This window comes from Hevea brasiliensis, chromosome 8, assembly GCF_030052815.1.
Source record: "Hevea brasiliensis isolate MT/VB/25A 57/8 chromosome 8, ASM3005281v1, whole genome shotgun sequence".
Classification (NCBI taxonomy): domain Eukaryota; kingdom Viridiplantae; phylum Streptophyta; class Magnoliopsida; order Malpighiales; family Euphorbiaceae; genus Hevea; species Hevea brasiliensis.
In genome coordinates, this window is record NC_079500.1 from 14,247,749 (window position 1) to 14,391,927 (window position 144,179).

General features: G+C 35.2%; 6 protein-coding genes and 1 pseudogene across 7 annotated transcripts; 4 read left to right on the forward strand and 3 right to left on the reverse strand.

Annotated features, from left to right (window-relative positions):
- The first annotated feature begins 5,555 nt into the window (after positions 1 to 5,555).
- Positions 5,556 to 10,214, forward strand: LOC110649299 (pyruvate kinase isozyme A, chloroplastic). Its single transcript, XM_021803818.2, has 7 exons — positions 5,556 to 6,481; positions 6,997 to 7,084; positions 7,172 to 7,362; positions 7,758 to 7,876; positions 8,211 to 8,454; positions 8,960 to 9,194; positions 9,587 to 10,214. The coding sequence occupies exons 1-7, from the start codon at positions 5,948 to 5,950 to the stop codon at positions 9,913 to 9,915; spliced, it is 1,740 nt and encodes a 579-aa protein (XP_021659510.2). The 5' UTR covers positions 5,556 to 5,947; the 3' UTR covers positions 9,916 to 10,214.
- Positions 10,215 to 15,514: 5,300 nt separating this feature from the next.
- On the forward strand, positions 15,515 to 18,591 carry LOC110649298 (uncharacterized). Its single transcript, XM_021803817.2, has 4 exons — positions 15,515 to 15,987; positions 16,077 to 16,306; positions 17,262 to 17,369; positions 18,316 to 18,591. The coding sequence occupies exons 1-4, from the start codon at positions 15,792 to 15,794 to the stop codon at positions 18,436 to 18,438; spliced, it is 657 nt and encodes a 218-aa protein (XP_021659509.1). The 5' UTR covers positions 15,515 to 15,791; the 3' UTR covers positions 18,439 to 18,591.
- Positions 18,592 to 19,481: 890 nt separating this feature from the next.
- LOC110662218 (amino acid permease 6-like) lies at positions 19,482 to 65,019 on the forward strand (annotated as a pseudogene).
- A 629-nt stretch (positions 65,020 to 65,648) lies between these two features.
- Positions 65,649 to 67,913, reverse strand: LOC110662229 (tubulin alpha-2 chain). Its single transcript, XM_021821144.2, has 4 exons — positions 67,741 to 67,913; positions 67,042 to 67,276; positions 66,583 to 66,953; positions 65,649 to 66,489 (listed from the first exon to the last, which is right to left on the reverse strand). Exons 1-4 carry the CDS (start codon positions 67,831 to 67,833, stop codon positions 65,836 to 65,838), a joined length of 1,353 nt encoding a protein of 450 aa, XP_021676836.1. The 5' UTR covers positions 67,834 to 67,913; the 3' UTR covers positions 65,649 to 65,835.
- Positions 67,914 to 70,997: 3,084 nt separating this feature from the next.
- Positions 70,998 to 72,957, reverse strand: LOC110662228 (F-box protein SKIP22-like). The gene has a single exon (XM_021821143.2). It carries the CDS (start codon positions 72,835 to 72,837, stop codon positions 71,221 to 71,223), a length of 1,617 nt encoding a protein of 538 aa, XP_021676835.2. The 5' UTR covers positions 72,838 to 72,957; the 3' UTR covers positions 70,998 to 71,220.
- A 49,583-nt stretch (positions 72,958 to 122,540) lies between these two features.
- Positions 122,541 to 124,280, reverse strand: LOC110636266 (F-box protein SKIP22). Of its 2 annotated transcripts, XM_058151365.1 has the most exons (2): positions 122,790 to 124,280; positions 122,541 to 122,725 (listed from the first exon to the last, which is right to left on the reverse strand). In XM_058151365.1, the coding sequence occupies exons 1-2, from the start codon at positions 124,163 to 124,165 to the stop codon at positions 122,680 to 122,682; spliced, it is 1,422 nt and encodes a 473-aa protein (XP_058007348.1). In that variant the 5' UTR covers positions 124,166 to 124,280; the 3' UTR covers positions 122,541 to 122,679. The 2 variants fall into 2 exon arrangements, with proteins under 2 accessions (XP_058007348.1, XP_058007347.1); XM_058151364.1 differs by having other exon boundaries at positions 122,541 to 124,280.
- Positions 124,281 to 132,776: 8,496 nt separating this feature from the next.
- LOC131182065 (uncharacterized) lies at positions 132,777 to 134,730 on the forward strand. Its single transcript, XM_058150695.1, has 5 exons — positions 132,777 to 132,945; positions 133,057 to 133,157; positions 133,968 to 134,057; positions 134,291 to 134,430; positions 134,532 to 134,730. The coding sequence occupies exons 1-5, from the start codon at positions 132,777 to 132,779 to the stop codon at positions 134,728 to 134,730; spliced, it is 699 nt and encodes a 232-aa protein (XP_058006678.1).
- The last annotated feature ends 9,449 nt before the right edge of the window (positions 134,731 to 144,179 follow it).

Genomic DNA, 144,179 nt, shown 5'->3' on the forward strand with positions numbered 1-144,179 from the left:
TACTGATATTTTGTGTATTTACTTTAATTTTTTTGTAGTTCATATGCTTTTGCGGCGCACAACAGTGCACAAGAGAAGTTGTCAATTATCTGCCAAGGAAACTCAAAAAAAAAAAAAGTAGCTATTAAATATATTTTCTCTTTCCTTTGTATTCTAGCTTATAGTACAAATACATGAAAATTTATTATTGTTGTGGGTGTTAGGAAATAAATATTTTAATATTTGGTATGTCTATTATAAGCTCGAACTTATATGAGAATGAAATAATTAATCATTAAATTAAATATATACATATAGATTAATGCATTTTATATACATATTTTAATTAATTTTGTATATATATCAATACTAATATTTAATCTAAAAATTATTAAGCTCATTCTTATATGAGTTTGATATTATATTAGATACAGCCATCAATATTATTACCTATTTGTCATTATCCACATATCTTTCATTAGTGGTGATAATTCAAATCAAGACTTGCTCTAATGTCCTGTTGTTTTCAAGGTGATATGAGAAATCAAACACTATGGCATGTTTCTGGTTAAAAACAAAGAACAACATAATTGATTTCCTCATTGTAGACCATCACTTGTCAAATGTGTTGCATGTGAAGCCAATATATGGTTTTCTTTTTGGTAGCCATTGACTCTAGAGCATTCATCATAAAACAACATGTGGTTGAGGTCTACACCCAAATGCGCTACCGACTTTTACCAAAACCACTCTTCTAAGTGTTTCAACTTTGAAGTTTTTCTGGCCAAGTTTTTTAGGCCATTATTTTTGACCCTAATGGCTTAATGTATGTCATGGGACATTGCTTTCAATTAAGTGTTATGGACCGTACCCAATTTTGAGTAACTCCAAACATGTCATGTGAAATGGCTCTCAGTTGAGAATTATAATTTTGCCTACTTACTAAGGCTGTGCACAATTTCGGAGATCTCGAATCGTACTGAATCAATAAGAATCATACCGAATTAAGCTTATTTTGATAATTTAGTTTGCTTTTTTTTTACTAAGAGTTGAACAAAACCCATATTAAATCAAAATCAAACTGAAAATCAATTATATATATATATATATATATATATATATATATATATATATATATATATTTATGATTTTTTTAGTTATAATATATATTTTCAATATAATTATATATTTATATGCAATCAATATTACAAAATATATTCTACAAATAAATATTACAAAATACAACATAATATTATCTTTTATTTCTCTATCTTTTCTTAATAATTTTAGTTATAAAAATATTAAATCCCCTTATAATTAAGAATTATAAGGTACTATTATATTATAGATAATGGTTAATTCATAATTATAAGTGCATCTTATAGTTAAAAATTATATAATTAAAAAATAACTAAAAGGCGTATTATATGATATACTTGTATTACTATATTATATATAACGATAACTAAATTTTAATCCTAAATATTATATAATATACTTAATTTTAAATTATATATGGAACTCATAGTTAAAGATTATGTAATTTAAAAATAATTAAAAGGTCTATGATATGATTTACTATATATGAAAAATTAATTTAAAAATTTAAATATTAATTAAATATGACTTTTTATGAAAAAAATTATATAAAATTATTTCAAAATTTGAATTGAAATCGTATTGAATCAAAATATCGAATAATCGAACTAAAACTATACCAAAATTTTAATTCAAATTTTGATTTGTAGACACAACCCGAATTGGAACAAGAACCACACACCTCACTAGGGGTGTGCAGTTTTCGGTTTAAATCGAAAAACCGAACCGAACTGATTAATTCGGTTCAATCGGTTCGGTTTTAAAATTTAATCGGTTAGGTTCGGTTTATAATTTTAATAATTTCGGTTAATCGGTTCGGTTCGATTATTTTCAAAAAAAAAAAAAAAAAAAACCGAACCGAACCGAATTTATTAATATATAAAGGAAATAAAAAAAATCGAATCAAATTGAATCGAACCGAATCGAACCGAACCGAAATCAAAGAAAACCGAACCGAATCTAAAGATTTTTGAGTTTTGATTTCTAATTTTTTTGTTTTTATGTTTTTTATTATTTAGATTTAATGTTAAAAATATGAAATTTTATAAATTTCAGTTTGATCGGTTTAAAATCGAACCGAACCGAAATTTATCGGTTCGATTCAGTTCGATTTTCTCTTATCAATCAGTTCGGTTCGGTTTTTAAAATTTTTGATTTTCGATTTTCGATTTTATCGGTTCGGTTCGGTTCGGAATCGAACCGACCGTTTGCACACCCCTACACCTCACTATACGCTACATCACATAATATTAGTATTAATAAAAAAAAAAAAAAAAAAAAAAAAAAAAAAGAGAAGAAGAAGAAGAAGAGAGGATTCTTGTTCTTGGTGTGTAGTTGAAATTTATTTTTTGAGCCTCATCAGAATTTGTATTGTTAAAAGATGAAGAGCATTTGAAGTATACTGAATCATTAGCAAATTGATGTAGACCTCTTCCCCATTAAAAGCCCAACATCACCAAGCCATTTAATTAGATCGTTTATGAAGATTAAAAAAAAAAGAAAAACGTAAAATAATTCTTGTATAATTTAAATAGTAGAAGTGTCAATATTGCTGCCTTTTTTATAATGTTTTATGGTTTGAAAAAATTGATAATTATAAAAACGCTCTTTACATTTTTTTTTTTTACTTACAATCGAAAATATTTTTAAATAAATTTTCACGTATTGAAATTAAAAATTTTTCTTTAAATAATTTTAAGAGTGTACTTTTAATGTAATATATTTAAAATAAATAATTTTAAAATACTCTCTGGCAAATTGAATTCTCATTGAGAAACTCATATTCTTACTAAATAGAATAACTCTATTGAGTAAAATGCTATATTAATGAAAGATAAGTTACTTAAAAAAAAATAAATAAAATAATACCATATAAAGAGTTGCTATTGCCACAACCAAATGAGATAATTTTGGTTAGTCTAAATTATCCTTATAGATTATTTCATTTTTATTTAATCATTAATAACATATGTTTTTTTTAATTAATTTTCTGCCTTTTTTACTTTGTAAAAATGCTTTACATACCCATTAATAAAAATATATTTTTTTTATATTCATAAAAAAAACACTTTAATATTTTTATATTTATTTATCTCATATACATAAAATAATATTTCCTTTTTCATAAAAATATAAGCGCTCCTTATAATATATAAAATGATTCTCACATAATGGTAAGAGATACACCGAAAGTATTTAATAATTTCTTTTTCGTATCCTACATTCTTTTTTTCTTAGTTTTTTTTTTTTTCTTATGGTCATTATTTGTATTCTTTATTTAATTTTTCATGTAATAACTTTCAAATTTTATTCCAATAGATTTTAACTTAGTTTATATTTTCTTCTCCTAAATACTCCACCGATACACAGTTTCAATTTTTATTTTTTCCCTTTTATCTAAATATAAAATATTTTTACATGTAAAGGCATTTGGTGTGCAAACATGAACATGGTGCATTCATTCTTTTGCTATATATATTTCATTTTTTGCAATTTTGGTCGGACTAATTAAATTAAAATTTGTGTTCTTTTTTAATAATCAAATTCAAAATAAAATTTGTCCATCACTGTTCGAGCAAACTATGAACGGTTTGCTCAATTGTTTGTTGATATATATATTTTTGTTCCTGAACGAAAGTAAAAAAATAATTTTGCATGATCAAATGTTTGGTTGTCAGGCATTATGGTGGGCGATGAACTGATTATTGATGGAGGAATGGCAAGCTTTCAAGTTGGTGAAAGGATGGAAAATGATTTGCTATGTAAGTGCATAGATCCTGGTCTACTCCTACGCTGAGCCAAATTGAGCTTCTGGAGGAATGGGAAACTTTCCCATCAAGGTCTACGTACTATATCAGAAAAGGTTGGATTATGCTTATTCAATTCTGCCAATAATCTCCCTTCGTATTTCTTTTGCTGGCTTGCCTCGACATGCGAATTCAGAAAATTTGATGCCTTTTCCATTAGGTTCACTAAAATCCTCAGTAATTGCTGACAAGCTGCCCCTTAGCCAAAAGTTTAAATAATGAAAAAAAGGTAGCTGTTTCAGCTTATGAGATTGTGCTACTCTTTGTCCATTGTTATTCCTCATGCTTCCATCTTCCATTGGGCTCAATTTCTTCTTCAGTTGTGCCCAGTAAATGCTGCATCAATGGATAAATAAAATAGCTAAATTAACATATTAATTTGTCGAGGGAGCAATAAATTTATGGAGGGAGAAAAAGAAAGGAAAGAACAAGTAAAAAACTAGAGAAAATGGGATTCTGCAGTCGGTTCTGAGGTAATGTCAGCAGTATTTGTGCAATAGTATTGAATTTTTCTGTCTGACATTTTGTTAATTTGGCTGTATAACAACAGTAGAAGGCTTTCCTTTTTTTTTTTTCCTTTTCTTTATGGCTTTTGGAATTAAAGACAGCAGATATGAAATTTTTTGATGTTCTCTGGCAGATGAAAGTTGAAATTGCTGTTGCAATATTCTGCAATTCACTGAATACAATATTGTCATTTACAGATCAATAAGAGTATTGGAAAGATTGAGAGCTTGGAGTCTCCTCAGAAACTGGAAGAAATTGTAAATGCTTCTGATGGAATTATGGTGGCTAGCGGTGACCAAGGAGTAGAAGTTCCACTTGAACAGATTCCAGCAGTCCAAGAGGAGATAACCAATGTTTGCAGGCAGCTGAACAAGCCAGTGATTATAGCTTCTCAACTTCTTGAGTCAATGGTTGAATATCCAACCCCAACACATGCAGAGGTACTATAATACACTGATTATTACTCTGAAAATTGTCCTTTATGGGCATTATGGAATGGTTGAATACTCATACAATGACATCTTCTTTGATGCAATAAGGCTGCAAATGTATCTGAAGCAGTTAGGCAATATGCTGATGCAAGAATTATTATATTTGGGCATAAATTCAAAGAAAAGCCCCCACTCACCCAACAACCAACGCAACAAGAAGAAGAACAGAAACCATCACATGATATATATGCCAAAATTCTTGATGTTCTACTTCTGATGGATAGCATTAGGACCGCACAACCTCAGTTTTAACTCTCTTTCTCTGTCCGCCACAACATTTTTTTATTGTCTGTTGTCCGTAAAGTTGAAGGCAGACGTGGCACATGATCTACATGCAATCTAAAATAATATATTTTTAAAACTTCAGAATAATTTTAATATTATTTTTAAAAATAAAGATATGGTAAATTTTGTATTTTTAATGTTATATATTATTTACTTTTTATTTATCTTAAATTATAAATCACTAAAGAATTATTTAATTTTTAATAAAGCATATAAATAAAGAGTAAATTAAAAAAATATTTAATAAAATTTATTACTTTAATTATATTAATTATATATTTTTTTAATTCATTTGCAAATAAAGATAAGATTGTCTTTGTGGGACTCAAGAGCATAAAGAAATATAACCTAATGACATGAGTAATAAACGTAAGTTTCGTATTATCCTTGTCAATTGAATTGAACGTTCTAAACAGGTAACGCAACCCCATGATGGGAAGAACTGCCCTTAAGAGGGGTAGTTTACCGTTAAAATCTGAGCTGCCTGTACCGTCCATGGTTTTAAATAATTTAATGCCTAAATATCTCCTGACTCAACTGCCAAAACAGTAATTACCTGTTTAGTGCTAATATAATCCACTTCGTAAACCCTTTTTTCTCACCTCGTAATCTCCACCATTTGCTTTTGCTTCCAAGAAAATCCAAAAAGAATCCATCGATAATTCCAGCGTCAATGTGTCACTCAATACCCGCTTAATCTCCTGTGGAAGTCCTAAATCCTGATCTTCTTCGGCCAAACTACATTTCCATCAAGAACCCTTTTCATTTTGGGTACCATCCATGGCAATAGTTAGAAATTCTAGCTCCGCTCTTACATTTCATACTTTAGTCCTTGCGAAGAGCCAGAGTGGTGATTTGAACAAGGGGGTTTTTGTTCTTCCAGTATCTGGTCATGGGGTTTCTTGGAATGTGAGGCAAGTGAAGAGTGGAGCTATTAGGCATGGGGTTGTGCGTGCAGTAGCAGAAGTGAGTACTAAAAAAGAGTCTAAGAGTTTGGATCATTTGGGTTTGGATATGGTGGCAGAGGGAGAGCTGAGAGAAAAAGGGTTCTTGGGGATGAGGAAGACGAAGCTGGTTTGTACAATTGGGCCGGCTTGTTGTTCATCGGAGGAATTGGAGAGATTGGCAATGGGAGGGATGAATGTGGCTAGGCTTAACATGTGCCATGGCACAAGGGAATGGCATCGCAATGTGATTAGGAGGATCAAGAAATTGAATGAGCAAAGAAGGTTTTGTGTTTCTGTGATGATTGATACTGAAGGGAGTCAGATTTTTGTGGTGGATCATGGAGCTCCTTCCTCTCTTAAAGCTGAGGTAATTGTTTAATAGAACTCAGTAGTAATTAGTGGGAAAATGAGGCGACTAAGTAGAAATCCTACAATTAGTTTTTGCTTTATGGGAAAAACATGAAAATTGCCCTCTCTGTTTAGTGTAGCTGTGTAGGATGTGTTTTCTTAGATTATGATTGTTTTACATCATACTGCACAAATATATAAAAATGGTTATATTGAGTTTTATGGTCAATCATGATGCTTGTTTTTCAAAAATAAAACTGAAATTCTTTATTGACCTTTTATACTCTTTGGAGCATCTTAGATAACCAAATGGAATCCAGCATTGATTTGCATTAATGAGTAACAAGCATCACCATATACCCTTGTTTATGTTGGTTTGTGGTGGTTTATTTTGTTTGAAAGGGGATTACTATTCTCACAACCCAGCACGGTGGACTAGTGAAAAACATGATTATGTTGTGTTGGTTTGTAGTAATTAGTTTTGTTTGATGGAAATTGAAGATTTGATGGATATTTGTTCTCCCTGGGAATCAGGAAGGTTCAATTTGGTTGTTTACCGCAAAAAAATTTGAGGGTTCTCTTCCATTCACAGTTCAAGCAAACTATGAAGGGTTTTCTGAAGGTAACAGAACGATTACTTATTGGGTCTTTTTATTTTTTTGGTATTTAAATGCAAATGTTAAGTTTATATATGTTGAATGATTGGCAGGAATTATAGTTGGTGATGAACTGGTTATTGATGGTGGAATGGCAAGCTTTGAAGTAATTGAAAAGATTGGACATGATTTGCGTTGTAAGTGCACAGATCCTGGTCTGCTTCTGCCTGGAGCCAAATTGAGCTTTTGGAGAGAAGGGGTGCTTGTGGAGAGGAATTATGGACTGCCTACTTTATCAGTGAAGGTTAGTTTTACGTGCATCTGTTGTTATGTTTATTTCTAAGTCTCCAAAGGCATTAATTTTGTTTTTGCTTCTATGCACCATTAAACCTTTCTTCAAGAAGGGTGTGGACTAATTGAATTGTCAATACGCATAGGGAGCTTGTTTCTTTAGAAGTTGGATATTATTAATTATGAAATAAACTCACAACGAGTAACAAAGTAGCACACAAGCGATTATCATTGAAATTTCTGTGCAGTTTATTCACATTCTCTTGGGAATGTACATAAAGCATATTGGCATTTAACTTTAGAAATATGAATGATAGTAACATGATGATCAATTATATTCTTTTTTGTATAACTTTTTCAATCTGTGGACAATATAATGCTTAAAGATTCATATATTTCTTCCTGTAGGATTGGGCTGATATTGAGTTTGGCATTTCTGAAGGTGTTGATTTGATTGCTATGTCATTTGTAAATGATGCTGATTCTGTCAAGCACCTAAAGAACTGCCTCTCCACTAATTCTGCAAAGTGAGTGTGATTCATGGAGTAATCACTGTGAATAATTCTCTAAAGATGATTTTCCTTCTCTTAATATTATGATGTATTCTGCTTCTGGAGCACTGTTTTCTAAACAAGCTACTCCATAATACATGCAATTGGAAGCTTAAATTTTTCAACTTTTGTTTTGTAGTGAAGCATTTGGTTTCATGCATCATGTTCCATTGCTGAGTGCTGTCATTAATTCTGTTTCTCATTTTTGCTTTGGATAGATGAATTTTGATAGTTTCTCTGCTGAATAAGAAGGGATTTGCTTCCTTGTGCATGCTGGAATTATGATTTTCATGTACATTGTCATTCACAGATCAATTAAAGTATTAGCAAAGATTGAGAGTTTGGATTCTCTTCAGAAATTGGAAGAAATTGCAGAGGCTTCTGATGGAATCATGGTGGCTCGTGGTGACCTAGGAGTAGAAATCCCTCTTGAACAGATTCCAACTGTTCAAGAAGAAATAACTCATATCTGCAGGCAACTAAACAAGCCTGTGATCATAGCTTCTCAACTTCTTGAGTCAATGGTTGAATATCCGACCCCAACACGTGCTGAGGTAATATGCCACAAAATCTCCAGAGAAAGGGGGAGAAAATCTACAGAAAATTAAAAGCGTTTTATTGTATGATATTATATTGAAAATATAATAAAGTCAAAGAAAACAAAACACAATTTGATGGGCTGAATACAAAGAAGGCTACCTCAAATGAGAAATCACAAACCAAGATATTGAATCAATCAAGTTGCATAAAAGAATGGAAAATGTTTGGTTGCAAGAGATGTTTGTAACTTCATTTTCACTTTAATTGGAGTTGAATGGTTTCCCTTCACATTGCACCATGAGATTTTCAGGGTTTTCACTTGACTTGAAGTGTTTGAATGGTGAGATGATTGAGCTTTTAGTGAGATTGAGGCATCTCTTTCTGATTAAGATGCCTTTTCTGGGAAACTTGCTTTCTAATTTGCAGCTCATGCTGTTCTTTATCTAAAGGACAATAATATCACCTAGTAAACTTATTACTGAAATTTCATTTTGTGATTTTCTTCTGTGCTGCAATAAGGTGGCAGATGTTTCTGAAGCAGTTCGACAATATGCCGACGCATTGATGTTGTCTGGTGAGTCAGCTATTGGATCATATGGGCAAAAGGCTCTATCTGTCTTGCAAATGGTCAGCAGTCGAATGGAACTATGGAGTCGCGAGGAAAACCGACAAAGCAATCTCCACACACGTCAACTTGGAGAGTTATTGCATGAGCGCATTGCAGAAGAAACATGCAATTCTGCTGTTGAAATGGGTAACTTCACTTTTTTTTTTCTTTTTTTTATAAATTAAATTTCTGTTCATCGTTAAATAATGATGTAGGAAAGTAACAGAGGTGCCTTGGTCATGTAATAGATGCTGATCAATTTTTCGATCTTTTTAAAAGGATTCTTAAAGCCAAACAGAGCTTTAATTCTTGTTCGAGAACACTTGGCTTCTGTTTATTCAATGTTAACTATCAGTTCCCAAGAACAGTTGGGGCATTAAAGTAAATCATGCTTGTATCCTGTCGACCATGTATATGTACTTGAATTTCTCACTCCCATTTGTGTGCTTATATGATCTCACATAAAATATTGACTTGGTGTAATACCCCAAGTTCTCAGGTAGATTTTTGAAATTTACGATGCTGTGCTTGTTCTGCAGCTAACAACCTTGGAGTAGATGCAATCTTTGTGTATACAAAGCATGGAGAAATGGCGTCACTTCTGTCCCGCAACCGCCCATATTCTCCCATATTTGCATTCACAAGTGATAGTGCAACTCAGATGGCTTTGAATTTAAGGTGGGGAGTTACCCCCCTCCTTGTTGATTTATCAGATGATATGGAAGACAACATCTCAAAAACAATTGATCTCATGAGAACAAAGGGCGTGATAAAAGCAGGAGATGCTGTTTTGGTGGTCTCGGATTTAACTCCAGCACGTGCAAGTTCAACAGCGTCCCAATCAATCCAGGTGAAGACTGTAGTTTAGGGGAACTTCTCTCCTAATGCTAGTCACTTGTCTGTCAGGTAAGAACAATAAGATGAAGTAAGCATAAGAAACTTCGAGTTCATAGGAGGTTTGTGAAAGATGCTTGTATATTTGATCAATGCTCTTATTCACCATGATCATGGCATCACAGACTCATTAAAGTATAAGCATGATATCGATTATGGCATATGCAGAAGGGGTGAAAAAAGAAGTTTGTTAATTAAATTTGAAGGTCCTGTTTTTCGAAGACTATGTGCATTTGTTTGTATTATAGTGAATGCATAAATATCTTTCATCCATATGAATGTTTGTGCAGAAAATTAAATCACATATTTATTCATGATTGTATTACCATAAAATGATTTTCTTGATTTAGTCTACAAATGGTGTAGTAGACTGGGTCTACCTGATAATTTCCCTTACCATTTATGTGACTCCTTGTGGGACATATAGATGCATTATTTGAGAAAATTTGCAATAAGAAATGAAGCTGAAGCTGAAGCTGTTGGCAGCCGACCGACCCGAGACCGACGGAATCATTACAACAAAACTTGGTGAACAAACACTGATTTCTCATTTAAAAATTGGAGATATAACACTCAGTTCTCCTAATTTACTTCCAAAATGGAAGGAGATTTACAGGAAACGTAGTCAATAATGTATTGCTGGGTCACAGCTTTCTTTGAAACGTGTGTAAAACAGCTTTGTATTTAGTTTGGCTATAGTTTTTGGAAGCACCTGTGAAGAGCAGCAACTGAAACTTGCAAGTCTTGTTCGGACCCATGTAATTGTGGTCCTGCAAGAAAAAGCCAATTATTACAAGAGAATTATTGCATGATTAAGTTTCCTACTGTTAGATTGGCCTTATTTGAACCCATTTAATTGGACAATTATCTTTGACTTGTGTACACGGGAGCCCCATTTTTCTACGATTTTGCTCTTTCAATAATACCCCAAATTTATTAATTTAATTACTTTCTCCGTTCGCAAATAACAGTCATATTTAATTCTTTATTTATCTAAAATTCTTTAACACATTTAGAAGACCTAAGAGAATTAAGTTTTTTTTTTTAATTTTACTATTTATCTCTATAAAATACAATAAATATTTATACAATTTTCTAAAATTAATATTATCAACTCTTTCTTAATTAAATTAGTTATTTGTCACGTTTGATATTCGCTTTTTCATATTTCCAAAAAAGGGTAATTAAGTAAATTATTAATTTTTTTTTGTTATGAAAATAAAATTATCCAATCATTTCCTTAATTACTGTAAAAACTACAAATGTGTTTATTATTTATGGATGGAGGGAATAACTAATTTTCTGCTGATAGGATCCAATATCATATCTTATCAAGTTTGATTGTAGTACCTATTAATTAATGGAAAAATTATAATTTAGTCTTTATATTTTAATAAAATTAATTATTTAATTTTTATATTTAAAAAACTATACTATTTAGTTCATATATTTTATTTTTATTAAACTATTTTTTCCCTTCGTCAAAATTTTTATTAGTGAATGATCTTAATACTAATCAAATTATTATTTAGTTTATCCATTTTAATATTTAGTTGGTCCCTATTTTTTAAAAGCATTTTCTTAGATAAAAACTAGAAATTTAATTGTGTAGAGACTAAATTTTATTGTGTAGGTAAATAATTTTCCTAGATTATCACATTGATTACTTGAAGATTTATGTTAAGTAACATTTAGGCTTCGTTTGTTTCACGAAAAATATTTTCTTGCAAAATATTTTCTGCATTTTCTTGTGTTTGGGGCACTCATAAAAATTGATCAATAGAAAATATTTTCTGGTTAAAGGAAAAATTAAATCATTTTTAAGAAAAATGACTTTTATTTTTTAAAATAGAAAGTTATTATTTGTTTTCTAAACTTTGATAATTTTATTAAAATGTGAACATACTTATACATACATGAAATAAATACATATCATTATTTTAACATTACAAACAAACAACGAAAAACATTTTCATAAAAAATATTTTTCATATACAATTTATTTTCTGTGAAACAAATAGAGTCTTAATCAAATATTATTTTCTAATAGAGAAAATACAAAAATTATACCCAAAAAAATTGAATAAAAATACATAAAAAATTTTAAAAATGTAAATTCAGATTTATGCTCTGTTTATTTTAAAAATATATTTTTTAGAAATTATTTTTCATATTTTATAATGTTTGGAGGTAACTAGGAAATGAGTAAATGAAAAATATTTTTTTGTTAAAGAAAAAATTAAATAATTTTAAAGAAAATGACTTTTTTTTTCAAAAGGGAAAGTTATTTTCTAAATTTTGACAATCATATTAAAATATAAAAATATTTGTACATGCATAATGTACATACACACCATTATTTTGACATTAAAATAAAATAATTGAAAATATTTTTATAGAGAATATTTTCTTAGAAAATAATTTCCATGAAAAATATTTTTTATATATAAGTTATTTTTCACAAGACAAACGAAACATTAGTCTGCACATAATCAAAATTTTTATTTTTCATTTAAGAATATGTGTTTCAAAATATTGTGTTTTTCAAAATGTAATGGCCTACTAATTAATTTTATTAAAATAGAGAAATTAAATAACAATGTTTTTCAAAATATAAGGTCCAACTAATTAATTTTATTAAAATAGAGCATTTAACTAATAGTTTAGCCAACCATTAAAATTCATTGACTAACAATAAAATTAATAGAAGAATTAAAGAGTTTAATAAATTAAAAATAAGAAAATTAAACAGTATATTTTTCTTTAAAATAAAAAGATTAAGTAGTTAATTTTATTAAAATATAAGGACTAAATGATAATTAGAGTGATACAAATGACTATTTTACTCCTTTGGATATAAAACAGTATCTCATTATAAATTTAATTAGGATTTTCTATTTGTCTCATGTCTTGTCTCCATACAAAATTATTTGTGATGAATAGTTGCAAGTAGTTTTCATCAAAATTAAAATGAATTGATTAGATTTAATTTAATTTAATTTAATTTTGTTTTATTTTATTTTATTTTTTCAATTTAATTTTATTTTTTGAAAAAAAAAAGAATTATTTTATTAATTAATTCAATTAAAAAATTAAATTAACCGCAATAAATTTTTATTTACTTATGTACAAAGCCTAACTTTTGCATTGTTATTTTCATTTCTCACAAACATTATTGCCTCGCAGAGATTATTTTAAAATTATTTATTTTAAATATATTAGATTGTTGTAAGAAAGTATATTTTAAAATTTATGAGATTTCATTGAAAATAAATTATTTATAAAAAAAAATAATTCAATTAAATTTTTACATATGTACGATTGATTTTTATTTATTTAAAATATTTTTTAAATTAAAAAATTAAATTATTTCATTCTAAACATAAGAATTTATTAAAATAAAATCAATTAATTTAAAATCTTATTAAATTCTAAATTTAAATATATAATTACAATATATGAAATTAATCTGAAAATAACACTAGCTGTAATTTAAAAATAAAAAAAAAATTATGCGTAAAATCATGAAAGAACAAATCAAACAAGAGATTTGAGAAAAAGAAGGGTTTTGGAAAGCAACTATAAACCAAAATCATATAACCTTATTAACCACGTGCCTAAAATACTCCACAAGTTGACCAATTAATTAACCATCCCTTGTATATACCTCCATTATTTATTTATTTATTTATTTTTAATTTAGGGAAATTAATTAATTTCTCTTAACTTATTTGATTCCTGTTGGATATTTATAAATTTCTTTTTATTATAATTTTATATTTGTTAAATTTATAATTTTTATTTTTTTAAAAAAGTGTTTGCAGTTTTATCAAATTAATTAAAATTATTTTTTTTTTAATTTAGTTGATCAATTCCTCTTATTATAATTTATTTATTTATTTATTATATCTAGTTTAAGATATATATTATTATAAATGAAAATTTCAAATTTTCACTAAAAAGAATAATCCCTTAACTCTCCTTGTTTTTAAATTTAATAACTTTTGTAAAAATATGTCAAATTATTTTGTTATTGGTTCCAATATAATGGGAATTAGATGGATAACTGCCGCAACCGTAAAACCTCTAGTTTTGACAAATACATGCAAGAAAATTTCGCATACTGAGAAAGTTTCCGCCTAACCATCCAAGAAAATCATTAAATTAACAATGAAGAAAATGTCACATAATAATAATAATAATAATAATAATAATAATAATAATAATAATAATAATAATAATAATAGGATAAAGCTCGCTACTCTAGAAAACCATTTACTTTTTTTTCTTTTTTTTTAAATTTTAAAATTAAAAAAATTATTATATATATAGGTATTTTATAATTTAATCTTTTGTGGGAAATTATACTATAGATTAGTTATTTCATGTAAGGTTTTTTTTATATACATAAATGAAAAATATTTCATTAATTAAAAATAAAGTTAAAAAACACAAGTCAATATGTTGTAAATGAAACTAATATTTATAAAAAAAATAATATAAAAAATTTAAAAAATTTGATAGTATTAATAGAATATGTAGATTAGTCGATAAATAGACTATGTACTCTATTTTTTAATTCAATTATCTTTTTACAAGCTAATTAGATGACTTCTAAATTTAAAATTCTTATTGAATAAAGGATCTATACCTTATAGAGTATTATTCTAAAGAAATTAGTATCTCAATAATAAAAATATAAAAAAATTTATTAAATGAGAGAAAAAAAGTCATACAAATTTAAGATTTATTAACAAGGATAAATTTAAAGATTTATTTATTTAAAATTTATTAATAAATAATGATAAATTTGAAGGAATATGTCAAAATTTATTATAAATAGATACATGATAATTATTAAAAAAAAAAGAGTTATTACTAGTGAAAATACTTAAAGACGTCCACCAAAGATCAAAAGAATAATAAGAGGAAAGATATTCTACATAAGTAATATGTAAAATGACAAATCAATTATAAAAAAGACAAATAAGAAAAAAAATCTAAAATTTGAAAAAAAAAATCCTTTTAAAATATGGATGAAATTGAATTTTATGGACCCACTAAAACTTATTTGTCATTTTATAACTAATTTGCTATTTCACGTCAAACAACTTACATGGCATCATAACGGCATAATAAAATTTCTCCAAAAATCATAATTTATTTATTTTTTTAATTTTATGGGAAACAAATTAATTGTTAAAGTATATTTTTATTAATAAAATAATTATTTTGTCAAAATTTACTGTTAATTAAGAATAATTAAATAGTCAACTCAATTTTAAAGAAATAAATTATTATAAAAAATAAAATTTAATATATTAAATTATCAAATTTTTAATTATTCTAATATTCTTAAAACTTTAAAAAATTACATTGTTATTATTAACGTTATTAAATATATATCTTCATATAAATAATTTAAAATTATTTTAAATTTATCATATATATAATTTTATCATTTTATTTTAATAAAATTCGTTATTGAAAAGATGAGTAAAATTTTAACGGTATAAATTTTTTAATATAAAGCATTTTTTTTTTCTCAATTCATTTTAAATTTTACCAAAAGAGAGTTCATATCTTCCAGAATTGTGTGGGCAAAATTCTTCTACAAGCCACCACACACAGCCACCAGAGGGGCAAATACAAGTATCCTCTCATGCGCACGTTAGTTCATCATAACACACTCTCGCTAAAATAAACTGATACCTAAAGCAAAAACCAAGTTTCCTCTCTTTTCTTTTCTTTCCTTCCTTTCTCTGGATTGCATAAAATAGAAACTGAAACTCCGTTCGCTTAAAGGTTCCATTGATTTGAAGAGGTGATGCCAAACAGGACCTAAAAAAAATGGCTTCTCTTTACATATTGAAATCAAGTCTCTCTCCAAATTCCCTTTCACACCCGAATTTTCCCGGGAAATTGGATTCCAGGAAAGTGATTCTCAGGTTGACAAATTTTAGCACTGGGAGCTCGAGAAAATACATTCAGAGACCCAGGTTTAGGGTTAGCTGTTCAGTACAAGAAGGAGATAATCAAAGCAATGGCAAGTTTTTGTGTTTTCAGCTAAATTTTCTGATTTTTTGTTGATGATTTTATCCTTACTTGAAATTTTTGTGAAATTTTCTTCTTCAGATGAGGAACCACCGGAATCGTTGTTCATGAAGGAGCTGAAGAGGAGAGGAATGACTCCGACTTCATTGCTTGAGGATACCAATAGGGGGAGTTATGGAGTTGAGGATGAGATAAAGCTAGGAGAAGAAGATAGAGGCTTTCCTAAAAGAAACGTTGTCTCAACTGAATTTGATCAGAGCCTTTCTAATCAGAGAGAGCGTTCCATGGCATTGAACAGCGAAGGCCTTGAGGTTAACCTCTTTGTGTCCTCTTTTATGGAACTCTTGCTGGGGTGTTGATGGGTTTGCGAATGGATTTCATTTTTTTGAGATGCATAAACATTTTTTATTTCTCAAAAAAGAAAGAAAAAAGTTTTTTGATGTTAGTTTTGGAAATTTTACTGAAATTTAGGTTTTCTTAAGTGAATTGAGCATTTTAGATTTCTTATATATTGAGTTAACGAATGAATTCCTTTTCTGGGATTTGAATTAAATTTTTACAACTGACATTTTTTTTTTTCTCAAACATGATATTTTTTATGTTTGCTTATCCTTAGACTTGACTTGATCACCTTTTGGAAGGAACTGTTTATGGCAGTTGACTGGATGAGTTCTTGAAGTAGTCTCTATTCCTTTCTTTATGATATTATCTTTTAGAAAGATGATCAAAAGAACAAACCAAATAAAGTCTAAAAAGAAAGGAAACAATCAATATTCAACGAGTAGTGGTTGAAATTTGAAGCGTTTTAGGTAGTTGACATAGATTTGTCTGTTGAAGACTTGATTTAAGGACTGTTGGGAGCCATAACTCAGAAGTTCACTTATGACCTGACTTTCTTATTAAATTATTCTGGCATTATATTTGAAAAGATAGAAAAAATAAAAATAGAAAAACCCTTTACCTCTATAATTTATAGGCTACCCTTCTTAAAAGCCATTCAATATTTCTGTGAAAAAAGTGACAGCCATTTTTGTTATATCACTCATTACTGGTACTGTTTGTAACTGAAATTTGATTGAATGAGAATAAGTTTTTATTTGACATCTAAAAAGTGTAGTATTATTTGCTGGTTAAATTTGTTTCTTTCTTATGAATCAGACATGGGAGTATTGTGATTTGGTCCTTTTTTTAGGGCTAAACCTTTATTCTTTTTGAAGTGTGCCTGTTCACATGCAGCAAAGGCACTTATTTTTTTGTCGGTTTCAGGGTTTAATTCCTCGCGCTAAACTTTTGCTTACAATTGGAGGAACCTTCTTCTTGGGGTTTTGGCCATTGATTCTCTTAACTGCGACATTCTTTTCTGCTCTCTGCATTGTAAGTTCTATCTCTGTTCTTTGGTGTGTTGCATGTTTTAGGTTTATTAATTTTGGTACCACATTAAGTTAACAGAACTTTTTTCATGAGCTAGACACGTAACTTACAATGGGCAAATGTCAATATTTTAGGTTCTGCTTTGTTTTATTATTTGTAGCAACTATTAGCTGTTGGTTACTTTCTGAAGGGTTGGTGAACTGATATTTGAAATTTGAAAGTTGGTGGTGACTATTGCATTGGAGTCTGTTTCTGTAGGAATTGTAGCCATAGATATTTTTTAAACTAGAATGTGAGCATGGATTTCAAGTTTTCAAATTCTGAATAGGGATTAGCTTGGCCATTAGGTCTACTTGGTGTATATTCACCAAAGAGGAAGAAGGGTTTAATTTTTTTTTTCAAATCTTGGTGAGTTAAAAAATAACAAATGATAGACAGAGATAATAAATATGATAATCAAACAATGGGAAAGAATCCAAAGCACAAAACTGTGCATAATGATATGGCCAGATTGGGCCCAAATGATCTTTTGCTGCTTTGGATGAAATCTGAAATTATCATGTTAATGGTCATGGTGTTTGCTGATTCGGCATACCAGTTGACAGCAGGCTTGTGAAGTTCTTAGCAATCTTTAGCACCATAAGGAAATTGGCAACTGGAACTCTTCTTCATTATTTTAATATGTATTGCCAAGAATTGAGTTGCAATTCAACTTGTTGGTTTGTTAGGCCTGTAACTTCAGAGGGTGGAATTTGAGTTGGAGAAGTAAAGATACGGAAATCTAGTGTCATGTGGGCCTGGAGTTGTCTTGTATACATGCTGTTTCTCCAGTTTGTTAATTTGTTACGTTTCTTTTATATATGCTATAGCTGTTTCTTTACACAATTTTGTTGTGCCCTGGGTTTCATCAAGGCCAATTATTGATATGTTTGGTTTTTTACTTGGGCAGTATTTCGGACCGAATTTTGTCCATGATGCAAGCAAGACGACTGTCTCGCCGCCACCATACATCGATCCATATGAACTCCTGGAAGATGAAAGAATATCACAAATAGCTCCCAGTTTAAAATGAAGGACAAAATACTTAAATCTTGCAAAGCGTAGCTCTGTAACTTATTTTCCTTGCCCTTGTTAATTCTTTCCCTATGTAAATGCTTTTTAACTATTACGAAAAACAACTCATAACAGCTTAATGGTCAGTATCTTTCATGGAATTTTCAGTTCATTTGCTTGCTTAATGGGCATTGGGGATCTGTGTGTGGGGGCATGGAAGTAAGGAAGTGGAATTTATACCTCATGAGAGAGATTTGTTTGCCACTACCATCGTTGGAAGGTTGGCATTAAATTATCAAACAATTTTTCCCTATCTGAACGAGGGAAATTTCAATTTTTCTGTCTGACCAAGGGAATTATTGTCTATACACCTAGTCCATCTATTGTGGATTTAAAATATAAACATGTGAGATCATATGTTTGAATTAATGGTTCATCAAGTTTAACCAAGAAAAATCTGTGAATGAAACTCATATTGGCAATATTTTAGGATTTAGTGAGAAGCAGGCAATGACTATATGCCACATTATTCCTTTTTGTCATGGTTATCTTAAATTTTAAATTTAGGAGATATTTAATTTGGCTTATAATTAAATTAAATCTATTTATAAATAAAAGTTATAAGTAAATTAGTATTTGCTTTAGCTTATAAGTTAAAACAGTTACTTAAAATAAATTAAAAGTCATATCATACTAATAAAATTACTCTTTCTAAGTAAAAGATTATATTATTCTAATAATTTTCAAAAAATCAACATTATCTTTATTTGAACAATTAAAAGACTTATATATCCTCTTTGGTAATTTTAATCAATTAAATTACTTACTTTTTTAATAAAATATTTAAACTACTTAAAAATAATTTTTAAGTAATTTTATCGAATAAACTATTTATTTTTAATTTAACTCATAAATTAAAAAATATATTTTAAATTAAAAATTTAAAAATAAGTAATCAAATCAAATACTCTATTAATTCTGATAATTGTTTTAATTTTTTATTCATAACAAACAAATCATGAATTAGCATCAGTTAAAAAAAATTATAATCATTATGCTTATATGGTTGATAATGTTATCAAGATGTTGATGAAAAAGTATGGTAAGTTTAAATTTATTGGGACTAAGTGGAATGCACTCCTAAGAGTCTTAAATTTGTTGTTAAAACTATTATATTATATACATATACTTTATTTATTTAGACTTATTTCGATTCGGATTTATCAATACGGTTCACCTCACAATTCGAAATTATTCTTATTTAAAATAGTTTCAATTTAATTTAGGTATTATTGAACTATAATAAACTTTTATATATTATTTATTTATTTTTTAATATAAAAAAAGACTCAAATATAACTTTAATATAAATTTTAGGAGAAAAAAAAGTTTTTAAATTGGGCCATTTCCAATCAGGTTCAGGGGAGGCACTGGAGCCGACTTCTAACTTTAATTCAAAATTGATTCAAGATTCTAAATCGTTTAATCCGTACCAATCTCAATCTGATTTACTAGCTAATTCAACTTTTAACCGATCTAATTTTATTAATATTTGGTGAAACATAAAAGTCAAGATAAATTAGATTATATATCTCATTAACAGGTAAATTATTTATATTATTACAAAATTAGAAAAGGACAAGGTGACAACAAAGACAGATCAAATCTACCACGTCTGCTCATTGCTTCCTTTTTCTTAACAACTTTTCCAAATAAAAAAACATAATAAAAAAATAAAATCTTCACTTAACATTATAACATTTTATTTCCATATAAAAACATCACCAAATTAATTATAGTGAATAAATATGCCTTTTTCTCTTATATTTATATTCAATTTAACTTTTTTTTTTCATAGAAAGCAATCACCACACACAATATTCTTCATTTAGATATGATAGAAACAGATGATGATGGTCCATTGAAGAGAACTGGCATCTTCTTTTTTTTTTTTTATTAAAATAATAATTTTTTTTTCTTTCTCTCTTTTATTGGTGTTGGGTTTATTTTCTTTATTTTTATTTTATTTTATTTTTTTTTCAAATGAAGTGCTCATATCATGACAGCAGTAATAGGGTAGGAGTGCCATCTCTTGCATGGGCCACCTCTCAGTTAGGATGGATTGCAGGACCTATTTCTCTTATTATTTTCTCAATAATCACTTGGTTTTTTTCATGTCTACTCGCTGGTTGTTACAGATTTTCAGGCCCCCTTCTTGGCTCAAGAAACTTCACCTACACTGCCGCTGTGAAAGCTCATTTAAGTAAATAAAATATTTTTGATTTAAATATAATGAAAATTTAAATGTTTCAAAGTGAAATTTATAACAGGGTGCAAGTGAGGGCCTTAGCCTCCCTAAACATTCATATATTTTTTTTTACAGGTGTAAAAAATATTTATTTTTTATTAATTGGTCTCTTAAATTTTTTTATTGGCCCCTATAAATATTTAAAAAATATTAATATGTATAGTAAACTTTTTTTCATTAATTTATCCCCTCAAATTTTCTATCAATTTTTAATAATTTTTAATTTCTTTATCAATATTTAAATTAAAATATCAAATTTATTTAATTATAATTAAATGAGTAAAAAAAATCTATTTTATTGATGTATTGTAGTTTAGCCCTAATAAAAATTTTCTAATTTCGCCACTAATTTAATTATAACTCTCAGTGGCAATAAACTACAAGCTGTATGGGAATATGATAGGAGGACACAATTACTGCATCTATTAGCATGGGGTAAGTTTTTGCATATTTTATTATTATCATTATTATTATATTATTTGAGAATATATATCACCAATTCTTGAGTTTAGACTATTATTCACTAAAAATCTCAATTACTAAAAAAGAAACTTAAATTAGAATAATAATTAATGAAGGAATGTCAATGATTTCATATTTTTCTTTATAAAATATTTTTTAATATCATTAACATATGTTATATAGTATTAAAAAAAATTAATTTATTTTATTATGTCAGCACAAAAGAAGAACTAGTTAGTTAATTTTATAGAAATTTTAATTTAATAAACAATAATATATGAATGTGTGGATTGATTAGCGAATCATAATTAATAAAAATATAATAATTCAATTTAACATCTATATTAGATGATGATGAATTATTTATGACTATTTGATGTAAAATTCATGTCCATTGATAATCATAATTGTTTTTAAGAAAATTTATATTTTGATTCTTAAATTTTACTTTATATTACACTTTAATCTTTAGATTTTGATAATTTAATTATTTAGTCCCTAAGTTTTGCCCTATATTACACTTTAATTCTTAGATTTTTAAAAATTAATGATTTAGTCCCTGAATTTTATATTATATTATACTTTAATTGTCACGACCCGATCCTATGGGTCAGACCGATACTAAAACTTGGGTCAACATAAGGCCTCCGAAGTCTGTAGTAAGCCTAACCAAATTCTAACCCAACATTAAACCCGTTTTGGAGTCTGTAGTAAGCATAACCAAATTCTAACTCATCATTAAACCTGTTTTGAGCCCAATTTCAAGAAATTAACCGGACAAAGTTCTGCCATAAAATGGACTATCCAACGAGGAGTTATTAACTCATCCGACCTATAATCTCAATGAAAATATATTCGGGGAGCTCAGCTCACCAGTCAATCATCCACAATCCCAAAATAAAATTAATGAGAGTTCAGCTCATTCATCCATCATAGGCATCCAATCATCCAATTTCACATACATAAAGTTTAATAAGTTACAATCCCAAATATTAATAAATATTACAATCCTAAATTAAATAATATGTTTCTATACATGCGGAGGACTAGAGTTTATATTTAACAGTATACTCAACTCAACTAAGCCTTTATCCCAAAAATTTAAGGTCGGCTATATGGATTCGCTTTCTCCACTCTAAACGATTTTGAGTTAAATCCTCAGAAATTTGTAATACTTCTAGGTCATGTTGTACTACTCTCCTTCAAGTCAATTTACGTCTATCTCTTTTTTTCTTTCTATCCTCTAACCTAATGTGCTCTACTTGTCTAACTGGAGCCTTCGTATGTAGGGGAGAGCAGTTTTCGGTTTAAATCGAAAAACCAAACCGAACCGATTAATTCGGTTCAATCGGTTCGGTTCGGTTATTTTCATAAAAAAATCAAAAAAACTGAACCGAACCGAAATTATTAATATATATAGGAAATCAAAAAAATCGAACCAAATTGAATCGAACCAAATCGAACCGAACCGAAATCAAAGAAAAGCGAACCGAACCTTAAGATTTTTGAGTTTTGATTTCTAATTGTTTTTTGTTTTTATGTTTTTATTATTTAGATTTAATGTTAAAAATATGAAATTTTATAAATTTCGGTTTGATCGGTTTAAAACAGAACCGAATCGATATTTATCGGTTCGATTCGGTTCGGTTTTCTCTTATCAATCGGTTCGGTTCGATTTTTAAAATTTTTTATTTTCAATTTTTGATTTTATCGGTTCGGTTGGGTTCGGAACCGAACCAACCGTTTGCACACCCCTATTCTTATGTCTATGCTTCACATGACCAAAACACCTCAAAGCTCCCTTCTCTCAACTTATCCTCAATTGGTACTACTCCTACCTTTTCTCTAATACTCTCATTATGAACTTTATCTAGTCTAGTATGGTTACTCATCTACATTAACATTCTCATCTCTGCAACTCTTATCTTAAATGCATACAACTCATTCAGTGGCCAACACTCACTACTACATAACATAGCGAAGAATGAAAGTACAAAACATAAAATTTATAGTAAGGGAACTTGCGAAGAATGAAAGTAGGTTAAACATAAAGAAAAAAGCTCTCCTGTAACCTGAAAAATAGTGAACAGGAATAAGCGTTTGACTCATAGAGTAAATATTTATTTTACTTATAATTTCTATAACTATCTAATTCTAATGCATCCTTAGAAATGAAATGCATCATCTTCATACAAGTCAAATAAATCATATTAAGTCACATCAACGATAATCTGGAGTACTCACGCACCCGTGTCAAGTCCATACTCACGCATACATATGTGCGGAGTTGATCCCCTTACCCAGCTCTCTTAATCTAAGGCCTGCAAGCGAGATTAACTCGAGCTGGACTTTTGCTTAAAAATCTATATGCAGGGGTTAGCGAGATCAACTCAAAGCCGTACTTACTCTAACTTCCTCAAAAAGGACCAGGCCCCTAGCGAGACTAGCTCAAGCCGATTTGCCTATCCTACCCATATCCATATACACCACATACACACCCACTCACACACATAGCTCCAAATTATCAAACACAACAACCAAGTAAATATTATCAAGTATAAATGCAAAATAAGGCATGCCTAATATTTAATTACATAAATATAAATATAAGTGATGCATGAGTATGTCAGAAATATAATAATATTAAAATTTATAAATAAAATAAATATCTGCTCACAACACTTTAAGGTTACTATGGTGGCTGGGCGGAGGAAGAAGGTTATCCCAGCTCATCTAAATAATATATAAAAATTTATCAATAAACAACTTGAAACAAAGTTGTAGAGAATCAAAAAATAGCTTTAAGATTTTGCCAAAAATCCGGCAGAGTTCTCCCCATACCTAAGACCTACCCAACCTGTAAAATGGTTTAAACAACACTTCTAATTCTCAATTTTCCACAATCACAACACATCAATAACATATGGCTCCTCCTGGGCCCTCCAAATCAATCAAAACTCATAATCTGAAAAAATTATAATTTAGTCCCCGAAACCAACTATTTAGCAAAAACCACTTAAACAAGCTTTAAAAATTCTAAAATTTTCCCCCGCGATCCTTAGCAATATCTCTAAGCTAATGAAAAAGAAATTATAATTTTCTAACCTACCATGAATTTATCGATTTTTAATTGAAATCAGGCACTAGATAATTAAGAAAAATTAGGGTTCGAGTTTACTTATGCCAATTCCGATGCTTGGGACACCTCTAGGACGTCTAAAAACAGTGGGGTAGCCTATAATCTCTATCCGGTTCTGAAACTTTCCCAGTAACCTGCCTATCCAGCTTGAAATTACAAACCAGAGTAACTGTTGAATTTCTGCGAAATGAAGGTACTTACGCAGAGCCCAAAATACCAGGAGTTAGAGAAAAATATTTTCGAAAATTATTAAACTCGTTTAGAGCTCAAAAAATGACAGCGAAGGTCGTGGGACCCATCAAAATTTCGGTATTGAAAAATTATGAAATTTATGTCCTCATGAAGCTCTCGTTGTGTAGAGCGCGTTGGTACTCTCAGATTTCCCGTGTGATTTCCTATTTGGGAGAAATTTAGCCCAAAAGTCAAAACGGACTAAAACTTTTTGAGTAAAATTGGACAATCTACTCAGTAAAAATTTTTGTTTTTGGTCTCTATGAAAAGCTCTCAATGAGTAGAAAGTATTTGGGACAAGACCTGGTATGATTGATAGCCGGATCAGCCAGATTTTGGCCGAGAAAGTGCGCTACAGTGCGCGGGAAGGGGAGGTTTTCAAACCAGTTTTCCTGCATTCTGGGGCAGCAGCGGTGAACAAGGGGAAGGGTCTTAGTGGGGCGCCAGTGACCGGAGAGGGCTGGGGTGGTAGTGGCCGGCGCTGGGGAGGCGGGAGGAGGGAGAATCGAAGGGAAGAAGGGAGGGTGTCGCGCGCTTGGAAGGAGAAGGAGAAAAGAAAAAGAAGACCGATTCGATTCGATCGGTCTGATCCGGTCCGGTTCGATTCGATCGGTTTAATTCAAAAAACCGAAAATTGAATTTTTACTCTGCCTTGGGACAAAAAATGAGCCCCAAAAATTTCAAAAAAAAATTCTAGAAAATTTTAAAAAATTTATAGAGTCCAAATATATTTTTAGTTTTGCTACATTGTCTTTAAATTAATTTTTTAAAAATCAACAAAGTTTATTGACTTTGAAAAATCGAACCCGATTTCTAAAATTCGAAAAATTTCAAATAAATTCTCAAAATTTTAATAAAATAAAATATTAATATTTACACATAAAATAATTATTTTTAAAAAAATTAGGGGTGTTACATTCTTTCCCTCTTACAGGAAATTCGTCCTCGAATTTTACATAAGGCAGAATAAAAGAACAGAATTACACATTGAACAGATAAGGGTACTTGCTACGCATGTCCCACTCTGACTCCTAGGTGCATTCTTCCACTGATTGGCTCCTCCACAAAACCTTAACCATAGAGATCTATTTTGACCTTAGCTGTCTCACCTGGTAGTCCACTATGGCTACTGGCTGCTCCTCAAAAGTTAAGTCTTCATTTAACTCTACTGTATCTGGTTGCAGTACATGGGAAGGATCAGGTATGTATTTCCTGAGCATGGAGATGTGAAACATAGAGTGGACATGAGAAAGGCTAGGTGGTAACTCCAACCGATAGGCCACTGCTCCAACTCTATCGATAATCTCAAAAGGCCCAATGTATAGGGGTGCTAGCTTTCCCTTCTTCCCAAATCTCATAACTCCTTTCATCAGAGAGACCTTCAGGAATACATAATCACCTACTGCAAACTCTACATCCCTCCACCTAGGATCTGCATAGCTCTTCTGCCTGCTAAAGGCAGTTTTCAAACGTTCCCTGATCCTAGGAACCATCTCCGAGGTGTACTGAACCAAATCTAGATCATGCACCTTCGTCTCACCCACTTCTGTCCAGCATAATAGAGATTTACACCTTCTGCCATACAGTGCCTCATAGGGTGCCGTCCCAATACTGAAATGATAGCTATTACTACAGGCAAATTCCACCGAAGGTAGCTGGTCATCCCATTGACCTTCAAAATTCAGGACACATATATGAAGCATGCAAGGTCTGAATTGTCCTTTTGCATTGTCCATCTGTCTGAGGGTGAAAGGTGGTACTAAAGTTTAACTGTGTGCCAAGTGCCTCCTGCAGCTTTCTCCAAAATCGAGAAATGAACTGGGGCCCCTTGTCAGATATTATAGAAACAAGAACTCCATGTAATCTGATTATATCACGAATATACAGCCTGGCATACTGGGCAATAGAGTAGGTGGTTCGCACAGGCAAGAAATGAGCTAACTTGGTCAAATGATCAACTATCACCCATATTGAATAATAACCATGTGTGGTATGACGCAACCCAGTTATGAAATCCATTGTAATCATTTTCCACATCCATTCTGGAATAGGGAGCTCTTGCAGCTTCCTTGATGGCCTTTGGTGTTCAAACTTTACCTTTTGACAAGTCAAGCACTTGGACACAAAGTCTGCTATGTCTCCCTTCATGCCATTCTACTAATATATATCTTTCACATCATGGTACATTTTAGTGGAGCCTGGATGGACATTATAGGGTGTGCAGTGCACCTTTTGCATGATTTCAACTCTAAAGTTATCCACATCTAGCACACATTTCCTGGAGCCTTGCATAAGAGCACCATTTGTATCAAACTCAAATTCACAATCTTCTTCTTGCTGTACTCTTTCTACAATTTTCATTAGTTGTGGATCTCGGTGTTGGGAAACTCTAATTCTATCTTGCAAGTCTGGCCTCACTCTGAAATGTGCCAACAGTGCACCCTCATTAGATATATCCAAGATTAGTCCCTGATCCATCAGCCCATGCAACTCCTGAATTAATGGCCTCCTTTCACTAGACATGTGCGCCAAGCTGCCAGAAGATTTCCTGCTCAGGGCATCTGCCACCACATTCGCCTTTCTAGGATGGTATTGGATGGTGCAATCATAATCCTTTAGAACCTCCATCCATCTCCTTTGCCTCAAATTTAAATCCCTTTGCTGAAAAATATACTTCAAGGTCTTGTGGTCAGTGTATATCTCACACACCTCACCATACAAATAGTGTCTCCAGATCTTTAATGCAAAGATTACGATCGCCATTTTAAAATCATGGGTAGGATAGTTCTGCTCGTGCCTCTTTTGCTGTCTCAAAACATAAGCCACCACTTTCCCATGCTGCATTAAAACACACCCCAAACCAACTCTGGAGGCATTACAGTACACGGTATACCCTTCACCACTTACCAGTAATTTCAACACAGGGGCTATAGTTAAACACTCGTTAAGCTTCTGGAAACTCTCCTCACACTCATCGGTCCAGATGAACGGGATATTCTTTCGAGTTAACTTAGTTAAGAGAGCTGCTATCCCAGAGAAATTTTGCACAAAACGTCTATAGTAAACTGCGAGGCCTAGAAAACTCCACACTTCTGTGACTATTGTTAATCAGTTATTGCCTCAACTTTCTTGGGATCTACTTGAATTCCTTCACTAAAAATCACGTGTCCCAAGAATGAGATGCTTTCTAGCCAAAATTCATATTTTGAAAATTTTGCATATAGCTGGTGCTCTCTCAAAGTCTGCAATACCATCCTCAAATGCCACATATGTTCTTCCTCCATTTGAGAATATATCAGAATATCATCTATGAATACAATGACAAAACGGTCTAGGAACGGCCTGAACACCCTGTTCATCAAGTCCATGAAGGCCGCTGGTGCATTAGTGAGTTCAAAAGACATCACTAAGAACTCATAATGACCATATTTTGTCCTGAACGCTGTCTTGGGCACATCCACACCCCGGATTCTCAGCTGATGATAACCTGACCTTAGGTTTATTTTGGAGAAGTACCTCGCTCCTTGTAACTAGTCGAACAGGTCATCAATCCGAGAAAGTGGATATTTATTCTTGATGGTCACCTTATTCAGCTGCCTGTAATAAATGCACAATCTTAGGAATCCATCCTTCTTCTTCACAAACGGAATAGGAGCACCCCAGGGTGAAGTGCTTGGACGTATGAAACTCTTGTCCAGAAGCTCTTTCAATTCTGTTAGCACCATCCTATAAGGTGGCATAGAAATGGGGTTTGTACCAAGCACAATATCTATGCAAAATTCTATTTCCCTTTCTGGGGGGCAATCCTGGAAGCTTATTAAGAAAAACATCCATGAACTCTCAGATAACAGGAACATCTTCCATGCTTATACCTTCAGCAGATGTGTACCTTACTAGTGCTAAATAACCTTGACATCTGTGTCTCAACATCTTCCTGGCACTAATGGCTGACACTAGGTTGTACGGAGCCACACTTTTGTTACTATCAAAACTGAACTCTTCTACTCCTGGTATGTGGAAATACACCTTTTTATTTCTATAATCTAGGGTGGAATAATGAGTTGATAGCCAATCCATCCTTAAGATTACATCAAAATCTATCACTAGCAGAGGAACCAAGTCCGCAGAGAGGATTTTCCCATCTACAACCACTGGGCTACCCGGAAAAATCATGTCTACATCTATATTATCACTAAGAGGGGCAGTTATAGACAAAGAACACTATAACGTTGTGGGATTTTTACCCAACCTCATGGAAAATATAGGAGAAACAAACGAGTGTGTAGCACTCGAATATATTAAAACGCGTACCTCAAAAGAACAGACTGAAAGAATACCTGCCACAAATGCATTTGAAGCTTGGGCATCTTAGTGTGTTGGGGTGAAAACTCGAGCTTGACCTCTGCCCTACACTGTAGAACCCTGATATTGACTTCTGTCTTCTGATCTACTGCCTCCAAATCCACGTCCTCCTTGTCCACGGCTCTGCTGGCCACTGTACTGGCTGCCTGCCATGCTGGATGTGCCAAGGTGTGACTGTCGGGGAATATTTACAATAGAACCTTGTGACCCCATCAGGTGCTCACTAAACATGGGGCATTCCCTAGCAAAGTGACCCCACTGGCCACATCTAAAGCATCCACCAGAGCTCATTAAACAAGTCCCTAAGTGAATTCTGCCACATTGTGTAAATGGCACCAAAGAAGACCCCGAATTAGAACCTGAGCTGTTATATCCTGAACTCTGACCACTGCTGGAGCGATGCCCTAGCTTTATGTTTTAGGCCTACCTTCCTACTGCCTCTGGCCTTTTCACTGTGGTGACTCTGACTGCCAAACATGCTGCTCATCTGTGGTGTATCGGATGACCCTTCAGCTTTGTTTTTCTTTGCTCGACTTCCTTCATCTCCCATGTAACTAATTTCAATTTGTCTAGCTCTATCCACCACTACATCAAAAGACTGATCAGATAATATGGCCAAGTTTGCATATCTTCTATCTAGCCCCTTTAAGAACCTTTTTACTTTCATGCTCTTTGTGGCCATAGCTGTAGGGGTATACCTACTCAGTTCCAAAAATTTTGAAGCATACTCATCTACGAATCTGCCATTCTGCCTTAAGGCCTCAAAGGCCCACTGCTTTTGATCTCTGAGGCTTTCTGGTATAAATCTGTTAATGAACAGTTTCACAAACTGAGTCCAAGATAATCCCTTAATGCTAGGAAGCATATAATCTGTCATCCACTGTCTAGGCATGGGTCTTAATACATGTTGTATGCATTCAATTAACCTCCTATCAGTTAACTGTAGTTCTATCCCTACCTATCTGCATGAGTCTAAAAACCCGTAGGTATTATCAGTTACATCATAGATACCAGGCACCAACTTCTTAAAATTAATTATTTGTTTGTAAGGTTCCGCTCTCAGTGCGGTGGGCTGCTGCTGTTTTAGAGGGTGGACCATATATTGTGCCATCATATCGATGGTTCTCTGTAAACCAACTAGGGTAGCTACCATTGGATCCATAAGACCCTGGGCCAAAAAAAAACTATTCCTGAACTGGTGGCTGCTACTATTCTACTCAAGTAGCTCTAGGATTCTTGCCCCACCTCCTTAGGACAGGCACCTCATCTTGTGCCGACACCTCGTTTGGCACATCCTATTCTTGTGTAATGGCAACTCTTCTACTTCTATGCATTTTCCTAAAATTCAGCAACATTAGCCCACAAAATTCAAAACAGCATGTTACACAGCTCTATAGACTCATAATTACACACAGTTATATAAAGCAGAAACTAGAAGCAAGGATGATAATGCAAGGATGAATGTAGACCCTATTCTCCACATGTGATTCATAACTAGACTCTTCTTAAAACCTTAGACATCTATTCCCCATGAATCTAGAGCCTAAGCTCTGATATCAATCTTCTCACAACTTGATACCATGGGCAGAATCGGCACAAGGACTTGGGTCAGCATAAGGCCCCTGAAGCCCATAGTAAGCCCAATCAAACTCTAACCCATCATTAAGCCCGTTTTAAGCCTAATTTCTAGAAATCAACTCGATAGAGTCCAACCATAAAATAGACTATCTAATGGAGAGTTATTAACTCTCCCGACCTGTAATCTCAATGAAAATATATTTGGGGAGCTCAGCTCTTCCGTCAATCATCCACAATGCCAAAACAAAATCAATGGGAGCTCAACTCCCTCATCCATCATAGGCATCCAACTATCCAATTTCACATACATAAAGTTTAATAAGTTACAATCCCACATATTAATAAATATTATAGTCCCAAACTAAATAATATGTTTCTACATATGCAGAGGATTAAAATTTATATTTAACGGTACAAAACATAAAATTTATAGCAAGGGAACCTGCGAAGAATGAAAGCAGGTTAAACACAAAGAAAAAAGCTCTCCTATAACTTGAAAAATAGTGAATAGGAGTAAGCGTTCGACTCAGAGAGTAAATATTTATTTTACTTATAATTTCTATAACTATTTAATTCTAATGCATCCTTAGAAATAAAATGCATCATCTTCATACAAGTAAAAAAAAATCATATTAAGTCATATCAATGATAATCTGGAGCACTCGTGCACCCGTGTCAAGTCTATACTCACGCATACATATATGGGGAGCTGATCCTCCTACCCAGCTCTCTTAATCCAAGGCCTGTCAGCGAGATCAACTCGAGCTAGACTTTCCCTTAAAAATCCATATGCAGGAGTCAGTGAGATCAACTTAAAGCCGTACTTACCCCAACTTCCTCAAAAAGGACAGGGCCCTAAGCGAGACTAGCTCAAGCCGATTTGCCCGTTCTATCCATATCCATAAACACCACATACACACCCACTCACATACACAGCTCCAGATTATCAAACACAGCAACCGAGTAAATATCATCAAATATAAATGCAAAATAGGGCATGCCTAATATTTAAGTACAAAAATATAAGTATAAATGATAAATGAGCATGCTAGAAATATAATAATATTGAAATTTATAAATAAAATAAATATCCACTCACAACACTTTAAAGGTTATTACGGAGGCTGGACAGAGCAAGAAGGCTGTCCTGGCTCACCTAAATAATATATCAAAATTTATCAATAAACAACTTGAAACAAAACTGTAGAGAATCAAAAAACAGCCCTAAGGTTTTGCCGAAAATTTGACAGAGTTTCCCATATACCTAGAATCTACCCAACCTACAAAAGGGTTCAAACAATCCTTCTAATTCTCAATTTCCCACAATCATAACACATCAATAATATATGGCTCCTCCTAAGTCCTCCAAATCAATCAAAACTCACAATCTGAAAAAATTATAATTTAGTTTTCGAAACCAACTTTTTAGCAAAAATCACCTAAACAAGCTTTAAAAATTCTAAAATTTTGTCCTGCGGTCCTTAGCAATATCACTAAGCTAATGCAAAAAGAATTATAACTTTTTAACCTACCATGAATATTTTATAGATTTTTAATCGAAATCAGGCACTAGATAATTAAGAAAAATTAGGGTTCGGGTTTACTTATGCTAATTTCGACGCTTGGGATGCCTCCGAGACGTCTAAAAATAGTGGGATAGCCTATAATCTCGACCTGGTTCTGAAGCTTTCCTGGTAGCCTGCCTATCCAGCTCGAAATTGCAAACCCGAGCAACTTTCGAATTTCTATGAAATGAAGGTACCTACTCGGAGCCCACAACACCAGGAGTTAGAGAAAGATATTTTCGAAAATTATTAAACTCGTTTAAAGCTCGAAAAATCACAATGAAGGTTGTGGGACCCATCGAAATTTCGGTGTCAAAAAATTATGAAATTTATATCCTCGTGAAGCTCTCATCGTGTAGAGCGCACTGGTACTCTCAGATTTCCCGTGGGGTTTCCGGTTTGGGAGAAATTTAGCTGAAAATCAAAATAGGCTAAAACTTTTCAAGCAAAAATTGGACAATCTATTCAGTGAAAATTTGTATTTTTTGTGTCTATGGAAAGCTCTCAACGAGTAGAAGGTATTTGGCATAAGATCCAGTCTGATTAGTAGCCGGATCGGCCAAATTTTAGTCGGGAAAGTGCGCTACAGTGCAAGCACAAGGGGGGTTTTCAAGCAGGTTTTCCGGTGTTCTAGAGTGGCGGCCGGCAAGGGGAAGGGGTCCTGGTGGAGCGCCAGTGACCGAAGAGGCTGGGGTGGTGGTGGTCGGAGCTGAAGAGGCGGGAGGAGGGAGAATCGAAGGGACGAAGGGAGGGCGTCGCGCTTGCGGAAGGAAAAGGAGAAAAGAAAAATAAGACCGGTCCGATTCGACCGGTCCTGTTCGATTCGGCTGGTTCAATTTAGAAAACCTAAAATTAAATTTTTACTCTATCTTGGGACTAAAAACGAGACCCAAAAATTTTGAAAAAAAATTCTAAAAAATTTAAAAAAATTTGTAGAGTCCAAATATATTTTTAGTTTTGTCACGTGGTCTTTAAATTAATTTTTTAAAAATTAGCAAATTTTATTGACTTTAAAAAATCGAACCCAATTTCTAAAAATTCTAAATAAATTCTCAAAATTTTAATAAAATAAAATATTAATGTTTACACATAAAATAAGTATTTTTAAAAAATTTAAGGGTGTTCCATTAATCCCAATTGCTTTAATATATAAAACAATTTAATTCTTCAAATTATTATAAACATTAAAATTATGAGGACTATATTGTTCTATATATTAAATTAAAGGGACTAAATAATTAATTTTCAAAAATTCAGAGACTAAAGTATAATATAATGTAAAATTTAGAGACTAAATAATTAATTTTTCAATAATCCAAAAACTAAAATATAACATAGAGTAAAATCCAGAGACAATATTGTAAATTCCTCATATTTTTATTTGATTAGATTCTTAAAAGTCTTTTATCCTTATTTTGCCTGTTAATTAGGGCAATTGGAAGATCAAAGTGCTTTCACAAAAAGGGACATAATGGAGGATGCCATGCATCAAACAACGTATACATGATTATATTTGGAAACACACAGATCATTTTAAGCCAAACACCTAATTTTCATCAACTATCAGGCCTTTCCATTGTTGCTGCTCTCATGTCTTTCGCTTACTCTTCCACTGGTCTTGGTCTTTCCATTGCCAAAATTGCAGGTGACTAAATTCAGAAATTTCTTTTTTGAAATGGACTTTACCTTCTAATTGCATGCATAAAACTATTAGTTTATTGGATATTAAGAATATTATTCATTCAAGTAGTTATATAGAAATAATGACTTTATTAAAATTGTCATAATTTTAATAATGGTCAATTCTTATCACTAACCTTATGTATGCATATGTTCTATCTATCGACAAAAAAAGTGATCATTTGTTCACATATTGTGCATATTGTTAAATATTTTTAATTATGATTATATAAAATTATGAGGTATTATTTTATTATTTTATTATATTTTTATTCTTTTATATTTATTGGTTCCACACAATTATTAACAAAAAAAAGAGTTAAAAAAAACTAATATTAGTAATTATAAATATAATATATTTATATATGTGTACGTGTGCACACGTACTTATGTAAAAATATATAAATTATATAAAATATAATTTATGTTAAATTAATTTATTATAATTAAAAATAATATAACCATATATTACGTATTAATATTGTACATTATATAAAAATAATGAATAAAAGTCAATTTTAATTATTTTTCTTTTAAATATAATTCATTGAGTGATTATCTTATTTGATAAGATGTATAAAACTAATAAATATTGTATATAATTTAAATCAAAAAATATTAAGGTTGCTGAAAAGAGCATTTGAAATTAGTACAAGTTAAAAAAGAAAAGATATTATAATAAAATAATAATTTTAATAAGTTTAAGAATAAAAAATTTACTCTTAAAAAATTTAAAAAAAAAATTTAAGGAGTTGTAGCAAATAATGGTGGAGGTACGGGGACTTCCCATGGTTAAGTTCCAACATAGCTCCGTTGATAGTATTAGCTAGTTATGTTTTGAAAAAAAAAATCTAATAAAATTTTAATTTAATATTAAAAATTATTTATATAATTTTTTATTATCAAATTATTGTCTAGAAAATATATAAAGCATATACATAAAAGATATTTAGCTCTTTTTTTATTGTTAAATATTAGAAAATAAATAAGTTATATATTAATTAATGGTAAGAAAAAAAATAGTAAATTTTATTTAAGGCATATATTAATTATTGTTAATGATAAAAATATAGCTTAAAAAATAAAAATAAGATATATGGTATGTATTAGAAAGCCAAAAGTTTCATATTAATTAATTAATTAATTAATTTTAATAATAAGATTAATAAATTTTATTTAATATATATATATATATTAATTATTATTAATAATAAAAAAAATAAAAATAAGTTATGTTAAAAGTTTAAATGTGTCACGACCCAAATTCTGGGTCAAACTGACGCTAGGATTTGGGTCAGCATAAGGCCCTTAAAACCCGTAGTAGGCTTAATTATTCCTAACCCAACCATAAAGCCTATCACTATAATCCAAATCCAAAAAAACAAATGGACAGAAGCCGACCATAAATTGAGCTACCCAATAGGGAGTAATAGCTCACCCGACCTGTAATCACAATATATCTCATTTTGGGGAGCTCAGCTCACTCTCGCAATTCTCAAACAATACATATAATCCAATGGGAGCTCAGCTCCCTCATCCAAGCACAACCACATAATAACCTTTACAAAATCCAACAAAAAAAGTTATTACAGTCCCAGAAAGTTTAATACACTAATAGTACATGCGGAGTTTCTAGAATATAAACAAGGAAATAAGAACATAATAAATCTACTTCTAGGAAACCTACGAGTAAGAAAGCAGGTTAAACTCAAAGAGCTCTCCTGTTACCTAAGGAAAAATAGTTGAACAAGAGTAAGCGTTAGACTCATAGAGTAAGATATTGATTTTAAATACAATTTCTATAACTATATAAGTCTAGTGCATTCCTATGCATGAAATGCAACATGCACACATATTACCAAACAAGTCAAACAATATTCGCAGAAAAGATAATTTGGAGCACTCACACACTTGTGTGTCACATCAATCATATCATATATATATATGGGAGCTGATCCTCTATATAGCTCTCTTAATTCCAACCTTCGCTAGTGAGATCAATTCAAATCAGACTTTCTCTTAATAATCCAAATGCGGAGGTCAGCGAGATCAACTCAAAGTCGTACTCACCCCGACTTATCTACAAAAAGGATTGAGTCCCAGTGAATCAAGCTCCAACTGTTCTACCTGTCCTACCCATATCCAATATCACACCACACGCACGCCGACACACACACATAACTCCAAATTACCTTAAGGCGATACCCACAATAATTTCATCAAATAAAGATGCAATGTAAACCGTGCCTAAGATTTTGCTATATACATATATTTATAAGTGAATGCATGGGCATACCTTGAATATATAATAATATTGAAATTATAAATAAAATCAATATCTACTCACAAATTATCCCAATGTCACTAGGGCGGCTGAGAAGATGAGGAAGGTTGACTCGGATCACCTAAACAATCATATTCAAGAAATTTATTAATATTAACTCAAAACAAAGAACTAAAAAGTCTAAAACACCCTAGGTTGATGCCGAAAATCTAGCAAAATTTTCCCTGTACCTAGGACCTACTCAACCTACAAAATAACTCAACTAATACTTCTTAATCCAAAAAGGCTTAGGCCCACAATACAATAACTACACAATGCCCCTCCTAGGCCAGGCAAACCAGTTAATTCTTACATAAAATAATTATTTAAAAATTCAGGACGTTACATTCTTTCCTCCTTATAGAAAATTCATCCTCAAATTTTTATACAAGGTAGAATAAATACACTAAGTTACATATTAAACAAGTATGGATACTTGTTGCGCATATCCCACTCTGACTCCTAGGTGCATTCCTCTACAGATTGACTTCTTCACAGGACTTTAACCATAGAGATCTATTTTGACCAAAGCTGTCTTATCTGATAATCCACTATAACCACTGGTTATTCCTTAAAAGTTAAGTTCTCATTTAACTCTACTGTGTTTGGTTGCAGCACATGAGAAGGGTCGAAAACATATTTCCTACGCATGAAAATATGGAACACTAGATGGACATGAGAAAGGTTTGGTAGCAACTCCAACCGATAAGCAATTGCTCCCACTCTGTCCGTGATCTCAAAAGGTCCTATGTAACGAGGTACTAACTTGCCTTTCTTTCCAAATCTCATAACCCCTTTCATAGGAAATACCTTTAAGAACACATAATCATCCCCTTCAAAATTTACATCTTTCCTCCTTGGATCTGCATAACTCTTTTGTCTGCTGAAAGATGTCTTTAAATGTTTCCTTATTAAAAGAACTATCTCTGAAATGTACTGCACCATATCTAAATCATGTATTCTCGCCTCTCCAGCTTTGGTCCAACATAAAGGAGACCTACACTTTCTACCATATAATGTCTTATAAAGTGTCATTCCAATACTAGAATGATAGTTGTTATTATAAGCAAACTCCATTAATGGTAGCTGATCATCCCATTGACCTCCAAAATCCATGACATGCATGCGAAGCATATCCTCTAATGTCTGAATTATCCTTTTAGACTGTTCATCTGTCTGTGGATGAAAAGTCATACTAAAATTCAACAGTGTGCCAAGTGCCTCCTAAAGTTTCCTCCAAAACCAAGAAATGAACTGGGGCCCTTTGTCAGATATTATGGAAGTAGGAACTCCATGCAATCTGACTATCTCCCGAATGTACACTGTCGACACCATATTTTGGCCGACCTCCGAAGTCAAGGAAATTTTTAATCGACTTTATAAGCCGCTTTCACGCGATGTCTTTCAATCACAAATGACTTTTTCGAACTCATTGATTGCTCGACCACGGAATGAACCGATCCCACACTTAGTTAATTGTTTTCCGATCTCTTATCAGATGGGTTCGAACCAGTGTCGGGTTTCCGTACCACCCAGTCTTGTCCCCGATCTCTCTTTACAAATATTGTGAAAATTCATTTAGCTAATGTTAGAATCGGGCTTCTCACTTGAATGTCCTAGATATTCCTTAAAATAAAGTTAAGTTTTCTGTCCGGTCTAATGACGATCCCGATCTTAAGAATTCAAATCAAGTCTTTCCAATTCTAATGTTATAAAGTTTTACCCGGTATTTGGTCATGGCTGAGTCCGATCTCATGCTTACAATGTTTTTCCGACCTCTTATACTTAGGTTAATAGTTGCTTTTAAGTTTAATGTTCTAATACGTTCAAACAATCAAGTACTCATACAATTGGGACGCTTTCCAATCTCATCAAGAAATTAAATAAAAAGGGAGGACTTCAATTCATTTCAAAATAAAAATTTACAAGTCATTCGGCTGGAGGGTCTCCCCCAACCTACTCCCCTGATACATTATCAATTATCTCATTCTCTCTCTCTCTCTGGCTCCTCATTGCTCTCATCTTCGGCCTCTGGGGCGAGCTCATTCATCTAGGAGAAGTCCTTTTTAGGATACCGCTTCCTCAGCTCGGCCAGAAAGTCATTATAAAACCAAATTAAAGAGATTGGTTAGCTAGGGTTATTGGATTGAGCAAACTTTCAAAGCCACAGATCGGCTAATGACGATTCAGTTAGAGATCAAATCGGATATGCACATCAGAGATCGAAAAAATAACTAATGCAATAATAAAATAATAACCTTCAAATAAAATTTCATTTCATTTTCAAAAGGTCGGATTACATCATTTGAGCGATCTCAAGAGATCGGATTACATCATTAAGGGAATCTTTAAAGATCAGATTACATCATTTGGGCGATCTCTAAAGATCAGTACTACATCTTACCCATTAAGGGCCTACGACAAAGCCTAGTCTTGTGGCTGAATCAAAAGATGTGTTTGATCAGAAAGTCAGCCACAAGTATTGGATAGATGTGCAGCTCAGATAGGGTGACTATGACTCTCATGATGGTGAGCGAAGTCATCGTCGATGTCATCGACCAGAACCAAGCTGCAGTCAGAACGCCCGATGTGGTGAGGAGCCAAATGAACTTCAAGAGGTGGTCACCGACATTAAGATTGAAATTAGCAGTCCTCTTGCCCGAGATCAGTCACTGATTTTACCGGTAGACCGATTCGAGATCGGCACAATCATCTCTTTCGATCTTGATTGGTAAATTAGTCTGATTCCCTCACTGTCATTAGATGTTTTCCTTATGGTTTTCTGATCGCCGGGATCGTAAATTTTCAGGTGAAGGGCGAAGAAAACAGACGAAAAAAGATCAAAAGCAGTCACCATAATCAGAAATATTACCAGAAAAACTAGAATTGGAGAAATGGAGAAACTGAAGGAGGAGAAGTAAAGTGTGGAGGGGATTTCCCTGTTAGTGCATATATATAGAAATTTGGGCATTTATTGTATCACGGCAAACCGAGATGCATCGATATGAAGAATTAATAGCGTTGACCAAGGCAAGTTAGATAAGGAAGAAAGATCTAGAATGGGAGAGATCAGGGAATGAGAAGGTACTTGATACTAGAGAGATCGAAAAAGGAGAGGGTCATAATAGGGAGATCAGAAGAAATAGAGATCGGAAAGCACGGAGAGATCAAAATAACTTTCAATCAACTCTCTTCATAATCAGAGCCGAGTTAGTTAAAGCGTTGCAGGCGAATCAAATCTTCATCGCACCCCTCAGTTGCAAAAATGCCTACCTAGTTGACAGACGCTAAAACATTTATGGCAGCTCTGTACACCTCGATCTCCACCATTAATCATACTTGTAAAGACAAACCCGGAGCCCTTAGATCAAAAAGTAGATGATAGGATCAGCGCCTTTTATTTCCAGCCCTCTGATCCATCCTGTAAGGCAAGACCCTGAGCCGTTGGATTAAGAAAAGAAAGGACGGATGTTCTGAATGAAATCTCAACCCTCCATTTTTATTCTCTTTAATTCTCAGACATCAAATTGTGTCCTTTTGAATCTAAACCCTTCGTCTCCCCTGATGAGATCCTGACCCTTCATAAGGAGCACTCGTTCCCTATAAATACATGCATGCAATACTGTAGAAGGGATGGGCAAAAAAAAGGTGGTGGTGATTATAATAGAAAGACTCTGAAATTTGATTCAGTCTTACTACTTTGCCATTCTGAGCTTTTGAGAAACTTTAGAAACCAGTTTTCTTAAGTATCTTTATTGAAGGAGTACTGGACCCTGAAGTTCTTCGTTTTTAGTGTCTGTTCATTACTCTGTGAGACCATTTTTCCTTTTTGTCCATTTTCATCTTCGCTGCCCTAACATCAGTATATTATTCTCCAAGCTTAACTACATTATGACCTGGTTCCCGTCGCTTCGACTCAACTGCATTCCGACTTGGTCCCTGTTACTCCAAATTAAGCATTAGTCTTTCGGCCGTCAGCTTTTAACTCTGCAATATTTGAGGATTCTGGAGTCATTCCATCTGTCTCCTTAACTCCCCACAGATAAGCGTCTAAACTATCATTTTTTCGAATACCCTCATTTATTTTCTCCAGTTTTCTTTTGAAATTTCTTTTATATCCAGCTGTATTAAAATCTCAAAATAGATTGTCCAGTCAAACAGTTATTTCCTGTGTCTTCGTTTATTTTTCATTTCCTTCAAGAGTAGAGGTTCAATTCATAGGCAGCTTGTAAGTACTCAAAAGGACGTAAGTAGGAATGTTTTGATTTTCAATCAAATAAAAAATGACAAAAAGGATAGGTGTAACAATAGTTCGAATAGTAGGTCAAACAAATAAGTAATGAGGTCGGGCTACGAAACGAGCCCAGGAGATAACATAATAGAGCGAGAACCGAGATAGGATCGGGCCCCAATTTAGTAACTAAAAGAGATCGAATATTGCCAACCAAAGAGTTCTGATAAAGCGATCACATAGGAGATCGGTGAGAAGTTCAGTCTTGTATTCACCCTCTAGTTATAATGCTCTGTGGGTTAAGAGAAGCTCTGCACCGATTTCTTGCGCCCCCGCTCGGCCAGAATCTTTAGTTCAAAGTCCTTACGATATACGATCCTAACGAATACTTTAAGAGATCGGGGAAGAGTTCTTACCCGATTCTCATTCAAATTTAAATAAACACGGAGATCGGAGGAGAGTTCTTATACGAGATCCTTCACTCAAAACTTTAAACCTGATTCTCATTCAAATTTAAATAAAACACGGAGATCGGATGAGATCGGAGGAGAGTTCTTATTCGAGATCCTTCACTCAAAACTTTAAACCCGATTCTCATTCAAATTTAAATAAACACGGAGATCGGAGGAGAGTTCTTATCCGAGATCCTTCACTCAAAACTTTAAACCCGATTCTCATTCAAAATTTAAATAAACACGGAGATCGAAGGAGAGTTCTTATCCGAGACCCCTAAAATTTTAAAACCAAATATTTTAAGAGATCGGGAGAGAGTTCTTATCCGATTTTCGTCAAAATCTTAATAATAAATGCGGAGTTCGGGGGAGAGTTCTTATCTGAAATTTCCCGCTTAAAACTCTAAAAAAACATATCTAGAGACCGGTATAAACTTCTTATCCAAGCTCTCTTAACAAAATCCAAATTAAAATGACACAACTCCAATACACAAGATAACTTTTCTCGACACCTATTCACTAAAGGGCCATCTCATGAACTCGTGTTCTTGGGCAACCCAAAATAAGTGAAATATCAAATATTGCTTTATTTGGCCAAAGGATTAACATCATCACTATCCCAACCCTCTAATTATCTTTTTAATTTATGAAGAGTATAACACTAAATCTGTTTACCCTCGTTGAGGGACGAGGCGAGGTGCCTAACACTTTCCCCGCCCGTATACGGAACCTGAACCTAGAATCTCTGTTTTCGAAAAGGTTTCCTTTTAATCTATTTTCAAATGGTTTTCTTTAATTTCCCTCAAAATTAAAGTGGCGACTCCTCAGTTTACCCACTTCGGTGAAGAGCTTCATCCAGGCGATCGCAAAACCCTTGCTACAGCTTGGTGACTCCACTGGAGACTTTTATTTAGCTCCATCCTGGCTTAGAGGTCCAAAAACAGATTTAATTTTATGCTCATATAAATTAAAATCGTAATTAGGGGGCTTAACTTATGAAATTTGAAAGTCTTGATATATTGATTGTTATTATTCCTTCTAACCATTTTTGCTTATTTTGATTGTCTGATTCCCACAACAATCTTCGTCTAAAAAAATTCCCCCTATAAAGGGAAGAGGTAAATATGTCCCTTCACACACTGAGTACTTACACAATGTCCTCACACACTTTAGCCCTATACCCGGACTTTCTTCCCCTTTTAGGAAATAGGAGGGAGTCATGTAACGGTACCTGTGGGTTTTACTCCGTTAGTATCCGTGAAGGCTTCTGCTTAGATTGGAACCTGTTTCATTTACCGTGATACCCGTGGAATTCTCCCGATAATATCATGGTGGTGGAATAGGGCTTTACTGTTCGCAGTAGGGATAATTTGGGAACCTGTGGCTTTTAGAAAATTAGACCTTGAGTTAAACTATCATATTAGCTAAAAGCCGTAGCAAACTACCTCATAAGATAGAACTATCCATCTAGATAGTACTTACCCGGTACTAGGACTCTCCCTATTTTAGGACAAAAAGGGACATACTTACTTTTACCTTACTCTATTTGTATTTTTAAATTTTTTTTTAACATAAGGGTAATTTTAAATCATACTGTTAGAATGATCTAAATACCTTCCTACTTTGATAGGTGTATAGATACTACCATGCCAACAGTGTAATTCAAAATTACCTGAATTTGTTCTGCTGACAAATTTTCTCCGCAGGCGTTACAAATTGGGGTCTGTTAGAGGATAAAATGGAAACTTTAACATGGCATCCTCGAGTCAGTCAATGGAAGAGGTTCCTAGACAGGAACAGAATGCTAGACCATGGTCCCAACCACTTCATAGTTCAGAGCCCCACAGAGTGATGCCACTGGGGCAGACACTAACCTGTTACCTCTGTTAGATCCAAGCAAGGTCGAAGTCAAAATGACCGGTCTAGAGGGTTTATCCAGCAGTTGGAAAATGCTTCCTGATAACATCAAGGAAAAGTTCGAGGAAAAATATGGAAGGATTGCAACCTTGATACGGGTCAGAGTCCAAGTCCCGGCGCTAAAAGCCATGCTGTCGATTTGGAATCCTAAGTACGGGGTGTTCTCCTCCAACGATGTTGATATGACCCCCACCATGGAGGAATATCAGGCGCTACTAGAAATCCCTTATGAGGCATAGAATCGGATCTACTTACACCTCGAGCATAGACAGACTTGGAAACAATTAACGCATATGTTGGGGGTCTTCGCTGAGGAAGCAAAGGCAAGAGAAACTGTCAAAGGAAACACACATGGGTGGTATTGGACCTACCTCAAGAAGCAGTTGGATCTGTACATCCAGAACAAATAATGGGAGCAAGCTTCATTGGCATTGGCTCTGGGGATCTACGGCCTGATCTTATTCCCCGGGCCTTTTGGAATTATAACCTGCAGTGTCACGGAAATGTTCTGGGCAGTAGAAAAGCAAAAGGTCAATCCAATACTGGCAATCCTTGCAGAGACCCTGTTGACTCTTACTTATTATCGATGGCAAGGCAGGGGATCTATTAAGTGCTGTTCTCAATTGCTACACCTTTGGATCCTCAGTCACATGTTCCCTCTGGAGACTAAAGGGTTAACTTGGTATCCTGACCAACCGCTTATTAAGAAAATGGCTAGATTAGCAATCAGTCCAAAGAACAAGCGGCAATGGCAAGAGCAGATTTTAAGCTTCAACAGTCACAACTACTGCTAGAGGAAATTATGGACATTGGGTCAGCCTATTTTGTTCAGTACAAGGAGTAATCATTTAGTATCTTTGATCGGAGTGACCAGATGCACGAGTTACACTCCAACTCTGGTAATGAGGCAGTTCTGTTCAACCCAATTCGTGCTTAATGCTGAAGAACTCCATCAAGCTCATTTCTACCACGAGCCCGGCAATGAGGAAGAATTGAAAGTATTCCGCAAATCCTAGGAGAGCATCACTATGATTGAACGATCGCCTAAAGGGCCGAGCGCCACGGAAGATTACCTCAGATGGAGGGCCAGCAGAGATCAAAGATACCCAACTGCCGAGCCAACAGAACCTGAAAGTAGCACCCCTCATCAGAACATCCTTTCAGAAGAAGCTAATGCTCGGTTGATCAGCTCTCTACAAAGATCGAATACCGAGAATCAGTAATTACTAGAACGGATAAGGCAGTTGGAAGACCAATAGCAAGTCCTCAAAAGGGAGGTGACAAGGCTCAAGGAAGAAGCGACGACAGAAAAGGCGAAATTTGAGGAACAAGAAACACGGTGGGAAAAGGAAAAGACCTCCTTCCAAGGTACAATAAGAGAGGTGGGAGTTCGGAATGGCGAGTTGCAAGAAAAAATGAAATACCAGGAGATACTCATGGAAGAATATAAACAAAAGGGCAAAAAGAAGAAACTTGAACTAAAGGAGCAAGCACAGCTTATCAATGGTATTTTGAAGGAGTGTGTTAAAGAAAGAAAAGAAAAAGAAAAACAAGCCACCCTCCATCAAGAGCTGAGAGAAAATGTTGACCAGCTGGAGAGAATAATAGCACAAGGAAAACAAGAGCTCTTACCAGAATCTAAATACACCTTGAAAACATTCAACCCTGCCCGACAAGAAGAAAGACTCTACGAGTACCTCAAAAGATGCCATTGCATTCTAAAAAGTCTCCTTGAGCCTAGGCAAATGTAAAAAAAAAACATATGTATGAACTATTTGATTAATGAATCACTTTGGACTATTGTTTAGTGAAATGTGAATGAATAGTATGACTCCCGTAGGAACTATCCTCACTAGGGTTGCACGAAAAGACGAATGTGCCATATGAACAAGTATCATAGACATGCATCCGATCCAGTCATTCACCGTTAGACTATCGAGCGATGCCATGATAGAATTGATGCAATTATCCTTCTACAGATTCCATTTCTAGCTTTTACACGCCACCGTATCCTTTGTCAAAAGTTAGGACCCTTAATTTTAACAGAATTTAAAAGTCATTTAACAATTTTTTCCCACAGGAAATCAACATTGCTCCAAGCAAAGCAAGCCTGATAGAGCAAGCAGTTCGACCGAGGAGAGTGTACTTAACAAGATCACGAACGAAGAAGATAATGGAAGATCAGGAACAAGTCCAGAACCTAAAGGGAAAAGTTTCCGAATTAAGAGACCAAGTCTCAGAGCTCATGAAACTGATGAAAGAGATATCCCAAAATAAGCCTGCATCAGAACCAAACTTGCCACTACCTCTCCCACTCTCTACAACGGTTGATTCTTATCAAGCTTTAACCTCTTTCACCTTTCAACCTCCTATTCCGAATCCGACAATCACTGTCAATTCGAACCTCCCAACTAATGACTTACCTTTCCCTTATTATCTGACTGTCTCAAATGCTGAGTTGCACCCTTCCATAACAATCCCTCCAGTTCACCCTAACCCTTATTTCCCAACTGGGGGAATAGTTCATGCAGTAGGAGGGGAAAGTAAAGCAAGAGAGAATTAGAAGTTATCTGCTCTAGAAGAGAGATTAAGAGCAATAAAGAGACTGAATATGTACGGTTCAGTAGATGTATCATTGCTGAGGTTGGTACCAGATGTGGTGGTGCTACCAAAGTTCAAAGTTCCGGACTTCGACAAGTATATTGGAAATTCAGATCCCCGCATCCATCTGGCAACTTACATAGCCAAGATGTCCGCCCTCACTGAAGATGACAGGCTTCTGGTCCACTTCTTCCATGAGAGTCTTTCCGGGGCAGCCCTGCAATGAATTCAACTGGACAGGAGCAAACTGCGCTCCTAGAAAAATTTGGCTGACGCTTTTCTGAAATAGTACAAATTCAACTGTGACGTAGCCCCCACAAGAAGAGACCTCCAAAGTCTAATACAGAGAGAGAGAGAAAGCTTCAAAGAGTATGCCCAGAGATGGAGAGAGAAGGCAACGGAGGTATACCCTCCGGTTACTGACAATGAACTTTGCTCTCTGTTCATTGAGACGTTAAAAGCTCCGTATTTCAATCTAATGATTGGAAACACCTCCAACAGCTTCTCAAACATCATCCAAGCTGGTGAAAGAATTGAGACTAACTTAAGGTTAGGATGGTTGCAGGAGTTGACTGAGAATCCTGCAAAGAAAATTGCGGGTTTTGGAAAGAAGAAAGAAGGTGATGTGCACTCCATCACTCGACAAACCCAACCTCCATTCTCTCAGAATAATTTTCGGCCATATCCTCTTGCTCATGGCCCAACAATAGCTAACGCTCCATCCCCTTTTCTAAATTATCCTCACCCTCGCCCACAATATCCACCGCAAGCAGCTTACCAACCCAGACCGCCTGCTCAACCTGTTCCATCAAGACCACCTCCTCCTCAAAATAATCCTAGACCACAGAGAAACCCTGATCCACCTCTCCCCCTCCCACTCAGTGAAATATACCGATACCTCCTCGGTATAAATCAAATAGTGCCTATCCCCCTAGACCCAATTCAGCCACCATATCCTAGGTGGTATGACGCCAATGCCCGATGTGAATATCATGGGGGGGTACTGGGGCACTCGACTAATAACTGCGGAGCTCTTAGGGGAAGAGTACAGGCCCTAATCAGAAACGGTTGGTTAAAGATTGAAAGAAATAGTTATTTCCCCAATGTTACTTCAAACCCATTGGCCAATCATGGTACGGGCAATGGCGTGAATATGATAGATTATGAAGAAGAAAGGTCAACATTGGAGGTAGATCAACTGATTCTTCACTTCGAGGAAATTTTTGTAATGGCAGTAAGGGAAGGTTACCTCTGCCCTCAGACACCGGGGTCGGAAGGTGATACAGATGCCCCTATCACGGAGAAGCGGCTAACCATGTGCTGCAAAACAGTAAGGAGTTCAAACAGGAAGTCCAGAGGATGCTGTCTCTCAAAGTTTTGAGATATCAAAAGAGGTCAAAGGTAGAGGGCGAAGTGAACACAGCCAGATTTAGCTAGAATGCCTCCACCCCCAATCCCAAATTAACTTTTTCTGTTCCCAGCATGCCAACACCCACACCACCAATAACAGTCATCCGAACCCTGCCTCAACTCCCAGTCACCAACACCCATGCAATACCTTGGAATTACAATCTCCAGGTATTTACTCAAGGTGCATCCAACAGCACTCCAACTCCTACCCTCAACCATGCCCAAGTTCAACCAATCACTCCTCCCAAACCGTGCTTTACTTCTCACGAGCACTTTAAAATGACTTATATCGAATCCTCCAATGACGCTAATCCCCAATTAAACCTAAAAACAACTAGTAACTCCCCCCCACCAGATCAAGAGGTAGAATTTATCACCCGAAGTGGGAGATGTTACAGAAATGAGGAGACGGAAAAGAAAAAGGGGAAAGTAAAAATGGGAAAGCCACAAGGGAACACAGAGGATGGGGCCGAGAAAGTTGAGAAGGAAAAACATACTGAACCAAGGGAAGAGGAAGAATTCTTGCTCCAAATAATGAAGCTAAGTGAATATGATGTTGTTGAGAAATTGAGGAAGACGCCTACCCGGATTTCATTACTGTCACTAATTCTGATCTCGGAAGTGTGTCGCTAAGCCTTGCAGAAGATTCTGGATCAGGCCTTTGTGAACCTCGATATCACATCGGGGCAATTCGAGAAAATAGTTGGGAAAATTCAGGTATCCAGTTTCGTCACTTTCTCGGAAGAGGAGATAGACCCTGCTGGCTTAAAGCATACCAAAGCCCTACACGTAACAGTCAAATGTAAAGGGTGCATAGTCACCAAGGTTCTGATCGACAACGGATCTGCCCTTAACATCTTGCCCAATGCCACCTTGGCAAGGCTACCTGTTGACCGATCAAACATACGCCAGAGTGCCATGGTGTTAAGAGCCTTTGACGGCACAAGGAGGGAGGTACTTAGAGATATAGATTTGCCACTCCAAATCGCGGCATGCACTTTCAATGTCACATTCCAAGTAATGGACATTGAACCTGCATACACCATGCTGTTAGGGAGACCCTGGATCCATTCAGCAAATGTCGTACCCTTGACCCTGCACCAGAGAATTAAATACATCATGGGCGGCAGGATCATCACAGTAAGGGGGGAGGAAGCCATGCTGGTCACCAAGCCGCAATCAGTTCCTTACGTAGAAACAATTAAAAAGTCCTTGAAAAGTTCTTTTTAAGCACTAGAGTTACAGGAAACTACCCTGAGGGAAGAAGGGGCTACGGCTATGGTTGCAAAGGTGATGCTTAAGAGCGAATACGAAAAGGGCAAGGGATTGGGCACCGCATTACAGGGAATTATTGAACCCATACCGGCTATTCAGAAGATCGGCCGCTTCGGCCTGGGATATGAAGAAGATACTCTTATGGATGGGCGATTCTGGATGAGGAACACGCTGCAGAATCAAATGTTTGACCAGAGAGTCGGGAAAATGAAAGTTGTCCCGAAAATCACAGATGTTTTCACCAAATCGACAATTGAGAATCCGGAGTAAGGTGAAGAATTTCCCGAAGAGCCATCCATTGATGTCATACAACTAGACTCCCTATATAAAGCCTTGATCTCACCAATTCCTGAGGGGCAAGAGCTGGATAATTAGATAGCAGAAGACATTCCTATGCTCAATCTCGAGTAAAGTACATTTTGTTATCTACACTTGATCATTTTATCCATGGTGACAAGTGTAATATTGTAAATGGACCCTTTTTTATGATAAATGAATTAATAGCGCATTTTGCATCCAATTCTTTTTTCTTAAAATCCCTTCTTATAATATACTCCACTTTCGTTTCTTCAGGACCATTCACCAATTCACGCCTAATAATTCAATAGACTTAGAAATTCCTCATGTTATTTTCAAAATTCCCGTGACTGCTAATACTTCAAGTGATTCCGAAGAAGAACTTGTAGAAGAGAGGGGTGGGAAAGATGAACCTTCCCTAGTGCCTTGTGAGGATGAAACGCACACATTAAATCTAGGCACTAGGGAAATAAGGAAGGAACTCAAGGTTGTGGAAAGTGGAGAGTTAGAGGGTATGGTCAGTTTGCTCAAAGAATTCCTGGATATATTTTCATGGAGCTATGAAGATATGCATGGATTAGATCCTCAAATAGTAACACACAAGATCCCCCTAATTCCTGGGACAATTCTAGTAAAATAAAAGTTGAAAAGAATGAACCCGGATACGCTACTCAAAGTTAGGGATGAAGTCAAAAGGCAATACGATGTTGGATTCCTGGAAGTGGTCAAATATCCTCAATGGATAGCCAACGTTATCTCGGTAATGAAGAAGGATGGAAGAGTCAGGGTGTGTGTTGATTATAGAGATCTCAACAAGGCGAGCTTGAAGGATGATTTCTCTCTCCCACACATAAACGTGCTGGTAGACAATGCTGCGGGATTGGGTAGATGTTCGTGCATTGACGGGGCATCCGAGTACAACCAAATCCCCATGGATGAAGAAGACATAGATAAGACTGCTTTTATCACTTAGTGGGGGGTATTCTATTATTAAGTCATGCCATTTGGGTTGAAGAATGCTGGGGCTACTTATCAATGCGCCATAGTCACATTATTCCACGACATGATGCACAAGGAAGTGGAGGTATATGTGCATGATATGATCATCAAGTTCAGAGAGAGAGAAAGTCATGTACAAGTATTGATAAAAGTATTTGAAAGGCTTAGGAAGTATCAGCTGAAATTGAACCCAGCCAAATGTGTGTTTGGGGCTAGATCTGGAAAGCTATTGGGATTCATAGTGAGTGAGAAGGGAATAGAAGTGGACCCAGACAAAGTTCGAGCCATTCAAGAAATGCCATCCCCAAAGACAGAAAGGGAGGTGTGCAGTTTCCTAGGAAAACTAAACTACATCTCAAGATTCATTTCCAACTTCACTGCTAAAGCTGAGCCCATCTTTAAGCTACTCAGAAAGAACAACACCACTCAATGGGATTCAGTTTGTCAAGAGGCTTTCGAGAAAATTAAACAGTACCTGTCAAACCCGTCGATATTGGTCCCTCTAGTGGCAAGAAGGCCGTTGATTCTGTACATGGCAGTTTAACAGAGTTCGATGGGGTGTGTTCTAGGACAGCACGATGACACAGGGCGAAAAGAGAAGGCCATTTATTATTTGAGTAAGAAATTTAATGATTGCGAATCAAGGTACTCGTTCCTAGAGAAAACTTGCTACGCGTTGGCCTGGACCGCAAATCGGCTTAAACACTACATGTTGAATCATAAGACATGGCTCATCTCCTGACTGAATCCTATCAAGTATGTATTTGAAAGCCCGTTTGTGCCAGGGAGGATAGCAAAATGGCAGGTCATACTCTCTCAATATGACATTGTTTACATGACCAAAAAAGCGGTAAAAGGGAGCGTAATTGCTGATCTCCTAGTAAAAAACCCTATCCAAGATTATGAAGCTCTGGATTTCGGATTCCCTGATTAGCATGTTAATGAGGTCGGCGGCGAAGATAAGGAATCAGCTGATGTATGGGAAATGTATTTTGACGGAGCTGTCAATTTGTTTGGTAATGGGATCGGAGCTGTGTTGGCATCTCCTGATGGAAAACACTTCCTAATAGCTATCAAGCTAATATTTGACTGCACCAACAACGTCGCGGAATACGAAGCCTATGTGATGAGTTTACAGGCCGCCATTAAAATGAGGGCTAGAAAGTTAAAGGTGTATGGAGATTCGGCCTTGATCATTTATCAAGTCAAGAGAGAATAGCAAACCAAGGACCCGAAGTTGATCCCATATCAAAAGTACCTATTGGAATTGATCAAGAAATTTGAAGAAATTTCTTTCACTCACCTCAGTCGGGACAAGAATCAATTCGTAGATGCATAAGCCACTCTCGCTGTCATGGCTCAGATGGAAGAGGGACAGACGACTCAGATATTACTAATCAAAGCAAGGGGTGAGCCAGCTTATTGTTTCATGGTCGAAGAAGAAACCGATGATAAACCCTGGTATCATGATATCCAGGTTTACATCAAAACCAGGTAATACCCTCCAGGGGCAAGCAGAAACGAAAGGAGAATGATTAGGAGATTAGTTTTGGGATACTTCCCCAGTGGTGAAATTATGTACAAAAGGAGCTCCAATGGCGAATTATTGGGATGCGTAGATGCAAAAGAAGCGAGGAGGATCCTTTTTGAGACTCGTGAGGGGAATTGCGCAACCCACACTAATGGGCATATGATGGCCAAGCAAATCATGAGACGGGGATACTTCTAGACTACTATGGAGAAAGATTGTATCGAGTACTTTTGGAAGTGTCATAAATGTCAAATCTATGCAGATCCGATAAACATTCCGCCTCATTTATTGTTTAATCTTGTCTCACCTTGGCCTTTCGCAATGTGGGGCATTGACGTAATCGGTCCCATTAACCCTTAAGCATCCAATGGGCACAGGTTTCATCTTAGTGGCTATTGATTACTTTTCTGAGTGGGTTGAGGCAACATCATATGCCCATATCATGCAGAATACGTTCCTCAAATTTCTCAAGAATAATGTCATCTGCCGACACGGCCTCCCCAGCGAAATTGTCACCGACAATGCCAAAAATTTGAATGGTTCAAAGATCCGAAGTTTATGTGACCAGTACAAAATTTGGTATCTTAATTCTTCGCCATATCGTCCCCAAATGAACGGAGCAGTGGAGGCCGCTAATAAGAACCTCAAGAGAATAATCAGGAAGATAACCATTACTTATAAAGATTGGCATGATATGCTTCCCTTCGCCCTTCATGCTTATCGGACCTCCGTAAGAACATCGAATAGGGCAACTCCATACTCATTGGTTTACGGAATGGAGGTTGTTTTGCCTATCGAGGTAGAAATTCCCTCCCTGAGAATTCTAAAAGAATTAGGAATCGATGAGTCATAATAGATCCAATCAAGGTTGGACCAATTGAATTTGCTGGACGAGAAAAGGCTAGCAGCAGCGTGTCATGGGCAATTATACCAAAGAAGAATGGCTAGGGCATTTAACAAAGGCATTCGCCCGCGCGAATTCCAACCAGGAGATCTCGTCTTAAAAAAGATTCTTCCAAATCAAAATGATGCCCGGGGCAAATGGTCGCCAACTTATGAGGGACCCTATGTAGTTAAAAAGGCATTTTCTGGTGGTGCCTTGATCTTGACCCACATGGACGGTGAAGAATTCCCAAGACCTGTGAATGCAGACGCTATCAAAAGGTATTATGCCTAAAAAAAAAACGTAGGAGTGAAAACTCGATAGGGCGCTCCTAGCAAAATGTGTGAAAAAGGAGCGAAAACCCACAAGGGCGCTTTCTGTAAAATGAGTGAAGGATGAAAACCCGAAAAGGCACCTAAAAAAAAAAAAAGAATCAATCTAGGAGTGAAAACCCAAAAGGGCACCCTTAGAACCAGAAAATGGAAAAATAAGGAAGGGAGCACAAGACCAGGAAAGGAACTAAGTCACCACGGCACGAACGTTCATCAAAAGATTACTTGAAATAATAGCAGTTAAGGGAGTTCAAAGTTAACTACAAGGAATTTGTGAGATCCCTTCTTGTACCCTTTTTCTTTGAAACTGTACCTTTTTTTTCTCAAGCTATAATAAAGTCATTCTTTCACTCTAATTTATCTTTCTTACATTCTAATTTATCTTTCTTATATACCCACACTCTCATTTTATCTTTCTTCTACACCTTTATTTATGCACTATTAATCTATTAAAACTTTGTCATAAGATTAGGATTTGAATATTGATAACCTCATGTACTTTGCTATGAGATTTGCAGGAAATGATCGATAACCAAAAAAAAAAAAACTAGGGGTGAAAACCCGAAAGGGCGCTCTTAGTAAAATATGCAGATGAGAAAGTGAGAACCCGTAAGGGCGCTTTTCACAAAATAAGGAAAGAGTCGAGAACAAAAAGAGCCGAGAACAGAAAGAGCATCCTGGGAAGTGAGTAAGAGAAGGAAAGTTGTAGGTCAAGTCTTGAGACTCGTCCTTCATTAATCATTTATTTTCGAAATCTTGTTAAGTACACTTCGACGCAGAAGAACTTCTTGTGACAGGTTAGCCTTGCTTTTGTCAGCATTATTTTTCTAGCATTTTAATTTCCTATCATCAATATCTAGTTACTTGATCCAAGTTGATTTTAATTTTCAGCATTTTAATTTCCTGTCATCAACCTCTGGTTCCTTGATCTAAGTTGATTTTAATTTCCTACCATCAACCTCTGGTTCCTTGTTCCAAGTTGATTTTAATTTCCTACTATCAACCTCTGGTTTCTTGATCCAAGTTAATTTTAATTTCTAGCATTTTAATTTCCTGTAACACCTTACCCCTCCGTAAGGCATAACATGATCCCGTAGAATACTTAATGAACTACCGAACTTCACCTACCGATAACTCATTAAGTACCCTACAAGGGATTTTGAAACGATTTTCTTACATTTTGGAAGTGGTGAGCATTTTAGTGAGAATTAAAAACCATTTAGTTAAAGCTTAAATACTAGTAAAAATTTTGTCCATTTTAAATTTTGCCGCAAATTTTATAAAAATTTTGACAGAGTTCCGTTTGAAATTGGAGAAAATAGTTCTTCAAATACCGAAAAAAAAACACTTCCAAAAATATTTCACAACTCCCAACCTTCAATAACTCAATCAGCTCAGTTCAACACACTTCAAAATAATTTCACAATATAATTCAAGACTTATCATCTCAAAATATTTAATATTTCCAATCACAAAGCATAAAGTAAGAAATTCATAAGTACAAATATTAATTTACAGAAGGAAATCCAAAAAATATTATTACAATTTATTCACAACTGCTCAACTTTCATTGATACATACAACATTTCTATATTTAGATCAAAATTATCTACAAGGGTATAAAATAATACCCGTACAAAAGATTAGTGTGATCTTCAACTCGATGTGACTCACTCTGCTTTTTCCTTGCTCTTATCTGCGACAGCAAAATAAGCTATCGCTGAGTATAAAAATACTCAGTGGTGCACAATAAAAATTTAAAATGCAATACATAAATCATTCATTGGTGAAACGCAATTTAAATATTTCTCAATCACATTTCACAAATATCAAAGTTCATAATAACATCATTTTGTCAAATAATCTATTAAACACAATTTAGTCAAACAATTTCATAAACACAGTATTGCCAAAGTCATACACAACTTAAGCCATGACACAAAATTTCCGATCAATGCCGCGTTGTACACCACGACAAAGCAATCTCAACCCCATTAATCGAAATCAATGAGGGAGGTGGCTGGCTAGCTAGCTAATGAGTACTCATCCGATCTACAACCTCAACTGGCAAGCCAGAGATGGAGGAAAATAAACGATCTCAACCCCATAAATGGAGGAGGAACAATGTGGTACTGTCATGCTAAGTGTGAACATAAAATCAATTCGAAACAATTTATACAAACAATTTATAAGAAATTTGATCAATTTCTAAAGTCACATTTACGATTATAAAATGGCAACACAGTACATAATTAATCAAAGAAGTCAAATTTTTTAGATTAAAATATTTAAACAATTATTATTGTGCACAAATCTGACTTGAGTCGCCTTGAAGCCTTGACTCAGTCTCTTCGAATTTTCAAGTCTTTTTCAGCTGAAACACACAGTTTCGCAGTGTTTCAGTACCATAACTTAGCATAAATCTAAAAATAAATTTAACTTCATTTTTACTAGTTCTATTGCGTTAAATTCGACGTTCTTGAAGTTTTTGTGTTTTGAGTTACTATTCACTATACTATTCAAGTCAAATTGTTGACTTTTTAAGGCTTAATAGGTATGGGAACTCCAACTTCACCCACATACCACATTTTGGTCATTAAATTTGTTGGTTTTGGTCATTTTCTCAAAGTTTAAGTCCTTTTGGCCAAATTGTTAAATTTTCAGTTTTCGTGCTCCAAGTTGCACTGTTCCATTGGCAATTTTACTGTTAGAATTTGGCAAAACTTCCTTCATAGAAAATATTCCTTGTTGTCTTATGTTTATTCTCATTTTTGAATCACCTCAATTGGAGTTTTGTAGCTCGAGTTATGGCCCTTTGAATCAGGGCTGCCGGATGGAAAATAACCTAGATTTTCTGGGCAAAGTTTGGTGCTGGCAGATTTGGGTCACCAACTTGGGGTGGCCAAATGGCTTGGTTGCTGGCAGAATTTGGACTTGTGTTCTTCATGAAAGTTTTAGGTCTATATGTGATCTAACCACTGGTAAAATTTCAGGTCAATTTGACCTGCCTAGATCGAGTTATAACCAAATGAACAAACACTGTTCATTTGGTCAGTTTATACAGTGGCAGACTGCTCTCAATCAACTTTGATCAATTGGTTCACTAGGTTTTGGCCAGTTTTTGAGCATGGTTCCTCAATGAAAATTGTGCCATTTTATGTCTATTTTCATCCCCAATTGGTGCCATATCAATTGGACTTGTAAAATTTCCGTTTTGGTCCTTCAAAATTGGCTTGGTTATGCTGCCAGCAGCATGACCATTTACCCTACGAATTTGACTTCCATTCCAATAATTCCCACACATCTCCTTTGGTCATTATTAACCATTTTTCAGCTCACAATAGGTCAAAGTCATCATTTATGCATTTCTCCAAATTTTGGTTCACAAACCCTAACATTCAAACCCTAACTCATCCATCTCATGCATTTAATCACAATTAGTGCACTTAATCTTAACCATTCAACTAATCAAAGCTTTTAAACTCATTCTAATGCATCAAACCATACAATTTCATACTCCCCTCAACCAGGCCGAAATTTCAGTTTGGTCCTTCTCCCATGTTTTTATTTCATTTCATAAATTCTAAGCTCATTTCAACCATTACATATGCATTTAAAGAAGTAAAATGGTAAGTTAGCACACTAACCTTTCTTAAATCCTTCAAACCCTATCTTTAACTCTTCTTTCTTCTTGTAATCTTCTTCTTAAGTTGTAATAACAAGCTTTAGTGAAGTTTTTTGGGGATTTATGAAGATTGAGTGGAAGAATTAAAGCTTGAGTGTAAGCTTTAATGGTGGATTTTCATGGAGATGAGAGGGAGAAGGTGGGGCGGCAACAAAGGGAAAGAAACAAGACAACTTTAAATTTTTTTTTCTTTTGTTTTCTTTTATTTATTATGCTATGGAAGACCATAAAAATCTAATTTAATTAATCAAATTAATTCATTTAGTTATGGCATCATGCATGAGATCATGCATGATGTCATTACCTTTTTACTTTTTGATTTTCCTTTCTTTTTTTTTATTAGTTCTTTAATTTAATTCTCGATTCAGAAATTTTCTTTTCTCTGATTTTATTTGATAGTTAGGTCAGGAGTCAGCTCTCGGGGTTAATTGACCAAATTGCCCTTCGCCGGTTCATCCCGGTTTGCAAATAATCCAATATTTCTTCCGGCTCCCTAACCTAATTATTTGACTGGCTTAACAGTTCTTTTTCGTGATTTTCTCTTTTCCACTGCGTTCATAAGGGTCCTAAGGACCGCAGCGTCACATTTTATGGTTCGAAATTTGAGTTTAAAACGACTTTGCAGTCGTTCCCGAGGAGGTCACCCATCGCTGTGACTCTCGGCTCGTTTAACTTTTTATGTTCTGTTTTTCTTATTTATACTTAACTAATCGAACGTTACTAATCATTTGTGTTTATGGTTTCTCTAATTGTCTTAAGTATGGCTCTAATCCCCTTAATTGTCCGGACCGAAACCGGTCACCGGAACAGTGAAATCTACCAGGCTATGCAAATGGGGGTGTTACATTTCCTGTCATTAACCTCTGGTTCCTTGATCCAAGTTGATTTTAAGTTTTAGCATTTTAATTTTCTGTCATCAACCTCTAATTCCTTGATCCAAGTTGATTTTAATTTCCTACTATCAACCTCTGGTTCCTTGATCCAAGTTGATTTTAATTTCCTACTATCAACCTTTGATTCCTTGATCCAAGTTGATTTTAATTTCAGCATTTTAATTTCCTATCATCAACCTCTGGTTCCTTGATCTAAGTTGATTTTAATTTCTACCATTTTACTTTCCTGTCATCAACCTCTGGTTCCTTGATCCAAGTTGATTTTAATTTTTAGCATTTTAATTCTTGCTATCAACCTCTAGTTCCTTGATCCAAGTTGATTTTAATTTCTTGCATTTTAATTTCCTGCTATCAACCTCTGGTTCCTTGATCCAAGTTGATTTTAATTTCTAGCATTTTAATTTCCTGCTATCAACCTCTGGTTCCTTGATCCAAGTTGATTTTATTTTTCAGCATTTTAATTTCCTGTCATCAACCTCTGGTTCCTTGATCCAAGTTGATTTTAATTTCTAGCATTTTAATTTCCAATCATCAACCTCCGGTTCCTCGATCCAAGTTGATTTTAAATTCTAACATTTTTATTTCCTGCTATCAACCTCTGGTTCCTTGATCCAAGTTGATTTTTAATTTCTAGCATTTTATTTCCTGCCCTCAACCTCTGATTCCTAGATCCAAGTTGAATTTGATCCTCAACCTTCTAATTTTCCATACCCCAACAGCCCAAAATATGGGTCTAAATCCTATACGAGAGAATTTCATTCCCTTCAATAGAAATTATGTAAAGAGGGGCAGCTGTCGACACCATATTTTGGCCAACCTCCGAAGTCAATGGACTTTTTAATCGACTTTACAAGCCGCTCTCAGGCGATGTCTTTCAATCACAAATGACTTTATCGAACTCATCGATTGCTCGACCATGGAATGAACCGATCCCACACTTAGTTAATTGTTTTTCGATCTCTTATCAGATGGGTTCGAACCAGTGTCGGGTCTCCGTACCACCCAGTCTTGTCCCCGATCTCTCTTTACAAATATTGTGAAAATTCATTTAGCTAATGTTAGAATCGGGTTTCTCACTTGAATGTCCCAGATATTTCTTAAAATAAAGTTAAGTTTTCTGTCCGGTCTAATGACGATCCCGATCTTAAGAATTCAAATCAAGTCTTTCCAATTCTAATGTTCTAAAGTTTTACACAGTGTTTGGTCATGGCTGAGTCCGATCTCATGCTTACAATGTTTTTTCGACCTCTTATACTTAGGTTAATAGTTGCTTTTAAGTTTAATATTCTAATACATTCAAACAATCAAGTACTCATATAATTAGGACGCTTTCCGATCTCATCAAAAAATTAAACAAAAAGATAGGACTTCAATTCATTTCAAAATAAAAATTTACAAGTCATTCGGCTGGAGGGTCTTCCCCAGCCTGCTCCCCTGATACATTATCAATTCTCTCATTCTCTCTCTCTCTCTCTCTGGCAAGTCATTCGGGGAATGAGAAGGGACCTGATACTAGAGAGATCGAAAAAGGAGAGGGTCATAATAGGGAGATTGGAAGAAATAGAGATCAAAAAGCACGGAGAGACCAAAATAACTTTCAATCAACTCTCTTTATAATCAGAGCCGAGTTAGTTAAAGCGTTGCAGGTGGATCAAATCTTCACCACACACCTCAGTTGCAGAAATGCCTATCTAGTTGACAAATGCCAAAACATTTATGGCAGTTTTGTACACCTCGATCTCCACCATTGATCATAATTGTAAGGACAAACCCGGAGCCCTTGGATCAAAAAGTAGACGACAGGATCGGCGCTTTTTATTCCCAGCCCTCGGATCCATCTTATAAGGCAAAACCCTGAGCCGTTGGATTAAGAGAAGAAAGGACGGATGTTCTGAATGAAATCTCAACCCTCCATTTTGATTCTCTTTAATTCTCATACATCGGATTGTGTCCTTTTGAATCTAAACCCTCTGTCTTCCCTGATGAGATCCTGACCCCTCATAAGGAGCACCAGTTCCCTATAAATCCCTGCATGCAATATTATACAAGGGACGGGCAAAAAAAAGGTGGTGGTGATTATAGTGGAAAGACTCTGAAATTTGATTCAGTCTTGCTACTTTGCCATTCTGAGCTTTTGAGGAACTTTAGAAGCCAGTTTTCTTAAGTATCTTCATTGAAGGAGTTCTGGACCCTGAAGTTCTTCGTTTTTAGTGACTGTTCATTACTCTGTGAGACCATTTTTCCTTTTCGTCCATTTTAGTCTTCGCCGCCCTAACATCAGTATATTATTCTCCAAGCTCAACTGTATTCTGACCCGGTTCCCATCGCTTCGACTCAATTGCATTCTGACTTGGTCCCCATTACTCCGAAGTAAGCATTAGTCTTTTGACCGTCAGCTTTCAGCTCTGTAATATTTGAGGATTCTGGAGTCATTCCATCCGTCTCCTTAACTCCCCACAGGTAAGCGTCTAAACTATCATTTTGTCGAATACCCTCGTTTATTTTCTCCAGTTTTCTTTTGAAATTTCTTCTATATCCAGTTGTATTAAAATCTCAAAATAGATTGTCCAGTCAAACAGTTATTTCCTGTGTCTTCGTTTATTTTTCATTTCCTTCAAGAGTAGAGGTTCAATTAATAAGCAGCTTGTAAGTACTCAAAAGGACGTAAGTAGGAATGTTTCGATTTTCAATCAAATAAAAAATGACAAAAAGGATAGGTGTAATAATAGGTCGAATAGTAGGTCAAACAAATAAGTAATGAGGTCGGGCTACGAAACGAGCCCAGGAGATAGCATAATAGAGCAGGAACCGAGATAGGATCGAGCCCCAGTCTAGTAATTAAAAGTGATCGGATATTGCCAACCAAAGAGTTCTGATAAAGTGATCACATAGGAGATCGGTGAGAAGTTTGGTCTTGTATTCACCCTCTAGTTATAAGGCTCTATGGGTTAGGAGAAGCTCTGCACTAGTTTCTTACGCCCTCGCTCGACCAAAATCTTTAGTTCAAAGTCCTTACGATATACGATCCTAACGAATACTTTAAGAGATCGGGGGAGAGTTCTTGCCCGATTCTCATTCAAATTTAAATAAACACGGAGATCGGATGAGAGTTCTTATCCGAGATCCTTCACTCAAAACTTTAAACCTGATTCTCATTCAAATTTAAATAAACACGGAGATCAGAGAAGAGTTCTTATCTGAGATCCTTCACTCAAACTTTAAACCCAATTCTCATTCAAATTTAAATAAACACGGAGATCGGAGGAGAGTTCTTATCCGAGATCCTTCACTTAAAACTTTAAACCCGATTCTCATTCAAAATTTAAATAAAACACGGAGATCGGAGGAGAGTTCTTATCCAAGACCCTTAAAATTTTAAAACCAAATATTTTAAGAAATCAGGAGAGAGTTCTTACCCGATTTTCGCTAAAATCTTAATAATAAACGCGGAGTTCGGAGGAGAGTTTTTATCCAAAATCTCTCGCTTAAAACTCTAAAAAAACATATCTAGAGATCAGTAGAAACTTCTTATTCGAGCTCTCTTAACAAAATTCAAATTAAAATAACGCAACTCCAATACACAAGATAACTTTACTCGACACCTATTCACTAAAGGGCCATCTCATGAACTCGTATTCTTGGGCAACCCAAAATAAGTTAAATATTAAATATTCATTTATTTCGCACAACGGATTAACATCATCACTATCCCAACCCTCTAATTATCTTTTTAATTTATGAAGAGCATAACATTAAATCTATTTACCCTCATTGAGGGACGAGGCGGGGTGCCTAACACCTTTCCTGCTCGTATACGGACCCCGAACCTTGAATCTCTGTTTTCGAATTGGTTTCCTTTTAATCTATTTTCAAATAGTTTTCTTTAATTTCCCTCAAAAATAAAGTGGCGACTCCTCACTTTACCCACTTCGGTGAAGAGCTTCATCCAGGCGACCGTAAAACCCTTGCTACATACACCCTTGCATATTGAGTAACAGAATAGGTAGTCAGTACAAGCAAAAAGTAAGCTGACTTAGTCAAACGATCCGCAATCACCCATATAGAGTCATAACCACGTGTAGTACAAGGCAACCCAATCATGTAATCCATGGTGATCATTTCCCACTTTCACTTTGGGATGAGAATCTCCTGCAAATTCTCTGACGGCCTCTAATACTCAAACTTTACTTTCTGACAAGTTAAGCACTTAGACACAAAATCTGCTATATCTCTCTTCATGCCATTCCACCAGTACCTATCTTTCACATCATGGTACATCTTTGTAGATGTTGGGTGAACACTGTAAGGTGTGTAGTTTGCCTCCTGCATAATCTCATTTTTTAGGTTGTCCACATTTGGTACGCATACCCTAGAGCCTTGTATAAGGGTACCATCTCCATCAAACCCAAATTCACAATCTTCCTATTGTTGTACTCTTTTCACAATCCACATTAATTGCAGGTCCCTGTACTAAAAAACTCTAATCCTATCCCATAGATCTAGCCTTACTCTTAAATGTGGCAAAAGTGCACCCCCATCTGTTAATCCAAGATCAGACCCCGATCCATCAACTCATGTATCTCCCGAATCAATGGTCTCCTTTTTGCTGATATATGTGTCAAGTTGCCAGAAGATTTCCTACTCAAGGCATTTGCCACCACATTGGCCTTACTTGGGTGGTATTGGATGATAAAGTCATAATTCTTCAGAAGCTCCATCCATCTCCTGTGCCTTAGATTTTAATCTCTCTACTGGAAGATGTACTTTAAACTTTTATGGTCGGTGTATATCTCATACATCTCACCATACAGATAGTGCCTCCAAATCTTTAATGTAAAGACTATAACTGCCATCACTAGATCATGAGTGGGGTAGTTCTGTTTGTGCCTCTTTAACTGCCTTAAAGCATAAGCCACTACCTTACCGTGCTGCATCAAAACACACCATAACCCAACTCTGGAAGCATCACAGTACACTGTATATCATTCTGCACTCACTGGCAAGGTCAACACAGAGGCTGTAGTTGGATATTTCTTAAGCTTCTGAAAGCTTTCCTCACACTCGTTTAACCAAAAGAATGGGACATTCTTTCGAGTCAACAGTGTCAGAGGAGCTGTTATTCTAGAGAAATTTTGCTAAAAGTTTAAATGTGTCACAATCCAAATTCTGAGCTGGACCGGTATTAGGACTTGAGTCAACATAAAGCCCCCAAAGTCAGTAATAAGCCTAACTATTTCTAGCCCAACCATAAAGCCCATTACTATAGTCCAAATCTAAGAAAACAAACGGATAGAGTTTGACCTTAAATTGAGCTACCCAATGGGGAGTAATAGCTCACCCGACCTATAATCACAATATATCTCATTTTGGGGAGCTCAGCTTACCCTCCCAATCCTCAAACAATACATATAATCCAATGGGAGCTCAACTCCCTCATCTAAGCACAATCACATAATAACCTTTACAACATCCAACAGAAAAAGTTATTATAGTCCCAGAAAGTTTAATACACTAATGGTACAAGCAGAGTTTCTAAAATATAAATAAGGAAATAACTCAACTCAACTCAACTAAGCCTTTATCCCAAAAAGTTGGGGTCGGCTATATGTATTCTTTTTCTCCACTCTAAACGATTTTGGGTTAAATCCTTAGAAATGTGTAATGCTTGTAAGTCATGTTGTACTACTCTCCTCCAAGTCAGTTTAGGTCTACCCCTTCTTTTCTTTCTATCCTCTAACCTAATATACTCTACTTGTCTAACTAGAGCCTCTGTATGTCTACGCTTCACATGACCAAACCACCTCAATCTCCCTTCTCTCAACTTATCCTCAATTGGCAATAAACAAGGAAATAAGAACGTAATAAATCTACTTCTGACAAACCTACGAGGAAGAAAACAGGTTAAACTCAAAGAGCTCTCCTATTACTTGAGGAAAAATAGTTGAACAAGAGTGAGTGTTCGACTCATAAAGTAAGATATTGATTTTAAATACAATTTCTATAACTATTTAAGTCTAGTGTATTCCTATGTATGAAATACAACATACATATTACCAAACAAGTCAAACAATATTTGCATAAAAAATAATTTAGAGCGACTCACATGCTCGTGTGTCACATTAATCATATCATATATATATATATATATGGGAGCTGATCCCCTATACAGTTCTCTTAATTCTAACCTCTGCCAGTGAGATCAATTCGAGTCGGATTTTCTCTTAATAATCCAAATGCGGGGGTCAGCTAGATTAACTCAAAGCCGTACTCACCCCAACTTATCCACAAAAAGGATTGGGTTCCAGTGAGTCAAGCTCTAGCCGTTCTCCCCGTCCTACCCATATCCAATATCACACCACACACACGCTGACATATGCACACAACTCTAAATTACCTTAAGACGACACCCATAATAATTTCATCAAATAAAGATGCAATACAAACTACGCTTAAGATTTAGCTACATACATATATTTATAAGTGAATGCGTGGGCATGCCTTGCATATATAATAATATTGAAATTATAAATAAAATCAATATTTACTCACAGATTATCCAAATGTCACTGAGACGGCTAAGAAGATGAGAAAGATTGACTCGGATCACCTAAACAATCATATTCAAGAAATTTATCAATATTAACTCAAAATAAAGAACTAAAAAGCTTAAGACACCCCAGGTTTATGCTAGAAATATAGTAGAATTTCCTCTATACCTAGGACCTATCCAACCTCCAAAATAACTCAACAACACTTCACAATCTAAAAGGCCTTAGGCCCACAACACAACAACTACATAATATCTCTCCTGGGCCTGACAAACTAGTTAATTCTCACATAAAATAGTCATTTCAAAATTAAGGACATTACAAAATGTGTCCATAGGGATATTCTCATAGCTAGGCGCATGTGACATTATATGACAAATTGATTATTATGTAATTAAAAATAATTAAGGAATTTATAATTTAATTCTTGGATTTTACCTTATATTATTTTTAGTCTTTGAGTTCTAAAAAAATTAATTGTTTAGTCTCTAAATTTTGAATAAAATAATTTAATTCTTGTAATTTTAATATTTATAACAGTCTCATCCATTAACAGAAGGACTAAATTATTACATATATTAAGTGTGATAAAGTACAAAATTGAGGGACTAAATAATTAACTTCTAAAAATTTATAGACTGAATTATAATATAGTGTCAAATTTGGAGATTAAATAATTAATTTCACAAAATTCAAGAAATAAAGTGTAATATAAGGTAAGATCCAAGGACCAAACTGTAAATTTTCCAAAATAATTTTATCAATTTGTGTTATCGAAGGAGGGAAGCATGTTAGAACAAGTCTAGTAGGAGCAACAAGTGGAGTAGACATGAGAAGAGCAGAGAAAGCATGGAATATTTTACAAGCCCTTGGTGATATTGCTTTTGCTTATTCTTACTCTGTTGTCCTCACTGAGATTCAGGTATGCCCATTTCTCACCATTATTTCTACACAATCACTCCAGTATATCCCTACTCCCTAGCTTAGTAAACCTGTTCATTTAAACATTAGGGGAAGGAAGTTATGTAATTAAAGTGTTCACTGTTGCAGACCTACCACTATGTTAATCTTTGACAACATTTTGCACTAAATTTGTGCATTTATGAAGTGTAGGACACATTAAAGTCAAGACCACCAGAGAACAAAGTCATGAGGAAAGCTTCCCTAGTTGGCGTCTTAATAACCACCATATTCTACATATTGTGCGGAACTCTTGGCTATGCAGCATTTGGGGATGAGGCACCAGGGAACTTGCTAACAGGATTTGGTTTTTACGAACCCTTTTGGCTTGTTGACTTGGCTAACATGCGCATTGTTGTTCATCTTGTAGGAGCCTACCAGGTAATCACTTGCCAAGATTTCCCATTCCATTCTTTTTTCCTTCCAAACATAGCCTAAAGCTTACATCATTTGCCAAAAATTGAAAGAGTTGTTTAAACAAAGTAGAAAAAAAAAATTGAAAAAGTGCAGAAATTTGTGATACTTGTGCAGGTATTTAGCCAACCAACAGTCAAGCTTGTGGAAGACTGGTGCAACCAAAAATGGCCAGAAAGCAGTTTCCTAACAAAGGAACATTCAATTGGCACACCATATTGTGGTGTATACCAAGTGAATTTCTTCAGTTTACTGTGGAGAACAGCCTATGTAACAGTAACATCTATGATGGCAATGATATTTCCATTCTTCAACAGTGTTTTGGGTTTTCTCGGAGCTATATTTCCCTTTAGAGATGTACATTTCACAGGCAAAAATTAGTAGATTTAGCTTCACCTGAATTTAGCTACAGATTTTGAGTGTAGCTTGCTTGCTTGCTTGTGTCGCTTGTTGCTGCTGTTGCTTGCATTCGAGGCATTGTTATGGATCTCCACAGCTTCCAGCCTTTCAAATCTGTTTCTTAGATCTCACTCAAGTTTGGTCATGTGAAATAAAAGATTTTTGTCTGACATTTGGTTATGAGATCATCCAGGCCTAATTTAGTGTTCACTTGTTTACTGTTGCGTTTTTCTATTTGTCAACAAGCAAATAAGTTTTATTTGTGGAATGTTTTAAGTTCTTCTTGGTATTATTTTTAAAATGGATTTTGAAGAATATACCTTTTTAAATATTTTATTAAAAAAATATTAAAAATTAAATTTACTATGTTTTTAATAATAAAAATACCAAAATAATTTAAAAAAAAAAACTTTTTCTCAATTAAATTTAATGTATGCTATAGTTATTTGCTTTTATTATAAAGCAAAAATAATTATGGAAATAATACGATTTAGTAAAATTTGATAATAGTAATTGCACTAAGTTAAACAAATTAATTATATGTAATAATTATTTTTTCGGTTAAATTAATAAATAATCTTTTTCTTTTATAATAAATTAATTTTACTTTGTTTCTAATCATCTCAAGAAAAACAAAGCCCACAGAATCCATCAAAGTTTCTCGAGCTATTCAGGTTGCCCAGTAGGAAACGGGAACACAAGAAAAAGTGGAAATCAATTTTTCCCCATTGAGCCCTCACAATGAGCTTAATGATACTTGAAAAAACAGCAATAGCATTCATTACTAAAAGAATAATATAAGCATTCAACATAGAATATGTATTTTTAAGCATCATTGAAGCAAAGACGGCTTCAATTAAGTGCATACATTCATTTCAAAGGAACAACAAACAAAACACTGCCAAAATATAGATAATAGGACAAAGAACCACGAGAACTTCCTAATATTCTTCATCATCACCATCGTCACCCTCAGCTGATTCAGCACCAACCTCTTCATAATCCTTCTCCAGGGCAGCAAGATCCTCACGGGCCTCGGAGAACTCTCCTTCCTCCATACCTTCACCAACATACCAGTGGACAAAAGCACGCTTGGCATACATGAGGTCAAACTTGTGGTCAATTCGTGAAAACACCTCAGCAACGCTGGTTGAGTTGGAGATCATGCAGACAGCCCTCTGCACCTTGGCAAGGTCACCACCTGGAACAACAGTGGGTGGCTGGTAGTTAATACCGCACTTGAATCCTGTTGGGCACCAGTCAACAAACTGAATGGTGCGCTTGGTCTTGATCGTGGCAACTGCTGCATTCACATCCTTAGGCACAACATCACCACGATACATCAGGCAGCAGGCCATGTACTTGCCATGACGAGGATCACACTTGGCCATCATAGATGAGGGCTCAAAAGCACTGTTGGTGATTTCTGCAACTGAAAGTTGCTCATGGTAAGCTTTCTCAGCAGAGATAACTGGCGCATAGGAAGAAAGCATGAAGTGGATTCTTGGATAGGGGACCAAGTTGGTCTGGAATTCTGTCACATCAACATTCAGAGCACCATCAAACCTCAGAGAGGCAGTCAAGGACGAAATCACCTGGACAGTAACGAGAGAGGGTGTTAAAAAGGGAATGCTACTTTGATTAGTACTACATTTATGATGAAAAACTAAAAATATACAGGTATTCACCTGAGAGACAAGCCTGTTAAGATTGGTGTAGGTGGGTCGCTCAATGTCAAGAGAGCGCCTGCAGATATCATAGATGGCTTCATTGTCAAGAAGCACAGCAACATCAGTGTGTTCCAAGAGGGAGTGAGTTGAAAGGACACTGTTGTAGGGCTCAACAACAGATGTAGAGACCTGGGGAGAGGGGTAGACAGTGAAACCCAACTTGGATTTCTTTCCATAATCAACAGACAAACGCTCCAAGAGAAGGGATCCAAGACCAGATCCGGTGCCGCCACCAACAGCATTAAATACAAGGAATCCCTGGAGACCAGTGCAGTTGTCAGCAAGCTTTCTGATGCGGTCCAAGCAGAGATCAACAATTTCCTTGCCAACTGAACAGACAACAAAAGCAATCATAGAATGCTAAAGCATGAATTCAACAAATAAACCCAATACTAGGAACTAGGATTAGAAGATTACTGGTGTAATGGCCACGGGCAAAGTTGTTAGCAGCATCTTCTTTGCCACTGATGAGCTGCTCAGGGTGGAAGAGCTGGCGGTAAGTTCCAGTCCTAACTTCATCAATGACAGTGGGCTCAAGATCTACAAAGACAGCGCGAGGCACGTGCTTCCCTGCACCAGTTTCACTGAAAAAGGTGTTGAAGGCATCGTCACCTCCGCCAACGGTCTTGTCACCTGGCATCTGGCCATCAGGCTGAACAAAGAAAACAAATTCCAAAACATATCAATAGCCCATTAATCACATATTCAAACCATATTAAAAACCAGATCTTAAGCAATAACAGCACACAATCAAACCTCACAGATCCGATTCTACGTCTAAAGGCAAATAACAAATACACACAGATCTAGCTTTTCCATGACAAAATTAGAAGAAAGAAACAATACATTATCACAAATCTAACAGAAACGAAAACAAAATTGTTAAAAACGCTACAAATCCTCAAAGAAATGCAGATCCAAAGAAGAAAGAAAAAAAAAAAAAAAAACCTTCGACAAATTGAACACACATTATAAATATTCAGACCGATTAAACACATATATCTGCCAGAAATTAACACAAAATTGCTAAAAACGCCATAAATCCCCGAAACATAGACGGATCCAAAGCAAAATCTAAGGAAATGAAGCTAAGAAACACCAGACAAAGAGAGATACCTGGATGCCATGCTCGAGGCAGTAGAGCTCCCAGCAGGCATTGCCGACCTGGATACCAGCCTGACCAATGTGAATCGAAATGCACTCTCTCATTTTCGCTGATTGATTTCACAAAAACAAGAAAGCTAGAAAAGAGGCGTTTATGAAGACGCCTTCTGGTTCAAACCTAGGGATGGATGGAGGCGAAGCTTTTGCTGAGAGGGTATATTTATAATCAGATGATAAACGGAGGTTGAGACGTTTGGTGGATTTAACTGTTGTTGGGGTTACGGAGGTAACTAGAGTGATGACGTGTTGGGGTCTTATTGGTTTTTTGAGCTAACTCTGGTTAGGCTTCTTGAGTTTTGAAATTCAAAAATTTTGCCGCTCGCGACCAGCTACGAGGAACATGGACCTAGGTAGACGAATGGATATTGTTTGGATGGTAAAATGACCGTTGCCCGATCCGTTTGGGAACTGGGATAGTGCAGTTCTTCCTGTGTGTTAACTTTTGATCCTTCCTTTTACTATTTTTTTCCTAGGCAATATTCAATTTGGCCTTTAAACTTATTGCTCATATCTACTATCTAATATTTGACTAAATTAAATTTTTCAGTCTAATTATGACAAAATTTTTTTAATTAGCTCATTATAAGCCCAATTTCACTCGTTTGTATCACACTGCTAGTAAAAGAGCGTGAACCAAAAAACAAAAAAAAAAAAATTACATCACGCATTTGTTGCAAAATCACAATCACAAACCTTTATTTTGATTTCTCTCTATAATTTTTTTTTTATATAATAACCATACATTTATTCATATATCTATTTATCATTTGTTTGTCGTCTCATGATATAATCATAGTGATACTATATAATTTATCTCTCTCTTCATCTGTTTTTTTCTTTTAATTCAATGAAACCCAATGAATGATTGATGGACTATATAACGGAGTAACATTTTATTTCTTATCATGATGATAAATAATAATAAGACGAAAAATTATTAAATTTATTCAGTGTATGTATATCTTTATTTACAAAGTAGTGGATCCCACTTTTCTAATGTGTCAATACTCGATACATTAATACACCTAATAATTTACCCATTAAAATTAAAAGATGAAAAAATTTAAAATTCGAGATATCTCTATTGTCTACAATTTTAAGGTATAAAAAAAAAACTAACGAAATTACTTTAATTGACTTTTTTTGTTTGTTCATGTATCCACAATCTAATTAATTTTTATTCATTGTCTTGAGTATTATTTCAAATTTAGTTTTTAATTTCAAATTGTTATAGAAAATTTATTTCTTTAATTTGAATTTTAAAAAAATACTCCAACTAGATATAACCAAAATTTCAGTTACTATATAGATATTTTTTACTTGATCTCTTAGCTTTTGAGTTTTTCAATTTTGTTTCCGAATTTAAATTTATTATAATATAATTACTCAATTTTTATTTAAGTTAAAAAAAATCAAAATTAGGAATAAAACTAACTTAAATAATTCATTATTACCATATTCACAATATTAAGTTAAACTTTTAATATATGTATGAAAATTTGTTCTTTAATTTAATGTAATTTATACAAGGCAATTGTATTTAATTAATTAAATAATATATATAGTTAATAAATATTATAACTTAGTTCATCATCTTAACAATAACTCCAAAAGTAAAGCTTAATGGTGTAATAATATTCTTAATATTATATATATTATATATGTTTTACTATATCAATGCGTAATAATTATGCTCTAAATTATTATATATCAAATAGTATGGCAATATATAATTATGAGGTTTTTCAATTTAAAATTAAATCAGTTTGATTTATATTTAAATTTAATTTCTTTTATTGTTACTTTATTTTTATTTTTTTTTATTCCATATTTAAATCAAACTTTAACAATTTATCCAATAATAATTATTTCCAAAAGTAAGAGCCACCTTGAAAAAATAAAATTAAGGATATAAATAATATAATTATTTTTTGTTGATCTATTTTTTTAGTTTCTCAAATACTAAAAAATACAAAAAATTTCTATGAAACAAGAGTCTAAATTACCGATGGATTATAAAATTAAATAAATAAAATTTACCTATATTTTAAATCTAGATAAATAATTAGAAAAATTTAAGCATAGGCATCTCTGGAATCCAATTGAACCAAGGATTAAAGAGAACAAAGAATAATGAGCGAGACAGTTATCGTTTCTACTATTTCTTGCTGAAAATGTTTTTAGGAGGAAAAAAGATAAGGGTTTATGGCGTGTTCATCAATCACTATCGGTGGAATTTGATTCTTAAAGAGCCTTGTTAGTTGAGGATTTGAAATTAGGCTGACATTAGGTTGATAAAGAGTGAGGCAGGTCTGTGAGCAGGGGCAATGTGACTCAAGAGCTACTCTTGATCACACTCCATTCTAGCTCACTCCCACCAGAACCAAGTAGAGGCAGTCCTTATTGGGATCCTTTGGTGGCAAGAAACTTACCAGTAAATTAACTGATATGCTAACTGAAATCCTCTGATCTCATCTTCTACTTCTAGTCATGTTTATTTTGAATGCTTTATTCTTCATTGGGCTTATTTCTTTTTCTGTGCAGACGAATCAAGTTGCAGGTTGTGTGCCAGTCCAGTCGTGGTTATCATCAAGTTCATTCATCTCAAGACAACGGCTCTTCCTTGAAGATGCTTACAAAAACTACACTTTCATAGCTTCAAATCACCCACATTTAAAACATCAACAAAGGAATGATTGGCAGAAAGTAATATCAATTGCCAAAGGAACACTAGTGTTTTCACTATTAACTATAACGAATCAAGAATCATCACAGTTCCTAATAGAATAGGAAAGAGCAAAATCTAAATATCAAACAAATATTTGATCCCATGTACATAACTACCATATAAAAACAAATTCTTCCTTAAAATGATCGCTATAAACAGCAAGCAATCAATGCAAAAGAAAAGAAAAAAAAAAACTGAGTAAATATCACCAAATACAGTAATCATACCTAACAATAATGAAGGATCGCATCTTCTTATTGTTTCCACCCCAGTAAAGGTTGATAGTTCACCATGACATGATCCCAAAATAGGAGACAATTCCAAAATTGCTTGTTCGAACATCACTGTCACTAAAACATATATTCTAAAAATTAAAATTGTAGTAAGAGAATTTCCTACAGTAATGAGGGGCTAATTAAAGCTTTCAAATTAGCACAATATAAGAAAAGAACCTTAAATCTATCAAAAATGGTAACAAATATGTAAAAGTCCAACCATACATATATACCTTTAACATATAAACATGGAACAAACTTCAGTTTACAAAATATAACCAAAGGACTCCTATAGGAGCCTTTCACTCTTGTGAAACATAAGAGTACAATTATTAACATTGGACATGCGTGCAAACTACCACCAACATGTCCTCAACTAGCCAATTTATAGCATGCAGCATGATACACAGAAACCTCGATATTACCAAACTATCCATTGAATCCTCCAAGATTACAATTAGGGGAAAAATTTCGCCGCGTTCGAAATCTGGGAAATGCCAGACCTGGTTGTCCACATGGAAATGGAACACCAAGGCCAGGCAGCCGGTCATAATCACCACCTACCATTGGAAGAGGACCATGGAATGGGTCAGGTCCTGGTTCAGATACAATATAAAAGGGTAAGGGTATACGTCGAAATAGATGCTGCCTCTTTCGCTTCTTCTTAAGCTCCCAAGATGAGGCAAACCTCGCTTTCCAATTGGTCTTTCCCTGTGATCCTGCTCCAGTTCCAAATTCCTCAGTAAATTTTTTCTTCCATAAATCATTGTTTGAAGACATATACCGCATCTCTTTACTCACACATGCCATTCTTGCAATATCAACACCAGGAAGTGACTCCAAAATCCTGAGCTTCAGGTCTGCTGGAAGACGCACCAAGCATGGGGGAAGACCCAAACCAGTCTTTTCACAAAGATCTATCAACAGTGGCAAAGCAAGCTGATCCTTCACAATTTTCCAAAGCTCAAAAACTTCATTTTCAGGGTAATACCTAGAAGATCCATCATTCTCATTCATCCTATCACCCTTGTCACAATTTACCAAGAGGCAACCAATAGATGGCACAAATCTAGATTTATTCAAGCACGATCTATACAGGCACTGATTCTTGGCCAATGACCCATAGACATTGACAAAATGCCCCAAAGTCTGAAACCTCAAAATGACTGATTCAGTAACAGTATCATCAAGTAAAAGTTCAGGAAGAGTATAACTAACTGACGTAGTGAAGGACATAGAAGACTGCTCTTCCAGGAGATGAAACAGATCAACTCGCAATCCAGATACTGAATCAAACCCAACAAAACCAGATTCTAAGAAAACAGCGTGAATAGCTATAAACAAGAGCTTATTGTCACTAATATCATCACCCAATTCTTCCCTCAATACCCTCTTCAAGAAACACGGCTCAGAAATCCTCTTGAAATCCACATCCAAAGACCCATTATCAATATCCATGCCTTCTTCACTTGACAATTCTTCGGTTTCTAGGGTTTCTCCCATCTGCGTATTTGATATAAGAGACCGTTGTTCTTCAATAACTTCATCACCCGCGTCAGATTGACCTTCTACGGGCAAATCCAGAATTAGGGTTTTCTCAATTGAAGCACTAGCTCCTAGGAATTTCGTTTCCTTTACAGACAAATCTTGATCCGGGGTTTCTTGTTTTCCAGTCAAATTCGGACCAAAAGTGCTAGATTCTTTGAAATTCATGGATTGTGCTTGAAGATTACCATGTTGAGCTCGACCCTCTTCCTGCAAAGATTGACCCGAGCCTGAACCTACCATTTGAGGAGAACGTGAGAACACATCTGGGTTGTGAGAGAAATAGATAAGGTCTCCGGAGGTGATACCGAGAGATTGCAGAGAGTCCTGGAGTGAGGACGAGGAGAGCCCCTCCTTTCTGTTGAGAGAGAAACAAAAAGAAGAAGAAGAAGAACAGAGGGCATGAGAAAGGGTTTCTTTGAGTTGTTGCAGAGTGCATTCATTGGGCACTTCCACTTTAACAGTCTCTTTGGTTTGTAGAGATCTCAGCCTGAGCTTCATGGTGGTCAACGGAAGTGGGCGTTGGATTGAAGAGCAAAAGAAAACTGAATATATCAACAGAGAGATTTCTCTTTTTTTTTTTTTAAGAAAAACACAGAGATTTCTTTGGGGTAAAGCCACAAACTAGTAATATCAGAAAGCCAAAAATTCTATTCTTATTCTCGAATATTTTTTTGTAATTATAATATTATACAAAATTACAATTTTATCCAATTAACTAAAATAAAATTTTCAATTATTAGTATTTCCCATTCATTATGATTAAAATTATTAAAATTAAAATTTTAGTTTTAGTTAATTGAATAAATTTATAATAAATATATTAAAATTGATTAGAATTACCAAAATTAAAATTCTTATAAAAATTTAACTTTTTTATTATAATGCCTAATTTACACCAATGAGAAGTTTTACATAGCCATCAAAAAGTCTAACTTGATATATTTCATAAATTTTTAAGAAGGATGAAAAATTTGAAGTTCACAAGATAAATTATAAATTAGTCTTATTTTAAAAATTATATATAAGCCCAAAAATATAAGGTGGATCCTCTTTAAACTAATAGGCATAAAGCTAATAATGAAATATACAAAAAGTCCAAACCCCCTATTATAACCTCAGTTATAAATCAAATTGCCAAGTAAAGAGGTACTCGTCGGCTAAGGGGACATTGCTGTCACCAAGCACAAAAGGTATATCCAAGGATTGCTAAAAGCCGAGAACGTCAAAAGACCCATGCAAGATAACCAGACCTCAAGTCAAAGTTAGATAAACGGTGAAATCGAGCATTGAACCTTAAGGAACCACATGAAAGCTTAAGGAGCCAAGGGTGCTGAAAACCATAAAATAGAGGGGCAACACAAAGTTCTTTAGTTTCTTTGACTATTGAGATTCAGCCACTGCTGAGATAGGGAGAAGACTCTAGAGTTACCGTCAACCAAACTTACCCCATACTCTCTCTAGACCCAGCACCAAGACTTACAAAACAAAGAAAACCTGGCGCTAACAAAACCAAACAAAGACCCTATTTGACCAAATCAACCCACAACTTAAGAATGGTAGGAGTGGCAACATTAGGAGAACCAAAATAGATACAAAAATGCACATTCCTCTCAATGAAGCTTAGATATGCAACCAAACACTAATAAACCCAATATTTACAACCCAGTTGGCAAGGAGGGAACCCACCATCGAGTAGAAGGAGGAGGAGGAGGCCTCCTCTGCCCGAATGGGGGCAAAGGAGACAGCTAACTTAGATGGAAAAAGGAGATGGACACTCCTAGAGGAAAAAAAGTGAAAAAGAGAAAAGTCTCTCTCTAAACAAATTAAAGAGATAGTATGTCAATCTTTACAAAAACTTTATGAGTGATAATTTAGTAGTTAATGTTTGATTCTATCAATAAATTAATCCTTGTTGTCTAAATTAATCATTAATTTTGTTAATTTTATAAGTTTTTTTCTAATTTGAAATAATTTAATATATTAACTTTAGTTTAATATGTTTTTAACCATTAAATGAGAATTATTAATGGTTGAATTCTATCTAGCCGTATGGGGATTGTATTCAAAATTATTAATATATCACTTACTTGATAAGAGTTAGATTTGAATCTTGATCTCCCAACCTTTTTAATAAAACTCAATTAAAGTAATTATAAAAAGTAAATTACAATTTAATAATTAAACCTACAATTTAGTTTTTATAATTTTAAAACCAAATAATTTAATTATTGATATTTTAATAAACATATAAGCTAATATTTATTATTAAAATCATTGTCAATCTCCAATTAAATTAAAAAAAAAAATTGATCAAAATACTCTTGAGTTTATTTTTATGCTGAAAACAATTTAATTTCTTAAATTTTATTTTATTAATAATTTAGTCATTTAATTTTTAAAATATGGCTTCCACTAAATTAGAAAATTTTAAATTTAAATATAATTATTAAAAATATGAATTAATTACTTTAAGATCTTTAAAAATTTTAGTTAATTATAAAATCATCCATACAATTTACACGTTGATCCTTAAGTATTATAACTATTTATAAATAAGTCATTATAATTTTCTAAAATTCTATTTATGTTATTATTATTTTAATTATATATATCAATTTATAATATTTTCATATATTAAGTTATATTGTTATATATATAAAAAATAAAATATAAATTTGAATGCAAATTATTAATAAAAATAAAATATCGATTAAATTATTTTTAAATTAAAAATAAAATTAAAGATATTTAAATTATTTTTACTAAATTTAAATATAGATTAACGATAATTTAAATGATAGGGACTAACTTGTAAATTTATTAAAATATTAAGAATTAAATTATTTAATTTTAAAAATTAAATAAATTAAGTTATACATTTAATCAAATTTTAAAAATTAAATAATTAATAAAATAAAATTTTATGGACTAAATTAATTTTATCAAACTAAAAATATTGTTAAGAGTTTTTTAATTAATTTTGTTAAATTAATGGTAATTTAATTAAAATTTTAATGATATGAGATTAATTTATATAATTATTAAAATATTAAAAATTAAATTATTTAATTTTAAAATTGTAGATATTAAATTATAAGTTTAGATAAATTTAAGAATTAAATTATAGTTTACCATTGAGCAACTGGAGGGGCAAATTAAAAGAAGAGATAAAACAAAATTGCTGGTGCACAGATAAAGAATTACAGTGTCGGGTGTCCTTCGAAAACGTATAAAACCCATTAGGCAAAGCTCCGTTTTCCACCTTCAGCTGAGACTGAAGAACTCGAGTACTCACAATTCGTGCCTTTTTCCCCAATAAAAAACTAAAACCAGTGATCTGTTGTCTATCTCCCTCTCTCTCTCTAACACCGAGAGAGACCAACCTCTTTGAATTCAAGCGTCAATAAGTCTTCCCTTTGGTGTAGTTATACAAAATTCCCATTCTGGGATTTTAACCAAAGAAAAATTACTCTATTTTGTTTAGTGGTATGATTTCACTATCGAGCCTTCTTTTTTGCTTCCTCTCAGTTCTAAAGAGAACGATACAATTAGGGGAACAATATCCTTCTATATTTAAATTTGTGTTTTGCATGTGGGATTTTTAGATCAAGAACGTTGCAGGTTATATGGGTTCCAGGGTATACTTACATTTTGATTTTGGAACTTATTAAAGGGATTTTTTTTTTTTTGAGAATTTAAGGCATACGCAGCTGGTGTAACTGGGATTGTTTTTTTTTTTTTTCTTTTTCAAAGAATTTAAGGCATACTCAGTTGTTGTAATTGTGATTTTTTTACTAAAGTGGGCCTTTTCTTTTCTATTTATTTTCCCCTTGCTTTTTTACGGGGTTTATCAACTTTATGTTTGTTTAGGTGAGATTTTGATTCCCACTTGCCGAACTTAAGGTGGATCAAATTGAGGTAGTAAGGTGATGACAATCTTTTAGGATGCCATTAGCCACAAATTTGTTGCTTGGAGCAAAAAAATTGTAGACCATTATGTCTTTTTGATGTCCCTGAATTAAGCCTTTGTTTGGGATTTTAGAGTAAAAGTTATGAATTTGGACATTTTTAAAAGAATTTAGTGATGGCATTGCTATTTGGAACCTTGAATTGATTTTTCTGCCTGCCACCTGATTGTGCTTCTGTTTATATATATTTTGTCACTTGATAGATGGAATTTACTTTCCATTTTTTTTTCCTTTTTAATCTTTAGGAATCCAAGGGATAATTTGTTGAATTTATGGTAATGTCAGTGATCTTAGATTTAATTTAATTTAATTATACGTGTCCATTTTTCTTGTTCTTATAATAGTGGCTTAATATATTTCATTTGTTGTTGAATTAATTAGTTAATTGGCTATTTGGTTGTTTTTTATGCATATGCTTGCATGCCTGTTTGTTTGTAGCTTTTTGCCTGATGATTCGATGCTTTAGTCATTCGGAATGTATACAAATCTATTTGGAAATTTTGAGTACCCAAGAGTGGATATGCAGAGGGAATACACCATGTCTTTCATGAAAACTTGACACGGAACTTTGAGTTCATGTCTCAACAAAGTGAAAATAGAGGACAAGGAAAAGAAATTTAAAAATGTGCTAATTTTGGTCTGATAAGATATTTAGAGTTAAAAAGAATGTTCATTCTGGCTGGCTGACTCAAATCAATTGGGGACATTTTTGAATGCTGTTCTCCTTGCTTGACTCTGATGTTTGAGGAGCTCAACATTCAATTGTTAAATTATTTTATTCTTCTTCACTGTCATGGCATTTATATGTGTCTAAAAGGTTAATCTTTTTGCCTGATGTTAGCATATGTTGGAGGAGTATGCCTGGCATAAATGGAAAAACACAATGCATTATTCTGCTGTCTATGTTACAAGGCCAAACTTTTTGATAGCTTCTAAGTATGGTTGAGAGTGCATAATTCATTCCTACTGTCTAGTTTCTGCAGTTATACCTTTCACTAACACTACTGAACTGTAGTGGTAATTCATCTAATTTAGTTCTATATATTAGAATTATTGTATTTCTATTTACATTAGTGGATCATTTTATCTTCCATGTTTGCTTCTGAGGATATAATACATGCTAATATGATCGTGATTTATGTTGTTATTTAGTTGGTCTTTAGAGCATACTATATTGATGAATGGCTAACAACTCTCCATATTCCAGTATACAGATAACATTCCATTAAATAAATAATAAAAAATATTGCAATGCTTATATATCTTAAAAGGTCTGCTGGCTTATCGTTGCCTTAGGAACTGTTAGCTAGTCTAGATCATGGTTTTAAATCGTGATCGCGGCCATAGGTAACGGAAATAGGCATGTAATGGCCATAATGTAATGGTAACGGCCTGTTGCTATGCTGAAAAATTTGCAAAATTCATGAAATAAATAAATATTCAAAGATACAATCAAAACTAAGATATACAACTAAATATTAAGCATAAATATGTTAGATAAAGACATTAAATCCATCATTCTTATACATCATTGGTATTAATCAATTTAAAACCAAAATAAATAAGTAGATAGTAACTAACCAACCTTATTACCTCCAAAATGAATGTTTAGTTGGGAGAAAATTAAGAGAAACTGGTTTAGTTGCCTAGAGAAAAAATGATAAGGTGCTAAAATGAATGAGCCAAGATACTTTTCTATCCAAAAAAATGTTCCCTCTATTGCATTTCATGTGAAAGATGTAAAAAAAAAAAAAAAAAAGCCAAAGATTCTCAATTGGAAAGTAATGGTCGTTACGACTGTTACTTAGTAGTTGGTAATGGTCGTTATCTTTATATAATGGCCATAACAGTTTTTACCATTACAATTTTAAATATCTGTCAAATAACAGTAGTAACGGTAACGGCAAGGGCAAGCTAAAATCCTTATAAATAACGGCCGTTACGTTATTTAAAACCATCTATAGAATGTAAAGCTATTCAGAAGGCAATATAATTTTTTTTATTTTTTTTTTATTGGCAATTCAGTTGAGATATTTTAGTCGACCTCTCTTTCATTATGCAGATTGGTAAAACAAGCTTGAGGAATGAGAAAGCAAAAAACTGATATCTGTTATCTATCTTGGTTTAGTTATAGAATAGAGCACAGCTCATATACTCAGCTTCGACCTACTTATCTGTAAGCTAAGAGGCAAAGCTCAACTAATTAACTAACTAAATTACAAAACTCATAAATAACTTCTGCTAATAGTAATAGCTATGTTTCTCGCATTATTTATTATTAATTTATTTTTTGTTTGTGACTGATTATTATTATTATTATTATTATTATTATTATTATTATTTTCAAAGTTTAATTTATGTACTATAAATTTGCTTCCTAATGGGAACTACTATGAAAAGTAACCTATGTTTCACATGCCATCTTTGCTTGTTTGCTTCAATTATTTATGCACCCACTTTGTACCTTTTCACTTTTTATTGAATCTGAATCTGTCTTGCTACTAAGGAGAATAAGTATTAGTAAATAATTCCTACTTTTGCTAGCTAAAAATGCAATTTTAAGGTAGACAATTGTGATAAAAATAATGGCTAACTTGTGTATATTGAAGTATGCACCTGCGCAACTGCTTTATCACTTCAAAAAGTGTACAATCTTTAAACTCATCTTTAGCAAGATCTTAACCTATTAGGGGTCAACTATATGATTCCTTTTCCTTTGATTTATTTGGTTGAGAGTTACATGTGTAGAGAGGTGTAGAATGCTTCTTCATTCCTTTACTCATGTTATCCTTCTTCATACAGGACTTCTTGTTTCCTTTTTCTGTCTCTTTCTTTCTTTCTTTCTTTCTTTCAAAGGAATATTCAAACAGCAAGAGAGAGGAAATCTTTTCTAATACACTCCAAGAGTTGTCCAATAGCTAATGATTGACATTTTTTTGTTATCTTTATCTATACTATCATACAAGGAGCTCTTATTTGTTTTTCATTGAAATCCGTGAATATTTTGGGAGTATTTTAGTAAGGGTGCCACTATGTGACCTTATCTTTGATTGGATGCATTTTCATTTTCCCTTTGATAAAACATTTTTTCATTGATGTACTGTGATATAATTATGTAAATGAATTGTAACTTGAAAGCTATCCACACCCCTCTTTACTCTTTAGCAGCAAAACTGTTGGGTTGTCATGCTATAAAAACATAATCATTAAGTTGTCACACATTCTTCATTGCATTTGTATTCATCCATGAGAAAAAAGTAGAAAAATTCTTGTGTGGACAATAAGTTTAACCTTATTCACATAATTAAATATTAGCTAATAATATAGAAACACAATGTTAAACTTTAACCTTATTTTCTATGTTCTTTATTAGCTTAAATTTGCAATTATTTAAGATTTTTGTAGTAACTGCCATTAGACTTGAAGATTGTGCTTTTGTGCATTAGATGACAAAAGGAGCTGTGTGGACGACGTGTCTTTACTATGCAAGTAATGGCCCTTTTCTCTTAATAATTGCGTATTCCTTTTTTGATGAAACAGCCTCTTCAGCCCAGTTTGCTTCATGGATCCTTTCCGAAATTTTGTTCCACCCATGTCACACCTTACCCCTCTGTAAGGCATAATATGTTCCCGTAGAATACTTAATGAACTACCGAACTTCACCTACCGATAATTCATTAAGTACACTACAAGGGATTTTAAAACTATTTTCTTGCATTTTGGAAGTGGTGAGCATTTTGGTAGGAATTAAAAACCATTTATTCAAAGTTTAAATACTAGTAAAAATTTTTGTCCATTTTAATTTTGCCGCAAATTTTATAAAAATTTTGACAGAGTTCCGTTTGTATTTGAAGAACTATTTTCTCCAAATACCTGAAAAAAACACTTCCAATAATTTTCTCAACTCCCAACCTCCAATAAATCTCAAATCAACTCAATTCAATTCACTTAAAAATAATTCCACAATCCAAATCAAAATTTATCATCTCAAAATATTTAATACTTCATTCACAAGGCATAAAGTATGAAATTCACAGGTACAAGTATTAATTTACAGAAGGAAATCCAAAAATAATATTATTACAATTTATTTACAACTGCTCAACTTTACATTGATACATACAACATTTCTATATTTACATCAAAATTAACTACAAGGGTATAAAATAATACCCGTACAAAATGATCAGTGTAGTCCACAATTCGATAGCAGCTCACTCTGCTACTTTCTCCTTACTCTTATCTGCGACAGCAAAATAAGCTATCGCTGAGTATAAAAATACTCAGTGGTGCACAATATAAATTTGAAATGCAATATATAAATCATTCATTGATGAAACACAATTTAAATATTTCTCAAATTATCAAAGCTCATAATAACATAATTTAGTCAAATAATTTCATAAACACAGTGTTGCCAAAATCATACACAACTTAAGCCATGACACAAAATTTCCGATCAATGCCGTGTTGTACTCCACGACAAAGCAATCTACAACCCCATTAATCGAAATCAATGAGGGAGGTGGCTAGCTAGCTAATGAGTACTCATCCGATCTCAACCTCAACTGGCAAGCCAGAGAGGGAGAAAAATAAATGATCTCAACCCTATAAATGGAGGAGGAATAATGTGATACTGTCATGCTAAGTGTGAACACAAAATCTATTCAAAATAATTTATTGGAAATCTGGTAAACTTTCAAAGTCATATTCACAATCATAAATGGCAACACAATTCGTAATTAGCTAAAAAAAAATCAAATTTTCAAGAATCATATATTCAAATAAAAATTACTGTGCACAGACCTGACGTGAGTCGCCTCTAGGCCTTGACTCAGTCTCTCCGAGCCTCCAAGTCTTTTTCAGCTGAAATACACAGTTTCATAGTGTTTCAGTACCATAACTTAACATAAGTCCGAAAATAAATTTAACTTTATTTTTACTAGTTCTATTGCGTTAAATTCGATGTTCTCAAAGTTTTTGTGTTTCGGGTTACTATTCACTACACTATTCAAGTCAAATTGTTGATTTTTTAAGGCTTAGTAGGTATGGGAACTCCAACTTCACCCACATACCACATTTTGGTCATTAAATTTGTTGGTTTTAGTCATTTTCTCAAAGCTTAAGTCTTTTAGGCAAAATTGTCAAATTTTCAGTTTTGGTGCTCCTAGTTGCACTGCTCCATTGGTAATTTTACTGTTGGAATTTGGCAAAACTTCCTTCATAGAAAATGTTCCTTATTGTCTTAAGTTTATTCTCATTTTTGAATCACCCCAATTGGAGTTTTGTAGCTCAAGTTATGGCTATTTGAACCATGGCTGCCAGATTGGAAACAATCCAGATTTTCTAGGCAATTTTGGTGCTGGCAATTTTGGGTCACCATTGGGGTGGCCAAATGACTTGGTTGCTGGCAGAATTTGGGTTTGTGTTCTTCATGAAAGTTTTAGGTCTATATCTCATCAAACCACTGGTAAAATTTTAGGTCATTTGGACCTGCCTAGCTCGAGTTATGACCAAATGAACAAACACTGTTCATTTGGTCAGTTTGTACAGGGCAGCCTGCACTTATCCAATTTTGGTCAATTTGTTCACTAGGTTTTGGTCACTTTTTGGGCATGGTTCCTAAATGAAAATTGTGTTATTTTATGTCTATTTTCATCCCCAATTGGTCCCATATCAATTGGATTTGTAAAATTTCATTTTTGGTCCTTCAAAGTTGACTTGGTCATGCTGCCAGCAGTATGACCACACTCCCTCCGAATTTAGCTTTAATTCCAATCATTCCAACACAACTCATTTGGTCATAAATGACCATTTTTCACTTCAAAATAGGTCAAAGACACCATTTACTCATTTCTTACATTTTTGGTTCATAAACTCTAAGTCCCAAAACCCTAACTCACTAAGTTGTTGTATTTAACCAATTCAATGCCTATATATATGCTTCTTTAACTCAATCAAGCTCATATACATCTTTAAGTCCATCAAATTCATGCACAAACATCAAAACCCTAGCTGGATGAATTTTGCTTTAATCCTCCAACAATTAATTTCTTTTCATTTTAAGCATAATTCTAAGTTAATTGAACTATAAACACAATTAATTCAACTAGAAATTTCAAGTTTAGCTTACTAAACTTTCCTTGAATTTTCAATCTTTAAATATTTCACTTTCTTCACTTTTCTTTCCTTAGTTCTCCTTTTCAAGTTGCAAGAACAAGGTGTAATCCATAATTTTTGGGGAGTTTAAGGGAAAATTTGGGGTTTTAAAAGCTTACACACAAGCTTTAATGGAGGATTTTGAGAGGGAGAGGGTGAGAGGTGAGAGACGGCAAAAATGGGTGAGGAAGACAATTTTTTTCTTTTCTTTTCTTTTATAAATTTTAGCTAAATTAATACATAATTATCCCATAAATTTTAAATTCTTAATTATTAAGTTTATTGCATCATGCATGATGTCATGCATGCATGATGTCATGCATGATGTAATAAACCTTTTTCACTTTTTCAACTTTTTCTTTTTCCTATATATTTTTTTTTATTTATTTTTCTATTAGTTCTTTAATTTAATTCTCGATTCCGAAATTTTCTTTTCTCTGATTTTATTTGACAGTTAGGTCAGGAGTCAGCTCTCGGGGTCAATTGACCAAATTGCCCCTCACCGGTTCATCCCGGTTTGCAAATAATTCAATATTTCTTCCGACTCCTTGACCTAATTATTTGACTGACTTAATAGTTCTTTTTCGTGATTTTCTCGTTTTCACTGTGTTCATAAGGGTCCTAAGGACCGCAGCGTTACATTTTATGGTTCGAAATTTGAGTTTAAAATGACTTCGCAGTCCTTTCCGAGAAGGTCACCCATCGCTGTGACTCTCGGCTCGTTTAACCTCTTATGTTCTGTTTTTCTCTCGGCTCGTTTAACCTCTTATGTTCTGTTTTTCTTACTTATACTTAACTAATTAGCAATTACTAATTATTTGTATTTATGGCTTCTCTAGTTGTCCTAAGTGTGACTCTAATCCCCTTAATTGTTCGGACCGACTCCGATCACTGGAACAGTGAAATATACCAGGCTATACAAATAGGGGTGTTACAACCCATGCCTGTTCAAGTAATGTTTCTCATCAATTAACATTTTTGTAATCTCTATTCCAATAGCTTAAATTAGATCTACTGTTAGAATCCCTTAATTAGTGTAAATTAGTTGTAAATTAGAATATAATTAGGAATCATTGTATTTATTAGTTTCCTATTTAGTCCTAGTCTTTGTATATAAATTAGAATTCTTATAAATCATTTTTGTATGAAGAAATATAAAAGAAATTCTCTAAATTATGTGTCTTCTACATGGTATTAGAGCTATGCTAAAATTTTTTTGTGTGAACAGTGTAGTTTTGGGTAGTTTTTTTTATGGGTCAAGCTTCTATGTCGTTCTAGGAAGGGAGGTGACTGTCACCACCCACCTGAGGAGGAAGGACACCAGCCGATCTGCCTACGCACAAAGTCTGGCCGCCGTTCGGCGAAGTGCATTAGCTCACGCACCTCCAGAAGCCTTGCGTCATTCTTCTCGCGCCGGTGCGTGCACCCTTTTTTCGGTGATTTCTCAGGCCGTGTCTCTTGCCGATAACCTTCCCTATCTAGCGGCCTCTGAGCAATGTGTTTCCACACCTGGTTTGCACATTTATTTTTTTGGTACCTTCCATTGCCCAGTTTCTTGCTTTCTGCCTCAGCACCTATTCCTTTAATTGAAAAATGACTGAAAGAAAGAAGGAAGCCTCTGAAACAAAAGCTGGATTTGTCGGTGATAATCCCTCTTTACAATTAGTCCTGTAAAATTGGATGGAACTAATTATTTGGCATGGTCTAGATCCTGTTTACTGTTCATTCAAGCTAGAGAACTGCAAGGGTATATCACCGAAGATAAGAAAAAGCCAGAAAGTGCTAGTTCTACCTACAATCAGTGGGAGTCAGAGAACTCTCTTGTTATGTCATAGCTCATCAATTCTATACAACTTCATATAGCTCGTGGGTATTTACTGTTGGACAGTGCAGCTACCATTTGGAGTATTGTTTCTCAAACTTATTCTCAGTTGGGAATGATGCACAATTTTATGAGCTTAGGAACAAGGATCATGGAATGAAATAAGGTGAGTTGACTGTTGCTCAGTATTATGCGGAATTGAGTGGTCTATGGCAATAGTTGGATTCCTATAAGGACTTTCAGGCTTCATGTCCGGCTGATGCAGTTAAGTTCCAAAAATTAATTGAGAAGGAGAGCATATATGATTTTCTTGCTGGGCTAAATATGGAGTATGATCAGATTCGGGTCCAAGTACTTGGTAAGGATCCTTTGCCCATCTTAAGGCAGACATATTCTTATGTTCAGCAAGAGGAGAGCAGAAGGAGTGTCATAATCAATTCTACAACTATTGATAAGGCTAGGCTGACTGCTAATTTCTTACGAGAACAGTCACATGGTCCATCAGATAAGGATCACTTGCATTGTGAGTACTGTGGGAAATCCCGGCACATTAAAAAATAACATTGGAAGCTGCATGGCCGCCCAACTAAAGGGCGTGGAAGAAAAAGGATGGGCTCTGCTAGACCACAAGCAAATGTATCTGAGGCTGTGAGTGTTTCTGCAGATACTACTATCACTGGGATGTTTTCCAATGAAGAGTTACAGACTCTAAGGCGATTCTTGTCATAGGTTGAATCACAATCCACTATAGTTGCCTCTTCTAACTTCGTTAATTCAGGTAATACTTTTCTTGCCAATCATAATAATTCATTTTGGGTTATAGATTCTTGAGCAAACTAACATATGACAGGCTTTTCGAATAAATTCATATCCTATTCTCCATGTTCAGGCAAAGAAAAAGTCCGCACTGCGAATGGATCCTTATCCAATATTTTTGGAACAGGTTCTGTTAAATGCACTCCTACTATAAGTCTTAGTTCTCTCTTACATGTGCCTAGCTTTTCTATTAATCTTTTGTCTGTTAGTTCTATCACAAAAGCTCTCAACTATAAAATTGAATTTTTTTCCACTTACTATGTATTTGGGCTGGAATTGATAACAGAGAGAATGATTGGCAGTGGTAGACTGTAAGATGGGCTATATTTATTGAATGATTGTGTTGATCAGGCCATGTTGAGATAGTCTATAGGTGCTGAGGAAGAAATTATCCATTGGCATAGGAGACTTGGACATCATTCATTTACTGTTTTAGAGAAACTTTATCCTCTTTTGTTTAAGCAATTCAAAACTGAATTGTTAGTATGTGATGCTTGTGAGTTTGCCAAACATACTAGATAATCTTATCCTGCAATAAATAATAAAGCTTTAGTTCCTTTTATGACTATCCATTCTGATGTGTGGGAGCCTACTCAAACTGTGTCTTTATCGGATTACAGATGGTTTGTGACCTTTGTTGATTGTTGCAGTAGGTTAACTTGGGTATATCTGATGAATGGAAAAAATGAAGTATTTTCATGTTTTCATTAGTTTCACAAAATGATTAGCACCCAGTTTGATGCTTATGTTAAAATACTGAGAACTAATAATGACACAAAGTATTTGAATGGAGTTTTTGAGGAATATTTAAAGTCATATGGAATTTTGCATCAGACTAGTTGTGTTAACACTAGTGCTTAAAATAGAGTGTCTGAGAGAAAAAATAGACACTTACTTGAGGTTGCTAGGTCTCTTATGTTTACAATGAATATTTCCAAACCTTACTGGGAGGATGCTATTCTTTCTGCTGTATATCTTATTAGCAAGATGCCACTCTAAACGTCTTTGGTTGTGTTTGCTTTGTTCATCAGCCTAATAGGGGGAAGTTAGAACCTCGAGCCCTCAAGTATGTCTTTGTTGGTTATTCCAATACTCAGAAGGGGTATAGGTGTTACCACCCTCCTACACGGAAATATTTTGTGAGCATGGATGTTACTTTTAGGTAATCTGAATCTTATTTCCATCCACCTCTTCAGGGGGAGCATAGGAAGGAAGAAGAGGTATCTTTCCCTTCTTCTTTGTCTTCTCAAAACTTTCAACTTCAAAGGAAAAATCTAAGTTTAAAGCCTATACCTAATAATGATACTCAGGGGGAGTCACTTAAATCTCGAGGGAGACTAAATAGATCAGATTTGAGAATTTATACACAGCGAAACAAGATAGATATAGCCATCGAGCAGGTGACTGCTAATCAATCAGAATATCTGAATTCAATTATTGAACATCTTGAGGTATGTGATGAGTCTCCTTTGGTTCCTGAAGAGTCTAATTTTATTTCTTAGTCTACTTTTCCTTCTTCTGATAATAATCTTGATATTCCTATTGCTCTCAAAAAAGGTGTTAGAACCTGTACTAAACATCCCATCTCTAATTTCATTTCCTATGATTCTTTATCTCCATCCTATAGAGCCATTCTATTGTCTGTTTTCTCTGTTTCTATCCCACAGGATTGGAAGAAAGCATGTCTTGATCCAAAATGGAAGGCAGCCATAGTGGAGGAGATGAAAGCTCTGGCAAAGAATGTGACATAAGAACTTGTTACTCTTCCATTAGGAAAAAAATCAGTTGGATGCAAGTGGGTATTCACTGTGAAATATAGAGCAGATGGTTCAATTGAAAGGTATAAGGCTAGGCTGGTAGCAAAAGGTTTTATAAAGACGTATGAGGTAGATTACTAGGAAACCTTTGCTCCTACTGCTAAAATGAATACTATCAGAATTTTACCATCATGTGCAGTAAATCTTGAGTGGAATTTGCAATAGTTTGATGTAAAAAATGCCTTTCTACATGGTGATTTGGAAGAAAAAGTATATATGGAAATTCCTCCAGGATTTGAGGATAAGAAGACCAAAGGAAAAGTTTGTAGATTGAAGAAAGCACTGTATGGCTTAAAATAGTCACCTAGGGCATGGTTTGACAGGTTCAGTAAGGCTATGATTTCCTTTGAATACTGCCAAAGCAATGCTGATCACACATTGTTTATAAAATACTATAAGGGTAGTATCACTCTGCTGATTGTCTATGTGGATGATATTGTGGTAACTAGTGATGATAGAGAAGAAATGGCTCATTTAAAGGAGAGACTAGCACAGGAGTTTGAAATCAAAGATTTGGAAAGGCTAAAATACTTTCTTAGAATAGAGGTTGCCAGATCAGATAAAGAAATCTTTATTTCTCAAAGGAAGTACATACTGGATCTGTTGGAGGAAACATGAATGCTAGGTTGTAAACCAGCAGAGTCTCCCATTGAGGCAAATCACAAATTGCAAGCTAGAGTTGGGGAATCAGTGGATATGGAGAGATATCAGAGGTTGGTTGGCAGACTGATTTATCTTTCTCATACCAGACCAGATATAGCATATGCAGTGGGTCTAGTGAGTCATTATACGCATGATCCTCGTGAACCTCATTTGGAGGTTGTTTTTCGCATCTTGCGATACTTAAAATCTGCACCTGGAAAATGATTTCTTTTCTCAAAGCATGACCATCTTTAGATTAAGGCCTTTACAGATGCAGATTGGGCTGGATCTCTTGATGATAGGAGATCGACATCTTGTTATTGTACTTTTGTTGGTGGGAATCTAGCCACTTGGAGAAGCAAGAAGCAAAATGTGATAGCTAGATCTAGTGTAGAGGCTGAGTTTAGAGTAATGACTCAAGGTATTTGTGAACTATTGTAGTTATGAAAGTTGATGGAGGAATTAACATTGCTGGAAGCTAGTGGTTTGTCCTTATTTTGTGATAACAAAGCTGCTATCAGTATAGTTCACAATCTAGTTCAGCATGATCAGAACAAAGATATAGAGATTGACAGATACTTTATGAAAGAAAAAGTTGTCAATGGCTCCTTAAGTATCTCTTACATAGGGTCGAAAGACCAGTTAGCTGATGTGTTCACTAAGGGATTAAGTTGTAAGGGGTTTCATACCCTAGTTTGCAAGTTGGGCATGTGCAACATACATGAACCAACTTGAGGGGGAGTGTTAGAATTCCTTAATTAGTGTGAATCCCTTAATTAGTGTAAATTAGCTGTAAATTAGAAAATAATTAGGAATCATTGTATTTATTAGTTTCCTATTTAGTCCTAGCCTTTGTATATAAATTAAAATTCTTGTAAATTATTTTTGTATGAAGAAATATAAAAGAAATTCTCTAAATTCTCTATCTTCTACATCTAGAGAAATCCTTTCCAATCAATTATTATTGTAGTTTTGACCGGTTGTTCCAGCACAGCAGTTCATTCCCATGGTTGCTCCACATTTTCAGCCTGTTAGCCGAGGTGTCCCTGTGATGAATACTGGATTGCTTACTCAACCTTCATAGCCCTAATTCCCTCAGTCAATGCAATAATTGCCTGCAAGACCTGGACAACCTGGCCAGGGTCCGCCACCACCACCATCACAGGTCATTGCATTGCCAAATGCTCAGCCAAACAGGCATGCTGCACCTAGATCATCATTGCCTCCACCTAGCGTTCCAACTCCAATTAACTATGCACCTGGTTTAGGTGGCCTAGAAGCACCTCTTTCTTCAACATGTACTGTAAGCATTGGGATTGCCTTTTGTAGAAAATTCTTATTGTTTATCTAGTGTGTCTAGGTTAACTGTTTATATATTTTTTTCCTTCTTAGTTTGCGCCATCATTTTATGGGCAACCACCAGTAACATATAATGTTGTAACTTAGTGTCAGCCAATGTTTCAAATGCATGCACCAAGTATTCATGCTGGAGGACAGCCTGGGTTATCATCTACAAATCAAAGCACTGCCACCGTTGCACCTGTGCAGCACAGTGGGGAACAATCTTTAGTTACCACTGGCAATGTTCTGGTAGGAACATTGCTCTCTCGTCTTTGCTCTTCCATGTTAATGTTCTATGTTAATTTTTCTCCTTTGCTATCTCAATCATTGTGTTGCAAATTTCTTATACTGTGGCAATGCATAAATTTAAAGACAACCGGTATCTAGCCCATTAAGCCCATAGAGGAGAATGCAACAGACTAGAAAGAGCATGTATCTGCAAATGGAAGGAGGTATGTGTTAAATTTGGAGAAAGTGCTGGTTAAATTACTGTTATGGAAAGTCAATCACTATATTATTTCTCTGTATATTCTGTATTCTGTATTCCTATTTAGGATTTCTTCCTATTTAGTGGAACACAATTATAGGAATCAATATTATATATATACCCATATATAGATTAATTAAAATTAGGGAGAATCATCTCTTTCTACATCGTAGAAACTGCATCCGTCCAAAAGTGTTTAGGAACTTTCATATGAAAAAGTTCAACAGGGAACTTTCAGTCAGGTAAATCCACTACATACCTTGTGTCTTTCTCATCCAAATGGATTATTGATTCTGGTGCAACAGATCACATGACAGGTAATTCTAGTCTTCTATCTGCTTTTCAGTCTAATCTCATTTCCTCTACTGTTAATTTAGCTGATGGTTCTACTTCTTGTGTCATGGGTTCTGGAACTGCGAACTCTACTTCATCAATTTCTTTGTCATCTGTTTTGTGTTTACCAAAATTCTCTTTTAATCTACTTTCTGTTAGTAAACTTACTCGTACCTTAAATTGTTTTGTTTCATTTTTTCCTGATCAATGTTTATTTCAGGATCTTATGACCAAGCAGATTATTGGTAAAGGACGTGAGTCAGGTGGTCTCTACATTCTGGAAAATCATATACCGCGGTCGCTTGTTTGCTCCAGTACCTTCACACCTCTTGAAGCTCATTGTAGATTGGGTCATCCTTCTTTGTCTACCATGAAGAAGCTGTGTCCTCAGTTTTAGTCTTTATCAGTACTAGAATGTGAGTCGTGTTAGTTTGCAAAACATCATCGTTTGCCTCCTATGTCTAGAGTCAATATAAGGGCTTCATTCTCTTTTGAGTTAGTTTATTCTGATGTTTGGGGTCCTTATTCTGTTATTTCTAAAACTGGATTTCGTTATTTTATTACTTTTGTTGATGATTACTCTCATGTTACATGGTTATATTTAATGAAGAATTGTTCTGAGTTGTTTTCTATCTTTCGTGCCTTTTGTAATGAAATCAAAACTCAATTTAATATTTCTATGCGCATATTAAGAAGTGACAATGCCAAAGAATATTTTTCAGCAGAATTTCAGTCTTATATGACATAAAATAGCATTCTTCATCAGTTTTCCTGTATTGATGCCCCATCCCAAAATGGCATGGCCGAAAGAAAAAATCGGTATCTTTTTGAGGTAACTCGTGCTCTTCTTTTTCATATGAAAGTTCCTAAACACTTTTGGACGGATGCAGTTTCTATGATATAGAAAGAGATGATTCTCCTTAATTTCAATTAATCTGTACATGGGTATATATATACAATTGATTCCTATAATTATGTTCTACTAATTAGGAAGAAATCCTAAATAAGAAATCCTAAATAGGAATACAGAATACAGAATATACAAAGAAATAATATAGTGATTGACTTTCCATAACACTCCCCCTCAAGTTGGAGCATAGATGTTAATCATGCCCAACTTGTTACAAATGTAGTCAATCCTAGCTCCATTCAGAGCTTTTGTGAAAATATCTCCTAACTGCTCTCCAGTTTTGATGTGTCCTATTGGGATGATCTGTTGTTGAATCTTTTCACGAATAAAGTGACAATCAATCTCAATATGTTTGGTCCGCTCATGAAACACCGGATTACAAGCAATATGGAGAGCAGCTTGATTATCACACCACAATTTCGCAGACAAGAAGGTCTTAAAACCTGTCTCATATAGTAAATGAAGTATCTACATTACCTCACATACTGATTGTGCCATGGCTCTGTATTCGGATTCAACACTAGATCGAGAAACTACACTCTGCTTCTTGCTTCTCCAAGACACCAAATTTCCTCCAACAAAAAAGCAATATCCAGTTGTTGACCTCCTGTCAACCTTAGATCCAGCCCAGTCAGCATCTAAAAAATATTTAACATTTGCCCATGATTACCATATAACAAACATCTTCCTGGAGCGCCCTTCAGATAACACAAGATTTGTCCCAAGGCTTCCCAATGAGCAACAGTTGGGGAAGACATAAACTGATTTACCACACTAACAGCATAAGCAATGTCAGGACGAGTGACTATAAGGTAGTTCAATTTTCCTACCAATCTCCTGTATCTTTCTGGATCTTCAAACAACTCACTATCCCCTGCTAACAGTTGTAAATTTGGAGTCATTGGTGCACTACAAGGCTTAGCACCTAATTTTCTTGTCTCTGTCAATAAATCGAAGACATATTTTCTTTGAGACAAGAAAATACCCTTCTTACTTCTCATAACTTCAATACCCAAGAAATACTTTAACAATCCCAAGTCTTTGGTCCGAAACTAAGTTTGGAGGAAGGTTTTAAGAGATGAAATACCTGTAGAGTCACTCCCAGTGATGACAATGTCATCCACATAGACTACCAAGAGAATTAGACCAGCCTCAGATTGCTTATAAAATACTGAGTGATCACACTTACTCTTTTGCATACCAAATTCCTGTATTGCTTCACTGAATCTCCCAAACCAGGCCCTAGGACTTTGTTTCAAGACATAAAGAGACTTTCGAAGCCTACAAACTTTACCCAACTCCCCCTGATCAACAAACCCAGGTGGTTGCTCCATATACACCTCCTCCTGAATATCACCATGAAGAAAAGCATTCTTGATATCCAATTGGTGCAGTGGCCAATCATATGTAGCTGCTAAAGAGATAAACAAGCGAAAATAAGTAAATAGCTGGGTAAGTCTACATCAGAATCACGATTAGTATGAGGTACAGGATCTCCCAACGAAGTAGCTGGTGGAGGATCTGAGTCAGGAATCTCCAATCTCCTGGAAAAAACATGAACAACGGGAGGTCGAGTAGGTCTAGAGACAGAAGGAACAGGTTGTGGGAGAGGACTAGACATTGGTTGGACAGTATATATTAAGAGATTATCCTTCTCCCCCTGACTTTCATACACTGATGATTGAGGAAAACATAGAGTGGACTCAAAAAATGTGACATCTGCAGAAACAAGATAACGATGAGAAACAGCGGTACCCTTTTTGCAGTCGGGAGTACCCAAGGAAGACACATTTAAGAGACTTTGAATCCGATTTAGTAACATGTGGACCAACATCACGCACAAAACAGGTACAACAAAAAATATAGGGTTCAACAGGGAACAAAAATTTTATAGGAAATAAAGCAGTATAAGGAATATCCCCATTAAGAACAGAAGACGGCATACGATTGATCAAAAAACATGCCGTAGAAACTGCATCCACCCAAAAGTGTTTAGGAACTTTCATCTGAAAAAGAAGAGCACGAGTTACCTCAAGAAGATGCCGATTTTTTCTTTCGGCCACGCCATTTTAGGATGGGGTATCCACACAGGAAGACTGATGAAGAATGCCATTTTGTGTCATATAAGACTGAAATTGTGCTGAAAAGTATTCTTTGGCATTGTCACTTCTTAATATGTGCACAGAAATATCAAATTGAGTTTTGATTTCATTACAAAAGGCACAAAAGATAGAAAACAACTCAGAACGTTTCTTCATTAAATATAACCAGGTAACACGAGAGTAATCATCAACAAAAGTAACAAAATAACGAAATCCAGTTTTAGAAGTAACAGAATAAGGACCCCAAACATCAGAATGAACTAACTCAAAAGGGGATGAAGCCCGTTTATTGACTCTAGACACAGAAGGCAAACGATGATGTTTTGCAAACTGACACGACTCACATTCTAGTACTGATAAAGACTCAAATTGAGGACATAGCTTTTTCATGGTATACAAAGGAGGATGGCCCAATCTACAATGAGCTTCAAGAGGTGTTAAGGTACTGGAGCAAACAAGCAACCGCGGTACATGATTTTCCAGAATGTAGAGACCACCTGACTCACGTCCTCTACCAATAATCTGCTTTGTCATAAGATCCTGAAACAAACACTGATCAGGAAAAAAGTAAATAGAACAATTTAAGGTACGAGTAAGTTTACTGACAGAAAGTAGATTAAAAGAGAATTTTGCTAGACACAAAACAGATGACAAAGAAATTAACGAAGTTGGATTCGCAGTTCCAAAACTCATGACATAAGAAGTAGAACCATCAGCTAAAGTAACAGTAGAGGAAGTGAGATTAGACTTAAAAGCAGATAGAAGACTAGAATTACCTGTCATGTGATCTGTCGCACCAGAATCAATAACCCATTTAGATGAGGAAGACACAAGGCATGTAGTGGATTTACCTGACTCAGCGATTGCAGTGATAGGGGAACTGGTAAGCTTTAGAGATGCCTGATACTGGGAAAACTGTGCAAAATCCTCTGCAGATACCAAAATAGTTTTCTCAGAGGAAGATACTGTAGAATCCTCTGCTGCCATATTTGCCACCTGTAATCGCTGATTTTTCCTCTGAAGTTACGGACAATTATATTTTGTATGGCTAGGCTCATGGGAATAATAACAAATGACTCCTCTTGAGTCCTGATTAGAACTAGCCTCTCCATTACACTGATTACTTTTGTTGCCTGTAATTCCTCCTCTACTTCCTCTTCTATTACCCTGTTGTCCATTTGGATTATGGCTAATAAGAGCACTATTGGCTGGCTGTGAAGATTGGGTACTCTTTGTACGAAGGACCCGTGTGAACGTTTCAAGCAAAGAGGAAATCTCAGAACTAGAGAGAATCTGAGATTTAGCAGTCTCACACTCTGAATGAAGGCCTGCAAGAAAACTCATAACAGCCAGTTGCTCCTGTTGGGCCTACTGAACTTTCATATCAGGATTAAAAGGCAACAATACATTAAGTTCCTCATATACCCGTTTAAAATCCATAAAATAAGCCGTGAGAGACATATTCTCTTTCTCAGCACGGTAGAATGCCTTACAAACATCATAAATACGAGAGATATTTCATTTAACAGAATACAAAAAATCTAAGTAATCCATCAATTCTTTAACAATTTCACAGTGATTAATTAAACTAATTAACTCACTGTAAATCGAGTTCCGAAGCTGCAAAAATAACTGAGCATTCTCCCTTAGCCAAGTTTATCGTGTATCATCCGTAGGTGGATCTTTAATAAGGTGATCATCCTTATCAATGCTATGCAAATAGACCCTAATAGTCTTACTCCACTCCAGGTAATTCGAACCATTAAGTTTGTATTCCGTGATCTTAGTCATCATCGGAATCACATCAGAAATAACATTCTTATTGTCTGCCATTTGTTGAGACAAAGAAAACTAACTGAAACGCTAATCCAAAGTGCTTACAGCAGCAAAATAACCCAAAATCATAAATTAAGCAAATACTGAAATAGGATCTGAGAGCCAAACCTCAGAAGTCCTTTAATGGCATATTGGATCAGGCAACAGCACACAGTGGTGGAATGAGGGAGTTGAGGCAACGCCAGTGATGTTGATCGGAGTCGAAATGGTCGATCGGTGGTCAAGGTCTCTCCTGAGCTTGGTGGTGAGAACAAATAGTCACCCTAGATAGATGATTTGCTCTGATACCATGTAGAACGAGATGATTCTCCTTAATTTCAATTAATTTGTACATGGGTATATATATACAATTAATTCCTATAATTGTATTCTACTAATTAGGAAGAAATCCTAAATAAGAAATCCTAAATAGGAATACAGAATATTGAATATACAAAGAAATAATATAGTGATTGACTTTTCATAACATACGACATGTTTTTTTATCAATCGTATGTCGCCTTCTATCTTTAATGGGGATATTTCTTATACTGCTTTATTTCCTACAAAATCTTTATTCCCTGTTGAACCCCGTATTTTTAGTTGTACCTGTTTTGTGCGTGATGTTCGTCCACAGGTTACTAAATTGGATCTAAAGTTTTTTAAATGTGTCTTCCTTGGGTACTCCCGGCTCCAAAAAGGGTACCACTGTTTCTCTCCTACTCTTAGTCGTTATCTTGTTTCTGCAAATGTCACATTTTTTTAGTTCACTACATTCTTTCCTCAATCATCTGCGTATGAGAGTCAGGGGGAGGAGGATGATCTCTTAATATATACTGTCCAACCAGTGTCTAGTCCTCTTCCACAGCCTATTCCTTCTGTCTCTAGACCTACTCGACCTCCCGTTGTTCATGTTTATTCCAAGAGATTGGAGATTCTTGACTCAGATCCTCCACCAGCTACTTCGTTGGGAGACCTGTACCTTATACTGATCATGATTCTGACCTAGATTTTCCCATTACTCTTCGTAAAGGTAAGCGTTCATACACTTACCCTATCTCTTCTTTTGTTTCTTATAATCAATTGTCTTCTTGTTCTCTATGTTTTGTTACTTCTTTAGATTCTGTTCCTATCCCTAATACTGTTGGTGAGGCACTGTCTCATCCTGGCTAGTGTGCTGCAATGAAAGAGGAAATGGAGGCTTTATATGTTAATGGTACATGGGAACTGCTGCCTTTGCCCATTGGTAAGAAAGCTATTGGTTGCAAATGGGTATTTATAGTAAAGGTAAATCCTGATAGTTCTGTGGCTTGGTTAAAAGCACGCCTTGAGGCAAAAGGATATGCTTAGACATATGGGGTTGATTACTCTAACACTTTTTCTCCTGTAGCTAAACTTACTTCTGTTCGCTTGTTTATCTCTTTAGTAGCTACATATGATTGGCCCCTGTACAAATTGGATATCAAGAATGCTTTCCTTCATGGTGATCTTCAGGAGGAGGTATATATGGAGCAACCACCTGGGTTTGTTGCTCAGGGGGAGTTAGGTAAAGTTTGTAGGCTTTGAAAGTCTCTTTATGTCTTGAAACAAAGTCCTAGGGCCTGGTTTGGGAGATTCAGTGAAGCAATACAGGAATTTGGTATGCAAAAGAGTAAGTGTGATCACTCAGTATTTTATAAGCAATCTGAGGCTGGTCTAATTCTCTTAGTAGTCTATGTGGATGACATTGTCATCACTGGGAGTGACTCTACAGGTATTTCATCTCTTAAAACCTTCCTCCAAACTTAGTTTCGGACCAAAGACTTGGGATTGTTAAAGTATTTCTTGGGTATTGAAGTTATGAGAAGTAAGAAGGGTATTTTCTTGTCTCAAAGAAAATATGTCTTCGATTTATTGACAGAGACAAGAAAATTAGGTGCTAAGCCTTGTAGTGCACCAATGACTCCAAATTTACAACTGTTAGCAGGGGATAGTGAGTTGTTTGAAGATCCAGAGAGATACAGGAGATTGGTAGGAAAATTGAACTACCTTGCAGTCACTCGTCCTGACATTGCTTATGCCGTTAGTGTGGTAAGTCAGTTTATGTCTTCCCCAACTGTTGCTCATTGGGAAGCCTTGGGACAAATCTTGTGTTATCTGAGGGGCGCTCCAGGAAGAGGTTTGTTATATGGTAATCATGGGCATTTGAATGTTAAATGTTTTTCAGATGCTGAACTGGGCTGGATCTAAGGTTGACAGGAGGTCAACTACTGGATATTGCATTTTTGTTGGAGGAAATTTGGTGTCTTGGAGAAGCAAGAAGCAGAGTGTAGTTTCTCGATCTAGTGCTGAATTGGAATACAGAGCCATGGCACAATCAGTATGTGAGGTAATGTGGATACTTCAATTACTAGAAGAGACAGGTTTTAAGACCTCCCTACCTACGAAATTGTGGTGTGATAATTAAGCTGCTCTCCATATTGCTTCTAATCTGGTGTTTCATGAGCGGACTAAACATATTGAGATTGATTGTCACTTTGTTCGTGAAAAGATTCAGCAACAGATCATCTCAACAGGACACATCAAAACTGGAGAGCAGCTAGGAGATATTTTCACAAAAGCTCTGAATGTAGCTAGGATTGACTACATTTGTAACAAGTTGGGTATGATCAATATCTATGCTCCAACTTGAGGGGGAGTGTTATAGAAAGTCAATCACTATATTATTTCTCTGTATATTCTGTATTCTGTATTCCTATTTAGTATTTCTTATTTAGGATTTCTTCCTAATTAGTAAAACACAATTATAGAAATCAATTATATATATATACCAATGTACAGATTAATTGAAATTAAGGAGAATCATCTCTTTCTACAATTACAATTTAATTCATTTTTAGTCTGGACTTATATAAGTAATTAAGTTACTTTATACATTAAAATGATTAGTCAAGTGTCGCGTATAGAAGAAGGAAGTATAAGAATAAGTGAATTATTGCTGATAGCAGAAGAGGACTTAGCAGTGGTTGCAGAAGGTTTTTGGTTCTTGTTGTTATCATTTGGAGGTTTTGGTGGATAAGAAAGTGGTTGAGAAGTTTTATAGGATTTATTTGAAGAAGAAGATGCAAAACTAGGCTTACAAGCACTATTGTACCCAGATCTTGATAGAGAAAAGGCTTTACTATTACATAGCATCCATTGCTCTTGTAGTCTAGCTGCTTCAAAAACATGTGCTAAGGTTGTAGGCCTAACCATTCTCACTATTGGTCTAATTTCATCCCTCAATCCTCTGATGAATCTAGACAAAAATAAGCTTCCCCCAAATCAGGCATAAACCTCTCCATTCTCACCCTAAGATCCTCAAACCTATCTTGATATTCCCCAACACTACCCTTTTGCCTTAGTCTCATAAACTCCTCAACTACATCCTCAAAACCTTGTTCTCCAAATCTATTACATACTACTATCTCAAATTCTTCCCAAGATCCACTAATTTTAGACATATTCCGATTTTGAAACTAAGAATCAGCTCTTCCTACCATATACAAGCTTACTATTCCCACCATCTTATCTTTAGGAACCCCAAAAACTTTAAAATACTTGAAACACTTCCTAACCCAAGCCCTTGGCTCACTCCCATCAAAGGTTACTAATTCAATCTTAGGCAAAATCTTTTATGACCCCACTGATTCCATAACAAAATCAGGACGACCCTGATCTCTAAAATGAAGATTCAGAGTTTTCTTTGGAGCTGTTAAAGAATTTTTACCTATCACTCCATTAGAATTTCTTTCATCAGAATTGATGATTTCTTTCCCTTTTTCCCCAAAAAACCCTAATATTAGGGTTTCCAATCTTCCCATAGCAGTTTCAATTGCAATTTTATTCTCGGCAGCATCTTTCTTGATTCCCTCGTATAACTTCTTGAAGTCATGCTTTAGAATTTCCATTTCCTTCCTGGTCTCCCGAGATTCCCCTTGCAACAGATCCAACCTTTCTTCAATTTGTGCCATCTTAATAGCATCTTGACCCACCATTGCTAATTTAGTCATGGTTTGCAACTCTAAAAAACCAAATTGCAGATGAAACCCACCCAGTTTTCAAGCTCTGATACCAAATGTTACGTAAAAACCCTAACAATAGTTATTTCAGAGTTGAAATTAAGAGAACAGAAATTTAGAAGAAAAGAGAGAGAGAGAGAGAGAGAGAGAGAGAGAGAGAGAGAGAGAGAGAGAGAGAGAGTTGAGAATTGTAAGGAAGAAGATAATATTTTGTTAAGAATCAGAATGAATCTTTACAGTCTCTCACAGCCCTATTTATTGCCACTTTCCCTCCAAAAACAACTGCCTAACCACTTGCTATAATTTCTCCAAAAACCTCTAATAGAAAGCTACAACAACTTCAACTACCATCACAACTAATTAATCAATTCACTTATTCTTATACTTCCTTCTTCTATACGTAACATCAAGTCAATGTTATAACCCAACCACTTATATTGTTTATTCTCGATATGGAACTTAGATTCCTAGCACTCCCCTCTTTAGTGCAACCACATGGTTGTCACTTGACAATCAGTAATTATACAACTTTATGGGCTATTGAAACCCATAACCTAGTCTGGACTCTGATACCATCTTAAAAAAATAGGTTGGGTCTAACTCAAACTTTGCTCAAGTGGGAAGGAACGCTCAAGGCCATATGAGGGGCACATTACCCCTATCCCATCCCAAACCAATGTAAGATCTTAACAGTACGTGATATTATAATAGGTGTTGGAAACCCAAGGTGTTTATTATCAAATTGATGTGGTTGTGCAGGGTTATCTAATTTTAGAATGGAATATATTTTTAATGGATAAACTTTAAAATCCCATTCAAATTGTGAGGATAAATTCACAATCATTTGAAACTTCATTGTTCAGAGCAAAAACTCCTAGCTGGCTTATGGTTATATCTAGTTGCTTGTCCTAATGGGATTTTTTTTTCATCCAATCTAGTGTCTTTACTGCCTCTCTCTCTCTCTCTCTCTCTCTCTCTCTCTTAGATTTTGTGCAAATATGCTTGAGGATTGATTAATATCTTTGCATCTTTGATATTCATGCTTTGTGCTTTTCTTTAATGGGCTTTTTTAGAAGGTATGCTGATATGACTCGAAGGATTTAAATGTGTTTGTGAAAGAGAAAATTGTGAACCTTACCTTCTCAATAGAGAAGTAAAATTTGATGTAATTAGACATTGGGCAGTTGATAGAATGAAACCAAACAATGTGAATTATACTAACAATTGGTGTAAAGAGACCATAATGAGATGAAAAGGCTCTTCTAACCCATTTTTTCCTTCTTTTGCTGCTGCTTTCTCTTAATGGAAAAGTGTCCACGGTAAATGGTCACTTGTTTTCTTGAACTAATAGACATATCATCTCTCTTTCGCTCTCTTTTTCTTCCCAAAGGCATTGCCCTATAAATTTTTCTTGTGAGCACCTATATACAAAATTTTTTCAATGATTATATACGAACCTTTTGAATTCCATTTTCCAAAGCGGGGTGTTGTCCAGTTATATCCATGACCAATGCCTCAAATACCATCAGCTATTTTAGATGTATGACTCTAATTCCCAATGCAGGGTTGCTTCACTTTTTTATCTTTAGTTTTACTGTTCTTACTTCCCATTGTGGCTCCAATTTAAGAGTGCACTTCCTTCAAAGCCATTTAATTTCCTGTCATTAGGATCTTAACTAATGACTGTATGTCTCATGCTACACAGATGACAGATTAATTAGTTCAGCACTTTCTGCAGCTCCTGATCAAGATGACATCTACATGCCATTTATTAGGGTCTTTTTATTCTTCTCCCTTTATTTGTGTATGAATATATGCCTGTGTGGATTGATGATTGCAATTTTTTTTTTATGCATAATTGATGTTTTAGATATGTGGTGTTCAGATATTATTATAATAAGAGGACAAGACAATGTAGTTGGGAGAAGCCCTTTGAATTGATGGCATCAGTTGAGATGAGATCATGTTACTGATATTGTGTGGCCTCTCAACTTGTTCATAGTTTGTGGTTAATGGCTTAATATTGTCATGGAATTGTGTGTTCATATGTGTTTCACTCTGGTTACTATGCATAATTGTGTTAGGTTTCTCTAAATTCAAGTTTAATTCACGTTTCTTGTTATTTAGATTTCTTCCCTCCCTGAGTGTTGATTAATGGGTAGATATTAAACAAGTCTAGTGAATGAACCCACCCCATTTTGCCCGATGTAAAGGTCCATTTTATCTCATGCAAGTAACCATTACTTTTAAATTTCATGATAGATTTGTTTGCATAGAATGATTTGATAGTCAAATACTGCTCTTTTCATGTACTCAAAAACAACCATAAAATTAATCAAAGGCCTCCTCTGGGGATCACTCCATCCATCACTCACAATACTAACACCATTTTCTAACCAAGTGCTTTTAATTGGTTCAAGCAACATCTCTACATTTGCTTTTTCTTGCTGAAGTAATGTGGTTCTCAATTTGTTATAACCAGGTGGCACATAACCACCCAAAACATGATTAGCAACAAAAGATTGCGCTGCAAAAATTTTCTGGGTTTTTTTTTTTTTTTTTTCAATTTCTGGGAATGAATCTGGACAGACATGTTGTCTAGATTCATTCCTAGAAAAATTTTAAATTTAATGTTTAATTTAATTTTTAATTAATTTATTTATTTATTTTTATTATTTTTAAATTTTTGGGTTATTACATTCGAGATATCTCTACTGTCTACACCTTTAAGGTATAAAAAAAAACTAACAAAATTACCTTAATTGACTTTTTTTATTTGTTCATATATCCACAATCTAATTAATTTTTGTTCATTGTCTTGAGTATTATTTCAAATTTAGTTTTTAATTTCAAATTGTTATAGAAAATTTATTTCTTTAATTTGAATTTAAAAAAAAAAACTCCAACTAGATATAACCAAAATTTCAGTTACTATATAGATATTTTTTACTTGATCTCTTAGCTTTTGAGTTTTTCAATTTTGTTTCCCAATTTAAATTTATTATAATATAATCACTCAATTTTTATTTAAGTTAAAAAAATCAAAATTAGGAATAAAACTAACTTAAATAATTTATTATTACCATATTCACAATATTAAGTTAAACTTTTAATATATGTATGAAAACTTGTTCTTTAATTTAACGTAATTTATATAAGGCAATTGTATTTAATTAATTAAATAATACTCAACTCAACTCAACTAAGCATTTATCCCAAAAATTTGGGGTCGGCTATATGGATTTGCTTTCTCCACTCTAAATGATTTTGGGTTAAATCCTCAGAAATGTGTAATACTTCTAGGTTATGTTGTACTACTCTCCTCCAAGTCAATTTAGGTCTACCCTTTTTTTTCTTTCTATCCTCAAATTTAATGTGTTCTACTTGTCTAACTGGAGCCTCCGTATGTCTACGCTTCACATGACCAAACCACCTCAATCTTCCTTCTCTCAACTTATCTTCGATTTGCACAACTCCTACCTTTTCTCTAATACTCTCATTGCGGACTTTATATAGTCTAGTATGGCCACTCATTCACCTTAACATTCTCATCTCTGCAACTCTTATCCTAGACGCATACGACTCTTTTAGTGCCCAACATGCACTACCATATAAAATAGACGGTCGTATGGTTGTACGGTAAAATTTTCCTTTCAACTTATTGAGAATCTTGTGATCACATAAAACTCCCATGGCACGTCTCAATTTCAACTATCCGGCTTTAATCCTACTACTAACATCCTCCTCACATTCCCCATTTACTTGAAGGACTGAGCCGAGATATTTAAAGTGATTACTTTGAGACAGTACCACTCCATTCAAACTAACTCATTCCCTATCACCAGTTTGGCCTTCATTGAACTTGCAATGCATGTATTCTGTCTTTGTTCTACTTAACTTAAAATCCTTTGACTCTAGAGTACTTTTCCAAAGCTCTAGCTTTCTATTGACTCCTTCTCGTATCTCATCTATCAGAACAATATCATCTACAAACATCATGCACCAAGGAATACTCTCTTGTATATGTTTCGTCAATTCATCTAAAACTAATGTAAAAAGGTAAGGGCTTATGGCTGATCCTTGGTGCAATCCAATTGAGATCGAAAAATCTCGTGTCCCCTCCCACTGTGCACACAATAGTAGTTGCTCCTTCATACATATTTTTCAACACTTGTATGTACCTAATAGATACCCTCTTTTGTTCTAACAGATTCTATAAGACATCTCTTGGAACACCATCATAAGCCTTCTCTAAATCAATAAAAACCATGTGTAGATCTTTCTTCACATCTCTATATTTCTCTATCAAGCTTCTATTGAGAAAGATCGCTTCCATAGTTGAACGACCAGGCATGAAACCAAATTGATTGAGAGAGATAGAAGTATCATGACGTAGTCGATGCTCCACAACTCTCTCCCACAACTTCATAATATGGCTCATGAGTTTAATTCTCTTATAGTTTGAGCAACTCTGTATGTCTCCCTTATTTTTAAAAATAGGTACTAAAATACTCCTCCTCCATTCATTAGGCATTTTCTTTGAGTTTAGAATCTTATTAAATAATTTAGTTAACCATGCCACTCCCATATTTCCTAAACACTTCTACACTTCAATTGGTATTTCATCGGGTCCACAGGTTTTACCCACTTCCATTCTCTTAAGTACTTCCTTTACTTCTAAAGATCTAATCCTTCTAGTATAATTCACATTCTTTTCTATTGTTCTATAGTCTATATTCACTCTATTACCATTTTGACTATTATTAAAGAGATCATTAAAATAATTTCTCCATCTTTCTTTAATATCCTCATCTTTCACCAATACTTTTCCTTCTTTATCCTTAATGCACCTAACTTGATTAAGACCTTGACATTTCCTTTCTCTCCTCCTTGCTAATCTATAAATATCTTTCTCCCCTTCTTTAGTTCCAAGTTTCTCATATAACTTTTCAAAGGCTTGTGCTCTTGCTTGACTAACTGCCTTTTTTGCCTCTTTCTTTACTATCTTGTACTGTTCATATGCCTCATTATTATCACATTTAGGTAATTTCTTATACCATTCCCTTTTTCTCTTTACTGCCTTTTGTACTTCCTCGTTCCACCACTATCTCTCTTTTGAGGGTGGTCCATGTCTTTTAGACTCTCCAAGTACTTTTCTAGCTACTTCTCTAATCTTTAATGCCATATGTATCCACATATCATTGACCTCCATATCCAGCTTCCATACTTCGGACTCGAGAAGCTCATTTTTGAACTTCACTTGCTTTACTCCTTTGAACTCTCACCACTTTGTTTGAGCTACATTATTTCTTCTAACCTTACTTGAATTGTTCCTAAACTTGACATCCAAGACCACCAACCGATGTTGACTTGTTAAAGCCTCTCCTGGAATGACCTTTCAATCCTTGCATAGAGCTCTATTTGTCTTCCTGGTTAAGAGGAGGTCCATTTGGCTTCTATGTTACCCACTTTTGAAAGTCACTAAATGTGATTCTCTTTTTATAAAGTAGGTATTTGCTAGTATTAGGTTGTATGCCATAGCAAAATCTAGGATGTTTTTTCCTTCCTCATTTCGACTGCCAAAACCAAAACCTCCATGAACATTCTCATAACCTTGTCTATCACTTCCTATATGTCCATTCAAATCTCCACCAATGAAAACATTCTCTTCATTCGGTATGCTTTGCATTAAATCATCCATATCTTCCCAAAACCTTTGTTTACTTTCACTGTCTAGTCCTATTTGTGGGGCATAAGCACTAACTACATTTATTATTTCTTCTTCTAGTACTAGCTTTACTAGTATAATTCTATCTCCTCCTCTTTTCACAGCTATTACTGCGCCTTTCAATGTCCTGTCTATAATTATGCCCACTCCGTTCTTGTTTCTCTCCTTTCCGGCAAACCACAGTTTGTACCCTGAATTACCTACTTCCTTACTTTTCTCTCCTACCCATTTAGTCTCCTGAATGCAAGCAATATTCACCCTTCTCATTTCTAAGGTATCCACAAGCTCCATTAATTTTCTTGTAAGTGATCCAACATTCCAAGTACCAACCCTGATCCTCGTCCTATCTTGTTCCTTCCTAATTAGTCTCATTCTATGATATATTCTATTGTTTTTTATGTCTATCTTGTGTTATGTTCCACTATCTGTTCTACTATCTGTCTTATGGACTAACTTCTTTACCCACACCCATCCATGATGTGGGAACCCTTGCTCACTTAACACCACACCCGAGCGTCGGCATGGCGCATCGTTTTCGTTGAACATCCTACACCCTTGCATATTTCTCACTACACATGGGCTCCGATGTAGTGCGTCGTAAGTAGAGGACGTTCCAACGTTTATATAATTTGAATTTATATCATAAAGTGTGACGAAATTTTTACGCTGGTTGTCACCTACCGCAACCCTCCTCCTTTATCCAGGCTTGGGACCGGCTAAGCGCAAACTACTTAGGCAGAATTTAATTAATTAAATAATATATATAATTAATAAATATTAGAACTTAATAACTCATCATCTTAACAATAACTCCAATAGTAAAGCTTAATGGTGTAATAATATTCTTAATATTATATATATTATATATGTTTTACTGTATTAACGGGTAATAATTATGCTCTAAATTATTATATATCAAATAGTATGGCAATATATAATTATGAGGTTTTTCAATTTAAAATTAAAGCAGTTTGATTTATATTTAAATTTAATTTCTTTTATTGTTACTTTATTTTTAATTTTTTTTATTTCATATTTAAATCAAATTTTAACGATTTATCCAATAATAATTATTTCCAAAAGTAAAAGCCACCTTGAAAAAATAAAATTAAGGATATAAATAATATAATTATTTTTTGTTGATCTATTTTTTTGAGTTTCTCAAATACTAAAAAATACAAAAAATTTCTATCAAACAAAAGTCTAAATTACCAATGGATTATAAAATTAAATAAATAAAATTTACCTATATTTTAAATCTAGATAAATAATTAGAAAAATTTAAGCATAGGCATCTCTGGAATCCAATTGAACCAAGGATTAAAGAGAACAAAGAATAATGAGCGAGAGAGTTATCGTTTCTACTCTTTCGTGCCGAAAATGTTTTTAGGAGGAAAGAAGACGAGGGTTTATGGCGTGTTCATCAGTCACTATCGGTGGAATTTGATTCTTAAAGAGCCTTGTTAGTTGAGGATTTGAAATTAGGCTGACATTAGGTTGATAAAGAGTGAGGCAGGTCTGTGAGTAAGGGTAATGTGACTCAAGAACTACTCTTGATCACGCTCCATTCTAGCTCACTCCCACCAGAACAAAGTAGATGCAGTCCTTATTTGGATCCTTTGGTGGCAAGAAACATACCAGTAAATTAACTGATATGCTAACTGAAATCCTCTGATCTCATCTTCTACTTCTAGTCATGTTTATTTTGAATGCTTCATTCTTCATTGGGCTTATTTCTTTTCCTGTGCAGACGAATCAAGTTGCAGGTTGTGTGCCAGTCCAGTCGTGTGGTTATCATCAAGTTCATTCATCTCAAGACAACGGCTCTTCCTTAAAGATGCTTACAAAAACTACACTTCCAAGGCTTCAAACCACCCACATTTAAAACATCAACAGAGGAATGATTGGCAGAAAGTAAGAACCAATCAAGAATCATCACAGTTCCAAATGGTGTTTTCAGAAAGATAATATCAATTGCCAAAGGAACACTAGTGTTTTCACTATTAACTATAACGAATCAAGAATCATCACAGTTCCTAATAGAATATGAAAGAGCAAAATCTAAATATCAAACAAATATTTGATCCCATGTACATAACTACCATATAAAAACAAATTCTTCCTTAAAATGATCGCAATAAACAACAAGCAATCAATGCAAAAGAAAAGAAAGAAAAGAAAAAAAAAACTGAGTAAATATCACCAAATACGGTAATCATACCTAACAATGATGAAGGATTGCATCTTCTTATTGTTTCCAACCCAGTGAAGGCTGATAGTTCACCATGACATGATCCCAAAATAGGAGACAATTCCAAAATTGCTTGTTCGAACATCACTATCACTTAAACATATATTCTAAAAATTAAAATTGCAATAAGAGAATTTCCGACAGTAATGAGGGGCTAATTAAAGCTTTCAAATTAGCACAATATGAGAAAAGAACCTTAAATCTATCAAAAAAACTAACAAATATGTAAAAGTCCAACCATACATATATACCTTTAACATATAAACATGGAACAAACTTCAGTTTACAAAATATAACCAAGGTACTCCTATAGAAGCCTTCACTCTTGTGAAACATAAGAGTACAATTATTAACATTGGACATGTAACACCCTCCCTGTAGCAACTCTGTACATTCTACTGTTCCAGTGACCAGTATCGGTCCGGACAGCTAGAACGTCCGAAAAAAATATTTAAACTAAAGTGAGGAACCATAATTAACTCAAATATTAATAAGAAAAATTTAGAAAAAAAATTTTAGAAATAAAATACAACCAAGTAAAATGAGCCGATGCCCAAGCGATAGGTAACCCAATGGGAAGTTGCGGTTCTCGCAACTAGGAGCCCTAGACCCGAGAGAAAATTCATAAAATAATTTTTGGGACTCCAGAGAAGGGTCATTGAGGTTCCTATGACATTATAATGCCAAGAAAATATTTAGAAAAAATTTTCAATCAGTACAAACAATTTTGACCCGTTAAGCCAAACGGAGGGCATTTTGGTCATTTCGCCTTCAGAGGTAATTTTTGGCCTACTTGTCCAGTTAAGTAAATAATTATTATGACATAAAATGTGAATAAACATTGCTAAAAATAAAATTAAAAATGAGTAGAGATGAAAAGAAAAGAAAATGTAAGAAAATACCTAATAATGACATCATATGATGTCATTAAAAACCTATCCACCAATCACAATTAAGCACCACTTAAATTAACCTATTAAAGAGGATAATTGAGACAAATAAAAACAAAAGCCATCTGCTCTTCCTCACCCAAAAACGTTACACTCTCTCCCAAACCCATTCCTCCATGGAATCTTAATGGAAGCTTGAGACAACCCACCAAATCACCTTGAAACCACAACCTTGCTTCACTAAAAATTGATTTTGCAACTTGAACAACCTCTAGCCAGCAAAAAGAAGAAGGAAGAAGGGATTTTTGGAGACTTTGAAAAGTTAGCAAAAGAGGTTAGTGCCCAATTTATTCTCTCTCACTCAATTCATGTTTAAGAACATGATTTAAGTTGAAATTGTAAGTTTAATGTATAAATTGAACTTTGAGAACTTGAAGACTTGAACAAAAATTAGGGTTTGCTCATGAAATGGTATATGAACATTCTAATGGTCAATTAGTGACCATTTGAGGTAATTTGATCATAACTTGGAGTGAATTGTAGCATTAGAAAACTGATTTGGTATGCTGCCTAGTGAAACCAGCAGGGAGGTTATGAGTCCAGCCTGTTTGGACAGCCATAACATGGGCTGTGTAGGTTCAATTGGTGTTTGGCCAATTGGACATGAAACTAGACACATAATGGCACAATTTTGGTGAAGAAACCATGCCCAAAAGACCAAAGCAAGTGGACCAAAAACTTGCCACAATCCGGATGTCCTACAACCAGATTCTGCAGAATGACCAAATGAACAGTGACTGTTCATTTGGCCATAACTCATTGTAGAATGGCCCAATTGACCTGAAATTTTTACAAAAACAAGTTAAGATATAGACCAACAACTTTCATGAAGAAACCTACCCCAAATTATGACCAGAACCTATCCAACAAGGCAGTTGCAGTCATTGTTCACTGCACTGTAGATATGATCAGTTCTGAAATTTTTCAATCCGGCCAGTTGTGGTTTTTGGACCATAACTTGAGCTACAAAACTCCAAATGGAGTGATTCAAAAAACTAAATTCAACTAGACAAAATAAGGAACAACTTTCATGTTTATCATTTTCTCAAATTCCCACTGCAACAGTAACTAATGGAACAGTAAAGTTAGGGTATAAAAACTGAAAATTCTGCTCCATTAGTTTTAAGCTTAGAAATGGTATTGGTGATTAATGCCAACAAGTTTTGAATGCACAATATGGTATGTTGAGAGTGTTAAAACTAATGTACCTATTTTCTATGCAAAAGTCAACATTTTTGTTGACTAATGAAGTGAATAGTAACACCAAAGCTTGAAATTCAAAAATTTCAAAATTCAAAAGTATCAAATGCCCTAGTATACCTAACAAGATTGGTTTGGATAGTTTGGCATGCCAATAGGGTTCAGTTAGCAGTACTGCACATGGCATTATGCTATTCTGTGATTTCATGGCTTTTAGCCATTCTGACCTTGTATTGAGATTTGGCCTTGTGCCTGATGTCATTACTGACTTAATGCGATACATTGCTGCAGGAGATACATATGTGACCGATGGTGTGACGGCCCGAGGTACTTGATACCCAGTGCCAGTTTACCCGTTTATCCAGTCCAGTTGTCTAGTATAGGTTACTTGGGCAACCAAACATAAAAGTGGACAAATTTAATGAAATAATGAATATAACAAGTACAAAATAAGTAAGATTACAAATATTCATCGAAAATTTATTTGTAATGAAACATCAATACATTCACTGCATATTTACTTTCTATTATTTATTTTTTATTTTATTATTGGCACTACTAAGCATTATTGCTTAGAGCGTTGCTTTTGCCACACGTAGGTTCTGGAGATACTGACCGAGAGCCCAGTAGACCACAAACTGGGTGAGACCTCCTGCAGCTCTGCATAGTATCCGTGTCACCTCACCATCTTCAGTGCATTGGTAGGACACTAGGTTTCATTTTGGTATTTTGTAATTAACTTTTATTTTCTTTTGTATAAATGAAACTTATGTAATGTATTTTGATGTTAACATAAATAGTGAAAAATTGTGTTTATGAATGGAAATTTCTTTTATTATTATTGCTTGTATATGAATGCTATGAGAAATGAATGTTTGAGTAATGGAAAGGTTGTTGAAAAATAATTGAGACCTTGTTGATGATTATTGGAGTTGAGATTGATTGGATATGAATATTGGAAGTGTTTTTCACATGTTCCGAAGAATTCTCCATTATTAGCCGGTACTCTACTGGTTTTTCTATAAAATTTTCGGAACCTCAAGTAAATTATAATTTCAATAAATAACTTAAATAAACTATATTTTACAAGTTATATTCAAAACTATGATAAAAATTAATTAAGGAAGAATAAAAATAATTAAGATAAAATAGAGTGTTTCGATACACCGTGTGACATAACTTACTCCAATATACTGTAGACGGGTAAACGGTGTCACAGGACATGCGTCCAAACTACCTCCAACATGTCCTCAACTAGCCAATTTATAGCATGCAGCATGATACACAGAAACCTCGAAATTACCAAACTATCCATTGAATCCTCCAAGATTACAATTAGGGGAAAAATTTCGCCGCGTTCGAAATCTGGGAAATGCCCGACCTGGTTGTCCACATGGAAATGGAACACCAAGGCCAGGCAGCCGGTCATAATCACCGCCTACCATTGGAAGAGGACCATGGAATGGGTCAGGTCCTGGTTCAGATACAATATAAAAGGGTAAGGGTATACTCATCGAAAATTTATTTGTAATGAAACATCAATACATTCACTGCATATTTACTTTCTATTATTTATTTTTTATTTTATTATTGGCACCACTAAGCATTATTGCTTAGAGCGTTGCTTTTGCCACGCGTAGGTTCTAGAGATACTGACCGAGAGCCCAGTAGACCACAGACTGGGTGAGACCTCCTGCAGCTCTGCATAGTGTCCGTGTCACCTCACCATCTTCAGTGCATTGGTAGGACACTAGATTTCATTTTGGTATTTTGTAATTAACTTTTATTTTCTTTTGTGTAAATGGAACTTATGTAATGTATTTTGATGTTAACATAAATAGTGAAAAATTGTGTTTATAAATGGAAATTTCTTTTATTATTATTGCTTGTCACACCTTACCCCTCTGTAAGGCATAACATGATCCCGTAGAATACCTAATGAACTACCGAACTTTACCTACCGATAACTCATTAAGTACCCTACAAGGGATTTTAAAACAATTTTCTTATTCTTGACAAGTGGTGAGCATTTTCTAGTAAGTACGTAAAACATTTAGTTGAAATTAAAACTAGTTAATATTTTGGTCCATTTTAGTTTTCCGCAAATTCTATAAAAATTTTGACAGAGTTTCCTCTGGATTTTGAGAAAACCGTTCTTCAAATACCTGTAAAAAGCACTTCTAAAAATTTTCTCAACCACTACTTCAAATTTCACAATCAAACTCAATAAATTTCTCAACATACTAGCAATACATTTCATTATTGACAACACAATTTATATACATTCTTACAAAATTTACATCAAAAGAAATACAACTAAACTTTATTACAAACTTCATACAAATTTTTTGTACAAGCTGCTCAAGACCCATTTTTATATGTCCATACATTTATGTGCAATATATACATCAAAAGAAGCATTTACAATTGGGGTATAAATTATACCCGAAAACTTTAAGCTGATGCTCCTCACACCTCAGCAGCTCAGTCTGCTGCTCTTTTAGTCTCTTTATCTGCGACAGCAATAGAAGCTATCGCTGAGTACTAGGACTAAGTGGTGCACAACATACTAAAATAATCTTTATGCAAAACTTAAATCACATTTATTCAAAAATTTGACTAAACATGAGCATTAAACACAAAAACATAAATTATGAGATTTTAATGCAAATCAGGTTCATTTCAAAGTATCAAAACACATTTCATAAAACCCACAGTTAGATCATGCCATTCGAAACAAATAGAATCTCAATAGCCAGAGGCTAAAGAGAAATCATATCACAAGGCTAGCTAGCTCAAAAATATGGATATCCATTCACATCCTCTTCTACTGGCACACCTCAACACTTCTCCAGAGAAGGAATCAAAATTCAAAACTAATTACCCCCACTAGTCGTGCTAGTGAGGTGTTTAAATATATGATCATGACACTGTGGTTTCAAAACTTATCTTAACAATTTGCTAAACTTTGCTATTTCAAATATACACAATAACTTTCACAGTTTAATCAAAACATCATAAATAATGTCACAAATAAACTTTCAACAATTCCAAATCACAAGTAAAATACATATTTCGTTCACTTTATCAATGAATTTTAAAGCATGAAGATGTTGTGCACAAACCTCAAGCGAGTTGCCTCTTAGTCTCGACTCGGTTCCTGGGGTTTTGTCTCGGTATTCTTTTCCACTGAAACACACAATTTTATAGTGTTTCAGTACCATAATTTAACATAAATCAAAAAATAAATTTAACTTCACTTATACCTAGCTCTAACGTGCTAATTTCGACGTTCTTGAAATTTTGTGTTTCGGGTTACTATTCACTACACTATTCAAATCAAATAGTTGACTTTCTAAGGCTTAATAGGTATGGGAACTCCAACTTCACCCACATACCACATTTTGGTCATTAAACTTGTTGGTTTTGATCGTTTTCTCAAAGCTTAGGTCATTTTGGCAAAATTGCCAATTTTTGGTTTTGGAGTTCTAAGTTGCACTATTCCATTAGTCAATCTACTGTTGGAATTTGACAAAACTTCCTTCATAGAAAATGTTCCTTATTGTCTTAAGTATATTCTCATTTTTGGATCACCTCAATCGGAGTTTTGTAGCTCAAGTTATGGCTAAAATAAAATTACTATTCACGTGCACTGTTCATGCTGAGATTTTGGGTTCTGGCAGATTTTGATCCAACTTTGGTCAGTAATTTGATTAAGTTAAGTTCATAATTTGGTCTAAATTTCTTCATATGAAATGTTCTAATATGTCTTAGGTTTCCATCGGTTCAAGAATCGCCTAAATCGGAGTTTTGTAGAGAGAGTTATAACCCTTCAAACATTACTGCTCAATAGAAATTCTGCAGAGTTGCAGGTTTGGTGACTCAACTTTGCTCAATAATTTGAATGGGTTAATGGCATAATTTGGGGTGGTGATCTTCATAACAGTTTTAGATATATACCTTATCTAATTGCTGGTAAAATTTCAGGTCAATTTGACTTTCCTAGCTCGAGTTATGACCAAATGAACAGTTACTGTTCATTTGGTCAGTTTGGTGCAGTGGCAGCCTGCTCTCATTTCACTTTGGTCAATTTGTCCACCCAGTTTTGGTCAGTTTTTGGGCATGGTTCCTTAATGAAAATTGTGCTCTTTTATGTCTATTTTCATCCCCAATTTGTGGCATATCAATTGGACTTGTAAAACTTGAGTTTTGGTGGGTTTGGTCATGCTGCCAGCAGCATGACCATTGGACCTACGAATTTGGTTTTCATTCCAACAATTCCCACACATCTCTTTTGGTCATTATTGACCATTTTTCAGTCACAATTGGTCAAAGATATCATTTATGCATTTCTCCAAAATTTGCCTCAAACCCTAGGCCTCCAAACCCTAATTCACTTAATTATTGTAATTAATCACACTTAATGGTTTTAATGCTAATCATTCAACACCAATAAGCTCACATACACCTTTAAATTCACCAAGTTCATGCATACACATCCTCAAACCCTAGTTGACTAAAATTTAGGTTTGGTCCTTCAACAATTTATTTCATTTCATTTTTTCACAATTTCTAGTGTAATTCAACTACTTAATTATGAATTTAAACATAATATTAAAAACTAACCACTAACCTCTTTTGTTGAATTTCTCCCTCTTCAAATCTTCTTTCTTTCCTCCTCTTTTTGTTGTCAAGATGCTTGTCAAAGTCCAAGAACAAGACTTACTTAAAGGAGTTAGGGAGTTTATAAAATAAAATCAAGCTTTTGAAAGCTTGAGATAGGTGTTAATGGTGGAAAGGGAAATGAGAGAAATGAGGGAGAAGGAGTGACGGGAATGAAGAAATCAAAAATTTTTTTTCTTTTCTTTTATCTATTTTGCTTATGGAAGACCACAAAAACTTAATTTAATAAAATATTTAATTAATTCCTTTTATGGCATCATGCATGATGTCATGCATGATGTCATCACCTTTTTGCTTTTTGATTTTCCTCTCTTTTTTTTTCTATTTTTTTATTAGTTTTTTAATTTAATTCTCGACTCTGAAATTTTCTTTTCTTCAATTTTATTTGACAGTTAGGTCAGGAGTCAGCTCTCGGGATCAATTGACCAAATTGCCCCTCGCCGGTTCATCCCGGTTTGCAAATAATTCCATATTTCTTCCGGCTCCCTGACCTAATTATTTGACTGGCTTAACAGTTCTTTTTCTTAATTTTCTCTTTTCCACTGTGTCCATAAGGGTCTTAAGGACCGCAGCGTCACTTTTTACGGTTCGAAATTTGAGTTTAAAATGACTTCACAGTCGTTCCCGAGGAGGTCACTCATCGCTGTGACTCTCGGCTCGTTTAACTTCTTATGTTCTGTTTTTCTTATTTATAGTTAACTAATTAAACATTACTAATTATTTGTGTTTATGGCTTCTCAAGTTGTCTTAAGTGTGGCTCTAATCTCCTTAATTGTCCGAACCGACACCGGTCACCGGAACAGTGAAATCTACTAGGCTATGCAAACGGGGGTGTTACATTGCTTGTATATGAATGCTATGAGAAATGAATGTTTGAGTAATGGAAAGGTTGTTGAAAAATAATTGAGACCTTGTTGATGATTATTGGAGTTGAGATTGATTGGATATGAATATTGGAAGTGTTTTTCACAGGTTCCGAAGAACTGTTTTCTCCATTATTAGCCGGTACTCTGTCGGATTTTCTATAAAATTTTTGGAACCTCAAGTAAATTATAATTTCAATAAATGACTTAAATAAACTATATTTCACAAGTTATATTCAAAACTATGATAAAAATTAATTAAGGAAGAATAAAAATAATTAAGATAAAATAGAGTGTTTCGGTACACCGTGTGACATAGCTTACTCGAATATACTGTAGACAGGTAAGGGTTGTCACATTTAGTGGTATCAGAGCACGGTTTAGGCGTTTCTGGGCCTAGATTGAGTCCATACCATGCATTGCATTTGTAAGAGTCGAGGTGACACTAATGCAGATCTGTTTATCTTTGTTATTTTGAATAGGATATGGACCCTACATCTCAGAGGGCAGTTGAGGAGGAAGTGGAGAGTCATGCTCCACCTGCAGCAGCTGAGACTGGGGGTAGGGGAGAACCTGCTCCGCCAGCTCAAGCAGAGTCTGCTCAGCCTCCACAGGCTGTGTTCCAACAAATGACCGAATTCTTCAAACAAATGGCTGGGGTAATGCCACCATCACCACCACCTCCACAACCGAAATCACATCTGGAAAAATTGAGAAAATTTGGAGCAGTGGACTTCTTTGGCAAGAGAGAAGATGATTCTGTTGCAGCCGAAAATTGGTTGAACAGAACAGATAGAGTTTTAAAACAACTCCACTGTACTCCAGAGCAAAACTTAGAAGCTGCCATATCTCTGTTGCAAGATGATGCATATGAATGGTGGGATACTGTGTCGATGAAGTACTGACGAAGTAATAACTTGGGACTTCTTCCTCTCTGAATTTAAGAAGAAATATGTGGGTAGTGTATACCTGGAAGAGAGAAGAAGAGAGTTCATTAACCTGAGGCAGAGACAGCTAACAGTGGCCAAGTACGAAAAGGAATTTGTCAGATTAAGCCGCTATGGAAGGGAGATAGTCCCTAATGAGGCTGAAAGGTGTAAGAGATTTGAAGAGGGATTAAATGACAACATAAAGATCATGATCACTGCTTTGGGAATCACCGACTTCACCAAGTTAGTGGAAGCTGTAATAAAAGTTGAAAAGGTCAGAATAAGTGAGCAGACCAGAAGAGAGAGACAGCAGAAGAGGGGCCCGGGTCAGTGTAGTTCATCTCCTGCACCTGGGAAGAATTTCAAGGGTCCACACACGAGTTGGTCGGCCACAAGGTCGAGTCGGTCTCGGGGCCCAGGGCCACGATTTACCCCTAGGAGAGGTCAGTCCACACCATCGGTGGGTAGCTCTCCGAGGATGGGGTTCGAGGACCAGCCCCAGCATCTTCTGCATGTCCACATTGTCTGAAATGGCATAAGGGGGAGTGTTGGAGAGTGACTGGTGCTTGCTTAAGGTGTGGGTCGACAGAGCATCAGCTGAGGAACTGTCCACGCAGAACTACTACAGCTGCACCAACATAAGCAGACAGACCTGCTCCTGCACCACAAAGGGGTAGGAAATCTGGCAAATCTGAGGCAGTGTGACCATCACAGAGGCCTACATCTGAGCCAGGAGAGAGGCACGATGCAGACCACCCGCGAGCTTATGCCATTAGAGCTCAGGAGTAGAAAGATGCCGGGCGTCATCGAGTGCGTTCTCCCTCTACACTACATCTGTGCATGCATTAGTGGATCCAGGATCCACTCATTCATACATCTGCATCAACCTACCCGTAGAAAGGGGGATACTAGTAAGGGAGAGTGACCAAGACATTCTGGTCACTAATCTATTGGGCCACAGTGTGGTAGTGAACAAAGTGTACAAGGGTTACCCGTTAAGGATTCAGGGGTATGAATTCTTGGCAGACTTGATTGAGTTGCCTTTCCATGAGTTCGACGTGATTTTGGGAATGGACTGGTTGTCACGTCATCAGGCAATGGTTGATTGTAAACTGAAGAGGATTTCTTTGAAAACTCCTAGGGGTAATGAGATCACAGTTGTGGGGGAAAGGACAGATTTCTTGTCCAATGTCATCTCAGCCACAGTTGCAAGAAGAATGATGAGAAAAGGCTGTGAAGCCTACCTAGCACATGTGGTGGATACTAGGCAGGCTAAGCCAAACCTGAGTGATATACCCACAGTAAGAGACTTCCCAGATGTATTTCCTGAAGAGTTGCCTGGTTTACCACCAGAAAGGGAAGTTGAATTTGCTATTGAGATCTTTAAGATGCAGTACCCATTTCCATTGCTCCTTATAGAATGGCACCCATCGAATTGAGGAGTTGAAAACTTCGGTTGCAAGAGTTGCTTGATAAGGGGTTCATACGCCCTGTGTCACCATGGGGAGCTCGGTCTTTTTGTGAAAAAGAAGGATGGGACTTTGAGATTATGCATCGATTCTGGCGATTGAATAAAGTGGTATGAAGAATAAATATCCGTTGCCTAGAATTGATGATTTGTTTGATCAGTTGAAGGGAGCAGGAGTATTTTCTAAGATTGATCTCAGATCAGGGTATCATCAGTTGAGGGTGAAGGATGTAGATGTGCCGAAGACTGCATTCAGGACCCGGTATGGGCATTATGAGTTTCTGGTGATGCCCTTTGGCCTAACAAATGCACCAGCAGCATTCATGGACCTTATGAACCGTATCTTCCATCCATACTTAGATCGGTTCGTAGTGGTCTTTATTGATGATATTTTGGTGTATTCCAAGACCAGGGAAGAACATGATGAACATTTAAGGATTGTTCTGCAAACCCTGAGAGAAAAGAAGCTGTATGCTAAGTTGTCCAAGTGTGACTTTTGGTTGAATGAGATTGCATTCCTTGGACACATAGTGTCAGCTGATGGGATTAGAGTGGATCCCAAGAAAATAGAAGCAGTGATGGAATGGAAGCCTCCCAAAAATATAACTGAGGTCAGAAGCTTCTTGGGGCTAGCTGGGTATTATAGGAGATTTGTGAAGGGATTTTCCTTAATAGCTGCTCCAATAACCAAGTTGTTACACAAGAATGTCAGATTTGATTGGAATGATAAGTGTCAGACCAGTTTTGAAAAAAGTTGAAGGCTATGTTGACAAAAGCACCAGTGTTAACATAACCAATGTCAGGAAAGGACTTTGTGGTCTACAGTGATGCCTCTCATAATGGGTTAGGGTGTGTATTGATGCAAGAGGGGAAGGTGGTCGCTTATGCTTCCAGACAGCTAAGGCCACATGAACAGAATTACCCTACCCATGATCTAGAGCTTGCAGTAATTATCTTCGCACTGAAGATATGGAGGCACTACTTGTATGGTGAAAAGTGCTACATTTACACAGACCACAAAAGCCTGAAATACTTGCCAACCCAGAAGGAGCTCAACCTTAGACAGAGACGATGGATTGAGTTCCTAAAAAACTATGATTGTGTAATTGACTACCATCCTGGGAAGGCAAATGTAGTTACTGATGCTTTGAGCAGAAAATCCATCACAGCTTTGAGATCATTGAATGCCCATCTAACTTTGGGTCGAGATGGAGCTATTTTGGCTGAGTTGCAAGTAAGGCCAAACCTGCTAAAACAGATTTTAGATGGGCAAAAGACAGATGAAAAATTAATGGCTATTATGAGCAAAATCTCAGAGGGAAAAGCAACTGACTATGAGGTGAAAGCAGATGGGTGTCTCTACTACACAGGAAGAGTATGTGTACCAGATAATGGGGAATTGAATGCCAGTATTCTAAATGAGGCACATACCAGTGTTTATGCTATGCACCTAGGAAGTACAAAAATATATCATGATTTGAAGCTTCAGTATTGGTGGCCTGGTATGAAGAAGGACATAGCTGACTATGTGACTAAATGCTTGACATGTCAGCAAGTCAAGGCAGAACATCAAGTTCCATCAGGGTTGCTACAGCCTATACGCATACTTGAATGGAAATGGGATCGGGTCACCATGGATTTTGTAAGTGGCCTACCTCTCACCCAGAAGAAACATGATGCAGTGTGGGTGATAGTAGATAGATTGACGAAGTCAGCACACTTTCTGCCAGTTAGGACTGACTACTCACTGGAGAAGTTAACAGAATTGTATATCAGTGAGATAGTTAGACTGCATGAAATTCCAATTTCCATCATATCTGATCGAGACCCAAGGTTTACATCGAGATTTTGAAAGAAGTTGCATGAGTCCTTGGGCACACAACTCCACTTCAGCACAGCTTTCCATCCTCAGACGGATGGGCAATCAGAAAGAGTAATCCAGGTAAACAATTGAAACCAATTAAACTAATACACATATTGAACTAAAATGATAATAATAACATGAAATATATGTCAGGTCCTTGAGGATATGCTGAGAGTTGTGTCATTGAGTTTGAGGGAAGTTGGGATAGATACCTCCCACTGGCAGAATTTGCATACAACAATAGCTACCAAGCTAGCATCCAAATGGCCCCATATGAAGCATTGTATGGGAGGAAATGTAGAACTCCAGTGTGCTGGCCTGAATTGGGCGAAGACAAACTGGTAGGGCCAGACCTGGTGAAATAGACTGAGGAGAAAGTAAAACTAATCAAAGCCAATCTGAAGGTTGCCTCAGACAGACAGAAATCCTATGCCGACTTGAAGCGAAAAGAAATAGAATATGCGGTTGGCGATAAAGTGTTCCTCAAGGTGTCATTGTGGAAGAAGGTACTGAGGTTTGGAAGAAAAGGTAAGTTAAGCCCTAAGTTCATTGGCCCATATGAAGTCATTGAACGTGTGGGTCCAGTGGCCTATAGGCTAGCTTTACCACCAGAGCTGGACAAGATCCACAATGTGTTCCACGTATTTATGCTAAGAAGATATCGCTCAGATCCTTCACATGTCATCTCCAGGGAAGAAATTGAAGTACAACCGGATTTGACATATGAAGAAGAGCCCATACGGATTCTGGCTTGGGAAGTGAAAGAGTTGAGAAATAAGCAGATTCCATTGGTGAAAGTGCTTTGGAGGCACCACAACACCGAGGAGGCAACTTGGGAAAGTGAAGAGACGATGAGGCAACAGTTCCCTCAACTGTTTGCATCAGGTAAATTTCGGGGACGAAATTTAAATTAGAGGGGAAGAGTTGTAACACCCTCCCTGTAACAACTCCGTACATTCTACTGTTCCAGTGACCAGTGTCAGTCCGGACAACTAGAACGTCCGAAAAAAATATTTAAACTAAAGTGAGGAACCATAATTAACTCAAATATTAATAAGAAAAATTTAGAAAAAAAATTTTAGAAATAAAATACAACCAAGTAAAATGAGCCGATGCCCAAGCGATGGATAACCCAATGAGAAGTTGTGGTTCTCGCAACTAGGAACCCTAGACCCGAGAGAAAATTTATAAAATAATTTTTGGGACTCCAGAGAAGGGTCATTGAGGTTCCTATGGCATTAGAATGCCAAGAAAATATTTAGAAAAAATTTTCAATCGGTACAGACAATTTTGACCCATTAAGCCAAACGGAGGGCATTTTGGTCATTTCGCCTTCAGAGGTAATTTTTGGCCGACTTGTCCAGTTAAGTAAATAATTATTATGACATAAAATGTGAATAAACATTACTAAAAATTAAATTAAAAATGAGTAGAGATGAAAAGAAAAAAAAATATAAGAAAATACCTAATAATGATATCATATGATGTCATTAAAAACCTATCCACCAATCACAATTAAGCACCACTTAAATTAACCTATTAAAGAGGATAATTGAGACAAATAAAAACAAAATCCATCTGCTCTTCCTCACCCAAAAACGTTACACTCTCTCCCAAACCCATTCCTCCATGGAAGCTTAATGGAAGCTTGAGACAACCCACCAAATCACCTTGAAACAACAACCTTGCTTCACTAAAAATTGATTTTGCAACTTGAACAACTTCTAGCCAGCAAAAAGAAGAAGGAAGAAGGGATTTTTGGAGACTTTGAAAAGTTAGCAAAAGAGGTTAGTGCCCAATTTATTCTCTCTCACTCAATTCATGTTTAAGAACATGATTTAAATTGAAATTATAAGTTTAATGTATAAATTGAACTTTGAGAACTGGAGACTTGAACAAAAATTAGGGTTTGCTCATGAAATGGTATATGAACATTCTAATGGTCAATTAGTGACCATTTGAGGTAATTTGATCATAACTTGGAGTGAATTGTAGCATTAGAAAACTGATTTGGTATGCTGCCTAGTGAAACCAGCAGGGAGGCTGTGAGTCCAGCCTGTTTGGACAGCCATAACATGGGCTGTGTAGGTTCAATTGGTGTTTGGCCAATTGGACATGAAATTAGACACATAATGGCACAATTTTGGTGAAGAAACCATGCCCAAAAGACCAAAGCAAGTGGACCAAAAACTTGCCCCAATCCGGATGTCTTGCAACCAGATTCTGCAGAATGACCAAATAAATTGTTCATTTGGCCATAACTCATTGTAGAATGGCCCAATTGACCTGAAATTTTTACAGAAACAAGTTAAGATATAGACCAACAACTTTCATGAAGAAACCTACCCCAAATTATGAACAGAACCTATCCAACAAGGCAGTTGCAATCACTGTTCACTGCACTGTAGATATGATCAGTTCTGAAATTTTTCAATCCGGCCAGTTGTGGTTTTTGGACCATAACTTGAGCTACAAAACTCCAAATGGAGTGATTCAAAAAAATAAATTCAACTAGACAAAATAAGGAACAACTTTCATGTTTATCATTTTCTCAAATTCCCACTGCAACAGTAACTAATGGAACAGTAAAGTTAGGGTATAAAAACTGAAAATTCTGCTCCATTAGTTTTAAGCTTAGAAATGGTATTGATGATTAATGCCAACAAGTTTTGAATGCACAATATGGTATGTTGAGAGTGTTAAAACCAATGTACTTATTTTCTATGCAAAAGTCAACATTTTTGTTGACTAATGAAGTGAATAGTAACACCAAAGCTTGAAATTCAAAAATTTCAAAATTCAAAAGTATCAAATGCCCTAGTATACCTAACAAGATTGGTTTGGATAGTTTGGCATGCCAATAGGGTTCAGTTAGCAGTACTGCACATGGCATTATGCCATTCTGTGATTTCATGGCTTTTAGCCATTCTGACCTTGTATTGAGATTTGGCCTTGTGCCTGATGTCATTACAGCTTATTAACTGTTCTGTTGCACACCGGGAGATACATATGTGACCGATGGTGTGACGGCCCGAGGTACTTGATACCCAGTGCCAGTTTATCCGTTTATCCAGTCCAGTCGTCTAGTATAGGTTACTTGGGCAACCAAACATAAAAGTGGACAAATTTAATGAAATAATGAATATAACAAGTACAAAATAAGTAAGATTACAAATATTCATCGAAAATTTATTTGTAATGAAACATCAATACATTCACTGCATATTTACTTTCTATTATTTATTTTTTATTTTATTATTGGCACCACTAAGCATTATTGCTTAGAGCGTTGCTTTTGCCACACGTAGGTTCTGGAGATACTGACCGAGAGCCCAGTAGACCACAAACTGGGTGAGACCTCCTGCAGCTCTGCATAGTATCCGTGTCACCTCACCATCTTCAGTGCATTGGTAGGACACTAGGTTTCATTTTGGTATTTTGTAATTAACTTTTATTTTCTTTTGTATAAATGAAACTTATGTAATGTATTTTGATGTTAACATAAATAGTGAAAAATTATGTTTATGAATGGAAATTTCTTTTATTATTATTGCTTGTATATGAATGCTATGAGAAATGAATGTTTGAGTAATGGAAAGGTTGTTGAAAAATAATTGAGACCTTGTTGATGATTATTGGAGTTGAGATTGATTGGATATGAATATTGGAAGTGTTTTTCACATATTTCGAAGAACTGTTTTCTCCATTATTAGCCGGTACTCTACCGGATTTTCTATAAAATTTTCGGAACCTCAAGTAAATTATAATTTCAATAAATAACTTAAATAAATTATATTTTACAAGTTATATTCAAAACTATGATAAAAATTAATTAAGGAAAAATAAAAATAATTAAGATAAAATAGAGTGTTTCGATACACCGTGTGACATAACTTACTCCAATATACAGTAGACGGGTAAACGATGTCACAGGACATGCGTCCAAACTACCTCCAACATGTCCTCAACTAGCCAATTTATAGCATGCAGCATGATACACAGAAACCTCGAAATTACCAAACTATCCATTGAATCCTCCAAGATTACAATTAGGGGAAAAATTTCGCCGCGTTCGAAATCTGGGAAATGCCCGACCTGGTTGTCCACATGGAAATGGAACACCAAGGCCAGGCAGCCGGTCATAATCACCGCCTACCATTGGAAGAGGACCATGGAATGGGTCAGGTCCTGGTTCAGATACAATATAAAAGGGTAAGGGTATACGTCGAAATAGATGCTGCCTCTTTCGCTTCTTCTTAAGCTCCCAAGATGAGGCAAACCTCGCTTTCCAATTGGTCTTTCCCTGTGATCCTGCTCCAGTTCCAAATTCCTCAGTAAATTTTTTCTTCCATAAATCATTGTTTGAAGACATATACCGCATCTCTTTACTCACACATGCCATTCTTGCAATATCAACACCAGGAAGTGACTCCAAAATCCTGAGCTTTAGGTCTGCTGGAAGACGCACCAAGCATGGGGGAAGACCCAAACCATTCTTTTCACAAAGATCTATCAACAGTGGCAAAGCAAGCTGACCCTTCACAATTTTCCAAAGCTCAAAAACTTCATTTTCAGGGTAATACCTAGACGATCCATCATTCTCATTCATCCTATCACCCTTGTCACAATTTACCAAGAGGCAACCAATAGATGGCACAAATCTAGATTTATTCAAGCACGATCTATACAGGCACTGATTCTTGGCCAATGACCCATAGACATTGATAAAATGCCCCAAAGTCTGAAACCTCAAAATGACTGATTCAGTAACAGTATCATCAAGTAAAAGTTCAGGAAGAGTATAACTAACTGACGTAGTGAAGGACATAGAAGACTGCTCTTCCAGGAGATGAAACAGATCAACTCGCAATCCAGATACTGAATCAAACCCAACAAAACCAGATTCTAAGAAAACAGCGTGAATAGCTATAAACAAGAGCTTATTGTCACTAATATCATCACCCAGTTCTTCCCTCAATACCCTCTTCAAGAAACACGGCTCAGAAATCCTCTTGAAATCCACATCCAAAGACCCAGTATCAATATCCATGCCTTCTTCACTTGACAATTCTTCGGTTTCTAGGGTTTCTCCCATCTGCGTATTTGATATAAGAGACCGTTGTTCTTCAATAACTTCATCACCCGCGTCAGATTGACCTTCTACGGGCAAATCCAGAATTAGGGTTTTCTCAATTGAAGCACTAGCTCCTAGGAATTTCGTTTCCTTTACAGACAAATCTTGATCCGGGGTTTCTTGTTTTCCAGTCAAATTCGGACCAAAAGTGCTAGATTCTTTGAAATTCATGGATTGTGCTTGAAGATTACCTCGTTGAGCTCGACCCTCTTCCTGCAAAGATTGACCCGAGCCTGAAACTACCATTTGAGGAGAACGTGAGAACACATCTGGGTTGTGAGAGAAATAGATAAGGTCTCCGTAGGTGATACCGAGAGATTGCAGAGAGTCCTGGAGTGAGGACGAGGAGAGCTCCTCCTTTCTGTTGAGAGAGAAACAAAAAGAAGAAGAAGAAGAAGAGAGGGCATGAGAAAGGGTTTCTTTGAGCTGTTGCAGAGTGCATTCATTGGGCACTTCCACTTTAACAGTCTCTTTGGTTTGTAGAGATCTCAGCCTGAGCTTCATGGTGATCAACGGAAGTGGGCGTTGGATTGAAGAGCAAAAGAAAACTGAATATCTCAACAGAGAGACTTCTCTTCTTTTTTTTTTTTTTTTTTTTAAGAAAAACAGAGATTTCTTTAGGGTAAAGCCACAAACTAGTAATTACTAATATATAATCAGAAAGCCAAAAATTCTATTCTTATTCTCGAATATTTTTTTGTAATTATAATATTATACAAAATTACAATTTTATCCAATTAACTAAAATAAAATTTTCAATTATTAGTATTTCCCATTCATTATGATTAAAATTATTAAAATTAAAATTTTAGTTTTAGTTAATTGAATAAATTTATAATAAATATATTAAAATTGATTAGAATTACCAAAATTAAAATTCTTATAAGAATTTAATTTTTTTATTATAATGCCTAATTTACACCAATGAGAAGTTTTACATAGCCATCAAAAAGTTTAACTTGATATATTTCATAAATTTTTAAGAAGGATGAAGAATTTAAAGTTCACAAGATAAATTATAAATTAGTCTTATTTTAAAAATTATAGATAAGCCAAAAAATATAAGGTGGAGCCTCTTTGAACTAATAGGCATAAAGCTAATAATGAAATATACAAAAAAGTCCAAACCCTCTATTATAACCTCAATTATAGTCAAATTACCAAGTAAAAAGGTACTCGCCGGCTAAGGGGACATTGCTGTCACCAAGCACAAAAGGTATATCCAAGGATTGCTAAAAGCCGAGAACGTCAAAAGACCCATGCAAGATAATCGGTCCTCAAATCAATGTTAGATAAACTGTGAAATCGAGCATTGAGCCTTAGGGAACCACATGAAAGCTTAAGGAGCCAAGGGTGCCGAAAACCATAAAACAGAGGGGCAACACAAAGTTCTTTAGTTTCTTTGACTATTGAGATTCAACCACTGCTGAGATGGGGAGAAGACTCTAGAGTTGTCGTCAACCAAACTAACCCCATACTCTCTCTAGACTCAGCACCAAGACTTACAAAACAAAGAAAACCTGGCGCTAACAAAACCAAACAAAGACCCTATTTGACCAAATCAACCCACAACTTAAGAATGGTAGGAGTGGCAACATTAGGAGAACCAAAACAGAGACAAAAATGCACATCCCTCTCAATAAAGCTTAGATATGCAACCAAACACTAATAAAACTAATATTTACAACCCAGTTGGCAAGGAGGGAACCCACCATCGAGTAGAAGGAGGAGGAGGCCTCCTCTGCCCGAATGGGGCAAAGGAGACAGCTAACTTAGATGGAAAAAGGAGATGGACACTCCTAGAGGAAAAAAGGTGAAAAAGAGGAAAGTCTCTCTCTAAACAAATTAAAGAGATAGTATGTCAATCTTTACAAAAACTTTATGAGTGATAATTTAGTATTTAATGTTTGATTCTATGAATAAATTAATCCTTCTTGTCTTAATTAATCATTAATTTTGTTAATTTTATAAGTTTTTTTCTAATTTGAAATAATTTAATATATTAATATGTTTTTAACCATTAAATCAGAATTATTAATGGTTGAATTCTATCTAGCCGAATGGGGATTGTATTCAAGATTATTAATATATCATTTACTTGATAAGAGTTAGATTTGAGTCTTTATCTCTCAACCTTTTTAATAAAATTCAATTAACTTTTTAATAAAATTCAATTAAAGTAATTATAAAAAGTAAATTACAATTTAATCAATGAGATTTAATTAAACCTACAATTTAGTTTTTATAATTTTAAAATCAAATAATTTAATTATTGATAATTTAATAAACATATAAGTTAATATTTATTGTTAAAATCAATGCCAATCTCCAATTAAATTAAAAAAAATTGATTAAAATATTATTGAGTCTATTTTTATGCTGAAAACAATTTACTTCTTAAATTTTATTTTATTAATAATTTAGTCATTTAATTTTTAAAATGTGGCTTCCACTAAATTAGAAAATTTTAAATTTAAATATAATTATTAAAAATATAAATTAATTACTTTAAGATTTTTAAAAATTTTAGTTAATTATAAAATCATCCGTACAGTTTACACGTTGATCCTTAAGTATTATAACTATTTATAAATAAGTCATTATAATTTTTTAAAATTTTATTTATTTTATTATTATTTTAATTATATATATCGATTTATAATATTTTCATATATTAAGTTATATTGTTATATACATAAAAAAATAAAATATAAATATGAAAGCAAATTATTAATAAAAATAAAATATCGACTAAATTACTTTTAAATTAAAAGTAAAATTAAGGGTATTTAGATTATTTTTACTAAATCTAAAAATAGATTAACGATAATTTAAATGATAGGGACCGATTTATAGATTTATTAAAATATTAAGAATTAAATTACTTAATTTTAAAAATTAAATAAATTAAGTAATACGTTTAATCAAATTTTAAAAATTAAATAATCAATAAAATAAAATTTTATAGACTAAATTAATTTTATCAAATTAAAATATTGTTAAGAGTATTTTAATTATTTTTGTTAAATTAATTGTATCTTAATTAAAATTTTAATGATATGAGATTAATTTATATAATTATTAAAATATTAAAAATTAAATTATTTAATTTTAAAATTATAGATATTAAATTATAAGTTTAGATAAATTTTAGAATTAAATTATAGTTTACCATTGAGCAACTGGAGGGGCAAATTAAAATAATAGAAAAACAAAATTGCTGGTGCACAGATAAAGAATTGCAGTGTCGGGTGTCCTTCGAAAACGTATAAAACCCATTAGACAAAGCTCTGTTTTCCACCTTCAGCTGAGACTGAAGAACGCGGGTACTCACAATTCGTGACTTTTTTCCCAACAGAAAACTAAAACAAGTGATCTGTTGTCTATCTCCCTCTCTCTCTCTAACACCGAGAGAGACCAGCCTCTTTGAATTCAAGCGTCAGTAAGTCTTCCCTTTGGTGCAGTTATACAAAATCCCCATTCTGGGATTTTAACCAAAGAAAAATTACTCTATTTTGTTTAGTGGTATGATTTCACTATCGAGCCTTCTTTTTTGCTTCCTCTCAGTTCTAAAGAGAACGATACAATTAGGGGAACAATATCCTTCTATATTTAAATTTGTGTTTTGCATGTGGGATTTTTAGATCAAGAACGTTGCAGGTTATATGGGCTCCAGGGTATACTTACATTTTGATTTTGGAACTTATTAAAGGGATTTTTTTTTCTTTAGAGAATTTAAAGCATACGCAGCTGGTGTAACTGGGATTGTTTTTTTTTTTTTTTCTTTTTCAGAGAATTTAAGGCATGCCCAGTTGTTGTAACAGTGATTTTTTACTATACTAGGCCTTTTCTTTTCTATTTATTTTCCCCTTGCTTTTTTACAGGGTTTATCAACTTTATGTTTGTTTAGGTGAGATTTTGATTCCCACTTGCCGAACTTGTGGATCAAATTGAGGTAGTAAGGTGATGACAATCTTTTAGGATGCCAGTAGCCACAAATTTATTGCTTGGAGCAAAAAAATTGTATACCATTATGTCTTTTTGATGTCCCTAAATTAAGCCTTTGTTTGGGATTTTAGAGTAAAAGTTATGAATTTGGACATTTTTAAAAGAATTTAGTAATGCATTGCTATTTGGAACCTTGAATTGATTTTTCTGCCTGTCACCTGGTTGTGCTTCTGTTTATATATATTTTGTCACTTGATAGATGGAATTTACTTTCCATTTTTTTTGCCTTTTTAATCTTTAGGAATCCAAGGGATAATTTGTTGAATTTATGGTAATGTCAGTGATCTTAGATTTAATTTAATTTAATTATACGTGTCCATTTTTCTTGTTCTTATAATAGTGGCTTAATATATTTCATTTGTTGTTGAATTAATTAGTTAATTGGCTATTTGGTTGTTTTTTATGCATGTGCTTGCATGCCTGTTTGTTTGTAGCTTTTTGCCTGATGATTCGATGCTTCAGTCATTCGGAATGTATACAAATCTATTTGGAAATTTTGAGTACCCAAGAGTGGATATGCAGAGGGAATACACCATGTCTTTCATGAAAACTTGACACGGAACTTTGAGTTCATGTCTCAACAAAGTGAAAATAGAGGACAAGAAAAAAAATTTTAAAAATGTGCTAATTTTGGTCTGATAAGATATTTAGAGTTAAAAAGAATGTTCACTTTGGCTGGCTGACTCAAATCAATTGGGGACATTTTTGAATGCTGTTCTTCTTGCTTGACTCTGATGTTTGAGGAGCTCAACATTCAATTGCTAAATTATTTTATTCTTCTTCACTGTCATGGCATTTATATGCGTCTAAAAAGTTAATCTTTTTGCCTGATGTTAGCAAATGTTGGAGGAATATGCCTGGCATAAATGGAAAAACACAATGCATTATTCTGCTGTCTATGTTACAAGGCCAAACTTTTTGATAGCTTCCTAGGTATGGTTGAGAGTGCATAATTCATTCCTACTGTCTAGTTTCTGCAGTTATACCTTTCACTAACACTACTGAACTGTAGTGGTAATTCATCTAATTTAGTTCTATATATTAGAATTATTGTATTTCTATTTACATTAGTGGATCATTTTATCTTCCATGTTTGCTTCTGAGGATATAATACATGCTAATATGATCGTGATTTGTGTTGTTATTTAGTTGGTCTTTAGAGCATACTATATTAATGAATGGCTAACAACCCTCCATATTCCAGTATACAGGTAACATTCCATTAAATAAATAATAAAAAATATTGCAATGCTTATATCTTAAAAGGTTTGCTGGCTTATCATTGCCTTAGGAACTGTTAGCTAGTCTAGATCATGGTTTTAAATCGTGATCGTGGCCATAGGTAACGGAAATAGGCATGTAATGGCTGTAATGTAATGGTAACGGCCTGTTGCTATGCCGAAAAATTTGCAAAATTCATGAAATAAATAAATATTCAAAGATACAATCAAAACTAAGATATACAACTAAATATTAAGCATAAATATGTTAGATAAAGCCATTAAATCCATCATTCTTATACATCATTGGTATTAATCAATTTACAACCAAAATAAATAAGTAGATAGTAACTAACCAACCTTATTACCTCCCAAATGAATGTTTAGTTGGGAGAAAATTAAGAGAAACTGGTTTAGTTGCCTAGAGAAAAAATGATAAGGTGCTAAAATGAATGAGCCAAGATACTTTTCTATCCAAAAAAATGTTCCCTCTATTGCATTTCATGTGAAAGATGTAAAAAAAAAAAAAAAAAAAGCCAAAGATTCTCAATTGGAAAGTAATGGCCGTTACGACTGTTACTTAATAGTTGGTAATGGTCGTTACCTTTATATAATGGCCATAACAGTTTTTACCATTACAATTTTAAAAATCTGTCAAATAATAGTAGTAACGGTAATGGCAAGGGCAAGCTAAAATCCTTATAACTAACGGCCATTACGTTATTTAAAACCATCTCTAGAATGTAAAGCTATTCAAAAGGCAATATAATTTTTTTTATTATTTTTTTTTATTGGCAATTCAGTTGAGAAATTTTAGTCGACCTCTCTTTCATTATGCAGATTGGTAAAACAAGCTTGAGGAATGAGAAAGCAAAAAATTGATTTCTGTTATCTATCTTGGTTTAGTTATAGAACAGAGCACAGCTCATATACTCAGCTTCGACCTACTTATCTGCAAGCTAAGAGGCAAAGCTCAACTAATTAACTAACTAAATTACAAAACTCATAAATAACTTCTGCTAATAGTAATAGCTATGTTTCTCGCATTATTTATTATTAATTTATTTTTTGTTTGTGACTGATTATTATTATTATTATTATTATTATTATTATTATTATTATTATTATTATTATTTTATCGTTTTCAAACTTTAATTTATGTACTATAAATTTGCTTCCTAGTGGGAACTACTATGGAAAGTAACCTATGTTTCACATGCCATCTTTGCTTGTTTGCTTCAATTATTTATGCACCCACTCTGAACCTTTTCACTTTTTATTGAATCTGAATCTGTCTTGCTACTAAGGAGAATAAGTATTAGTAAATAATTCCTACTTTTGTTAGCTAAAAATGCAATTTTAAGGTGGACAATTGTGATAAAAATAACGGATAACTTGTGTATATTGAAGTATGCACCTGTGCAACTGCTTTATCACTTCAAAAAGTGTACAATCTTTAAACTCATCTTTAGCAAGATCTTAACCTATTAGGGGTCAACTATATGATTCCTTTTCCTTTGATTTATTTGGTTGAGAGTTACATGTGTAAAGAGGTGTATAATGCTTCTTCATTCCTTTACTCATGTTATCCTTCTTTATACAGGACTTCTTGTTTCCTTTTTCTGTCTCTTTCTTTCTTTCTTTCTTTCTTTCTTTCTTTCTTTCTTTCAAAGGAATATTCAAACAACAAGAGAGAGGAATTCTTTTCTAATACACTCCAAGAGTTGTCCAATAGCTAATGATTGACATTTTTTTGTTATCTTTATCTATACTATCATACAAGGAGCTTTGATTTGTTTTTCATTGAAATCTGTGAATATTTTGGGAGTATTTAAGTAAGGGTGCCACTATGTGAGCTTATCTTTGATTAGATGCATTTTCATTTTCCCTTTGATAAAACATTTTTTCATTGATGTACTGTGATATAATTATGTAAATGAATTGTAACTTGAAAGCTATCCACACCCCTCTTTACTCTTTAGCAGCAAAATTGTTGGGTTGTCATGCTATAAAAACATAATCATTAAGTTGTCACACATTCTTCACTGCATTTGTATTCATCCATGAGAAAAAAGTAGAAAAATTCTTGTGTGGACAATAAGTTTAACCTTATTCACATAATTAAATATTAGCTAATAATATAGAAACACAATGTTAAACTTTAACCTTATTTTCTATGTTCTTTATTAGTTTAAATTTGCAATTATTTAAGATTTTTGTAGTAACTGCCATTAGCCTTGAAGATTGTGCTTTTGTGCATTAGATGACAAAAGAAGCTGTGTGGATGACGTGTCTTTACTATGCAAGTAATGGCCCTTTTCTCTTAATAATTGCGTATTCCTTTTTTGATGAAACAGCCTCTTCAGCCCAGTTTGCTTCATGGATCCTTTCCGAAATTTTGTTCCACCCATGCCTGTTCAAGTAATGTTTCTCATCAATCAACATTTTTGTAATTTCTATTCTAATAGCTTAAATTAGATCTACTGTTAGAATCCCTTAATTAGTGTAAATTAGTTGTAAATTAGAATATAATTAGGAATCATTGTATTTATTAGTTTCCTATTTAGTCCTAGTATTTGTATATAAATTAGAATTCTTATAAATCATTTTTGTATGAAGAAATATAAAAGAAATTCTCTAAATTTTGTTTCTTCTACATGGTATTAGAGCTATGCTAAAATTTTTTTGTGTGAACAGTGTAGTTCTGGGTAGTTTTTTTTTTTTATGGGTCAAGCTTCTAGGAAGGGAGGTGACTGTCACCACCCACCTGAGGAGGAAGGACACCAGTCGATCTGCCTACGCATGGAGTCCTGCCGCCGTCCGGGGAAGTGCGTTAGCTCACGCACCTCCAGAAGCCTTGCGTCATTCTTCTCACGCCGGTGTGTGCACCCTTTTTTCGGTGATTTCTCAGGTCGTGTCTCTTACCGACAACTTTCCCTATCTAGCGGCCTCTGAGCAATGTGTTTCCACACCTGGTTTGCACATTTATTTTTTTGGTACCTTCCATTGCCCAGTTTCTTGCTTTCTGCCTTAGTACCTATTCCTTTAATTGAAAAATGACTGATAGAAAGAAGGAAGCCTCTGAAACAAAAGCTGGATTTGTCGGTGATAATCCCTCTTTACAAATTAGTCCTGTAAAATTGGATGGAACTAGTATGGTCTAGATCCTGTTTACTGTTCATTCAGGCTAGAGGACTGCAAGGGTATATCACTGGAGATAAGAAAAGGCCAGAAAGTGCTAGTTCTACCTACAATCAGTGGGAGTCAGAGAACTCTCTTGTTATGTCATGGCTCATCAATTCTATGCAACTTCATATAGCTCGTGGGTATTTACTATTGGACAGTGCAGCTACCATTTGGAGTATTGTTTCTCAAACTTATTCTCAGTTGGGAATGATGCTCAATTTTATGAGCTTAGGAACAAGGATCATGGAATGAAATAAGGTGAGTTGACTGTTGCTCAGTATTATGCAGAATTGAGTGGTCTATGGCAATAGTTGGATTTCTATAAGGACTTTCAGGCTTCATGTCAGGCTGATGCAGTTAAGTTCCAAAAATTAATTGAGAAGGAGCGCATATATGATTTTCTTGCTGGGCTAAATGTGGAGTATGATCAGATTCGGGTCCAAGTACTTGGTAAGGATCCTTTGCCCATCTTAAGGCAGACATATTTTTATGTTCAACAAGAGGAGAGCAGAATGAGTGTCATGATCAATTCTATAACTGTTGATAAGGCTGGGCTAACTGCTAACTCCTTACAAGAACAGTCACATGGTCCATCAGATAAGGATCACTTGCATTGTGATTACTGTGGGAAATCCTAGCACATCAAAGAACAATGTTGGAAGCTGCATGGCCGCCCAACTAAAGAGCGTGGAAGAAAAAGGATGGGCTCTGCTAGACCACAAGCAAATGTATCTGAGGCTATGAGTGTTTCTGAAGATACTGCTATCACTGGGATGTTTTCCAATGAAGAGTTACAGACTCTAAGGCGATTCTTGTCACAGGTTGAATCACAATCCACTATAGTTGCCTCTTCTAACTTCGTCAATTCAGGTAATACTTTTCTTGCCAATCATAATAATTCATTTTGGGTTATAGATTCTTGAGCAAACTAACATATGACAGGCTTTTCGAATAAATTCATATCCTATTCTCCATGTTCAGGCAAAGAAAAAGTCTGCATTGCTGATGGATCCTTATCCAATGTTTCTGGAACAGGTTCTGTTAAATGCACTCCTACTATAAGTCTTAGTTCTCTCTTACATGTGCCTAGCTTTTCTATTAATCTTCTGTCTATCAGTTCTATCACAAAAGCTCTCAACTACAAAATTGAATTTTTTTTCCACTTACTATTTATTTCAGGAATTGATAACAGAGAGAACGATTGGCAGTGGTAGACTGTAAGATGGGCTATATTTATTGAATGATTGTGTTGATCAGGCTATGTTGGGATAGTCTATAGGTGCTGAGGAAGAAATTATCCATTGGCATAGGAGACTTGGACATCATTCATTTACTGTTTTAGAGAAAATTTATCCTCTTTTGTTTAAGCAATGCAAAACTGAATTGTTAGTATGTGATGCTTATGAGTTTGCCAAACATACTAGATAATCTTATCCTACAATAAATAATAAGGCTTCAGTTCCTTTTATGACTATCCATTCTGATGTGTGGGAGCCTACTCAAACTGTGTCTTTATCAGATTACAGATGGTTTGTGACCTTTGTTGATTGTTGTAGTAGGTTAACTTGAGTATATCTGATGAAAGGAAAAAATGAAATATTTTCATGTTTTCAGCAGTTTCACAAAATGATTAGCACCCAGTTTGATGCTTATGTTAAAATACTGAGAACTGATAATGACATAAAGTATTTGAATGGAGTTTTTGAGGAATATTTGAAGTCATATGGAATTTTGTATCAGACTAGTTGTGTTAACACTAGTGCTTAAAATAGAGTGTCTAAGAGAAAAAATAGACACTTACTTGAGGTTGCTAGGTCTCTTATGTTTACAATGAATATTTCCAAACCTTACTGGGAGGATGCTATTCTTTCTGCTGAATATCTTATTAACAGGATGCCACTCCAAACGTCTTTGGTTGTGTTTGCTTTGTTCATCAGCCTAATAGGGGGAAGTTAGAACCTCGAGCCCTCAAGTATGTCTTTGTTGGTTATTCCAATACTTAGAAGGGGTATAGGTGTTACCACCCTCCTACACGAAAATATTTTATGAGCATGGATGTTACCTTTAGGGAATCTGAATCTTAGTTCCATCCACCTCTTCAGGGGGAGCATAAGAAGGAAGAAGAGGTGTCTTTCCATTTTCTTTGTCTTCTCAAAACTTTCAACTTCAAAGGAAAAATCTGAGTTTAAAGCCTATACCTAATAATGATACTCAGGTGGAGTCACTTAAATCTCGAGGGAGACTAAATAGATCAGATTTGAGAATTTATACGCAGCGAAACAAGATAGATATAGCCATCGAGCAGGTGACTGCTAATCAATCAGATCTCTGGATTCAATTATTGAATATCTTGAGGTATGTGATGAGTCTCCTTTGGTTCCTAAAGAGTCTAATTTTATTTCTTAGTCTACTTTTCCTTCTTCTAATAATAATCTTGATGTTCCTATTGCTCTCAGAAAAGGTGTTAGAACCTGTTCTAAACATCCCATCTCTAATTTCATTTCCTATGATTCTTTGTCTCCACCCTATAGAGCCATTCTATTGTCTGTTTTCTCTGTTTCTATCACACAAGATTGGAAGAAAGCATGTCTTGATCCAAAATGGAAGGCAGCCATAGTGGAGGAGATGAAAGCTCTGGCAAAGAATGAGACATAGGAACTTGTTGCTCTTCCATTGGGAAAAAAATCAGTTGGATGCAAGTGGGTGTTCACTGTGAAATATAGAGCAGATGGTTCAATTGAAAGGTATAAGGCTAGGCTGGTAGCAAAAGGTTTTATAAAGACGTATGGGGTAGATTACCAGGAAACCTTTGCTCCTACTGCTAAAATGAATACTATCAGAATTTTACTATCATGTGCAGTAAATCTTGAGTGGAATTTGCAACAGTTTGATGTAAAAAATGCCTTTCTACATGGTGATTTGGAAGAAAAAGTGTATATGGAAATTCCTCCAGGATTTGAGGATGAGAAGACCAAAGGAAAAGTTTGTAGATTGAAGAAAGCACTGTATGGCTTAAAATAGTCACCTAGGGCATGGTTTGACAGGTTCAGTAAGGCTATGATTTCCTTTGAATACTACCAAAGCAATGCTGATCACACATTGTTTATAAAATACTATAAGGGTAATATCACTCTGCTGATTGTCTATGGGGATGATATTGTGGTAACTAGTGATGATAGAGAAGAAATGGCTCATCTAAAGTAGCGACTAGCACAGGAGTTTGAAATCAAAGATTTGGAAAGGCTAAAATACTTTCTTGGAATAGAGGTTGCCAGATCAGATAAAGAAATCTTTATTTCTCAAAGGAAGTACATACTGGATCTGTTGGAGGAAGCATGAATGCTAGGTTGTAAACCAACAGAGTCTCCCATTGAGGCAAATCACAAATTGCAAGCTGGAGTTGGGGAATCAGTGGATATGGAGAGATATCAGAGGTTGGTTGGCAGACTGATTTATCTTTCTCATACCAGACCAGATATAGCATATGCAGTGGGTCTAGTGAGTCATTATATGCATGATCCTCGTGAACCTCGTTTGGAGGTTGTTTTTCGCATCTTGCGATACTTAAAATCTGCACCTGGAAAATGATTTCTTTTCTCAAAGCATGACCATCTTTAGATGAAGGCCTTTACAGATGCAGATTGGGCTGGATCTCTTGATGATAGGAGATCGACATCTGGTTATTGTACTTTTATTGGTGGGAATCTAGCCACTTGGAGAAGCAAGAAGCAAAATGTGATAGCTAGATCTAGTGTAGAGGCTGAGTTTAGAGCAATGGCTCAAGGTATTTGTGAACTATTGTGGTTATGAAAGTTGATGGAGGAATTAACATTGCTGGAAGCTAGTGGTTTGTCCTTGTTTTATGATAACTGTCGACACCATATTTTGGCCGATCCCCAGAATTAATAAACTTTGAAACTGATCCCCAGTACTAAGTCTCCCTTTGACAGCTAACCACATTTCCGATCTCTCTTTGCTAGATAACCACATTTCCGATCTCTCCTCACAAGGAATTAAATCAATACTAAGTCCTCACATCAGTCAAAGCCTTACCGGTCTATTAAATCACTCACCGATCTCTCAAACCCATTTTCGAATCTCCTGACCAGTCAAGTATATTCCTGATCTCTGTTGACAAACGAAATTGAACTGACACTAGATCTTTGTTACCATTTTTGTTGCCGATCTCCCTTTCAAAAGTTTAAGAATAATCAAAGTTTCCGTTCCGGTTTAATGATGATCCCGATCTTAAATGTTCAAGCCAAATTTCTAATTTTAATCAAGTCCCGTTTAGCGTTGGTTCCCTACCGATCTCATGCTCATTGTGTTTTCCGATCTCTCACACTTAGGTTAACAATCACTTTCAGTTATTTCAACATACTCAGACAATCAAGTGTTTAAATAATTTAGAAATTTTCCGATCACAACCATTCATCGAATAAAAGAGGTATTCCATTTCATTTCATTTCAAAAATTTGTACAAGTTATTCAGCTGGAGGATCACCCCCAGCCTGATCTACATTTTGTCCATCTCCCCCCTCACCCTCAGCCTCCTCACTCTCTTCGCCTTCATCCTCGGGAGCCAGGTTGGCCATCCAGGAGAAGTCCTCCTCAGGGTAACACTTCTTGAGCTCAGCCAGGAGATCTATGTGGGCATTTACATAAGCGCCGGCCACTCCAGTCACCATCTCTTCCTCTTTCACCTTGAGCTCCTCAGTAAGGTGAGCAAGTTGAGCAGCTTCATCGGCCCGGAGCGCTTGCACTTCCTCAAGAGTATGATCCCACTCAGCCAGAACATGAGCTTGCTCGGCCAGTTTGTCCTCATAATACTTCGATCGCCCCTCAAGTTGAGATATGTAGTCCCGAGCGGATGATAGTTGGGATTGGAGGGAAGCTGCTTCATGACCTATCCTCTCGACCTCTTTACCCAGCCGATGCGCCTTCTCCTAGATCATGTGCTGATTCACCAAACACTCAACATTCAAGCTCATAGATCTGGTCAAGATATCATCAAGGCTATCCGGAGACATCCTATCCCGATCTTCTCGAAGGCAGATAGAGGACGCCAGCACCTTGGCGAAACCAGGATTCTCCCGAACCATGCGATTTTTCTCCAGTGAATGGACCAAGACCTGGGCACCGCGAGAAAGGGGCCTCACCTGTTGTTGGGAAGGACCCCCTTCCGCGCCCGGAACAACTGGAGGAGGCGGAGGCGGCTCTTCCCTCTGAGGAGGAGATCGGATCACTTCCACCTCGGAGATCGGTGGTCCCGAAGGTTGAGACGAGCCTTCTCGTATTTCCCCGGGCTCGTGACGAGGTGTCTGCATCTCCTCGGCCCGCTTCATCTCCCGTACCTTCCGGGAGATCTCCCTCTTTCGCTTTCGGCTCTCCTTGGAGGCTTCGCCGCTTGCCATACCTGCACAAAGAAGAGGTCAATGAGATTGCTAAGGTCACGAGGCGAGATGTAGAAAATGCGATGCCGAGGTCGAGAAGCGGAAGCGCGATCTTTCTGGTGATCAATTCCATAGTCCAATGGTGCGGCTCGGCGATCCACCGCATCCAGGCAAGAGAACTTCTCTCTGCTCGCCTGCTCTTTCAAATCCATCACCATTGCGCCCTCTTCCCTATTCAGGGCAAGGTGCCTCGGAATTAATGGACCCTGGTGCAGCCAACTGCGTGGGAAACCCTCAAAACCATTTGGGATTTTGCTTCTCAGGATAAAAAAGCGGTTCTTCCAATTCTTAAGGGAGGACGGCAGATCGGTAAAAAGCCCGCAGTGGGGTTTCGCCTGGAAAAACCAATACTCGTCGTCCTTTCGACGAGTTAACCTATGAAGGTCGGCGAACACCTTAGCAGTAGAACTAATTCCCTTAGCTCGGCACAGGCCACGGAAGGCCACAAGGATCCGCCACGAGTTCGGGTGAACTTGGGCGATGCATACTTGGTGAAATTTCAGAACTTCTTTGAAGAAGTCGTCTAAAGGGAACCGCAGCCCGGCTTTTAACTGCTCTTCGTACACCATGATCATGTCATTCCCCTCAAAGAAGTGATCAGCTCGAAGATCACCGTGACACTTAATGAGTTCGAATAAGTCAGGGTGAATGTTGTATTCTTGGCTGAACGACTGTAGGTCAGTTTCTTTAAGAATGGACGGTAGCTCGTCCATGGGGAGGTTTTCTCTCCCTGAAGAATGTGTTCGTTTCGAAGATGTCGCCGCCTCGAATTGGGCGGAGGCCCTGCGAGTTCGATCCGAACGCTCGGTCCGACCACCTCTACCTCATCGGATGACCACGAGACCTGAACGGAAGGGGGGCTTACCGCTCTTTGACCCTCAACACCACTCATTTTCAAAGGAAATAAAGAATTTAAACTAAAAGAAAGATCAAAGCCCTTACCGGAGTCTGATAGGCGTCGGAAGAACTTGAGAAAACGAGAGAATTTTGAAGTTGTGAGCGAAAGACTGAAAATGACATACGGGAGCAATTAGCTAACCCCACCCCTATTTATACTCGTCCGAGCATTTAATGCTCACGATGTTCCAGGCACTGCATCGGTTAGCGGGACTCGCCAGCTGTTCTGACACATCTCACGAATATTCCAAAATTCCATAAGGAGGGATCGGATAGTTAGGGATCGACTAATTAAAAACGATGTTTGGAAGTATGGATCGGATAAAGACTGTTCAGTTGGGAACTAGATCGGACAAACACTTCAGAGATCGGAAGCAACAATAATAAAATGATAACTATTAAAATAAAATTTTATTTCCAAAAGTCAGATTACATCATTTGGGCAATTTCAAGAGATCGGATTACATTTAAGGACCTGACTACATCAAAAGCCGATCTCTAGCGATCAGCGGAACATCCCATCTAAAGGGCCTATGTCAAAGCCCAGGCTGTGACTGATCCAAAGGATGTGTTCGACCAGAAGACCGGCCGACGACATCGGATAGATGTACAGCTTAGATGGCGGTGACAACGACTCTCATGAGAATGAGAGAGATCGTCACCGGTATTACCGCTCGGAACCGAGCCGCTGTCGGAACACCCAATGTGGAGGAAAGTCGCTGTCGGAACACCCAATGTGGTGAGAAGCCGAATAAACTTGGAAGGGCAACCGCCAAGGGTCGGCGGAACATTAGCAGTTTTCTCAGCTAAAATCGGTTCGCCGGTTATACCGATCGAACAGCTCGAGATCGGCACGATCAAGGTCCTCGACCCGGATCGGTTAGTTAGTCCAGTTCTCTCACCATCATCAGATAAGGTCATCATAATTCCTCGATCACCGGGATCGTAAATTTTCAGTCGGGAATAAAGAGGTCCATCGGAAAAGGATCAAAAGCCACAATCGTGGCCGAAACTTCTGCCGGAGCAGTTAGAACTAGAAAGTAAGAAGGAAGAGAGGAAAATCGAATGAGGAAAGTCTCTTCCGTCAGGGGTATATATAGGGGAAAATCGGGCATTTATTGCTAAGCAGAAAACGAAGCGGACGTTTCGGGAATCGAGGGGAATTAATGCTTTGACCGGATCGGGCCTGATTAAGGGAAATATTGGAATAATAGAGATCGGAAGAGGGGAGACCGGTATGAAAGATCGGAGAAGGATCATGTTAAGAAGATCGAAAAGGAAGAGAGAGCAGAAAACAAAAAGAATAAGGCGCCTATCGCCATCGCCATGATCAGAGCCGAGGTAGTTAAAACGTTGCAGGTAAAATCTCAACCGCACGCCCCGATCCGCTCGTGACATCGGTGCGAATATGTCATGACAAAGACTGCATTCTCCCAATCTCCACCGTTGATCCAACTTGTAAGGACGAGCCCAGGGCCCTTAGATCAAAGAAGAAGACGACAAAACCAGCGCCTTTCACTCCTAGCCCTTGGATCGCCCCGGACAAGAGAATTTGGGACCGTCAGATTAGAGGAGGAAAAAGACAAATATTCTGAAGTGGATCTCACTGCCTATTCGATTCTCTTTAATTCTTGAGCTTAGGATTATGTCCTTTGAAATCTTGACCCTCCATCTCCCTCAAGATAGATCCTGACCCTTCAAGGGGAACACCCGGTCCCTATAAATACCTGCATGAAAAACTGTTTAAAGGACGGACAAAAAGGAGGAAGTTACTATAGTGGAAGAACTCTGAAATTTAATTCAGATCGTTACTCTGCTTTCATAAGAAGAACTTTTGGAACCAGTTTTCTAAAGTGTTTTCTTAAAAGATTTTGAACACTGAAACTCTCCATTTTCAGCTCGTTCATTATCCCGTAGCGTTCACATTTTTCAGTTCCTTGTTATCTTTATTTTCACTTCCATCGCCCATGCTCAATCTCATTTAAACTCGGGTATAATTCTGACTCGATTGCATTTAGTGAAGCACTCTTTATTCAAAGGCGAACCTTAGTCTCCCGGCTATCAACTTGCAATCTTATTGCGTTTTGTGATTCTCGGTTAGTTCACTAGAATCGACTCCTTACAGGTCAGTATTCATGTTGCCATTTTATTTAGTTTAGTTCTTGTTTTACGCATTTCCATTTTTCTTTCTTTACGTATGTTATTTTCTTTAAGTTCATATCACGCTAGAAAGATACAGAGAAAGGTTGTGCTCTAGTTTATTTCCGTGTCGATACCTTTGTTAATCTTTATTATTTCTGAGCGTAAGTCATCTAGTTCCAAGCGATACGTAAGTGGTTGGATGAGATGTGGGTAACGGCAACTTAAGAGTCCTTTTGGAATAATGAAAGGTCTGAATAATAAGCCTGGAAACTGGTAAAGCTGAGTCACTAGAATGACTCAGTAGGTCATAGGGCAAGACGTCATAAGACAGAGTAAAACCAAACCCTGGATAACTAAATGGAATAGATCGGCTACCAAAAATGCTGGTGAAGCGACCATATAGGAAGGTCGGAGGATTCGGTTTGGCATCCCCTGCCCAGTCCTAAGGTACCAATAAGTTAAATAAGTCTTGCGCAGACCCCCTGACACCTTTGAACGTCAGAACCCTTAGCCTTAGGCCCTTTCGATAAGTAAAATTTAGAGAGATCGAAAAAATCCTTATCCGACTACCATTTAATTAAAAGAGGTCGGAGGAGGGTTCTTATCCGATTCTCAATCTAAAATTTTAACAAATATTTTAAAGGAGATCGGAGGAGAGTTCTTATCCGATTCTCAAGCTTAAAAATTTTAATAAATATTAAATGAGATCGGAGGAGGGTTCTTATCCGGTTCTCAAGCTTAAAAATTTTAATAAATATTAAAAGAGATCGGAGGAGAGTTCTTATCCGATTCTTAATCCAAAAATTTTAATAAATATTAAAAGAGATCGGAGGAGAGTTCTTATCCGGTTCTTAATCTAAAATTTAAATAAATATTTAAAAGAGATCGGAGGAGAGTTCTCATCCAATTTCAAAAATTGGATTCTAATAAAATAGCCCTTCAAACAAAACTAACATACAACAGTAACTCACTAAGGTTGTCTCATTTACTTATGTATCTGGGTAATCCGAATTAGTGAAAAATCAAATATTCCTTTTGTCAAAAGGATTAACATTTCCATTCAAGTCCTCCTAACTAATTTATAAAGAGTGCGAAGTTAAATCTACTTACCCTAATTAAGGGACGAGGTGGGGTGCCTAACACCTTCCCCACCCGTTTACGAACCCCGAACTTAGAATCTCTGTTTTGAAGTGGTTTTATTTCAATTTATCTTCACAAATGGTTTTCTTTAGTTTCCCTCAAAACTAAAGTGGCGACTCCTCATTCTTTTCCACTTTGGTGAGGGTTCGTTCAGGCGACCGCAAAACACCTTGCGACAATAACAAAGCTGCCATCAGTATAGTTCACAATCCAGTTCAGCATGATTGGACCAAGCATATAGAGATTGACAAACACTTCATGAAAGAAAAAGTTGTCAATGGCTCCTTAAGTATCCCTTACATAGGGTCGAAAGACCAGTTAACTGATGTGTTCACTAAGGGATTAAGTTGTAAGGGGTTTCATACCCTAGTTTGCAAGTTGGGCATGTGCAACATACATGAACCAACTTGAGGGGAAGTGTTAGAATTCCTTAATTAGTGTGAATCCCTTAATTAGTGTAAATTAGCTGTAAATTAGAAAATAATTAGGAATCATTGTATTTATTAGTTTCCTATTTAGTCCTAGCCTTTGTATATAAATTAGAATTCTTGTAAATTATTTATATGAAGAAATATAAAAGAAATTCTCTAAATTCTCTGTCTTCTACATCTAGAGAAATCCTTTCCAATCAATTATTTTTGTAGTTTCGACCGGTTGTTCCAGCACAGCAGTTCATTCCCATGGTTGCTCCACATTTTCAGCCTGTTAGCCGAGGTGTCCCTGTGATGAATACTGGATTGCTTACTCAACCTTCACAGCCCCAATTCCCTCAGTCAATGCAACAATTGCCTGCAAGACCTGAACAACCTAGCCAGGGTCCACCACCACCACCATCACAGGTCATTGCATTGCCAAATGCTTAGCCAAATAGGCATGCTGCACCTGGATCATCATTGCCTCCACCTAGCATTCCAACTCCAATTAACTATATACCTGGTTTAGGTGGCCCAGAAGCACCTTTTTCTTCAACATGTACTGTAAGCATTGGGAATGCCTTTTGTAGAAAATTCTTATTGTTTATCTAGTGTGTCTAGGTTAACTGTTTATATATTTTTTTCCTTCTTAGTTTGTGCCATCATTTTATATGCAACCACCAGTAACATATAATGTTGTAACTTAGTGTCAGCCAATGTCTCAAATGCATGCACTAAGTATTCCTGTTGGAGGACAGCCTGGGTTATCATCTACAAATCAAAGCACTGCCACCGTTGCACATGTGCAGTATAGTGGGGAACAATCTTTAGTTACCACTGGCAATGTTCTGGTAGGAACATTGCTCTCTCATCTTTGCTCTTCCATGTTAATGTTCTATGTTAATTTTTCTCCTTTGCTATCTCAATCATTGTGTTGCAAATTTCTTATACTGTGGCAATGCATAAATTTAAAGAAAACAGGTATCCAGCCCATTAAGTCCACAGAGGAGAATGCAACAGACTAGAAAGAGCATGTATCTGCAAATGGAGGGAGGTATGTGTTAAATTTGGAGAGAGTGCCGGTTAAATTACTGTTATGAAAAGTCAATTACTATATTATTTCTCTGTATATTCTGTATTCTGTATTCCTATTTAGGATTTCTTATTTAGGATTTCTTCCTAATTAGTGGAACACAATTATAGGAATCAATTGTATATATATACCCATATACAGATTAATTGAAATTAAGGAGAATCATCTCTTTCTACATGGTATCAGAGCATGTTCATTAAGGAATCTAAATCTGGAATTTCTTTCCCATCTGTTTCTGGACTAAAACCCACCGTTACCCTAGGTCATCTATCTAGGGTGACTATTTGTTCTCATCATCCAGCTCAGGAGAGACCTTGGCTGCAAACCGGCCGTCCCCTCTGATTCGATTGCTGGAATCCAAGCGTGTGAGGCTCACGTGCCCAACTCAGGTTCTCGCTATTTCTTCACTCGCCGGGGCGTGGAGGCTTGTCCACTGGCTGTTTCAACTCTGATCAGCATCGCCGGCGTCGCCTCAACCCCCTCATTCCACCACTGTGTGTTATTGCCTGATCTAGTACACCATTATAGGACTTCTGAGGTTTGGCTCTCAAATCCTATTTCGGTATTTGCTTAATTTGTGATTTTGGGTTATTTTGCTGCTATAAGCACTTCGGATTAGCGTTTCAGTTAGTTTTCTTTATCTCAACAAATGGCAGACAATAAGAATGTTATTTCTGATGTGATTCCGGTGATGATTAAGATCACGGAACACAAACTTAATGGTTCGAATTACCTAGAGTGGAGTAAGACTGTTAGGGTCTATTTGCGTAACATTGATATGGATGATCACCCTACTAAAGGCCCACTTACTGATGATACTCAGTTGTTTTTGCACAAACTTGGCTAAGGGAGGATGTTCGGTTGTTTTTGCAGCTTAGAAACTCGATTCACAGTGAGGTAATTAGTTTAATTAATCACTATGAATTTGTTAAGGAATTGATGGATTACTTAGATTTTCTGTATTCT

Coding starts and splice junctions, on each gene's coding strand:
- LOC110649299 (XM_021803818.2), top strand. CDS start 5,948: ATGGCAATAGTTAGAAATTCTAGCTCCGCTCTTACATTTCATACTTTA. Junction 6,482..6,996: donor CTTCCTCTCTTAAAGCTGAG/GTAATTGTTTAA, acceptor CCTGGGAATCAG/GAAGGTTCAATTTGGTTGTT. Junction 9,195..9,586: donor CAATTCTGCTGTTGAAATGG/GTAACTTCACTT, acceptor CTTGTTCTGCAG/CTAACAACCTTGGAGTAGAT.
- LOC110649298 (XM_021803817.2), top strand. CDS start 15,792: ATGGCTTCTCTTTACATATTGAAATCAAGTCTCTCTCCAAATTCCCTT. Junction 16,307..17,261: donor TGAACAGCGAAGGCCTTGAG/GTTAACCTCTTT, acceptor TGTCGGTTTCAG/GGTTTAATTCCTCGCGCTAA. Junction 17,370..18,315: donor TCTTTTCTGCTCTCTGCATT/GTAAGTTCTATC, acceptor TTACTTGGGCAG/TATTTCGGACCGAATTTTGT.
- LOC110662229 (XM_021821144.2), bottom strand. CDS start 67,833: ATGAGAGAGTGCATTTCGATTCACATTGGTCAGGCTGGTATCCAGGTC. Junction 67,277..67,740: donor GCCTCGAGCATGGCATCCAG/GTATCTCTCTTT, acceptor TTCTTTGTTCAG/CCTGATGGCCAGATGCCAGG. Junction 66,490..66,582: donor TTAACAGGCTTGTCTCTCAG/GTGAATACCTGT, acceptor GTTACTGTCCAG/GTGATTTCGTCCTTGACTGC.
- LOC110662228 (XM_021821143.2), bottom strand. CDS start 72,837: ATGAAGCTCAGGCTGAGATCTCTACAAACCAAAGAGACTGTTAAAGTG.
- LOC110636266 (XM_058151364.1), bottom strand. CDS start 124,165: ATGAAGCTCAGGCTGAGATCTCTACAAACCAAAGAGACTGTTAAAGTG.
- LOC131182065 (XM_058150695.1), top strand. CDS start 132,777: ATGGGCTCTGCTAGACCACAAGCAAATGTATCTGAGGCTATGAGTGTT. Junction 134,058..134,290: donor GAGCCCTCAAGTATGTCTTT/GTTGGTTATTCC, acceptor AATGATACTCAG/GTGGAGTCACTTAAATCTCG. Junction 134,431..134,531: donor CAATTATTGAATATCTTGAG/GTATGTGATGAG, acceptor TATTGCTCTCAG/AAAAGGTGTTAGAACCTGTT.